The sequence below is a fragment of the Rhipicephalus microplus genome, chromosome 2 (assembly GCF_043290135.1).
Source record: "Rhipicephalus microplus isolate Deutch F79 chromosome 2, USDA_Rmic, whole genome shotgun sequence".
NCBI classification, from domain to species: Eukaryota; Metazoa; Arthropoda; class Arachnida; order Ixodida; family Ixodidae; genus Rhipicephalus; species Rhipicephalus microplus.
Genome location: NC_134701.1, coordinates 249,763,900 through 249,867,996, shown reverse-complemented (window position 1 = coordinate 249,867,996; position 104,097 = coordinate 249,763,900). Strand labels below are relative to the sequence as shown.

Genomic DNA, 104,097 nt, shown 5'->3' with positions numbered 1-104,097 from the left:
TCTGGCGGGAAGTGTTTGACGACGTACGTGACGGTGTTGTGACATTATTCATTTCTTGACCAGTGCGCAATATTCGTCCAACCATCTTACGCTCTCATGCTAATTTTGGTTAATGCCAAGTTAAGGGGGTGACCACGAGAGCACCCAAACGTAAGCGGCTAGATAGATAGATAGATAGATAGATAGATAGATAGATAGATAGATAGATAGATAGATAGATAGATAGATAGATAGATAGATAGATAGATAGATAGATAGATAGATAGGCCCAAAGTCACTGAAGTTTGCTAAGAAATGCTTCGCATTTAATAAATAACCAGCATGTACTAGTAGGCGTAGCAGCCTCTTTGGCCTCTATTGTATAACTTAATACCGCCAGGCATATGCCCCTTCTGTAATGGACCTTTCCACACAGTTACTGTATATGCTGCCTTTAGGTAACTCTACTTTTTTTAGAAATAGCAGCGCCGCGCCTTCCCCTGGTGGATCGGCGTTGGGGCATTATGGGAGAGCGGAGCGCCGGCGGTCGGAGCAGGCGACGCTTTCCCGCTTTCGCCTGCTTTCATGGCGCGCCGTGAGTGGTTTTGGCTGGTGTGAGGAGCTGCTATTGTGAAGAAACGCTTCTTCTAATCACTCTGACTTTCATTCGCGCATACAAGACCGTGTTGTTCGTCGCAAATAACCGTTATCATCACTGAACATGCCAAATAAGGAAAGCGGCGGACACACTTGCTCGGTTCGGGGATGTGATAATACGTGAAAGTCACTGGACGTTTCATTCATTGCTTACCCGCCATGGTGGTCTAGTAGCAGCTAGCCCGCAGGTCGCGGGGTTGTGTCCCGGCCGCGGTGGCGAAAATGCTTTAGACCCGTGTGCTTAAATTTATGGAGCCCCCCAGTACGACGTCTCTCATAATCGCATGGTGGTTTTGGGACGTTAAACCACAACACTTATATTATTCGTTCATTTCTTGGTGCTACTTGATGGCTTCGATGTTCGTGGTGCTGCATGCAGCTAAGTTGGACCTCTGTTAACTGTGTCCTCACTGTGATTGCGGGGCTGGTACTTTACACTTGCGGCATCCATGTAATTAACCACTCGAATTTTTAAGGCGAGAGGCTTAGATACCTCATTTTAAACTCTCAGGTCCCCTATTCATCCGCCCAAGATGATTTGATAGAGAAGGTCATCTTCTTTTTCTTCTCAGTCGATGTACTGATCCTACTCCGCTAGTCTATATGACTGTCAGTAGGGTTTTACTGTGGGTGCGAACCCGTGTTGCATCGTGGGAGAGCACTAGTGTAGCTTGGGCATGGGCAGGTGCTGGTGTGCTGGAAGGGGCCCAGTGCCCCTTTTGCACCCCCCGTCCGACGCCCCAGCCCGCCACTATTCACACCACCCCATGAAAACTTGCAGTACCTAACGATGTTTGCACTGCCTGAAAAAAAACGGAGGCAGTGTGAAACTGATTTTTCATTGCCTCCATGATGAGACCACATTGCACCAAGCTCGGATGTCCTGCGATGACGTGATCACGTGAAATCACTTGATGTTTTGATGGTCACAATTTTTGGCGATGTCTGACGTCATATATGTTGTCATCACGCGGCGGTTTTTTCCGATCACTTGACGTCGCCGAAGCGGGACGCAAACAGTCGAGTTTCACGTTTGATGAGGTATCTAAAGTTTTCGCCTAACAATTATCGATACAAAAGCTACACTCGCCGTCAGTTTCTTTCACATTGGCAGCGTATGTAAGCGCTGCTGTGGCCGTCTATACCTTTCCAACATTGAATTAGGCTTTCACCATTGCTTTTGAAGTCCTTCTGACCATTAACAGCCTTCCACAGCAGCGTTTTCTGGCTTAAACAATCTATGCCCAGATAGTCAGTGCTTATTAGCACCGTTAGAATGTTCATGCTGCGCAATTTTTCCTTCTGAATACGCCTGAGGCGAGTTCTTCAGATGTGTTGTCCATGGGCCCTTTTGGAAAAGGTGACAGAAATGTTTGTATGTTTTGGGCAGCTTAGAGAAGCAGATCTGTACAAGTGACAAATGACTGAATTAGCATAATCACAAACGTTAATGAAACAACAGATCACGGGAGCTAAAACAGTAAAATTGTGTGAATTGTGTGTAAATTGTGTCATATAATTGTGTGAATTATATGAGTCAACTCCACTCCTGTAATAGCGCGCAAAGGGCTGACAGTATCAATAAATGAAATGACAATGAAATTATGCACCCCGACGCTCATTCCATTGTATATTTCTTCTAATTGTTAACTAGTCATGACCTTTTGCGCAGTCAGGTTCAAAATTCTTAAGTTAATTTCCAACTCATAATCATGGAACTACGCAGAGACAGCAGGTTTTACGCTGTTTGAAAGCAAATACTGCATGCGAAGTATTCGCTCTATGGACGTGCAGTTAGCTGGTTTTTACTACTCTCAGCGTCCCAAGTGCAAACTTCCTCACACGCAGAATTTGAAACAGGTAATTAGTATCCAAATATACACAGCGTAGTGGGGCTGGAACTCATTTATAAGGGTGAAATATTGACATTATCATTCGCGAAGTGCATGGTCTTGCACTGCGTATCGTGTGGGAGCATATCACGAGTGACAGTCCGCGACATAAAGTACCAATAATGAAGCTGCACGGTCACACTGACAATAAAATAAACGACAAAAGCTTCCGCTACGCGGAAATGCGATCAACGAAGCACAGGGGACTCGCCACGAAAGCCGAGAAAAATTTCCAATTGAATGGGCCTTTTCGCGGTTGCTTGAGCAATTTCCCAAGTCATTAATAAGTCAAGAATACTAGTGTTTCCTGGCGGCATATGTTGCTCTGGGTGAGGCCTCTTCTGTGAGTGCGGATTGAAGCAGGGTTATGACGCGCGACATTTCCGCAACGATGCGCTCGTATCGCCCGCGCGCTGTGGGAAACGGGGTGAGCCGACGCTTCCGCGAGCAGACGACACTCCACCGACGCTCCGGTTTCCCATAATGCTTTGCAGCGGCCGTAAGAGGGCGCACGTCAATTTCTGGAAAGGTCCATGGCCGAGGCCCCCTTGGGAGTGCAACGCCATTCCAGATAGCTCAAGCTCTTGCTTTCGAAAAGGTGGTGCGAGAAATATTCGCCGTAAGTTTGAACGTCAAAGGCATTCTGTGAAAGAGTGATTTATCGTTTCTGCTTGTTTGCAACAAACACATTAAGGGGAAAGAATAAAATCAGGACTGCGCATATAAGAATTTAGAGGTGGAATCCTGCATCACCATTTGGTTAATGCTCCTTCAAATTGTCTTGTACTACACCATGAGCTTTACCACGGAAACGTGGAGTGCTGAAAATGTCCACCTTTGCATAAGAGAAAAGTTTGTATGATCCTGTCTGCACAAAAATTTAGAAATTGTGGGATAGTATTTTGGGAGAAGGGAATTAAAACCTTCTGTACCGGGCTCTGAATTGATGCAGCTGCTAAAGCATGCACTGCCTTATCCAATGTTATTCCAGCGTCTTCTGGGATCCAAACCAGACAACAGGTGCATGATTGGGTATACATGGTGTATATGTACAAAATTTTGATGACAGGCAGTGGGAAGGGACAAAGAATCGCTCAGAACAACAGCTGAAGATATATGTGTTGGGAGTTCGCGTAATTCCATAATGGCTGTCGTCAATGCTGCCTGGAACAATGGCGTGAAATTGGGCAGTCGATGTGAAAAGAACTAGTTTAATGCCACCACTGCTCTCTTATTGGTCTGGTCTGCCATGTTTCTCTTTATTTTCTTTCTTTCTCTCCATTCCTTGTATTTCTTTTTTTTATATGTCTATTTTTTTCCAATTCTCTCTCTCTCTCTCTCTCTCTCTCTCTCTATATATATATATATATATATATATATATATATATATAGAGAGAGAGACAGAGAGAGAGAGAGAGAGAGAGAGAGAGAGTTCTGTGTTCATTTCTCTTTCTTATTTATCTCTCCTTCTCTCTTTGTCAACTACCCTTCATTTCCCTCTTTCTCTATTTTTCTTTCGCTTTATTACCTATTATTAACCTCTATGCTGGTTATCATGATGGTCGTGACGATGATCGTTTTTTTTTACGATAGACCACAAGGTACAGACGCCTTGAACAGCTTCACTGTTAAAAGTAGAGTATGCACTAAGTGAGCATATTTCACAGGCTCTAAAGCAAAAAAATTCCACTTTTAACAGCGGAGCTCATTTAGGCTTGGAGTACGCCTCCGCAATGCACGCAAACATTCGAATGTACTTGCGCCGCACTACCAGGTACAACAGGTGCGAGGGAAAGCAAATACATTATAGAGACAGAGCGGAGCGAAGAAGAGTCGCTGGAAGAAATTTTGTAGCCAGGGGTGGGACAGAGTAAAGCCTAGTAAAACGAAGAGGCTCGGCGAAGTGGAGCCGGGGAAGAAAAGGAATAGATAACCAGGTTGCTATCCAGGCAATCACACCTGGATATCGAGTCGTTACCCTCATACGCCTTCGTACCGTGTGCTACGCAGCTTCGCTGCTCATCCACCTTCACAGAGTGGAATCACTCATGAGTTTTTTATCGCGCTCTGACTGGGTGAGTACGATTATCAACCAATGGAAGCCCCGGAACAGAGTCTACACAGAGCTGTACCGCGTATACGCTATCGACAACCATGCTTTAGCTGCTGTCACGTGGTCATTTCTTTGCGCTCGTCAAATAAAGATTCAATTTCAGGCTGCTCACACACATGCGTTCACCGATTCTTCCTTTCTTATCTATGTCTTCTGTAGCTCTTTCTTCTCTTCTCTGTTTGCTGACAAACCTCAGACATGGCACTGGCTCAGCCAACTAATTCAGCCATGTCAAAAACCGGAACGGCTGTTTACGAAAAAAACAAAACGACTAGGCAATCACGCATCGTAAAGCTACACGATTTAGTTGTGTATTTTTTGTTTCTTCATTTCTTTCGATTCTTTCTTTACGAAGGATAAGCTTCGACATGATGAAGAGGAGGACGAAGTTTAATGGTGGCGATTCACGAGTGCTAGCTTCAGCAGATGGCAACGGCGGTAAGCGTTGAAGCAGGACACCAATGTCACCGGTAAACTTCGAGCCTTCTTCGGGATTTCGAACGTCACGGTGCTTCTACGAGTAGGCGCGCTGGACGTGAGTGTTTGCTTCATCGTGCACGCAATGTAGCAATACGATACAGGGAGCACCTGCACAGCAAAAATGATGGAATCCGGGGTAATGTACAATGAGGTTCTCGCTGTTGGTTGTGCATAAATAACGGCGAAAGTTCCGCGCCTACGTACTGAAGAAGCTCTGAAAAAGTACATACATGCATACCAATTAGGTCACTTTGGAATTGCTAGTGGCTTGGTGTGCGTAATTTAGTGTGTGTGTCCACCTCTTCTGCTTATGTACGTTGACTTTCCTGCCCCTAAATATCAATCTACCTTAAATAAATGAAACGAATTTACTGCGCCACCAATGTTTCGATGATGTCAACCTCTCGCCACGTTGTCTTCACAACACGAAAGATTGTTTTCGCTCCCATTTTGCAACAGAAGCGTACTAATTACAGCTCCCGTTGTCAAATAGAGCTACAATGTAGTGTCAATATTTGTGCGAACAGCTCTACGCAAAAAAATTAAACCAGTTGCTTTAATGGACGTACAGTACTGCACATCTCTTCAGAAGTTGGCTCCCTCCATATGCAAGTGAGAAAGGAGCAGCAGTCTTTTCATATATTTTTTTTTTCTCCTGAATACGAAGCACGCAAGAAAAAAATCTCACGTGCCTTTCTATCGAGGATGCGGACGAAAAATGGCTTAGTTTGATATCACTGAGTTAAAACAAAAAGCTTGCCGGTGCGACATATTTCCCCTCGTGGTAGTATACAGTAGGCCCATGTCCTGCACAGGGTAGGCACTTCTCTATAACTGCAACTACACCAGGATACCTTCCGTGTGCTCGCCTTTGTTGGCATATACCGAAATGTCCACCCATAAAGAGAGGTGTTGTATATACATGTTTCCAATTGGACACCCACGAGAGAAGTGTTATATTCATCTCTCCAAGTATCCATTCAACCAGAAGGGTCTACCGGCTGCGGCGAATGCATTTCCGATGGAGGCGGAAATGTTGTAGACCCGTGTGTGCTCTGATTTGCGTGCACGTTGAAGAACCCCTGGTGGCCGAAATTTCCGGAGCCCTCCACTACGGCGTCTCTCATAATGATAGGGTAGTTTCGGGACGTTAAACCCCACATATCTATCTAACCAGATGGGTCTACTGTCGTTTCAAAGCGCAAGATCTTCAGTGCAAACGACAGCGCCCGCTTCTTGCAGGTGCTGCTGGTGACTGTTGGCCCAAGCATTCTGGGCACATGTGCGCAGTTTCTCTGCTCACGACGCTGTCGCTTGCGTTGGGCGGCGGTGCCGCCTCTGGCGTGGCCGCGGTCGAGTTGGCAGGATGCGCGTACGTGGGGGAGCGCAACGTGACCCTGCACGAAGACGACAGTTACGTCCACCTGTGGAACTACGTTGCGTCGGGAATCGCAAATTCGCTCGCCGAAGACGTAGACACAGGTAAGCGCGCCCCTGTATACTCAATGCGATAACCATGCATAGTACACTGTCCTCGCTCTTTATTTTCCATCCACCCTATCTGAAAGCCAGGGACCAAAGGCAGGCCATTGTGAGAAGCACGCCCTTGCTTCATTTTCATTTTTTTTTTCAATCATTCTGAAACAAGTTTTCCTCTAGACTCGGCCAATGGGTGCAAGGGGGAGGAGGAGGAAGCAACAAAAGGGAGAAGGCAGGGAGGTTAACCAGAAATACATCCGGTTGGCTACCCTACAGGTGCAAGGGGAGGGCACAATGAAACTCTGCCCCCCCCCCAGGCAGAACCTGCGCGAGCAAACGCAATTTATTTCATGGAGTTAATATAACAAAATATAAGATCTATATTACCTAATTCTTATGCGCAAGGCCGCTGGGGCTTCATGGTCATGCATACCCTGTTGCAAAGCGCAATATCTCGGGCTTGACTGCTGGACTTGTGGTTGGTTCAAGAACAATGCAAAAACAACTGTGTACTTGGATTTTGATATGCGCTGAAGGATTTGAAGGGGTAGAAATTTATTTGGGGCCCTTCACTATACGGCGCGCGTAACCCGTGTGCATTTTCGCAGAATGAAGGCTTATCGCTAATCAATTAATTATCAAACCAGCTGACCGTATACGATCAAAATGAATGCTCAAATTTTCTTGCGCTCTTTTTTTTCTTTTGTTCATTTTCAAGAGAAGATACTGGACGAAAGGATTTTCGACATGCGTACTGGACTGACCAGCTTGGTAAGTAGCAGTGTTGCGGAACGGACACCTTCATTCCATTCCAATTCCACACCGGGGGATTTGCCACTTGCCGTAATTCCATTCTTTTCAATACCCCGGAATGAGAAAAAAAACCTTTGCCCATTCCCACTCCGGGAATGGCCAGGCAAGTCAATTCCGCTCCTACGATTCTTCAACTTAGGAAAGGCATATCTTGATAGCTTTATCAAGCTAAGAATGATTGTAACAACACAAAAATGATGTCATTAGCTGCATAAGAACTGCAAAACCACGCTAAATGCGTTACCATAGCTGAGGGAAAGTAACTTGGTGACTCATCTCGTGAAGTATACTACAACCACGCCACTAGTTCCCATAGGGTAACCTCTCCCGCTATATGGTATTTGCATGAGTGGCACAATCTTAAAAAAAAAATGTTAGTAAACAGTTGGCAAAGCATTAATTTACTTGTTTCGAGCGTATTTCACTACCTTCGCAGCTTGAAACGTTTGCCCTTACAAACCAGAATGCTTTCTTGGTCTTTCTCTTAACTATATAGGTAACTACTATGCCACACACGTTGCCACACTTCTAGTAAACACCATCGTATATCTTGCTGTAACCGTGATACTCTCAAGAGGAATTTAGACCAATTGCAATTTTGTCGATTACTTTGAAATGGCAATTATATCGTGCCAAGTGATGACACACACATATATAAGAGCAGACGATGATGTGTAGAATACGTCCATTATTTTTCTAAATTCTATGGCTGCTGACAAGGGCACTGTGTGCTATTACGAAGTGGGAACATAAATAGCCTAAAAACAACTATGCGACACCGGCCAAGTCTTGATATTCAATGTGCACGTTTGCGTGTATGTCCTCGTCTTGGATTCATATGTCCTCGTCTGTGATGCCTCTTGTGTATGTTGCTGTGATGCATACTTGTCATGGTAATTACGTGAGGTAATTATCGGCGACTAATTAATCTACGTGGACAATCGCACTTCGCGTATTATTCGATATATATACTTCTGTTTTGAATGATCTTGATGTGGCAATGTACATGCACGCATAAACGCCCCTTAATTTAAATTCAGTAAAGTGTTAATTATTCGAGTCAGCACTATTGATGAATTACTTTGCAAACTAGCTAGTTCCGCTAATCAGCATTTTACTGGCTTCACTTACTAGGAGGTTAATGTTTTTTGTGACAAGTAAACGGTAAGTATTAGGTTTTGGGCGAAGAAGCAGGCCTTTTTTCTAAGAGTTCATGTTTAAACGAATCATGCTTTAATATTGTTCAAGTTTAAATGCGTTAATGCTAAAATGATGATTTAGCGAATCGTCACGTTGGGATTCGGGCAGGCGCTGTCTGGGTTTCGTGGGATAACTTACTTTGGCTGGCAATCCGAACCAATGCTTTTAAAAGTGTATTCTCTCTCTGTACGGTCCATCTTGCACAACAGCTCATCGCACACACAGTTCACACAGCACAAAGTTAATTGTGTACGAATATTTGCTGCGTTTACCTACAGAACTTTGCGAGAGTTGCATGCAAAGGCGCCTATGTAGGCAGAGGGAACAGTACTGCAAAAAAAAAAAGGGGGGGGGGTAATATGGGGCGAGACTGCTGCAAGCTGGTGTACGAAAGCTTGCAGTAAACACAAGCATCGCACCGGCGTCAATGCCCATCACAACTTAGAGATGCACTTTTTCGAATATGCGTCCGAAGAAGAAGCAAAAACAAAGTGAAGAATGGGGGGACAATTGGCGGCTGAGGCATCACCGATGGGAAAAAATCACTAGTGTAAGGTGGGTATGCTGCCACCGTATAGTTCCACAAGACGGATACCATGGCATAAAGACGTGGTTATGCGAAGAATAGACGTCAGACTCTTCCCAGGCGGCACTGCGAAAAACGCCGCCATCAGCGCCCCCATCGTCGCACCGGCCATATATGGGTAGTGCAAAGCGAGCCGTCCGCAAGTGAACGTGCATAGGCCCTCCTCTTCCGTTGACCTTGAGGTGCCATGTCCTGAATCGAGGACTTCACAAGCTCCTTACTTCAATCCAACCTCGCTTCAGATAAGTAGGAAGCTCATCAAAACAAACTGTGGGTACAATGCGAAAGATGTTTCAGTTAATTCGGCGTACTGCAACTGGCACTTTAAGTGCAAGCGAGCATCGCATGACATCGAGTTACAGGCAAGTACTCCGACATTCGTTTTGTAACGCCTAAATGCGTTAAACTTGGGCATAAATATAATGCCAAAGCGATGAAGTGAATATACAAGCAATCTATTTTACGATCAGTGGTACGAGGTTCACTTTATTCGTCACAAATAGCTTTGGCCGTTTTCGCCATTGCAGTTGCATTCTCCATCAATCTGTGAAATAACTGGTCACGGCATTTGAAGAAACAATACTATATTTACATTATTTACACATAGCAGTTAGAACAGTCCATGGCGGACGCTTTTTTCTTTTTCATCTTTCTCGAGAGTTCACGCGTTCTCTTCAACGCGTTCTTCTTCATCATCATAATCTTCTCAAGGAAAGACAAATATTCAATATCCTCCACCCACCGCGAAGTCGCGCACTTTGAGTTCATTACATCAAAGGCAGTTCCATCAGGTACAGAAGCTGGATAGGTCGTCATGGCCTCATATTCCACAAAAATTCTGGATTGTTATTGATTTTATTTCCCAGACACTTCAGTCGCTTCATTGCTTGCATTTGGTTACCATCTAGTTGTCCCCAACCTTTTTTCTAAGGAAGCGCGACTTGATAGCGGCCATTGAAGGAGGTAATGTCCTGTTCAAATCTTTCTTTTACTGCATTCTTTTCTTTGGTTGGAGCGTTGTCGGCTGGCATAATCCCGATGCCCTCCAAGTCTCTGAACCTCCACAGAATCTCGTCGGTAGAGGCAGTCGTACTTAGCCGAAAGACGCATACGTTGAGAGCTGATTTCAAAGGGGTGTCAAAAGAAAGTGGTCTTTGTAACATCCACCCAAAAGCAGAGCCCATAGCCACCAAGCTTTTCTGCCCATGGTACCGCTTCGTCTCTCCCGACATTAAAAAGGTGCTTGATTGGGCTGGTTGGTGCTGCATGGTCGATGAAGAAAGTGCTTAACAGTGCAAACGACAGGAGGGGATAAAAGCGACGAGAACATCAGTGCTCTGTTCTCGTCTCTTCTATCCCCTCCTGTCGTTTGCGCTGTTAAGCACTTTCTTTGTCTCCCGACATGAATTGCCCGAGCTAATCAGCACCGATTAAAAGACTGATTCCTTGAACTGCAGCCATGCCCGGTATCACCAATTTATCAGCAAGGAGATGACCACCGATTTCGATGTCTTTGACAAAGTTATGGTCGTCTGGTACTTGCACAACATCCTTGCAGACGAATGCATGATACTTCTGTGGCGGTTAACAGGTACTCCTTGGTGTCATACTGACTGTGAAGTTTTAGTTCGACGACACGATGTTGTCTCGGAACGAAACTTGTCTGTTCAAATACATTTAGCTGCAGCTAAATGTATTTGGACACACAAGTTTCACTCCGATTTAAGTTCTTTCAATCCAAGTGTCTTGGATACATGTTCACGAATAAATGTACGCTGACTTCCGCTGTCCACAATGCTACGAATATAGGCCTTTTGCGTTTTCCCCATGACCCATGCCCTAAATGTTTGCAATAAGACATCAAAGTCCACATACGAGTGAGAGCTGGTATGCAGATCATTTGCAGTGACGGAGCCTTCGTGTTCTTCCTTCTTAGGTCTCCACTTGTGATTGCACACTGAAGAAACGTGTCTACCTCCACATGTTCCGCACTTGAATTTTCTGTAGCAGTTTTTGGCTAGATGCCCTCTTACGGTGCATCAATAACATCGCTTCTCGGCAGCCAATTTATTCAACTTTTCTTCGAGGGTGAATACTGCTGTCACAAACTGAAGCTGCGTGTTTTGCAGACCCAGAAAACAGACAGTCTTTATCCTTCGCTTTCGACGAAGACTGCAAGACCGCTGCTGTTGGTAGAGTAGCATTCAAGTTCCTTTTCTCTTCGGGTGGACGGGTACCTTTCTTTTCTTTAAATTCACGAGCTTCACTTCTTTCGCGGCTTTTAACTACCACGCGAAGATACTGCAGGAGTTCTTGCAATTCCTTCTTGGCTGTGGCTGTCGATGATGAGTCATGCTGTTGTTATCCCGAACATGCATTGTCTGTCGTAGATGGCGGTGACCTTAGGTTGGCTTCTTTCCGGTAATAACCAACGACGATGTCTGGCAATGCCTTCAACAAAATATCCGTTATAGTAGTTGCATACCTGGCAGAACTGGCGTTTAATCCTTTCAGACCTCTGGTGTGACACTGCACATAATTCAACAGCTTTCGAAGATTGTAGACGTCTTCCGAAGAATAAACTGCAGGTAGAGCGCACATTCGGCGTAGATGGTCCTGTAAAATACGACTTTTCAAAATCTCGATGGCATCGTCATAGCACTCGGACGTCGCTTGCAGCCTAGAAATCGCGGCGGCTGCGTCCCTTTTCAGAAGAGTTTTTAGATATTGAAACTTTTCTCCTTTTGTCAGGTTTTCTTTTTCCTCTACAGCGGTCCTAAACTGCTCCCAAAACGAAGGCCAGTGGTAGAGCTGTCCGTCAAATGTCTGCAGCTGGAGTGTGGGAAGCTTGATTTCCTTGCGCAGTGTGTGATCTTCGGGCGTCTGGGATGGCCTTGCAGGTAGAGACTGGGTTGTCGTAGGACAACGGGTTTGACGGAATTGCCACTCCCGAGCCTTCAGCTGTTCCAGAATTTCTAGCGCAGCATCTGCATATGTCAACACAGCTTCAAACTCTGTAGCGAACTCGTCCTCTGGAATAAGCTCTCCCAGCTCGGCGTTAACTTTATTTAAATCTGCGTTGTCGCCTTGTAGCCGTTCAATCAAAGATGAAATCTTTGCACTGTCAGCACTTTCCATCACGGTTTGGCTTCATTGATGAGACGCGTATTCATCTGTCGTCGTGCCGTTCGCTTCTCTTTCAGCGCTCTGACGTGATTCATCTTGCTTCAACAATGCATGACCATGCTAACCTCAATCGATTGATCTGTTTGCTGTCACGGCGAAAAGCAGCGGCATATGTCCCTTCAAGATTTCCTTTCTGCCTTTCTTCTAAGGTTGCCACTATCCTACCGACGTGCAGTCTTCCGTTCGAAAGTTCCCGATGAGCACTGGTAGCATGTATTGTCCCTGTGAGTACTCCATATGGGTTTCAGCACCACTTTGTGAAATAACTGGTCACGGCATTTGAAAAAACAAAACTATATTTACATTATTTATACATAGCAGTTGGGACATTTCATGGCGGACGCTTTCCTCTTTTTCTTTTTTCTTGAAAGTTCACGCATTCTTTTTGACGGTTTCTTCTTCTTCTTCATCATCTTCTCAAGGAAAGACAAATATTCAATAGATCTCTCGCTTCCTGTGCGTTGAACAGGTTTATTACGCATGCTAAAATGTTCTGTTGACGGATCCGTTTGCACATACTGCTAACGGGGATGCATGCGTGCCCGCTCTCTCCGTGTACCGAAATTTCCGGAGCTCTCCACTACGGCGTCTCTGATAATCATATGGCGGTTTTGGTACGTTAAATCCCACATATCAATCATCAATCAACTGTCACGGTGTGCAACGAAATGCAAAACCGAGGCCTCCGAGATAGCTCCAGCAATCGCGGAGACCAATGGCAAGAAAAAAAAAAGCTTATTGTGGTCACGACCAGTTTGAGATTTACCTGTATGATGTGCATGTTCGCATTTCATAGATAAAGCCGAAACTTAGAGTCTTGAAAGCCCTCAGGTGTAATACTGTGGAGCTTCAGGTTATCGGCAGTCGCGGCGTGTGCGATAGTTATTGTGCGCGTCACCTGTCTACTGCTGCACGGTGTGCACCATGGTCAGAGGCTCTGTTAATCTTCATAATCAAAAATACGGTTTCCTTCCCCTTGATAAAGCTACTCAAAACAATAACAGGAGACCTATGTTATCACACTTTCTCACGCGAACGGCTGTAGACAACGCAAGTAATTCGCTTAACCAGCACAACAGCCAATGTCCAGTGCTCTCGCCGTTCTGCTTCGCAAAAGCTACAAAACACAGTAATACGAAGTCCTTAACGTCAGTAGCAATTCACAACGCAACCGTAGCCTCATCTGGGGTATTTTTTTTTTCGTAGAGCACGGAGCTGTTTCATCTGCTCTTGTTCTCGCCGTCGTTCTGGCGAGTGAACCAGCAAGCACTTCACGGCGGTTCGGGGACGCGCCTGATTAGCGGAGAAAAACTCTTAGCTATTTCTCTAAGAGTTCAATGCTCAAATACGCATATTTAATTCAATCGCTGTTTTTTACGCTGTCGTTACACCTGGTTGCGCAGCAAACTGTGCAAGGGAGTCGGGCTTTGCACTACTCAAAACTGCGTTGACAGGTGGCGCTGCGTGTCCGCAAGTTAGTCAGACGTCTATATAAAAAACTTTTGGAGCAGCATAGTCTATATATAAGGACAGAATTATTGCAGATACGTTGCTTATGTGCCATGCTTGTAATCAGCCTAGGCTCTCAACTTACAGCTTTATTGTTGAATTAGAGGGTCTTAATTACCAGGCTTGTAATCAGCGAAAGCTTTTACGTTATTTGAGGGTTTGAGTTACTAATTTTTATTAGTAAAAAAACAAAACAGCATTTCGATGAAAATGTGCTCCATATTCGGAAAAAGACCTAATTCTATTCCGATTCCATTTGGGGGTCGCAAAAAGGTCAAATGATTCCTGATTCATTGCGCCCCGCCACGGTGGTCTAGTGGCTAAGGCACTCGGCTGCCGACCCGCAGGTCGCGGGCTCGAATTCCGGCTGCGGTGGCTGCATTTCTGATGGAGGCGGGAATGTCGTAGGCCCGTGTGCTCAGATTTGGGTTCACGTTGAAGAATCCCAGGTGGTCAAAATTTCCGGAGCCCTCCACTATGGCGTCTCTCATAATCATATGGTGGTTTTGGGACGTTAAACCCCACATATCTATCTATCTATCTATCTATCTATCTATCTATCTATCTATCTATCTATCTATCTATCTATCTATCTATCTATCTATCTATCTATCTATCTATCTATCTATCTATCTATCTATCTATCTATCTATCTATCTATCTATCTATCTATCTATCTATCTATCTATCTATCTATCTATCTATCTATCTATCTATCTATCTATCTATCTATCTATCTATCTATCTATCTATCTATCTATCTATCTATCTATCTATCTATCTATCTATCTATCTATCTATCTATCTATCTATCTATCTATCTATCTATCTATCTATCTATCTATCTATCTATCTATCTATCTATCTATCTATCTATCTATCTATCTATCTATCTATCTATCTATCTATCTATCTATCTATCTATCTATCTATCTATCTATCTATCTATCTATCTATCTATCTATCTATCTATCTATCTATCTATCTATCTATCTATCTATCTATCTATCTATCTATCTATCTATCTATCTATCTATCTATCTATCTATCTATCTATCTATCTATCTATCTATCTATCTATCTATCTATCTATCTATCTATCTATCTATCTATCTATCTATCTATCTATCTATCTATCTATCTATCTATCTATCTATCTATCTATCTATCTATCTATCTATCTATCTATCTATCTATCTATCTATCTATCTATCTATCTATCTATCTATCTATCTATCTATCTATCTATCTATCTATCTATCTATCTATCTATCTATCTATCTATCTATCTATCTATCTATCTATCTATCTATCTATCTATCTATCTATCTATCTATCTATCTATCTATCTATCTATCTATCTATCTATCTATCTATCTATCTATCTATCTATCTATCTATCTATCTATCTATCTATCTATCTATCTATCTATCTATCTATCTATCCAGTTTCATTGCAATTCCGGAGTGGAAACTCCGCAACACTGAAAAAAAAAAGAGTCAACCTTTGTGGTGTCTGTGCAGTGTCGTGCGCTCTCGGAACGAACGCAGACAGTGACGCGAACAGGCAAACCAACACGTACATTTGTTCTCTTGATTTTGCAATAATGACATTGCCAACCGATTTGTAGAAGAACAACAGGCGAGACGGTGGAGATGAACCCGTGCCGAGATCACAGTTTTATTCGGGACGCAGGCGTAGGCAGAGTCGCCGCTGTAGCATCCAGCCAGGTCCAGAAGCTAGGATGGCTGTTCTCCAATTCTTCGTGGCTCGTGCCACGTGAGCCAGGTGGCTCGCTTCTTCTTCGGCGCGGGCAGCTAGCCAAATCCAGCGGGGCGCTACATAGGCTCCCCTTAGCGCTTTGTGCGATCGAAAACATATGTACAAATAAAAAAAGGTGGAAAGAGACTATATGCATGAACGACAGTCCGCAAAGTGTCCGTTTGCGAAGTCCAGGTCGTCAACGGGAATGGGCCATCGGCTCTAAGTAGCGGGTCTCCAGCGGGCGACTCTGGGAGAAGCGCAACGGACGAAGAAGGAGGCGCCTGGTAACATCACTAGTGACACGCTAAAACCTTATACCATATTCCAATACAGCCCGTAAGCAAGAACATGTAAGGTACCGCGAATGCGGCATCGCCGACGGTCGACTCACCACGAGGGACTCGCGGGGAACGACCCGCTGTTGCCGTTTCCCGCGGGTCCTCCCCAGAAGACCTCCGTCTAGACACGCTGCCAAACCCGAAATAGTATTGTATTGTTTTCCCGTGCGCCGGCCCGGCCTCTCCGCCACATACGCGTGGTGGCGCTCTTGATTTGACTAAATTGATTCATTGAATTTTTGTGGGCTCTGCCACATTGGCGGAATGCCGCAATTCTATAATCAAGCTGTGAGCCTGATTTTTCTAAGACGCTTTAAACGAGGTTCTTCGTTTGTTATCGGCGTTCGGCACAGCGATATTTCGTCGAAATTTTCCGAGTTGCTCCCACACCGAAACAACACACGCCTAATGAAGACGTTGTGCCTCGGCTTTGTTGCGTCGTAGTAGTTCGCGCTGTTGTACTTTGACCCCAACACTATTTTCAACGTGTTTAGACGGCCTTTTTAGACATTTAAGACTAAATATTTTCAACTTTTGAGTTGCTAGGTTTATCACTTATCCCTTCGGCCAAAGCTTCCTCTGCTAAAAAAGAATAAATGTATGCACTTCAATTACTTATTACAGATCTTCAACATAGACAGGTTTAGTTTCTTGTAGAATGCTCATGTCAGCGATGTAAGTCTGTAGGCAGAGAAGGTGTATTATATATATATATATATATATATATATATATATATATATATATATATATATATATATATATATTTCGCCCCGCCATACCATGCATTACTGCAACATTATCGGCTCGAACGCAGGTTATACCCCCCGCCACATCTAAAACTCACAAGAGACGAAGCGACTGACTATAGGTGTTTTCAAAGCAACACGTTCACACACGGCGTACTATTGCACCATATGAGGCCAACGTTGCACAGCTACATCTGCCCTCACTGCAATGTGGCAGACACTCTGGCGCACCTCCTACTGCAGTGCAAAGTAAGCGTCCCAAGACTACGAGCAGCAGCACCAGATGCGGACCAAGACCTCCTCAGTGAAGCGTGGGAGGCTGCGATCTCCCAGCCGGACCTGGTCGAGCAGCGTCAACTCGTCGCTCGAGCTCGGCGGGCTGTCCAAGCCAGAGGGTTCCTGGAATAAGGGACCTTCCCACCTCCACTCACAAGCTTCTTTCAATAAATGTTTTCTCTCTCTCTCTCGCCCCGCCATGGTGGTCTAGTGGCTAAGGTACTCGGCTGCTGACACGCAGGTCGCGGGATCAAATCCCGGCTGTGGCGGCGGAATTTCCGATGAAGGCGGAAATGTTGTAGGCCCGTGTGCTTAGATTTGGGTGCACGTTAAAGAACCCCAGGTGGTCAAAATTTCCGGAGCACTCCACTACGGCGTCTCTCATAATCATATGGTGGTTTTGGGACGTTAAACCCAACAAATCAATCAATATATATTTGCCCCCGTTTGGTTTGATTGCTATATAGTTGCAAAATGCCATTTCGAAGAAAGTCTACGCATATGTTCTGGTAAAAGCGAAGTAATAAATTAAAAAGGCTACACAGTATATCTAAGCGCATCTCGGAGCTCTACACCAAAACACCCGTTAAGATTCTACGTATGCTTCTTTCTCTTGCGTAGACATCTCAGCACCAGCCGCGGCTGAACAGCGCGTGGTACGTGCTCACAACGCTCATCGTGGTGGTCCTCGTCCTCCTTCCCGTTCTCGTGATGTCTCGCTTGTCCGTGTCACGCATCCACTGGGGTTTCCTGCGAAAGGTTGTCCGGCTGCCCACGCGAGCAGACAGCATCACGTGGTACACAGCACTCACGGGGGCGTTTGCGTCTTTGATCACGTGAGTGCACGCGAGCGTGCCCATAATTATGTTAAAAGGGACGCTAAAGGTGTAGAATAAATTAGTTTAGAGATGAGAAATTTTACTCAAGCGTCGTTACTGTCCCCACCACGAGTTTATTGATAGATAGGAAAATGAAAGCCAATATTTCACTCTTAACTTTCCCGCCAACGTTTTTGATCGTGACGTCACGGATTTCAAATTTCATCTTTGTACTACGACCAGATAGGCTGAGCGAAGACTAGGCGCTTCATTTTTACCGATTCGCAACTACGTACGCTCTATAGCAGATGCCGTGGAAATCTGACGTCGTGTAAAGTGTGACGGGAACTTCAAGGGGGCGTCGCCGCCCTGCGCCCGCATTTTATTTTCGCGCGTTTTCTGAATTAGCAAACGTCTTCCCATGCTGAGAGTGGAGCTTCTTGGTATCGAGGAAAAGAAATTCACAAATACGATAAAGATCGCTTTTTTACTTAGCGTCCCTTTAAGAGTGATATCGACTACAAGGTAATACCGCTGCTCGCACTTTATTTTCGCACATTTTTTCGTTTTTCCGCGGTTAACAGTGCTGTTTTTTTTGGTGTCGCTAAAGAGAAATAAATAAGATAAAGTTTGTGTTTTTATTTAGTCTACCTATGAGACTGACCATGATATTGGGTTAAGTTCGTACTAAAGGATCTACAGTCATCGTCTGGTTCAAGTCTATCCGTGACATTGTTCTCTTACTTGCTGTTGATAAATTGAAGCAAGATTTGCAGCCCTGGAATATGCCTTTTTTTTATTGACGACTCGGTCCATCTCGTTAAGACAACGTTACTCCCGTTAAATCGCTTATTTACTCAGGGGCTTCAGTCTATACCTCTCGACTCCACTTGAGCAATACGCAACTGAACTGGGGTGAATGATGAGCAGCAACAGTATATATATGCTCCATGGGGTCGACGTATGCGGTTGAACCACGTACATTGCCTCATCGCCCAATGTCTTGTATCATATGGTAAGGAAAGCTGTTACGGCCAAGTGTCACCCTTCCTGCTGTCAGCGGCCCTCGAGTTCGCACAGCTGAATTCTCCGGCAGCGTTTCATTCTCCGGCAGCGCCTCCTTCTCCGGCACCGTGTCCGTGCTTGCTCGGGAAACGCTGCACTGCGTTAACGTGGACTCCGAGCCCTGAGCGCGTCCACTCGACGCGGTTGCCCATTGGTTCAACGATCATTCAAAAAACAAAAAAGTGAGCCTTCGAGCGAGACCGCATAGCAACGCATCGCCAGAGAGGGGAGAACGAACCGAGATTCGAGCCGGGACCGCAGAGCAACGCACCGCAGGGCGAGCCGAGACGCGAGTGGCGTCGGACGTATCCGATCGAGCTCCTGCACCGAGTCCAGTTTCCTTTTACATGTAACCACTGCCGATTCACCTGTAACTTCGCACAATACAGTTTTTCTTAAAATTTGAACCTTGCCTTGACTACATTCATTCGGACATCGCTGACATGGCGCAGTCGACAGGATGTGAATCGACCGAGCTGCATGCGGAGGAGGAAACGACGCCACGAGAAGGAGCGACGCCACGCCGTGCATCGTCTCGGGACTCCGAAACGACCATCGTCGAAAGTGTGTTCACGACCCTCGACCACAGCAGGATGGCCAATGTAACGAAAAAGCAACTCGTCGACGAGCTGAGAGCACGAGGTCTACGGTGCTCCGGACGAAAGGACGAGCTCATCGCAAGAATCATCCGCGACAACATCACTCGCCAAGCCCTAGAGCCGACGGACTCGTCAACGAAGGACCAGGCTGCCTACGACGACGACAGGCAGGCGCACCTGGAGACGCTGTCCGCCGACAACGCGAGGCTTTGCGCTGAACTGAGCAGCCTGCGAGCCCAGCTTAACCGTGCGACCACGAGTGAACGTGAGACATTGCACGAAGCCCATCAGAACGCTTCACTGCCAACGGAACGGGTGACGACTCCAACCCTCGGGCTGCACCATTCCGTTCCTGCTGACATAACGATGTCCTCGCGTTCGACGCGGCCACCGTCACTGAACGACGGCACCAACCAACACGCGGCACGCCCCGCCGCGCCGACCGTTTCAACGCACGAGGGAGAACCTTCCATGGCCCAGATCCTCGCCGCGCTCGTGAACACACAAGCCCTGCTCGCCAACACGCTGTCGAGAGGTCCACCGACGACGAGCCCGATCCAGATTCATTCCACAAGCGACACGTCATCCTCAATCCCCTTGTTCGATGGGACGCCGCAACAAAGTACTCACGAATGGATCACGCAAGTGGAGAGAATCGCAGCGCTCGCCCACTGGACGCCATCGCTGACGTTGGTGACAGCAGCAAGCCGCTTGACGGGATCTGCCAAGGATTGGCACAGCGCCTACGGCTCACAGTATGACACCTGGGAGCAATGGAAGGAAGCGCTCATTCTCCTATTCAAACGAAAGCTGACAATGCAGGAGTTCCTCGAACTGCAGACGAAGCGACGCCTTTAGAGCCACGAGACCGTCGTCGAGTACATGTACTCGAAGAACGCCATTCTGAACAAGGCGCCGTACCGTTTAGCAGAGGAAGAACGTATTTTCCTCATTCTCAGCGGCATCGAGGACGACACATGGGCCAACCCACTCGCAGTGCAGCTGTGTGGCACAGTAACCGAACTCATTGACAGAGCGGCTTTGCTCGACGCGAGGCGTCGCACGACCGTGTGTGCCGAGAACGACAAGAAACCGTCATCGTCTACAGCAAGCCGTGGTCAGGGTTCGAACCAGCGGGTGCCAGCCAGCAGCTCTGCCAACTTGCCGAAGGCCAACCCGCGCAGCGATTTCTCGGGAGCTCCACACCCGCGGCCCATCTCTGCTCGTTCGTGCTTCAACTGCGGCGACATCGGTCACCTGTCCCGTGATTGCAGAAAGCCGAAAACGCCAGCAACGATCAGAGCGGACGAGAAACGAGCGAAGAGGGACAATAGCAGCCACGAAACAGGGACTACGTCACCTAGGCAAGCGAACTGTTTTTTGCATTCGACGGGCGGCACATTACCAATAGTGTCCGGTACTGCTAACAACCGACCCGTCCGCGTGTGCATTGACAGTGGCGCCAACTTATCCATCATGAGTGCCAATGCCTTGACGGACGACATTCCCACGCACGCATGGGTATCGCACGAGAACATTGAAGTTCTCAACCGCAGCATATGCCCAACTCTCGCTGCAAGGCTTGATGTGACATTGGGCACCACGAATGTGCGACTCGAAGACGTCGTGGTAACGGAACTGCCCAGCGGCATCGACCTGATTCTGGGATCAGACTGGCGACGAGTCGCGAACGTCGACGTAACGTTTCACACGTCAAACGATGTGACTATCGTTCCAGTCGAGCCCTCCGGAAAATTTTCATCGTCCGAAGTGCCACCCCCGAAACAAGGCATACCACACCGCACCGGGGAAACGCTTATTGCGACGTTCTGCCGGATATCGGACGAGAGTGTTTCCGAAGACGAAGGGTACGTGCGCCTCAACACGAAATGTCCCGCACCCGACGAAGACTTCACGAGTATAGTCGAAGACGCCACACGGAAGATAACGAAGGATGCCACCGAGGCAGAGAGGGAACAACTTCGCGCAATTCTGTTAAGGCATCACCAAGCGTCCACTTCCAAAGGCGACACTTTGGGAGTGTGTCCTCACACCGAGCACAGCATCGAACTCAGAGACAATATACCAGTGTCATCGAGGCCGTACAGGTGCTCACCAGCTGATCGCAAGTTCATCCGAGAACAGGTGAATGACTACCTCTCCAAGGGCATCATAAGGCCGAGCGAAAGCGAGTACGGTGCTCCAACGATAGTCGTCGACCAACCGCACCACCCGACGACTCCACGAAGAATGGTACACGTCTATCGCAAGCTCAACGAGAAAACCATCAACCCTTCTTATCCAATGCCCGTCATGGAAGACGTTATTGACGATGTCATGCGCGACGGATCGGCTTACTTTACTGTGTTGGACGTGAAGACGGCATTTCTGATTATACGAATGAAGCCGGACGACGTACGCAAGACCGCATTCGTCACTCCAGACGGAAAGTACGAATACCTTCGAATGGCCTTTGAGTTTTGCAAGGTCCCTCAGACCATGCAAAGAGTCATGCGTCGCACGTTCGATGGCTTACCTAGGACAGCTACGTACATGGACGATGTCGGGCAGGGAGCCACAACAGTGAGGGAGGCTTTGGATTTGCTGAACGAAGCACTCAGGAGAGTCGTGATCAACGGCTTGAAGATGGATCTCCGGAAATGCCAGTTGATTCAAGACGTATTTTTCCTGGGTTACGTGATCTTCGCCGAAGGACGAACACTGGACGAATCCAGAGTTGCCGCTGTCGAGAAAATCGAGCCGCATCGCAACGCAAAGAAGCTGTACTCCTTCCTGCAGTTCGCTAACCACTACCGAAAGTTCATACCGGAGTTTGCAAAGGTCACGCACAAGCTACGGCACCTTCTGGCGAAGGACGTTCCTTTCGTATGGACTGACGCTCATGAAGCAACTGTCAACGCCATAAAACACGCCTTGAAGAACCCGCCGATCTTGTCGAGCTTCCGCCCAGACTGCCCGACTAACGTTCACGTCGACGCTTCGCAAACCGGGCTGGGTGCGGTGCTTTCTCAAACTCAAAACGGAAAGGAGCGAATCATAGAGAACGCAAGCAGATCACTAAACGAGCACAATCGTGGTCTACACTCTAATATGCTCGAGTGCATGGCGCTTCGCTGGGCGATCACTGAGAAGTTTTCGGTCTACCTGAGAGGAGGCCCTCGTTTTACAGTGTTCACGGACAACTTCAGCTTGTCATACCTTGTCCAGAAGGGAGCCAGCAACCGCAGATTTTCGAGGTGGACGCTCGACTTAGCAGAGTACACCTTCGACGTCAAGCACAAGCCAGGACGCCAGAACTCCGCTGCTGACGCACTCTCGAGGCAGTCGGAATCTGCAGAGGCTTTCGACCAGGGCGTTTCGACCCGAGACCTTCACTGCTACGCAGTAGTGGTCGGCAACCACAGTCGCCTACGCGAGTTTCAGGAGAGGGATACTGACTGCAAAAGATTTCGGGAGGAGGCCAAGCACAAATCTTCAGACCACGAGATCGAAAACGACATACTGGTAAAGAAATCTCTCGAGGGGGGACGGGTCCGTTGGAGGGTGATCATTCCCGCTGCCCTCCGAAGCAGTGTGATGATCGTTTTCCACGACAACAACGGCCACCTAGGTGTAGAGAAGACAAGAGACCTGATCCAGCGAAAGTACTGGTGGCCACCGATGAGAAAGGACATACGCGAGTATGTTGACTCCTGCCACACGTTCCAGACTATCAACGCCCGCACGACACGGAATGAAGGTTGCCTCATCCCACGCGATATTCCTACTGAGCCAAACGTGGTGATATCCCTGGATCACATGGGTCCGCTAAACGAGAAGGGAGACCACATCCTCGTGTGTATCGACCACGCCACGAGATACATGGACGCCGTGACCGTACCGAGCACTTCGTCGACGCACTACCTTGACTTCATGACAAACCGGTGGATTCCGCGATTCGGAGTTCCCAGCGTCATTATTACGGACCAAGCCAAGGGATTCGTGAACAAGAAAACCAACCAATTCCATCGCAGACTGGGAATTGCTCATCAGAACTCCCCACCGTACTGGCCACAATCGAACGGACTGATCGAGCGAATGGTAGGAACATTGAAACAGGTGCTACGCGAAATGCTAAACAACAAGGACAAATGGCAGAAGGAACTACCCCGAGCAACGCTAGCAATCAACGCCACGAAGCATCGTCACAGTGGCCACAGCCCATTTCGACTCATGCACGGCTACGACCCAAAACTGCCAGGAGAGCTCAACCTCGCCTCAGTCGAGGGAGACATCGACGAGTCTCATAGACTACACGACTTGGCAAGGGGACGTGCGGAGACAAGAGAGAGGCTACTGCAGAGTCAGCGCAAAACAACGGTCCGATACGACAAGAAGCGGCGAACTCCGAGGTTCATAACGGGGGACCTCGTCCGGCTTGAGTTGAGCGCTCGAGGCACATTATACCCGGCGACAACTTTCTGTGGCAGCACGGCCAAGGCTACGTGGGCGGAGCCTATGCACATGTGCTACTGCGCCAAGTAGTCCGACCGCTTCGACGGGTGTTTCGGTTTCGATTTCACCAGCGCATACTTTATCCTTTGTGTGTCCGGCGTTGACCCAGGTTTCGTCAAGGTAGTATATGGGTCTGGAATAATAAACAACAAAAATGAAGCATGTCATCTGCAGCGAAGCGCGGCGAATGCAGCGAAACTCGGCTCGTACGTGTCACAATTATTAAAAATTGCTCGCGTTTCGGCTCGCGTTTGCTCGCGTTTCGCTGCAGGTTTCGCTGCTCGCGTTTCGCTGCGTTTGCTCGCGTTTCGCTGCTTTTCCTTACTTGCGCGTAAACGTTGTACGCCACCTTCTTGGCCTGTACGGACAGCTTTTGATTTGACAACGCCTGGTACGGCTGCGCAGCTGGTGGACTCGCGGCACGCGGCGGTGTTTCCACCGTAAGCGACGTTGACGAGCTGTAACCGGCGGACGCCATCTATGACAGTGAGGAATGCGGTGAGGTAAAAAAGCGACGGAAGCCAAAAAACCCCCAAAAAACCTGAGAGAGCGTGAAACGAAATTTTTTCTACTGCGCAACGTTTTTATTCACTAATTAAAAAATAAATCCACGAAAAATGTAAGTGACGAATGGTAAAATCTTAGTTACCCAGAACAGTTTACAAACGTTTTCGTTGAGGGACTACATGCTGTGGCGCAGTAAGACAAGCGTGCTTCGGCTCCGTAGCTTTGGCTGTGCTGCCACAGAAAGTTGTCGCGGGGTATAGACCCTCGCTATGAAGGTCCGTTCGAGATAACGGCCCTCGTCGGAGGAAACAGGGCTGAGATCCAAAGAGTACCCCACACACCGGGCATGATCAACCAAAAAATCGTCAACGTGGAGCAGCTTCGTAGATATAAGGAGCCGCTCCTAGAAGTTACGGAACCATCGCCATCTAACGACACGCACGCCTGAGGACAGGCGCAATTTTCGGGAGGGCCGTGTCAGCGGCACTCGAGTTCGCACAGCTGAATTCTCCGGCAGCGTTTCATTCTCCGGCAGCGCCTCCTTCTCCGGCAGCGTCTCCGTGCTTGCTCGGGAAATGCTGCACTGCGTTAACGTGGACTCCGAGCCCTGAGCGCGTCCACTCGACGCGGTTGCCCATTGGTTCAACGAACATTCAAAAAAATTGCCCGCAGCTTCCCTCGGGGGAACACTGAGGAGGATGCGGAGCATATAATTGGTTAACGGGGTGTTAAAGTGCGACTTACTTGGGTCGATGGCTAAATTGGTTAACGTGGTTGTGAAATGGGGTGTTAAATTGCGACTTACTTGGGTCGATGGCTAAATTGGTTAACGTGGTTGTAGGAGGGGGTGTCAAATGAGTGAACACGTACACACGTATGCGAAAGGGCGGCGCTGGTCGAAGGGACGTCGATCATTGTGTTTGTAGATTCGTTGGAATTCATTTCACCGCGACCTTGGACGTCGACGCGCCGTACAAACCAACCGACGAGCGGCAACTGAGCGAGCGAGCGCCGACCTTGAGTATATATACAGCGCGACGGCGCATGCACTGTCAGCTGTCGAATGTTCGAGAAGGGGGAGAAGCGCAACGGCGCATGCGCGCGCGTCAGCTGCCGATGTTCTCGAAGCGCGACGGCGCATGCGCGCGCGTCAGCTGCCGATGTTGTCGAAGCGTGACGGCGCATGCGCGCTACATTATACAGCTAGCGAATGTTCGTGAAGAGGAGAAGCGCACGCGGTGTGTAGAGGAGGAAGGGTGCACAGATGGTGGAGGAGTGAAGCGCGCGCGGTGTGTAGAGGAGGAAGGGATGCACAGATGGTGGAAGAAGGAGGAGGAAGCTTGCGGACGGCGCCGCACTACAAGCCTCGAGTATTAGATGCTCCGCATCTAAAAACAAAAAAGTGAGCCTTCGAGCGAGACCGCATAGCAACGCATCGCCAGAGAGGGGAGAACGAGCCGAGATTCGAGCCGGGACCGCAGAGCAACGCACCGCAGAGCGAGCCGAGACGCGAGTGGCGTCGGACGTATTCGATCGAGCTCCTGCACCGAGTCCAGTTTCCTTTTACATGTAACCACTGCCGATTCACTTGTAACTTAGCACAATACAGTTTTTCTTAAAATTTGAACCTTGCCTTGACTACATTCATTTGGACATCGCTGACACTGCAAACACGACCATGATACATTAAGACGTCTCTGTATGGTCCGCTGCACTGCAACGCGATATCTCTGGCATTGCGGCCCTGTAGTCTGAATGGCCGAGGCCAGCCGATGCTTAAGTTTCTTTTTTTCCGCGACCCTCCCAACACGATATCCGTGACGTGCTGAGCAAATCGATGAGAATAAAGCATGAAAAATCAGGCTTGCTGGTTTTTTGTGTGCGAATATTACTAACGAGAGACCGCACAGACTGACTTTCGCTTCACCATTGCAGATTGTTTTACATCTTTCAACTCTGTTCTTCATTTGGAGCCGAAAACGCTGTCGACATAATGCAAAGCAAGACTTGGGAGATAAGGAAGGACATGAGAACCTTTCTCAACAGCATGAACTGTGTGAGTGTTTTGCCTTGATATCAATGCACCTTGCTGACAAAGTGAAAAAGAAAAAAAAAGAGTGTGAGTTATGCATGGCGTTGAGCTCCTCTGGCATGTTGTAGCGCGTCTAACTGTTCATGGGAGCAGCAATGGGTTCATACGCTCGTGGTGTCTGCTGTTTCAGCGATTCGACCAGTTTCTTGACGGCGATATCAAGCCAACGTTGGAAGCCATGAAAGGCACTTTTGGTTCCGGAAGTGAGTTCGTAGACACATTCAATTGTCGAGAATGTGTAAGCCGGTGCGACCCATTAAACAATACTATACGTGCCCATGTTAGCATGACAAATCTCTCGTCTTTTAATGGGAAAGTTTAATTACTGCAACTCGATTTACCAGTCACGCGTTTTCGTCCTCAAGGCCACAAATCAAACCAGGCAGCTTGCCTGCAATTTTTTTTTTGCTTTACTGTTTCTTAGCTGTTGATGCAGGGAGAGATTAAAGCTTGTTATGCCGCACAACAATATAGCATTGCAAAGACGAATGATTTCAAGGGTGGTATCTTGTTACGGTGCTTATGTGAACCTATGGTGCTGTAAGTTGAGCTTATTGTTTTACCAGATAAACGAAGGCGTAAGCAAACATGTAGCAGAAATTTATTACAAGAGCTGCTTTCAAATGAAAAATTCTCGTCTTCATACCAATAAAGCAACAACCTTTTCTGTGACATTACGATTCGTTATATTGATCTTGATTTTTTCTTTTTGCTTTCCCTTAGTAAGCAGTTCGTTTCCAGAACAGCTGGCAAGAGAGGTACGGAAAGTAATAAGCAACACTCCACTTAAGGCTGTCTACAACACCAGCTTCATCGACAGTGAGTTTCTCGTTCTTGGACGCCTGAAAGCGTGGGTCTTCAAAAGTGTTTGTGCCGAAAGTAACCAGAGAGAATGTTTTCTTTTTTCTACCTGTTCAAAATATGGTGTAACATCCTGTGAAAAAATGATTACAAAGTACAGTCTCCACTAATAAAAACAAGGATGAGTTGCTGAACACCGAAGAGAAATTTTTCAGATAGCTGACCTGGAGATACTGTTTAAACACACACACACACACACACGCACACGCACACGCACACACACACACACGCACGCACGCACGCGCACGCGCGCACACGCGCACACGCGCACATACGCGCACACGCACACACAGTGAGAGAGAGAGAGAGATAGTCGACAGGAAAGTCTAGCTTGCACCTGTTTTATATTTTGAGAATGAGTAGGCTACGGCTTTGTAGAGACTCTTGACATGAGAGTAAATTTGCCCATCTACTTGGGTGGCCGAAACTATAAACCATAGGACCTCGCTATGGTGGGTGTCATAACAAATAGTTTTATATAAAATCCCAGAATTAAGAAATTTTGGTAAGCTTAAGCGTATTATCACCAAAAAATTATTTCAATATACAGTTATCTAATTTCTTTCATGCATGTACTTTTTTAATATTTCTTATTACTTCAGCAAAACGGCGATCAAAACACATACTTGATTTGTTTATTAACGACATGCGTGCAATTCCATCTTACTATTGTTTCATGCCCAGATAGAGTTATGCCCTTTCATGCATATTGTAATGAAGTAGATGATATATTGAACGAGTGCAGATTGGACTTTTTTATCAATAGTTCCTTTTTCTGTGTCGTGCATACTAGATATCAGATGACAGGATTGCATTTGCAACATTTCCTGCACTATAATTTTGACTAACGCGTTCAAATTTATTAGTCTCCGTTATTCTGCCTATTGTCTAATAGTGTTTCGCCTGTCTGTAGCACCTAACTATATGTTTTACTCTAACTATACATCACCGTTTGTCGTCACACTGTTCACAGTGCTACGTGGAACTATCACTGCTTATTCGAATAAGGCAAGTATTCTATGGCAAGTATATTGTCGTCAGCGTAGCTGCCTCCATATTTCCGGTTAGTGAAAGGGGAAATGACGAAAACAGTGCTCGAAATTGGCTTTGCTGTTGACACAGTGAAAAAAAAATTTAGAAAAAATTTAGACACCGGCGAAATCTGAGTATACAGCGGAGAAAGCGCCACCACTTGGTGAAAGCAGATTAATCTCTTTCTTTATCTTTCTTCCTCATCACCTTTTCTAATTTTATTTATTGCTTTTTACATCTCTTGTGTTTTCCTTTTTTTCTACATTTGTCCCTATACATCTTTTCTATATTTCGTCTATATTTATTTCTATATATTGGGGACGACGCAGCGAGCAATGGAAAGAAAAATGATAGGAGTAAGCTTGAGAGACAAGAAGAGATCAGAGTGGATCAGGGAACAAACCAGGGTTAAAGATTTCATAGTTGAAATCAAGAAGATGAAATGAACATGGGCCGGGCGTGTAGCGCATAGGTAGGATGACCGCTGGTCATTAAGGATAACTGACTGAATTTCCAGAGAAGGCAAGCAGGTTAGGGAGAGACAAAAAGTTAGATGGGTGGATGAGATTAAGAAGTTTGCGGGTATAAAGTGGCAGCAGCAAGCACAGGACCGAGTTGACTGGCGAAACGTGGAAGAGGCCTTTGTCCTGGAGAGGGCGTAGTCAGGCTGATGATGATGATATTTCGCTCTCTCCTCTTCACTCTCGCTTCTTTTGCCAACCCCTCGCTGTGCCGTGCTGCCCATGGTTATGCCATGGTTTTCCCTCTTTCTTCCTTTTCCTTCTCCTTTCGCGTCTTTTCTCTCTACTATCATTCCTCGTGACCCGCGCTTTCCTTTCCGATCCCCTTGCTTAGCTACACTATACTACAAGGCGACACAATGCTTAACCATTTCTCCTCCTTGCCTACCAATGAGAACAGGACCCTTTCCACCCCTATCCTTGTTGCCGAACTGCTGTTCGTTTTGAAGACGATTGCGCCTCTGCTCACCTAACCCTTTTCTCTCCTATCCACTTTCTCATATTCCCCCTTCCCGCAGGCGCTGCGCCGTGCTCCCAACGAGGCTCTTGAAATTAAATGCCTTCTTCTTCTAACCACAACCACCACCACCCTCTTTTGTTTACCCCGACACCCCAAACCAATCAATCCTCCTGACCAGTGGCGTAACCAGGGAGTAGCACATCTTACCCTTGCCCCCTTCTACTCCCCCCCCCCCTTTCCTCGCGTTTTTCCGCCTTGGCATACAGAGCGAAAAATATCCATTTAAAGTGAGTATCCCCTCCCCCGAAATCTAGAAAGTGCCCCCCTTTCCCTCAAAAACAAATGTCTGCCTACACTCCTGCTCTTCACCATCACCTTAATTTATACTATCCGTGGCTATGCTATGCTGGGAGCTCACTGGCACTGGTACATGCCCGCTTTCTGTGGCGTATGCCCACCGTCTTTTCTGTCTATGATGCCAACCTCACAGCGCGCTTAAGCAGCTCCGCTGTTTAATATATTGTTCGCTGAATTGGTCTACCATAACTACGCGACGATATATGAAAATGTTTGTGCTTCATTCCGCCAGAAGCCACTAATTATAGCTTGTGGTTGATTATTCTCACACACTAACTATCCACATCTGCTTTTATTAGGTGACGGTAATGCCATTGCATTTTTTTTTTCAGGAAGAAGTAGCTGCCAGTCTCAACAACCTGGTTGATTCTGCCAACAAGACTGACAATCAGGTGTGTGCCCCAATCTTTCCATCTAGGCCAGAATCACTTTGTCCCTTAACGTTTCATCAATTTAGAGCCATACTAATTAAACTAAGCCGTTGTTATAGGTTAATACTCTCGGGTACGCACTGCCATAAACATTCGTCATGACATGCTGCTGCACTTTTTTTCAGATCCAGGAGCTGTGGACGCAACTGATTAGCCGCTTTGGTGGCCTGAAGTCTGAAGCCAGGCGAGGTAAGCTTGTTATATTCTAATTTCTCATTGTGTGCCAGTACCGAGCACATACAGGACAAAAAAAAAAAAGACTGTCATACCCTTGAAACTTGGCACAGCGTGTACTGAATGTAAGCGATTGATATATGTAGTTCCGAAACAGGCCGCTTTTTGGTACTGTCAGCCAGGTTTTTGTCAGCCACAGGTGTGCGCAGGGCTACCCTTTAGGGTGGAAGGGCAAAAGTTCGTCCCAGCGTCCCTCTCCCTATTCTGACATTGTGCCCCCCCCCCCCCACCCCTGAGTCGCAGCACCCCCTTTGCTCTTATGTCAGCGCATGGGGTTGATTTTGCGCCACCCCTTTTTAGGCAACTAGGGAGAGAGGCAACTACCTATAGTGTTACTGTATATGCTGCCTTTCAGGTACGTGAAGTTAGCATATATAGTAACAAGTCTTCTTGCATTGCTACCTTTAGGTACCTTAAGGTAGCATATACAGTACCTCTAGGCCACCCAACCATCACCACTCTTTCCTTTCGCCTGCCTATGCATCGGACTCTTATTGAGTTCAGAAACAGTTGAACTTAGCTTTACTCGCCGCCATCAAAACATCGCGGCAGTCGCTCTCGAAGCTAGAACCTCCGACAACCAATGTAAGCACTCATCCTGAGGCAAAGGCGTAATTGTGATTTAATGTATTGCGCACGCTTTTTTTTCAGATGAACTCGTTGCAGCTACTTTCATTCAGCATCCGAGACTGTTTATTTAGATTAAACTGTGTGGTAGCAGATACTTATTGCATTGCCATTATGTTGTTTAAAACGCAGATGCTGTGGAAGAAGTAACCAAGATACAGAAGATAGCCGAGGCGGTTCAAGGCAACGTTCACAAAAAGATCACAACGGTAAACTATTACCTCCTTACATTCGCATGATTCATTTGTCTAGTTGCTGTACGTTGTGCACGCCGCATAATGGAATTACTGCATACCTAATAACAAATAATAGACTCCACAAAAATAGAAATTTTGAATGAGAACAATGTCCCAAGTGTTATCGAGAGCACTCCAATAATTGTTAAAAGTTAACGTATTCCGTAAAATTATTGCTTCCTGTTTAGTATTAATCAAAGTAATGGTTTATCTTTGTTACACAGATAATGGCAAACTGTTCCTAGACAAAAAAAAAAAAAAACGAGCGAAGTGGTCTACTGTGAGTGATTAATTTCAGCTGGCTCGAAAAATGTACAGATAAATCCACACAGAAAAAAAATAAATTTCATTCTTCGGTAGCAATCAACACTCAAAAGTAAGTACGCGATAAGTTGTGAATCTTACGAAGTGTGAAGCGTATAAGTCCTATTTGTCGCATTTTCCCAAAAGGATAATTTCACTATCTTGGAGAGGTGTCCATAATTTTGACGACGGTACGAATAGATGTAATAGTTGCGCACGAGCTTCAGCCTATTGATATTGGCACCTGTTCGCCTGCACTCATCGCTCAGCATTCAAGAATACTTTTTTAGCGACTCCACTTACTACAAACTTCAATATGTTAGCAGACCTATGAATAAAAAGGGAGAATACGCACAGCTTTTACTCTTTTTATGCAAATTTGTAGGTTCATCATCACTATGCATGTGCTGCTCAACTAACAAGCAGAATCTCCGAAAGGTTGGCGACCTCACCTATGCCCTTAACTAAATGACTTATTAACGCAGAGTAGTGTGCGCTACTGGCGCGATGCTTGAGTGAGGCGTGGCCCGCCTGGTCGCTTCTCGCAGGCCAAGGACGTGCTGCTCACGCACGAGATCGCCTACCCGGGCTTCTTGGGAATGCGGACAGATCCCTTCCAGGCGGGCAGAAGGCGGCTGTGAGTGTTGTGTGGCCATGACGCGTAAGGTCATCAGACTATATTGAACGTGGTATAAACCGGTGTTTCTCAGAACGGAGATATTGCCGTGACTCCCAGCGCGCAGCCACTGGATCGTTGAGTTCGACAGTATGTCCACAAATGCGTATCGATCTCTGCACCGCGTTTTAAGTCGTTGAGCCTCTGCATCGAGTACGAAGATCTCTTTCGCAATAGCTCATCGCTGCAGAGTTTGTGAACATTGAAATTGTACAGTATCAATCACACTTGGCTGGAGTGGCCACTCGGTTGCTTAAGTAGGCGTCGTCAGTAAAAAATGTGCAGAGGCTGAGGATTTAATAATGTCGTACATAGTTCTACCACATACTAATCGCCTTAAAAAAGACAACATACCAGATAATGATGGGAGCTTGAAGAGATGAAGAGTTTCTGAACACGGGTGTCTTCAAGGCTGCAACTATACCTCTAGGCAGCTGTGCGATAAGTCAAGCATGAAAGATAGCTTGTAGCCAATAGCGAGCCAGCAGTTGCAGGTAGGTACCAACGTTCAGAGCCATGCATTCGACCACGCTAGACAAGTGTGATTCAGACTGTACAACGTTGCGCTTAAACAACGTCTTATGCGCAGGAGCCACGCGAGATAAAAAAATTTGACCATTAACTCTCTACGATACAGCATTTCTATGGTCCCAGAGCTTTCTTAGGCCGCTGATTGTCGTAAATGAACCGACCGATCACTCTCCATGGGCTATGGATACAGGTTTCGCAGCCTGGTGTTGTTTGGATGCGCATTCTAAGGAAATGTGAATAAAAGAGCGAGTTCCTTTGTACATAAAGGAATGCGAACTTGGTGTGTTGCTTATTGTTCCCTTTCTTCAAGACCGCAAGTGAAATACACGCCGGCTTGCTTTTCCAGGAGGCTGGTCACCTTCGTGACTTCTCTAGTCGTGGTCGTGTTCGTACTGTCCCTGTTGGTCACCATCGCGCTCGGGATCTCGATGCGCAACCCAGAGACGATGCCCGCTGAGAAGACCAAATTCTCCAACTTCGCCGGCCTGGCTATTCTATTGTGCGTGTGCGCGCATATATATGCGCCGCTCGTTTATGGCAGTGGTCATGGGTTACACTTACTCTACATAAATACGGGTCTACATCATGCCTTGTCATCAGGGGCATAGCCAGAAAATTTTTTGAAGAGGTGGACGGGTGATCATGCTGTATGCATGTTCGTGCATGAGTTGGTTTCTGTGGGTGAATATACAGAGGTGAAATTGCGAAAATCAATTTAAGGTGCAGGATAGGTTTGAATTTCTAATGGTCTACCCACCTCCTTCCTGGCTATGCCAACGCTTATTACGGTACATCCAGAAACCCTGATGATGATACGTGGGGTTTAACGTCCCAAAAAGACCACATTGTTATGAGAGACGCCGTAGTGGAGGGTAGCGAGGGCAGTGGAGTGTAGTGGAGGGTAGTGAGGGCAGTAACCCTACATGATACTAAGTGGCTGTGGTATTAGGAACAGTGAAATGGACAATTGATATCTGCTAGTCAGAGACAACTTCCTTTGTGTATATTTATTTATATAATAGATACACAGTCGTGCTCTTTATTTCGATACAACATTCCGTAAAAGAAGTGTGCGTCCTCTGACATCGATTAGATTAAGTCATTTCTGATTTTAGAAAATTCTAGCGAAATTATATACATGGTTGTTACCATGGAGTTTCATAATTAATAGTACACTAGAGGAAAACCAGATGCTAATATCTTTAAGAGCTGCAACACATGACGCATCAGCCAGCACGGGAATGGTGTGTACAACATGAGTTTGCCTAAGCTGCGCTTTTAAGGCTCCGAGGGAAGCCACTTTGTCGCAAGATGAATTTCAGCAGTCCCGCTTTATCACCTTGACTCTTTTAGGCTGACCAATTCAGAGCATCTCTCGAGATTCACTAATATAGTCGCTGTTTTATCCGAAACAAACATCAAAACACGACAATAAACTATTCTACAATCACGTTTGAAACTGAGAGCACGAAGGCAAATCCATGTGCTATACCCATCGTTCCCATGGTGATTGAACGACCGCAGCGCCGCAGTTTGCTCTAGCAGATATTCTACGAAACTCCGTGACTCTTGCAAAACGCAGTGACCACTCTAACGTTTGTCAGCGTCTAAGCTTTCGTACACACCTCTTTAAACGCGTATACTGATCGAGTTACAGTTACTTACTTACCGTCACTCTTGGAACCTTTCCAGTACAGCCTACGGCGCACTGCCTGCATCGGCTGTGTTGCTCGTCATTGGCCGGAACATCATGAACATGAGCGTAGCCGCGCACGCGTTCATCTGCAACCCTTACTCGAGGAGAAGCCCCAGTCTCGTGGATCACGTACGTCCATTTCGTCTATCGCGAGACACCCGACTTATCCCTAACTCTACGACTTTATGCGTGTTCCTTATTTAGAGAGACATGCGCAGGGTTCTCAGTTACGGGGGATCAGCCATGTTTTTTTTTTTTCACCTCATCTCACAGATACGTTTCGCAGCTGAGCTCAACCGCAAGTACACCGCGCACATCCTGGACTACCTCACATATCCATCGAGCTTCTCGTAAGAAACATGCATTTCTCCTTATTATTTCTCCTAATTTTCTTTCTAAAACATTTTCACGAGGGAAGCTGCCAAGTTGTGTACCCGTTTACGTTACAAAAAACAACACGCATACAAAAGGGAAACGTTGAAAGGGACCTGCAACACTTTTTCAAGTAACCATAGAATAATTTCACTAAAGGAGCCTATTGCCATATTCATCGACCGCCTCGAAAGGTTTCAGAATCCGCAAAGTACAAGTGGATTTACGGAGATTTGACGCACTCTCTAAATGTTTTCTGTATCCTCTTGTCTCGACGAGTGCTCTGAGAGTTAAGCAGCGATTGGTGGTACGAGGGAGAGATGTCTCGTCGCGTCATGACCTTGATCATCTTCTCTTTTTTTTAATGCGTCTTCTACTTAGTGTGATCGCGGGAGCACGTGGCGGTCTCTCGTGGAGGCCGCTGTAAATGTGCAGCTCGCGATGTTGAAATCCGTCAATGGCCGTAGACGTTATATACATGGCATGGTCGCTTGGGTATATGTCATCATTTGTCGAAAGAAGAGAGAACAATTTCTAGTTGCCTGAGAATTATATTGTAAATTCCAGATCGCGTGTTGCGCCATATAGTTTGGCTCGCTTGCTTTTGGGAGCCCCAACTACTTATCAGCGGCGTTCTCTGACAATGTTGATGAAGAATGGAGTATTAGATACTTTGAAATATTTTGACGAGTGGTGGTAGAGAGAAAAAAACGGCCAAAGTTTATATTTCGAACCGAAAAGCAGAGTTCGTGGCGTCGCAATTTTCGATCCTTTTGATTGCAGAACTCTGTGAGTATTTTCTTGAGCGCAATGCTCCCCAACACAGGCTTGAATAATTAATGGCCTAATGTGTTTCAAGAAGGGCAAGCTACGTGTAAATTGAAATAAAACCATCGGAGGACACGAAATACCAGATGCATGGGCCACATGTAGCTGGCGAGGCTTCTTTGAATATTTTGATGTCACAATGTGGAAACCTTCGGCGAGGCGTTCCCTCTCGTATACCTAGTTTTCTCCCTTTTGTATTTTATTGAAAAAAAGAAGGGGGGGGGGTGTTGCGCATGCCTGTAATCTGAGTATGACGAATATGAATTGGTTGTAACTTCAGAAGTGAGTACAATATGAATATGTAGACGCTTTGTTCCTTCTGTTTTCTAATTACCGTCATTCAAATGACAGCGCGTTTGCTCTTCCTTGCAAATCGGGACGTGGTAGCAGTGAATGGTTGTTTATTGAAGGAAATACTTAAATGGAAAAAGAGGGTGGGGAGGGAAGAGCAAGTAATGATATCCACGGTAACTTTCTAAGCTCGAGCACCGGTTCCCTGAACCACTGACATCACAGGGTGAGGGACTAGTAACATTTTTGCGAAGGGGCAGAGGACAAAGCGGGACTCTTTACATTTGTACACAGATGGGCGAAATGACTATTTACACATGCACAGAGGTAGACGCACCGCCTCATCGCGATGTGTAAAATAAAATAGACTTCTTTGTTTTTGTTTCAGAAAATGTGCTGGCGCCCTAGAGAAGGCTATCAGGACTGACATAGAGCCCCTTGAAATCATAGTAAGTCAATATTTTATCCCATAGTTACTTCAAGCAGAAAAGAAAGTGTTTACAAGTATCCGTGCCTGGAGTGAAATCCCTGGAGTGAAGGAAGTCCAGAGGAAAGCGTCTATCGCTTGTGGTATGACGGCGAACGGCTTTGGGGTTTCGGAGGCTTACTTAAGCGTGTGCTTGTACGAAAAATTCCAGGACATCGGACGAGTGAGGAGAAAGCTGCTAGGGGGACCTTCATCAACGGCATATCGTCACAGCGACGCAGACTTGAGCACCCTCTTGCAGTACGTGGCCGACTTCAGGACCTTCGTGGACGAAGAGAGGCAACGAATAAACATTGTGAGAATCTTTTCTATCATGTAGATCGGCGCACGTGCATACCAAGCACCTAGTTTCTTTTTTCTTCTTTCTGCCAGATACCCGAAGGAAGTATAACTGTAAGCAAACAACTACTCCTCATTATCCTCCTCTTAAATGACTTTTTTTCATTGGTTACATTACTGGTTATATCTGAAGTAATGATTAGTGCAGGTACAGTGGCAAACTGAGGAACTTCACGCAAGCGTGGGGCAGCTAATTACCATTATTGAAACGGGCTCTTCGTCCAAGGGGGAACTGACCGCCGGCGTAAATACAAAAAAGTATGCGAAATATAATTTGATGACATCATCGCGACGTCACAGATCCCCAACATTTGTCACCTGACTCACGTCTCACGTTGCGGTCATTATATGTAATCGTCGCTTCATCAAAAGTGGGCCGATCCCGGAGGCACTTGGAAACCACGTGATGAGCAGAAGGCTCGCAGCGCGACTCCGATCACGGAGGCCATGCAGAAACACGTTAGCCGAACAAAACTTTCGGAGGCTACCAGTACATCGACTGACAATATATATATATATATATATATATATATATATATATATATATATATATATATATATAAAAGACAGCTTTCGTCTTCGAGTCTTTTGAGGCGAATGAACGATGGGCGTGTAAGTTTACGTTCATCCCCATCGTGATCGACCTAAATGCGTGCGCCACCGTGTGTGCCCGCGTAGTGTGGGATTTAAGCGCCGCTGTCTGCCGCCTATGCAAACATTAAAGCTTGTTCGTCGTTCAGTGCTTCACTGATGTAGTGCCCTTGACCACGTGTCTGCACCGTCGATAAGATTCTCTGGTGCGCGAAAAAAGCATGCGCTGAATGTAAAAACCAAATATATTCAATAATTGGCCATCACGTCTTCCATGCACGCATTTTTGGATGTTCGCGCAGAAGTTCATCAACTACATAACGTTCAGCCTTGCGACCGGTGGGGACGCCCTGGCTGCAAAGATGACCGAGGTCATCGAAAAGGTCAGTACATTCGCTAATCTTTTCACGCGGTATATACTGCGAGCATGATCTCAACTGCAAAATGCCTTACGCTTATGTCGCCATAACTGTCATTTTTAAAGGATCGCCACCAAGAAGTGACACCTTAATCTAAGTCGCCTGCCTACGAAAGCGCTGGGTAAACTGCGTATGGTGCCCAGTGTTGTGCTTTTCATACCACGTCCAAGTAACTTATTGTTGGGCTTTCATAACGAGCCTTTCAGAAATAGTTAACGATCGGTTTTCGTGGCTTGTTTGGAGTAAACATAGATGTCTTATTAAAGTCCATCTATTCTTGTACATTGAGTGAACCATCAGTGCCAGAGAGCAGAGTATACATGTCGTCTACGATAACGACAGCTGTCAACAACAACAAAAAAATCGATTGTGGACATGTATATTACCGTTTATTGAAACGTACACGTACGGTATATGACTTTCTTTGCAGAGCTACCGGAACATTGTGAGAACAAAAGTTCTACGGCTTGAAGCGGCATTTTCGGGAGTGAGGACCAACGTGAGTTTTTTTTTTTTGTTTACAGGTATCGCAGCAAATATTTTTCAGTACTGCTTCGAACTAAACTCGAAGTTACCTGCTTTGAATATAAATTAGCATTGGCCGCGGCTCAAGCCACGATTTTCTACTAACACGTAATTCGAAGGTTATGGCTTGATATTCGATTGGTGGAAAGCGTTTTTTTTTTCGTCGAGTTTAATTAATTTTTGTTTGTCACTATTACTATGCTTCTGTTGAAGACTACAATTAATGGCCTCTGTGCTTTCTCTGCCATAAATTTATGTTGGAATCAAAAGAATGTTTCACGAATACAGATGTCAAAAAAACGTATATGTATTGAAAGTAACGATACACTGGTTGTGTATGCACCTCTTGCGGAGGTCCGACAGCTTGCTTCAATGTACGACCACTGAGATTGCAAACGGTCGCTGAAAAACAACTGATCCACTATGACGCTGAATTATTCTCAGCTTGGCTTTATTTCTACATACCGAGCAGGCGATCGCTGCACTTGGACACTGCGATGAGCTGAAACAGGCGTACGACTCTGGAGTGTCGCTTATGTGCAACGTCATCTTATCAAATACGGTAAGTATACATTGCTTGCGATTTGCAGTAGACATTCTGAAACTCGCGAACAAAAACACTGAAACCAAAGCCCGGTGTCTACCAAGTTGACATTTCAAAATTCCCCGAGTTTCCCAGGTTTTCCCTGAGCAGCATTGCTGGTATTACTTGAAGGAAACCATTCTATTTATGTCAAGAAGGGTTGACACAATGCCGACCCTTTATGTCACTTTTTAATAATTATAACATCTGGGGTTTTACGTCTCAAAACCATGCTATGACTATGAGAGACGCCGTAGTGGGAAGCTTCGAAAATTTCGACACTCTTGTCACGGGGTCGTGACGTGGCCAAAGACAGAAAACTTCGTGTTGGGATTTAACTGTTTATTTGGGCGAACCTGTGCCCGGTAAAGGGAAAGTCTAATTACAGCAGCAGTCTTGCACAGATAGCAGTCTCGGACTGATAGCGGCGAACGCAGCGTCGGCCTTCGATCAACAACTGACAAGCGGCGAAGCGCGTCGGCATTTATACTCTTGCCATCGAATGTTCTAGCGTTATCGCTGGCGGTGGCGTAGGTTCCAGAACAATCTGTACCGTTCGCACAGTGGGCGTGATCTTATCGAAATGATCTACTACAGTCCGGAACCTTCTAGAAAACTGCAGGCGCGGTTTGCGCTGAGAATCGTGCGGTGTTTTCGGACGATAACAAAAACTTGGGAAATGAAACGTGGCATTGCCCCCCTCTGAAAAAAAAGGCATCGTCCCGATGCTTTAACTAAAGATGAAAGTACAATAATAATGCAAGAAAGTACAATGAATAAATTACGATACAACAATAATACAAAAAAAAACACTAGTTCAGTTTGTTAACGCGCATGAAACGGCTTGAGGCGCGCGACATGGACGACTTCAGGTCGCGATCGGCGTCGTTGAGAGTTCGTGATGCCGTCGGGGACAACCTCGTAATCAAGCTGGCCGAGCCGTCGAACCACCCTGTACGGTCCGAAGTACCGTCGCAGAAGCTTTTCACTTAGTCCACGTCGGCGTATCGGCGTCCACACCCAAACACGTTCACCGGGCTGGTATTCCACGAAGCGTCGTCGAAGGTTGTAACGGTGGCTGTCGGTCGTCTGTTGATTCTTGATACGGAGACGCGCAAGTTGTCGGGCTTCTTCGGCGCGTTGAAGGTACTCGCTCACATCGAGGTTTTCTTCGTCTGTGACGTTGGGTAACATGGCATCGAGCGTCGTTGCCGGGCTCCTTCCGTAGACCAATTTGTATGGAGATATCTGCGTCGTCTCCTGCACCGCCGTGTTGTATGCGAAGGTCACATACGGAAGAATGGTGTCCCACGTCTTGTGTTCGACATCGACGTACATTGATAACTACCGACGACTTCGCTGAACGACAGCGGGCCGACCCGGAACTTAAAGCCCTAATAGAATACCTCGAAGGCAGGACCGCCGAAGTCCCGAAGGTATTCAAGCGCGCACTTGCGTCGTTCTTTCTACGAAACGGTCTTCTACAAAAGAAAAACTTTTCACCGCTTCGAGCTAAGTACCTCCTTGTGGTGCCTTCAGCTCTGCGACCAGAACTCCTGCAGGCCCTGCACGACGATCCGACGGCAGGGCACCTCGGTGTTTCCCGCACGCTCGCGAGGATACAAGAAAGGTACTACTGGCCACGTCTTACCACCGACGTCACTCGTTATGTGAGGACATGCCGGGACTGTTAGCGACGCAAGACACCGCCGACAAGGCCAGCGGGACTTCTGCAGCCAATTGATCCACCTTGCCGACCTTTCCAGCAGATTGGTATGGACCTACTGGGGCCGTTCCCGACGTCGGCTTTCGGAAACAAGTGGATCGTGGTAGCTACCGACTACCCAGCACCTCCACCAGATGTCACGGGGTCGTGACGTGGCCAAAGACAGAAAACTTCGTGTTAGGATTTAACTGTTTATTTGGGCGAACCTGTGCCCGGTAAAGGGAAAGTCTAATTACAGCAGCAGTCTTGCACAGATAGCAGTCTCGGACTGATAGCGGCGAACGCAGCGTCGGCCTTCGATCAACAACTGACAAGCGGCGAAGCGCGTCGGCATTTATACTCTTGCCGTCGAATGTTCTAGCGTTATCGCTGGTGGTGGCGTAGGTTCCAGAACAATCTGTACCGTTCGCACAGTGGGCGTGATCTTATCGAAATGATCTACTACAGTCCGGAACCTTCTAGAAAACGGCAGGCGCGGTTTGCGCTGAGAATCGTGCGGTGTTTTCGGACGATAACAAAAACTTGGGAAGTGGAACGTGGCACTCTGGTCGAAATGTTTGACCAGATGGCACCACTGCACATTTTTCGTCACAGCACATATTGCCGCTACTGGCCAATAGCCGACACAAACTAAAGATGGCGCCTGTATCAGGTGCGCTTTTTATACAACGGGGTGGCACCACGTGCAAGGCACTGCACACCATAATGTGCCAAAACTACACAATGGCGACCCTAGCGCGCCCCAGAATCGTTACGGGAAATAGCGATCATATTCCATGTTTAATGACATAGCCTGGGCTCACGACCCACGCGGGATGTAGCTTCTGTTCTCCGTGTCATACCTTATAAGAGGAAAACAAGAAAACACCGCCAAAATTAAGACAGCACACACACGATGCAGAATGCAAGACCAACTAACCAGCCCAAGCCTGAACCCTATAGTGCCATGCCTCCTATCTGAGCCGATTTCGAAGCGATACAGTAAGCGAATATGCAGTGTTTCTAAAGTTGGCGTATCTTAAATCCCACTATTATTTGTCTATCTTAACGCAGGACGGCTTCTGGGTGGCGCTAGTGATCATCTCAATTCTGCTGACCTGTGCCTCGTTCACCTCCATGAGGCTCTCGAGACAGTGCCTCAAGATGACCAGGCGGGAACTGGCCGTCTCCGAGGATGAGCCCGTAGGACACTCCCTCAAGGAAAGCCGTCATAGGTGCGTCCCACACATGTATTTCGAGAAAGCTATAGTTGGCAAGAGCGAGTGACGTTATCGACCTATCTTCCAATTGAACCATAAGCTCGCAATATGTGGATACGTCGCATAAAAACAACAGACAAACCTAAAGTAACCATAATGCCGGAGTTAGGGGTATTGCAGTAGCATTCGCATTGGTTACATTACTGTAATAGACACTATAGTCTCTCGTGCCTTGCATGCCGCGAAGCCTCTTAGAAGAAAATCACATCTTTGAGATCTGATCCGTCAGGTGCCTGATTGAGGTCATCCAATGAGCTTCCGAGATGCAACTGCTGTTTTCACGAATTCATACTAACTATATGAATAAACTGAAGGCATACCTCGATGTTCGCTCTATCGCGTACAACCCTTAGCTTGGCCCATTTTTATCGGTTTTATAATATATATTTTTATTTTGTAGCGTTATGCTACACTGGCCGAGGTTGCCGAATTTCGCGTGGCTTATCGAGAGAAGTGCTGTGCATGCCTCAGAAACAGTGACGTCACAAGGCGTACAGTTGGCGTGCCGAAGAAGGCCTGGAAGCTCCTGAAGGGACGTGCCACTAGTGAGCTGGCACTATAGATTTGCGTGAGTTCGCTCGCTCGCTAGTCCATTCCTCTATGCGTCCGTCCATCTGTCCTCATGTCTGTCTGTCTGTCTGTAGCTCACGCTACGCATATACTGGCATAGCCTAGTTAAGCTACTGCTAATTTTCATCGGGGTTTTTTGGTGACTCGCACAAGAGCTATAGACAGGCAATGAGTGTCAAACGATGATCGTGCAAAAAAAAAATAAAAAAAGAGAGTAGCAGTGAGCGTAAGGTGGAAGCTTGCAAAGGGGGCTTCCTGGTATTGTATCACGAGCGAATGCACGGAGAGGGACAAACGAGGACAAGATTTAGTCCTTGTTTGAATTTGTTTTGGGTTATAACGCTGCTTCCACCTCTCGATAACCATAAACCTGCCAGAATTACAACGCGATAGCACTGATTTCTCGCACGACATGTTCGGAGCGTTTCATGTTATGCTCTGCAGTGCACTCATGCGACGTCCCGCATGCATGAGACACATGAGACACCGTCCCATGTGGCTTCTGTGAATTCTAGAGTCAGTGATCGCAGGTACGCAGCGTCCATCGCAAGCCCTCTGGCGCACTCGATAAACCGAAGTTCGCGATGTAACGAAGTTTTTTTTTTTTTTGTGCAAATACGACTTGGTTGTGTTAAAGGGCAGCTACAGGAACTTGGGTTCCATATTTATTTGCCAATGTTTTGTTAGCTGGCAGCGGTCATTTTTAGAATGAAAACGCTTTTTCAGATCCTTGGATAGCGTTCGTTTTATCATCAAATCCACATTTAAATTTTTTCTTGTCACCATAAAAAGCCAGCAGTTCATACGTCCACTTTGCCTAGCAAATGATGAATTCACGTTGTCAATATAGCGGAAGTCCAAAGAAAATTTCAAACTCGACGTGATGTCCAATTCTCTGACATTCGCGGAACGTCGCCGAAACCAGCGTTTCGGTAAGTGGCCCTGTATACTGTTCCCTCCAGTGTTGCCTCCTTGTAGATACTCGGGGTCTTCGGCTCGCCATCGTCGCGTCGCAGCCACTTGTTGGGCCTTCTGTTGCCTTCTTTCTGATCAGTGGAAGTGGCGAGTGGTAAGATTTACCCAGTTTATGTTGGTTATATGTTTTTGACAATAACGAATGCTTATGATTTCTTGTAAATAAGGTACTGCAAGAAACCAAAGCACATTGTGAAAAAGAAGCCTCAGTGGTAGTGTGTTTTTTTTGACGATCTGTAATATGAAGGTGAAACAAGGGTATCAGCGTGATTCCTTTAATTACTGAAAGCGTGCACATGTCCTTGGTCGCAGCATCTCCTCCCACATGCGTCCGAGAGTCGTGGCGCCCGGTCACGAGGAGTGCGGGGACTTCCGGGGCGCCTCGTCTGCGCCGGACGACGACCTGGACGTGACCGTGATGGGCAGCGTCCCCAGCAACAGGTTCTACGGCGACGGCGTCGAAGGCGACCGCGCCTTCCGAACCTAGAAGCTCTCGCGCTCTATTCTCACTCGCCTCCGAAAGCATCACCCTTCCCCCACCATCTTTATTTTATCTTTTTCACGTCATTAGCGTGCACCAAGGGCGGGAGGGACTCGTGGAAAGTGCTTACCTCACGAAACATTGTGTGTCCTGAAGAATGCTTCAAATAAAGCAAGTGCTCCGCATGTTTTGCACTGTATTTCGGTTGAGCAAATAAAAACGAAACAATCTGCTCGGAGCTAACCATGACGTGATTAACGCTGGTTGTCACACTTCGTTAAAGTTGCAACGAGAGAGTTGTAGTATAGAACATTTATGTGCGCCTTGTCTGTAAAGTTTATGGATTACTCTCAGGTACGCTTGTGTACAGAGAAAATGCATTGTCTCCTAACCAGCGCACCCGCACTTATACATGATATATCTCATCATTTTTCAGAATAAAAACGATTGGATGTCATTTTCATAATTCCATCGGCTTGTACATATCACAGAATCACGTAGTCATATCATCCATGTCATGGTTAATAATGCTTGTTCAAATGTTATTTCTAACAATGTATAATGAACAAATGTAAACCCACCACTTATGTAATGCCCCTGTTGGGCTTTTAAGGTAATAAGATGAGATTAAATGAAACTGAAATCAAAGTCTTGTGCAAGCTTTCAAAGCTGAGTCAGCAATATTTGCAGATTTCGTTAGTGCTTTGTACATTTCAGTGACATTTAATGATAGTTGTTAAGGTTCAGTGTCCCTGGACCACGATATACGATGGACGCTGTGTGAATTCCTCCAGATACCACGACCACCTGGAGTTCTTTAACGAGCACCTATATCTAAATACACAGGCTTCTGGCGTTTCGACTTCATCTAAGTTCGATCACCGCTGACGGGATTTGATCTCGCCACCTTCGAGTCACCAGTAGAACACCATAACCACTAGAACATCCCAGCGGGCGCATGGCAAGGGTGCGACTGTACTTCTGTGTGCTGTAGTTGACTTATGTAGAAAGACTCTGTTGCCTGCGCTTACAATATTAGCTGAAGCCGCGGAATGAAGGGACGTCCGCCTCGCTGGAGCGGTAGCTGCTGACCCGAACGCCGTGGGGAGGGATGCCTAGAAAAGAGAGAGAGAAAGCGAGCCTAGGCTAGCAGATGCTGTCTGCGTCGACGTTGCGAGGTGGGAGAGGGGGAGCGTAGGAGAGGAGAAAGGTAGAAGGGGACGCTCACGCGCAGTAAAGGTCACGCCACACACCGGATTAAATCCCGCTCTAAGATGATTCGCATCTAAAAATTAAAATGTTGGGTTCGAGTGCGGATCGAACTCGGCCCGTCTGCGTGGCAAGAAGCGAACGACGGCAACAGGTGGTGCCGGAGAAGACGCAACGAATGCGATTACCGACGAGGACGATACCGACACCGACGCTGCTGCACTCAAGGAGCCGCCGGAAGCGACGCAGCCCGCCAAACAGTAGTGGTCTTCGATTGTAAATGTGGTGGTTGGCATTCGGCTTTAGCGCGGACACCCTTCTTAGTTCTTCGTGTTCTATTCTCTCTTCTCGAGTTCGCAGATACGGTTTTTGTTAACGGAAGATCTCATGATTAGAAATCCAGAGATGCGAGTCTCTTTCACATGCCCCGGTCCACTACTATCTCCTGCACACGGTGAACTGCAGATTCGTGGGTTGCATGTCACATGGTGCGTGCAAGTGTTGCTGTTAAATCAGGCTACATATTCACATCATCCATACATGTCCCCCATGACACTCGCCGTTGGTGGGGGTAAAAAACTTTTATTTACAAAAGAGAGGTATATGACCTACAGACTAGGGCGAGTCTCTGTTCCGAGACCCCATTGGTTAAAGCAGCCCTCCTGGCTCTCTGGACCAAGGCCTGCTAGGCTTGAAGGTCTGAGCAGCCGAGCAGGGCCACCTCCCAGACATCTCGCCTAGGGCTTGAGTGAGGCGTACTGTAATCCTGATATATCCCGAAATACAGCCAATAATGGTACTTCTGCACTGATACAGTGAAATCGGAACGCATGCTCTGGCGGTGCCCCGCGTTACGCTGTGGCAAAGTTACCGCGACGTAAAGGGGATGGTGTTATTACACCATCGATCTCGAACAGCAGTTAAGGGCAGTCGAAGGGGCCCGCAATGCAGCAGAGAAATTCGGTCTTTCTGTTCTGGCGTGGCCCACAACGGGTTAAAACTCCGAGGGACCCAATAAAGTTTATCCATCCATCCATTCAGCCATCCATTCATCCATCCATTCATTAATCCATCTATGCATAGAGTTTAACGTCCAGAAACCACGATGATGATTATGAGAGATGTCGTAGTGGAGGGTCCCGGGACTTTGGACCATCTGGGGTTCTCCGATGGGCACTTAAATCTATAGCTGCATCGGCCTCAAACATTTTCGCCCCCATCAAAAATGGGATCGCTTCGGCCGGGCCTCGTTCGCGCAACCTGTCAATGTCTCAAAGCACGACATTTCAACACGTCGTGTAATGAAATGCTTTAAGCAATTTATCTGACGTCGTGTCTAAATGTCATGCCATTACATCTGTGTCTCATTTCTAACATGATTGCCCCATACTATTTCATTCTTTTAACTTGCTCAAATGCGAGCGATAGGTGGCTTTACTGCAGTATCAGCAGTTTTAGGGGCGAAGATCCTGAGAGTGTTTGTCTGTACATCCTCCGATGGTGTATGTAGTCACCGGTGGCACATACCCGAAAGAGCGGTCCTTAGAATTTCCGCTGGATGGTGGCACTTTTATAAGATGAATACACGATCAAAAGATCTGAGATGGCTGTACTTGGAGTGTTCACTAGATAGACGGAAGGATGTATGGACGAACGGACATACAGATAGACGGACGGACTGATGGACGCACAGACAGACAGAGAAACGGCCGCACGAACAGACGCATGGACGGACGCACGGATGGACAGACTGAAGAACGGACGTACGACGTACGCATGGACGGACAGAAGCAAGAACGAATAGGCGGACGAAAGCATGGACAGACTGACAAATGCTTCGCCCCGCCAATGATCATTCACTCCGGGGATATGCTGTGTTTTTTTTTTTTATTAGCGTACGTTGGGACAGCGTTCGTTGCGTTCGCCTGCTATTTCCGTCACTCAACGGGGGCCTGCAAGAGGATGGCGTACGACGCATGTGCCGAAGCGGCAAACACTAACGCAAAGCTTTGCCTACGCTGTCATAAAGCTCCCTTATATCGGATCACAGCATGGTGGACTATCGCACAGCCTTGGTTCCGATTGAGAGTGACATATGCTAACTCATTTTGGATTGATTGATTGATTTGTGGGGTTTAACGTCCCAAAACCACCACATGATTATGAGAGACGCCGTAGTGGAGGGCTCCGGAAATTTCGACCACCTGGGGTTCTTTAACGTGCACCCAAATCTGAGCAAACGGGCCTACAACATTTCCGCCTCCATCGGAAATGCAGCCGCCGCAGCCGGGATTTGAACCCGCGACCTGCGGGTCAGCAGCCGAGTACCTTAGCCACTAGACCACCGCGGCGGGGCAACTCATTTTGGACCGATGCGCAGTTACATCATACGAAAATCAGGCAGCGAGGCCTCTGTGCCAGAAGTTCACTAGCGGTGAGGCATGGAAAGGACTTTCCCAACAGGGAAGTGCCTCGCAGCGTAATCTTTCGATTCAAACACCACCAGCTCTGAAGAAACGGCTATTCATTGTCACCATTGTGGTTATGTATGTAGGCGAAGTTACTAAGCTTCAGACTATTCGTGCTTGACTGCGGAACGCTGTGACTTTCTGAGCGCACGCTATGAGGTAAGCGGATAGAAAAAAAAAAGTATATCCCGATTATTCTCATAAAGTGAGACATTTCCTGCGATGATTCAGTGTCAACTGAAACTTCGTTGCCGATGTCTCATCCGCCTGTCGTTCACTGCTGATAAAATCATTCTTTGAAACGTTATAGCTCACCTCCTGAGCCCTGCGTGAATCTTTTCATCGATTTTGAAACGTTTCGTCAATGTACGATCACAGCTATACGTTCCAGTATGGTACGATAGTATGAGGGCGCCAAAGAAGAAAAAAGTATTCAGAGTGTCGTGCTGTGGCCCTGGAGGTATAGAATTTGAATCCTTTGAATATCTTTCTTTACACCCTTACGGCACAGAACTGATGTTACTAATACCCAGACTCACACGCACGCGCATACAAGTGATCATGGGAGTGCGAACCATAAAAATTAGTACTGGTTGGTTTAAGTGGTTAACGATAAAAACAAGCAATTTTCTGCTACAGTATTTTCAACGTAGTTCGTAGCAAGTACTGGGAGCAGAGTAGCAATATTATGATCATGCTGATGAAAGTGATTATGATCCACTTTCATGCACGTCCTCATTATAGGCGTTCATAAATTTCTATCCGATTAGCAGAACTGTATAAACGAGGCTACACATTAGACATTAGAGATAGTAAAGATTTGAAGGACGATATACAAAGAGTCGCTTTTACAGAAAATTGTGTGAAACAAAAAAATATAAAATAAAAAAGCTAACAACATGACCGTTTTATTGCAATCGAAAATTCAAACGCAGAAAAGCAGACATCCCTCAGCAATTACCTCTATTGTTCCGGCTTTAGGTGACAAAATTACGAGATTATATAACGCTAATCTAATCTTCCCAAGTAGTACTTGATATGAGCCAGTTATGAAGTATTAATTACGAACTTTTCACAATTGAAATAGTTTCGTGCTTCAATCGCAGTGAAAGTAATTCGAACTCCTACGAACTTGTTCTTGCGTATGAACAATTGGTCAACTCGACGCACACCGCAGCATTTACGTTCGACTTTATGTTCGACAGAAAAAATCTTTACCCCACTTAAGGCTTAAAGAAGAAGACCTGCTGCGCTTGGTGGAGGCCTGCGTGATCAACCGGCTGACATATCACTTGCCCTTCCAGCGGTTGATCCAATCGCAACAACTGCGCATAGACGCCATGATCCGCAAAGTGACAAAGCTGGCCCACGGCGTTCCCAACTACACTTCCACACGTCTTCTTCTTAAGTTGGAGACACACAACACACTAAGCAAGCTGCTCGAGGTAGATTGGGTCAATCAGCGCCAACGCCTCCTACTCACTCCTACTGGCCGCAATCTCCTCTCACGCCTCGGATATCCCGTCCAACCACTTGAGATTGAAACCCGCCTTACGCCCTTATCGCCATCGATACGGAAAAATATTAACTGTTCCATTCCTTACGACGTAACATGCACCCCCAGCATGACAAGGGCCGGCGCAAATCCCACGTACGATACCTCAGCCGTATGTTCGAAGACATCCCAAAATCGCATACGCTTTACACGGATACAGCCCGAATTCGCGAAGGTTACACCTCGATAGTGTTAGATGGCACCGATTCCCTGCAGGACTCGGCTGCAATGCGTGGGACACATGCCGCTCACAGCGAAATTCTTGGAGTCACTCTAGCGATACGGTACGTTATCCAGTGAGGTCGACATATTGACAAACTCGCAACAGGCATGTCGGGCCTTCCTACCAGGACATGGCATCCCAAGAGCGGCCCACCAAATTCTCAATCAAATTACGCTAACTGAGTCAAACAGTACTTTTCGCGTCCACTTACTCTGGACTCCTGGTCATGCCTCTCTGCCGGGCAATGATCGCGCACACACTGTTGCCAGCGAAATTTCCCTCCGGGCGGCCCGGCAAGGCGAGCGACCATTTCGGAGTTGGGAGATCTTCTCATTTACAACGACATTCTTCGTCACTTCAGGAACGTTCGTCGCACTGAGAGCGCCCCACCGCCATCTTTCTCGCGAGAGGAGCCAGTAGCGTTACGCCAGCTGCAGACTAAAACATTTCCCAATCTAGTACCACTTCATAAATTCTACCCGCAGTGCTATGCAGATCGTTTGCCCGCCTGTGGAAACTCGCCCACGACCTTCCCTGTCTCGATCGAGTGCACTGCGAACATCTTTCATCCCTTACCTGCTTTCCTTCACCCTTTACGTAACGAGGAGCTGTGGGATGATGCTCTCCGCAATGGACATTGCGAGGTCCTCCGAGCTCTGATACAGCGGGCCCGACTCGTCGCTGGAGTCGTCCCAGATACACCGGACTAGGAGTTCCTCCCACGCCCTCCTTCTACATCGTTTTGTGAATAAAGACGTTTCTCTCTCTCTCTCTTAACCCCACTTTCCATTGTCCTTAATGACTGCATGATTTAACCAACATCATATTTCTTCCAAGACGTGCTCTTTACGGCGGAGAAAGCCTTCCGTTAATTAGATCAACAACTACACAAATAAATAAATAAATAAATAAATAAATAAATAAATAAATAAATAAATAAATAAATAAATAAATAAATTTTCTACGTTATATTCTTTTAACCTTCAAGGACGCGTCCGCAGTGAGACACCTCGGAGCCCTCCGTGGTAACCACCACTTACTCAGACTATGACTTACCAGAGTCAGTCAGACACAGATTCACCAAAATTTTTCTTAACCAGACTCACATTCAATAAAATATTCCTCAACCGCCCTCACTCCGTCTCAAACTCATCATAATGTTACTCACAGGACTCGCTCGGACTCGCACTTACGAATATATCCGAGCCTGAGTGAGTCTGGTTGAGTCAACTGAGGAGTTAACGTACAGTTGGCTTATTCGAACACCATGTCAGTGCTCGCTAGCACCAAGATCTCGCACAATCCGTGCTCTGTTTCTTCAAATATGAGATGTCAGTGGTTTCAATTCAGTCAAGACTTTTAACTGAAAGAGATGACTCACACGAGACATTCTTCATCAAAATTTGACGGAAAAGAGTTTAGGCCGCGGTGGAGGGGGAGGTTCATGGTACCCTTTCCTCCTCCGTAACTCACACCACCACTGATCGACGAATATTCCGTTGGCACGTGAACACTGGTATGAACACGTGTGAGTCAGTCGACAGTAATGCTGAAGTCGAGTGAATAGAACCACAGAACGGCAAAAAAAGTTTACAGCTCACTCAGACTCACTCACAATATACATTTCGCGCATAGGGCTCATCCGGACTAATACTAGCCAAAAGTTTCATCTACGGGACTCAGTTGGACTCAGACTGAGTGAAAGTGTTCTCAATTGAATTTACTCAAACTCGCCAAGACATTACTTTCCAGGACTCACTCAACTTCCGGCTCGATCTGACTCAGTAGTCAATCGACTCATGAATGAGTTTATTTATTTATTTATTTATTTATTTATTTATTTATTTAGTTATTTATTTATTTATTTATTTATTTATTTATTTATTTATTTTTTTATTTATTTATTTATTGGTGCTGCGATCCCCTGGAGGGATTTTAGCAGGTGGGTACAAAAGACGTAAACATCAGCATATAACACCAGGCAAACAGATGGAACAGCCTATCACATTTCACATAGTAGGCAGCCATATAACACAAGGCAAACAAATAACTATCACTTGCGTTTTATAATGTAATAACAAAATTTTACCGATGACACATCACTCTCATTTTAAGAAAAGAAAACAAATCTAGCACACAAGTAAAATTATTTTCTCTGTTTTTCCAGACTAGCAGTAAATGATGTTAAAGACTGTGTTGTGACTTGATGGTTAGTCAAACTATTCCATTTCACTATTCCACTATTCCAGTTTGCCGACGTATATACGGTTGTACCACAGAGCCACACTACTACAAAAATTTATTATCCACGAAGCAACGCTACTGCAGCTTAAAACGGCTTTGGACAGAGACACTATACGAATGTTCTGTAGTACAAAGAACCTTAGCGCTTGTAATATTGCGTGCCAGATGCGGTGAATCGCGCCAGCTGTCAAAACGTGTCCATTGAAGCGACTGGAGTGTTTTAAAAACCTACCGATTGCAAAGCACTCGCATATATTCGGACATGATCAGCTGCAAAAGCATCGACAGAGGCAGCAGCTGCATAGGTTCGCGTATTGCCTTATGGACGTGAAGTGGACCCTTCTCTGATTCGCAAAAGCGAGAATTACGGTGTAATGGGCCCTTAACAATGGTGCTTGCAACATGCATTCGGTGATACTTTGAAACGGCGAATGTCACGCGCACAATCATTCGTTTCTCTACGGCAAGTTGAGGGCATGCAACGAGAGCCAACGTCGGGTGAACTTCAGAAGACGATGATACGCACGGAGTCCTAGTACGCTATCGCGTTCTACTCTTGATCGCAATGCTCAAGTTTCCTCCTAGTTTTTCTTTTTTTTTAATGAAATCCCCTTTCACCAACGGTCGCGCACGTCTCGCCGTTTTATGATTACAGGACGCATGAGCAGCTATCCTCAGCACGCATGAGGAACTAGCATTGCTACTGAACGAGCAACGAGCCTTCGTTCCTGTTTCAGAGAATCACGTGATACACTGCAAACACACCATTGCCGGTGCTTCCACACCCTTTTTGATGCGACCTCAACTTCACTGACCTTCGCACCCGTCTCACTGTCACACGATAGGAGCACGCGTGGGTTTTTTCGTACCCCGCTGCCACAGCGCGGGCCATCGAAAAGACGTTGCGCTGGGATTCCCACCTTTTTTAAGCCACAGGATCGTTTGCGAAGCCGTATGAAATTTTTCACGGGAGATAAAACGAACACAATGTTAAGTTCATGTACAATTTCACTCTTTCAACCTTGGTATTATTTTTATATATCTTTATTTTATTTATGATTTATTTGAAAACCTTGATTATGACAGTGAATCTCTTTTCAAGCCACCTATTCCTAAACGTATTCGAAAATAAGGTAGCATATGTTTCATGGCCCATCCCTCACGCTGAGCTGCGTCAAGTCTCTAAGAAACAAACAACCAACCAATCATCCCTCACAATATTAAAATGAGGTGCAACTAGTTGGCCTCTCATATGCTATTATGGGCAGAAACAGCGCACAAACTCACGGAACGAAGAGAAGAGACACAAACAAGCGCTGTTTGTGTCTCTTCTCTTCGTCCCGTGAGTTTGTGTGCTGTCTCTGCTCATAATGTATCACCAACTAGCCCAACTTTCAGTCTTGCCTCTCATATGCTTCCAAAGTGTGCGTTTTTTTTTAGAGTGCACGAAGAAGGGGTGAGGAGTTAGCTGCGAAAAGTCCCAACGTTAAGGAGTGTCATATTTTTTTACAGTGAAAGCTATTATGAGAACACAACAAGAGTCGTTTTTGGCATCGTAGTCGTTCGCAGCCACCACCGCCGGTGTCCGCAACCACTATAACGCGAAATATTAATAAGAAAACTGAGTAAATAATAAACACCAAGGACACAAACGGATTAGAACCCGGGTAGACTGCGTGCCAGCCCAGTATTCTACCACTCAGTCACGCCGTTTTTTTTTTCGCTTTATTTTCTGGTGCAAAAGAAATGCCAAGATAGGCAAGATACATTGCAGACACACTGATGCAACGCTGTCTGGTCTAGCCGTTTTTCATATTGTTGAGTACGTCAAGTATAGCGACGCAGTCTGGCGGATCAGGCTGGGCTCTGAAACTCTGCCTAATTTGCTCAACACTTTCAATGAAATTGTCTCGCGAAGATTTCACGTGCTCATATGCATGTTGTATCCGCACTCGTGTTTTCTATAATCCGTGAAGACCCCGAACCCTTATCACGTCATTTGGACTTTCTATTGGCGTGAACCTTATGTCATAAGGATTCAGTGGCAATTATTTCTTTAGAGTGGGCTGGGGAACATCCCAGTAAAATGTCGCATCGCTGCAATCTGGTGCGTGAAACTCCACAGCAGACTAACTCTATAACGCAGGCTTTATATCGGGAAAGGAATCACGTCAATATGAGCAATAAATCGTTATAGAACAGCAAAAATAAAACAACAACCAGGCGTCACAATGAGACTTGCGTAACGAATGGGTGGTCGAATCTTCCAATCCAACGCAAAAACTTCAGGCATTATTCTTCAATGTCATCTGCCACAGCATCAAAAAAGTGTACAAAATTCTCCCACAACTTAATTTTTTTTTCTCCGGTATGAGCGACATGGCACAAAGCAGGCGATTTAAGATCTGTCATCGAACAGGCTTCTCCGAAAAATAACGAAGGGTGGTATAGCGAACGCCTCCCTACTACAGAACAAATATGCTGATTTACGACATAGTGGGTACCCTGCAAGTGTGCTTGTAGGCCCTGCAAAGCCCTGCAGGGCCACTCTGGCCCTGCAAGGCCGCTCTGGCAGCTCTGGCCCTGCAAAGAAGGCCCTGCAAGGCCGCTCTTGTAGCTTTCGTTGTAACTGTGCTGCGCGTTCCGCGTAGGGCTGGCTATTCTTTTTTTAACTGTTCCGAAAAGCGTCACCGTCGCACGCGCATACATTCCTTGGAAGGGAAACTCGTCACTCACTCTTGGCGCTTCGGTGAAGGTGGGCGCATCGCCGAGCGCCCGGCTGTAGTGTACAGTCAACGTCGGCGAAGAACGGAAATGTGCGTCCTCCTACTAGCATTGGGCCTTCTGGTACTCGGCTCGAACCTCGGATGCGAGGCTTCTTTCTTCGGGAAAAAAGGTGAGTGTGGTGACCAAAATACACCATCACTGTATCAATTCTTTTGGGGTCTATTTTTTGTCGTACTTCTGTTTGATATCCGAGCGTTAACCGATGTGTCCGCGATTAAATGATTAAAAGATACACGTGCGTAACGGTCAAAGCAAAGTAAAATTAACGGAACAGTGTTATCGGCTCTCTGTGTGGACAGGACATTAGAAGACTTCAGTTAAACCGTACTCGGCTGTTGAATATTTTTTTTTCACATTTTTTCCCTTTATGTAGTGGAGGTAGATACGTATTTTTTCTTTCAATGGTGTTTCGAAGTTAAGAAACTGCTCCGTGTACTCTATGCGATGAAAATGTGTACAACGGTAAATAATTAATGTCTCATATGTCGCTCATCTCTGTCGTTAGTGTATATTACAGAACTTTCAATGAGGTTAGTGTCGGTGCTTGCACATCAAGATGCTGTTGGCTTACTGCAGCGATCTGCGAAAACGGCATGAGTCGATTTATCTTTCATTTCACAAAGAAGTGTTGCTCTAGGAAAGCGAATAGACGGTAAAGAGAGGAGCACAATTTTCTGTTACATTTTGTCATGTGTTATCGCAGTTTCCAGAGGTTTTTCACAACTAATGCCGAAGCAGTACGTCTTCGGTACAAAAGCTTCACTATAGTTGGAAATGAAACTAATAGAAAGCGTTCAAGACTGATTGTTTTATAAGTCTATAGGAGATCGCTTTCACGGCGACTTAACGAAGCCTGTTAAGCTAATGCTGTTAGCTCTACCATATGATAATAAGTACCTTTCACACTTTGAACAATAAAAAAAAAATAACGCCATCCTTCCTATCTGTCTCAACGTGGGAGCGGCACGCTACGTGCTAGTTCAGGCCCCGACGGACCTAAATAAAGTTTTTCGATACCATACCATATCCCGCTAAAGGTAACCATGTGCGGATGCGAAGCAGTGGGAAGATGGTGAACGGCACCCACTGAAACTCGTCTACGTCACCTCAGGCAGGTGCACCAACATTCAGAACCTCTGACTAACGCTGCCGGTGACCGCTGCGTTAGTCAGCGGTTCTGAATGTTAAACGAAACGCTTGCAAAAAGCAACCATACACATAATGCATCGAAACAAAGAACATTGAACAATGAATTCCCGTGTTCATGTTTGCAGCTATGAATATACGCATCGAAAATGTACGTGCCGCACCCCTGTGCTCGCGCTAAGAACTTCGTGTTGGTTCGTATGTCTATACAGAATATGGAACACATTAACGTTATATAAATAAGTAATGAAATGCTGTTTGTACTGTCTTCACAAGGATGTGGTGCATTTCGCAATGAAAACGCTCTAAACGTTATTGACCATTTTTACTGAAGACTTCAGTAGGCCGCACATTTGTGCAACTCCAAACAATCATCATCATCATCATCATCATCATCATCATCATCATCAGCCTGACTACGTCCACTGCAGGACAATGGCCTCTCCCATGTTACGCCAGTTAACCCGGTCCTGTGCTTGCGGCTGCCAATTTATACCCGCAAACTTCTTATTCTCATCTGCCCACCTAACCTTCTGTCTCCCTCTAACCCGCTTCCCTTCTCTGGCAATCCAGTTTGTTACACTTAATGACCAGCGGTTATCCTGTCTACGCGCTACATGCCCGGCCCATGTCCATTTCCTCTTCTTGATTTCAGCTATGATATTATTAACCACCGTTTGTTCCCTAATCCACTCTGCTCTCTTTCTGTCTCTTAAGGTTACACCTACCATTTTTGTTTCCATTGCTCGCTGCATCGTCCTCAATTTAAGCTGAACTCTCTTTGTGAGTCTCCACGTTTCTGCTCCGTAGCTAAGTATCGGCAAGATACAGCTGTTATATACCTTCCTCTTGAGGGATAGTGGCAATCTACCTGTCATAATTTGAAAGTGCTTGCCAAATGTGCTCCACCTCATTCCTATTCTTCTAGTTATTTCAATCTCGTGGTTCGGCTCTGCGGTTATTACCTGCCGTCAGTAGACATAGTCCTTTACAACTTGAAGTGCACTATTACCTATCTCGAAGCGCTGCTCTTCTTCGAGGTTGTTGTACATTCCTTTCGTTTTCTGGAGATTAATTTTAAGACCCACCTTTCTGCTCTCCTTGTCTAACTCCATAATCATGAGTTGCAATTCGTCCCCTGAGTTACTCAGCAATGCAATGTCGTCGGCGAAGCGCAGGTTACTAAGGTACTCTCCATTAACTCTTATCCCTAACTGTTCCCATTCTATAGGCTTCTGAAAACCTCCTGTAAGCACGCGGTAAATAGCATTGGGAAGATTGTGTCCCCCTGCCTTACACCCTTCTTGATTGGAATTCTGTTGCTTTCTTTATGAAGCACTATGGTAGCGGTTGATCCCCTGTAGATTTCTTCCAGAATGTTTACATATACTTCATCTACGCCCTGATTTCGCAGTGTCTGCATGACGGCTGATATTTCAACTGAATCAAACGCCTTCTCGTAATCTATGAAGGCTGTGTGTGGTGGTTGGTTATGTTCTGAGCATTTCTCTATTACCTGATTGATAGTATGAATGTGGTCGATTGTCGAGTAGCCTGTTCGAAATCCTGCTTGTTCCTTTGGTTGATTGAATTCTAATGTTTTCTTTACTCTGTTACCAATTACTTTTGTAAACAGCTTGTATACTACAGAGAGCAAGCTGATCGACCTGTAATTCTTCAAGTCCTTGTCATCTCCTTTCTTATGTATTAAGATGATGTTAACGTTCTTCCAAGACTCTGGTACTCTTCCCGTCAGGACAATCGTCATATTACTGCATAATTATGCGGGTAGTCTGAAAAAAACATCGATTCCATAAAAGCTCTACTCGCACCACGCCTGGGCCTGTCTGGGGAAACAAAAGGCGAGTATCTGTGTCACGTCATGCTCATCGGCACTGGGCTGTGGACAATTCTTCATGCGGGCAGTGCAACGAGGTCAGTGCCTTACTAATAGCCCCCAGGGTCCGGGCTTCGTGCAAGGGAGTTGCATGCCGAAGACCCAGTGCATAGAGCCGATACTGCATGGCATCACCCACCTCAAGCTTCTAGAAATCTTTGGGTACGAACTGTCCATGCCCATCGTGTGCTGCCCACAAACGGACAGTGGCAGATCAAGAAAGGGGGGCGGTTAAGAGAGATCTCCCCCCTCCCCAAAGCCTGTCGGCCCCTCCTTCTCTTCTCTTTAGTGCTTGCCGCCCACCTGATGTCCCCAATCAGGACAAACGAGCGGTGCGACCTTGACCACACATTAACAGTATTTATGCTACGATAGAGTTGTTGTACTTGTAGAAACAAGAAATTAACCTATTGGGTGTTACATCAAGTGACCCCCCCCCCCCCCCTCTAAAAAGAGTGGCTGGATCCACCCCTGTATATGGGACATTCCACGCCTGGATCAGAAGGGAAGGAATCAGGTGCACGTGTGCCACTCTGGCGCACAATGTGCGCAGCTTCCACTGAAGTCGCTAGACTGCTGTGACATCACTGCGCGAGCCTATGACGTTAATGTGCATGGAGGAAGGAAAAATTAGGAAAGAGCAAAGCGCAACGAGATAGAAGCAAGAAAAATTATGGCAACTTCGCACACCAAGCCTGAAGGAAGAGCGAAGTTATGTGGCCTTTCTTGCTATAGGTGTGAATGTTTGTCCGTCCGCCGGGACCATACCCAGATGCTTCTTCGGGGAAGAGAAGGTGGGAGGGGGGCCCCTTTCTTGTTTTGGGGAGAGCAGCTTCTTAAAATGGTGATTTTCAGCTCTCTATGCCACGGTGAAAAAAAATCGAAGCAAGGAGGGGGTGGGTGGGGGCACGGGTCTGGTGTGTCACTCCCTGGCTACGCCCCAGCCGTCCCTGTCCGTGTCTGTGACGGGGAGATGCGTGGACGCGAGGCACAAAACAAGGTTTAGCAATAGACTAAAATCAGTCGTAATTGTGGCAGAACATTACAAAACAACAACAAGCACAAACCCTTTATACTATTCGGTGTCTCCAACGTCGACAGTATGGGCCTTAAGACCTATAGCTATGCCAACTCGTCATCATTGACTTCGCGGAGATGCGTGTATTTTTTCCCCTCAGTTAAAAGCACGAGACATAGAGTGGTTTCGCAATAGGGTACGCAAAACTTTGTGTTAGCTTATGACGCATGCGCAGTGGTGACAAAACGCTAACCTAATGAACTCCCACGTTAACGTATGAAAATAGAGTATCGTATACTCAAGCAATGCTCACAACGCTAACGCTTAGAACGCTATTCTAAAGCTGCCTATTGTGCTAAGTGGTACGTAGCAGCATACAAGACAGCGTAGCCAAAATTGTGCAGTCTTATATGATGCCAAATAAAACAAGCAAACGTTACGATTTGCTATATATCATATCACCGCTAGTTGAGTAGAATAAAATGACTGAGTTTACAGCGGAAGCTTTGAACAGAGAGAGAGAGAAGAAGCGGGCGAGTTGATGGAGGTGTAATATGTGGCAAAATATAAGCCGAAACTGTTCAATGAAATGCAGCCCGGCTAAGCACTTATTGTGTCGTATGTTCATTTCAGTTGGGCCGTTTGACCCCCACAGAGGCATTCCTGGCGTGCATTCTTCTGGCGTGCTCTTCCTGACACACCGACATCCAGGATACAACTTTGGAGTGCAACATGGTAAACCTGTCTTCCATGTAAATCTCTGGCCCTTCGTTTCCATAAACTGCAGTGAGTAGACTGATATCGTCTCTGTGTTACGACTTAACGGCATGCCGGCATGCGCTGATTCGAAGCAGTCATACAGATTGTGAAAAGTGAACAATTTACTTTGCCAAGTTACGTTTTAGAAGTCCTCAATAACTTCTTTATTGAGGTGAGCGTTCAGAATTTCCCGTCTCTCTTTCTCTGATAAGGCAAGCCTGATTGGTGGCTAGAAATATTACAAAGGCTTTTGAAGTGCATTGTAGCCACAAACAATTCAATTTCTCGTCATTATATGTCGTTGTGAGCGTGTCACGTGGTTTTTGAAGAAAAAAACATTTTCAATACACCACCGTTTAATTGACTTGCTGCTAAGTCCCGCTGAACAAGTAGCTGGCAAGGTCAATGCTTTTGTTTCACTTGGCAAATAAGCTTTCTGGACGCTATATACTTTGAAAACTACCCGAAACACGCCGAATGCCTCTTGCGCAACGACACTAAGGTGGTAGCCCTTGTCGTGGCGTTATTTGCTATAAGTAAAGTAGAAAGCTCAACGAGCGTACGATACAGGTAAAAAGAAATGAATTATAGATAAAGATACTGCAATTCACCTGAGTGCCAACACTGAGGGCGTTAGCTTTATTATTCATTTGGGCTGCCTTCCAAACATCAGTGCCTTGCTCTTATCAGTTGCGCTGTCAGAGTCGAAGGACAATACTAGGTCGTTCTCTTCAGAATAGCCGCTATTTGCGTCCTTTCACTGAAAATGGACAAGGAGTTACACACGAGGCATTCAGTATCTGTCTAATACCAATATTGGGAGTGACACAATTGGACTTCCAGAAAAATAGTAACTAGCTGTTTCAGTTATTGTGCTGGCTATAGAGTAGTTTTGTCCCAGCTCAAACGAAAAATCTAGTGTACACAATGCCAATGGAGAATGGTCCGACTCGTCACAATGCAATCAAAAGTGAAGCGGTATACATAACTTCCTGTGTGAGACTTGAACTCGGCTTAAGCTGCTAAGCACACGTTAAAAATTGGGTACTATGGTCACTGCGCACTAATCACTCAAGTGTGTACGACGTCTGAGAGCAGAATCACGTGGCGAATTTTCGGAGCGCAACGTGCTATGTCTTTTCACAACATGTCTGTAAGACTCCCAACCACCCTTTTTCTCAAACATTATCAACGCCGTCCGTTTGCTATGCGAACAAATCAACCATGTCCAAAGCATATTTGTAGAGTGACTTTGTGCCCGATTACGTCACAGGCCCTTACGTTCCTGCGATACCTGTAGGGCTCCCTCCAAGGCTTCTTGCAAGGCTGCCTTTACCACATGGTGGCAGCTTCGGATTACGGATCAATCGCCAAGGATATATGCCAGGTATGCACATGCGAGCTTGTCTCATCAGACCGGTTGACGAGTGGGCTTGTGTGTCATTTCCTTCCTGGTCAATGCAACTTTTATTTGCTGCTGTCGCAGTTCCAAGGCCGCACGTTCCTTACCAGCCCTCGACGCATCATGGTTATGGCGGCTGGCGATATCTCAATAGGCTGTGCCCCTACCTTCCAGGTATGTGCTAATGTTTTCTGTGTGCATGTTCTTATTGCTCGTTAAATAAGTTTACTCATCTAACGAACAACGTAAGAGAGTGGGTAAGAAATACAAGATCTCGAGCTAAAACAAGAACAAAAAGGAAGATCTCTGCCCGCGTGCAACCAAAAGAGCATGAACGTTAAGGTGCCAGTGATGCTAAAGATGAGCTCCCTTGGAACAGTGCGCAGCACGTTTTAAAATGCAACAAAGTCCTTCCAAGTACAATGCAACTAACAGCCGCAGAAAAACACTTAAAAAAGTTCTTGTTACAAGAGCAGGGTGCCGGAAGCTGCAGAAGAGAGCATAAAAACTTATACGACACGTTTCTCCCCAAGTACATAACCGTAGCCCAGAAGTATCAATATGTTTGCCGCGTTCATTCCAAACGCGAACACAACATTCACTGCGTTCTCACAAGGTCCTGCCGTATTATGCGATGACTGGAACTCCTTGGGATGCACAGTGCGCTTCGTTGGGGCCCTTTTCCATTCCCAGAGTTCGCTAAAACTGCTGCTTGGGCGAGTTAATTCTTGATTGATACAGATATAGACCAGCATGTGCGTATAGACCAGTGTGGGTATAGATATAGACCAGCATGTGCGTATAGACCAGTGTGGGTATAGATATAGACCAGTATGTGCGTATAGACCAGTGTGTGCGTATAGACCAGTGTGGGTATAGATATAGACCAGCGTGCGTGCGTGCGTGTGTGTGCGTGTGTGTGTGTGTGTGTGTGTGTGTGTGTGTGTGTGTGTGTGTGTGTGTGTGTGTGTGTGTGTGTGTGTGTGTGTGTGTGTGTGTGTGTGTGTGTGTGTGTGTGTGTGTGTGTGTGTGTGTGTGTGTGTGTGTGTGTGTGTGTGTGTGTGTGTGTGTGTGTGTGTGTGTGTGTGTGTGTGTGTGTGTGTGTGTGTGTGTGTGTGTGTGTGTGTGTGTGTGTGTGTGTGTGTGTGTGTGTGTGTGTGTGTGTGTGTGTGTGTGTGTGTGTGTGTGTGTGTGTGTGTGTGTGTGTGTGTGTGTGTGTGTGTGTGTGTGTGTGTGTGTGTGTGTGTGTGTGTGTGTGTGTGTGTGTGTGTGTGTGTGTGTGTGTGTGTGTGTGTGTGTGTGTGTGTGTGTGTGTGTGTGTGTGTGTGTGTGTGTGTGTGTGTGTGTGTGTGTGTGTGTGTGTGTGTGGAGTTCCTCTTCAGTGGTGTTGGGAAATATATCTTCCCACACATATATCTTGCACTCGGAAATATATCTTGCCCGATGTTATAAAGCACATTGTTCTCAGCTACCTGAGAGACATTCTTGCAACACACCAGTTCTGTGGCCCTACCAGGTTGCACAGGCCGGAACACGCATCTTCGTCATGTTGTTCGCTTCGCAACAGCTTCATCAACCCTTTAAAACACACTCTCAGATCTCACGAATTCAAACTACGACATTTTTATGAGGCACCATATATCGTTGGTCTCTGCAATACTATTGCCCAGATGAGCTTTTTTAACGCGCATTCAGTGAATAGCGCGATAGTATTTCTCGCACTCGATCGCCCTTCGTCGTAATGGGACCGTCGTGGATGAGATCCAAACATCGACTACGTGTTATATCAATAGCTCAACGCCATGGGCACTAACCTAGGGAAGTGGTCCTTTAATATCCTAACTGTACCAAAGAGAAACATTTTAACGGCAAAGTTGCTCCAGTCAACTCTTCGCCGTCCATTGGCGTAGTTCGGGCATGTGATGCACAGAAGCCGCACTCGAAACGCTGCACCCATGAATTCGCGTTTTTTGGCCGACTGCGCGTGTGGAATGGGCCACATCTGCACTGCATCGCTTTTGTAGCGTTCTAGCGTGGTAGCGAATTGCGCATATTGTCACTCCATGGCTTATGATAGAGTGTAAAAGAAAGAGCGATGACACAACACTTATTTTTTTTTTGTTGAAAAGACTATACAGCAAAACATAGGAATGGTTTGAAGGACATGTAAAAGAAGAAAGTGAAAAATGAAAGAAAGAGGAAGATGATAAGCAGAGGAAGTGTCCGGTTTGCTAGCCTGCACTCGGGAAGGGGGAAATGGGATCTAAAAGAATTAAAGACAAGAACAGCGTATACGAAGGCAATAGCTTGACGAATAGGGGCATCAGCTTCACTGTTTCGATGGTTTTTATGGAGTAGAGCAGGATACGCTTTTAACATTTTAATTAATTAAATTTCATGTATCTACCCAACAATGGCATTCACTGTGATGTATACACCTGTTACCTGTGGCTTTCACAGGCCACTCGTTCCCTGTAGGGCTCGTGATTGCTTATTTCGTAACCATGCACGCAGGCGCGGGACCCCAGCAGTCACCCTGTGGCTCTAAACATATTCGCTCGATAAACTAAAATGAAACGTGCAAACTATTTCAAGAGAACTAGTCGTCACTAAACACATACGTATAAACTCGAATACCTATTAGAAAGGCTAAATGTTGAAAGGTTTATGACTATTCATATATAAAAGCGTCACATTCGAGTTCTTGGAAAAACCTGATCACTGCTTAAAAACAAACTTGCTGCTTTCTATCGCTCACAACTCAACCACGGTTGTGTACCGGTGCCAAATGGTGGGGAGAGCTTTACTAATGTAGTCGACGGAAAAAGAGTGGCTTTCACCGTACAGCCATCATAGGCAAACGCCGTGTGATTTTACGAGCTCATTTTGGCCGAATGTTGCACAACCTATAGCACCGATTTCAACTTCCACAGGCCTACGCAGACGTGGTGTAATGTGTTGCCGAATACCATCTCTCGTGCTGTTTACAGGTCCACTTGTTCCCCACGAACCGGTGATTCCATCGAGACCAACGAATCTGCCAGGACCAGTGGTTCCGTCAAAACCGTTGGTTTCATCAGGACCAGCGGTTGCGCGTACGCCAGTCAGCAAGCCAGGTGAATGGCCAGCACCGGGGGGTGGCAGCGATACTCCACCTAATAAGCCGGGTACAGTCCACGGGACTTAGTTGAAGAGCGGCTTACAATATCTATGCTATCGTATGAGATCTTTTTGTTTGTTTTACCTGCGCAGTTCACTGTCTTGGAATACACTGAAAGGTGTTTAACCATTCGAGAACCTTTCTTTATATCTTAAAGCATGCCATTACAATGGTTCCATCCTGTCGCGGAGATCAGGTAGTCATAGTCCTATAGACCGCTAACCCGAAGGTCGCAGTATCAAACCCTGGCCACGGCGGCTGCGCATTTTGTTGGCGGCGAAACGCTAGACACATGTGTGCTTAAATTCAGGTGCACATTTAAAAAAACAAATGATCCAAGTCCTTCGTGCTTTTCACTACAGCGTCCCTTAGATTTATATTGTTCTTTTTTTTGGGAAAGGGGGGGGGGTGCGTAAAGACCTCACCAATTACTGCCAACTCTCACTAGTACGAACGTCGGTTTGACAAATATTTCGAACAAGTAAATTTCTGAAAATCCCAGCGGTTTTATTATGCGTTCTATGCAAAGATATCTGACTTTAATGAACTTCTGAAATGAATATTTCAGTTGAACGAACTTGATCCGCTGACACGGGCTCATTTTTTGAATCAATGAAGTTTTGCGCTATGCAGCACTGACGTAGCTGATCCCTGCCGCCTCTATATCGCTCATCCATCGGTGACAACGCAATATATCGCTTGTGCATTCAGTGCCACCGAGACAAAGCGGCCTTACGGAAAACGAAATTAAAGGCACATGTGCGCACACCTGCGCATCGCTATCACATTAAGAAATTTATTTCAGTGTTCCTCTGAAACCGAAACCAGAGATGTGCGCCGAAGTTGCAATGGCTGAGGCAGGTTCAAATCCTGTGATATTATCCGAGGCTGCAGGGTATTGAAAATCTGCGAAACTTCGTGCCACAGGCAGTGCACCGAAACCTAGATTCTCTGGACAACTTGGTCTCTTCTTGGATTTTAAGGAGGCAGTCCAAATGAACAATACATATTTTCAAAATTACGTGTATTACACACCACTGGCTTGATTTATGCGCTGCCCAATGCTGTTTCATATTCTAGCGAATAATTAATTTAGCAAACTTTCATGTATTTTTGGACCCCTGGAACTCACTCAACTCAGAGTTCACTGCGATACGCGTACAGTGGCTTCAAACATACTTTCTCGATAAATAAAAACATTAAACATACAGACTGACCACAACAAAACGTGGTGGCGAAACACTTAAAACTTCAAATTGAAATTGAAAATTGAAATTGAAATTTATTCCGCAACAACAAAATACATGTTACGAGGAGGGCAGGTAAAAGCTGTGAGAACAGCTTGAGAAGCCCTGACCCCCTAGTACACAGGGTAGCACAGAAAGACGTGCGGCTAAGGACAACCAAAATAATAGTGTTTCACAATGTGCACAAAAAAAAAGAAACAATGAAAGATTACAATGAAAGATCACCGAGGTAGTCGCTAGATCACATTATTATATAAACACTAATCGCAATTTTTTTGGTGATATGCTAGATATATCAATGTTATGTTCCCTAATTATGCGGTTTAGAAGTGTAGGCAGTTGAAACTTTAACATTTGATTTCCGTATTTCGTTCTACATTTTGATATGTGCCACACTTCAGGTTGACGTACATTATAAGCAGGAAAATTTTTCTCTAACCTGGCTATTCTAGCAATCGTATCATTATTTTTCAATAAACCGAACTTATATAAACGGCTTAGTTTATAATCATATATTGATGCAACCTGAATGATGTAGTGTTTTTTAAACAATTCTGCTGTGTGGCTGCGATGTGGTAATTTAGAGGCAAGACGCAAAGCTTTCTTTTGCAAGATGGTAAGTTTGCAAACGTTTACAGTTGTCGTTGTGGACCATACAAGAAAGGCATAATTCAATAATGAAGAAAACAACGAGTTATATATGAGCATGTTTACAGAAACAGGAAAATAGTAGCAATGACGGCGCATGACGCCGATTATACGAGATAGTTTAGTAATAATATGGTTCACGTGATCATCCCATGTCATGTTTTGTGAAAAATACACGCCTAATGATTTAAAACTTTTGACGACTTCAATTTCTAAATTATTTAACGAAATGATGGGAAACTGAACTTGTGTGTGGCGGGGGTGAAATAAAACAGCTTTTGTTTTTTTTATGTTTAGTTTTAGAGAGTTTTCTTGGGCCCATGTGTTAATTTTAGACAGTGCGTTATTCGCTCGGCTACCTAGATCGCTGCTACATCTGCTTGAAAAAAACAAACTTGTGTCGTCAGCATATATAATGTAATGGGCAGATTCATCAATACGAACTATCTCATTAACGTAAAGTATAAAGAGAAACGGTCCCAAAATGCTTCCCTGCGGGACGCCTGTTTTAATGGATTTTGTTGCGGAATGTTTGCCTTGAATTACGACGAATTGAGTTCGGTGTTGCAAGTATGAAGTGATTAATTTGTGTGCAACGCCTCTTATACCGTAATGGTCCAACTTTTGTAGGAGAATTTTATGATTAATGAGGTCAAAGGCTTTTGAGAAATCAAGAAAAAGACCGAGTACCATATTTCGGGATTCAAAATTCTCTAGAATGTATTCTTTTTGTGCCAGTAGCGCGAGCTCAGTAGATTTATTTTTCCGGAAGCCATACTGCGCTGAAGTAATCAAGTTGAACTTGTCAGTAAAAGAGTTCAAACGTTTCAAAATTATTTTTTCCAGACCCTTAGAGAATACAGGTAGAATCGATATAGGGCGGTAGTTGGACATGTCATTTCTGGGACCCTTTTTATAGATAACTGTCACTTTTGCTATCTGCATGTTTCGCGGGAAATGTCCTGTGGACAAACATATGTTAAAAATGTAGGCAAGACAGGGTGCTAGTATGTCAATAACATACTTAACAGGTTTCATCTGAATATTGTCCGCGTCAGTGGCTTTGCTATTACTGAGTGTCAAAAATGTCGCTACTAATTCACTCTCTGAAATTGGCTCTAGAAATATTGTTTGGTTATTTCGAATATTCATATATTTTAAAGAAGTACTACTGGTTGTAGGGCCGCCAACTGACAAAAAGAAGTCGTTAAATGCATCAGCTAAATCAGGCCCTTGAATTTCTGTACCATCTTTCACAATTTTGGTTAATTCCTCCGGTGGATTATTAAGCGTACTGTTAATTGCCTTCCAAACGTTTTCTGTACGCCCTTGCGTTGAGTTAAACAGGTTCGAATAATATAGTTTCTTTTCATCACGAAGGCGTTTGGTGACAAAGTTTCGGTGCTTTTTAAATGCTTTGAGGGCTTCAGGGGACTTACTCACAATAAATGCCTTGAACAATTGGTCCCGCTTTCTTATAAGCTTAAGGCATTCTTTATTTACCCAAGGTTTCCGACTTTTTTTAAATGTTTTAAATGACTTTAGGGGAAAACATTGAAGGTATATTTCGGTGAACTTGTTCATAAATAAATCGTATGCCAAATTAGCGGCACTCGCTGCGAACACATTGCTCCAGTCGGTTCTGCCTAAGCGCTCTCTAAAGAGGGTTAGTGTTTCAGGATTTATAAGTCTATAGGAAAATTCTGCACGCACTTGTTTGGGTACGTTATTGAGTTGGTTAACAAACATAAATATAGGCATGTGGTCACTAATATTGTGAATCAAAGTGCCAGCCGTAACAAGGGAAGTATCAAAGTTTGTTATAAAAAGATCTAAGAGTGTTGATGACTGTGAAGTGATTCGCGTAGGAGCCGTTATAACATTTTGACAATAATGCGAGCTTAACATTGATTCAAGTTCTAATTTAACACTGCTCTCAGCTAACATGTTGATGTTGAGGTCACCACCTAAAATCAAGGCATATTTTTTTTCACTCACAAATTCTAACAGTGAGTCTAAAAAAGAAAAAAACAAACGGACATTATTTGATGGAGGGCGGTAACATACACAAAACACTGATGTACCACATCTAACAGTGAGTATTTCATATAGAGGAGAAATGCAGGAGAATTCAGACATCAATTCACAGTCTATTTTACTTGAGATTAGCATAGCTACGCCACCACCCCTTTTGCCTGTGCGGTTCATGTAGTATGATTTATAAGTTGGAAACGTAAATACATCATCTTCCGAAGCAAACCACGTTTCCGAAAACATCACAACGTCAAAATTTACTTGTGCTTCACTAAAAAAATATTCGAGCTCATCCTGTTTATTCCTTCCCGATCTAAGGTTGAAATGAACGCAACTGAGGCTTTTTTCACAACAAGTGTCATACAAGTTTTTAAGATTAATAAGGTCTATAGGTGCGGTTAAGGGAAACATGTTAAGACGAGTATCAAAAGAATATCAGGAAGTAAACAATGCAATGCGGGGTAACAGTATCACAGCTTATCAAGGTCACCCAAACGACGAATGACAACCGCGCTATCACCCTCTCTTTTCCTAACGAGAATCTTGCCGTTGCAGTGCCATGAAAAACGATAGCCATTGTTCTGTGCCCAGTCTTTTGCGTTGCGCAGCAGCTCTCTGTTTTGCTGGGTCATGTTTTCAGTGATCGAAACATTCGAAGCATCTCTTAGGGCTTTCCGCCTTCCTAGCCACTTATCACGAATTGATTGCTGGGCAAATCGAACTATAATTCCGGGTGTTTTGTTTGGCTTTGCCGGAAGTCTGTGGATAGCGGCGATGTCATTCCCAGTCAGCTCTGGCAGGTTAGCAATCTTGGCCACATCATTCAACTTACACAGCAAATTCTCGTCTGGCGTAACCCGGATGCCGTGAACTTCTATGTTTAGTCTCCGACTACGAAACTCGAGATCATTTACCGTAGCTTTCAGTTGTTGAATATCACTTGAGGTGCAGTCCGCCTCTAATTTCCCAACGCGTCTGTTTAAGCTACTAATGTCCTTTTCCTGCTTAGCTTGACAGTTCAAGATGTCATCGTACTTTTGTGACAACAGCTGGATTGAGACCTTAATCTCACCAACCTGAGCCGGCAGCCCTGCTAAAGCATCAAGCCTCCTAGTTATATCTGCCAGGCAAATGGTTAACTCAGAGTCCATGCTAGTTTTCTCCCCACTTTTCGCTTTAGATGAACGGCAAGCAGCACATCGCCATGCCCTGCGACCGCTCTCTCCTTTAGTCTTAAATGTCGTCTCCGACCAGCCAGAACAACTGCCAACATGGTAAGAGGACTCACATTCGTTGCACTTCAGGACACGCCCATCACAGGGGAGGGGCTCATCACAAGACTGGCACGTGCTTGTCATGGTACGTTGTCCAGGCATTCACAGTAGCACTCAGTTCGCACTCAATTCGGGAGCATTCAATTAGGAAAAAGGCACATTATGCACAGAGAACTCAGCAAAGCACTGAAACACGGTGGCAACGGCGGTGGCGGTAAGGCGGTATTGAGAAATAAGCGAATTTACCAACCTGGGTAAGCAAAAAGAGCTGATTAGGCGAACGTCCTTTCACCGCCGCCGCCGCCACCCGTGTGTCCAGGTACGATGTCGACGCCGGAAACACGTAAACACTTCCGCAGGCTCAGTGACGTCAAGATGTGATTCCGTAGCCACGGCAACCGTTTTCAGGTAGTCTGGGTAAGCAAAAAGAGCTGATTAGGCGAACGTCCTTTCACCGCCGCCGCCGCCACCCGTGTGTCCAGGTACGATGTCGACGCCGGAAACACGTAAACACTTCCGCAGGCTCAGTGACGTCAAGATGTGATTCCGTAGCCACGGCAACCGTTTTCAGGTAGTCTGGGTAAGCAAAAAGAGCTGATTAGGCGAACGTCCTTTCACCGCCGCCGCCGCCACCCGTGTGTGCCACTTCGATCAAACTGTTGTGAACCACTTTTAGTGCACCACTACGTGCACTCTGGCCTTTTTGGAAAATGACTACTAAGTAAAAATTAAGGCTAGCTCTTGAAAGGTTTAACATTTTCATATATTGAAACGTCACATTCGACCTCATAGAAAACACGTCATCATTGCCTAAGAACGAACTCCACACTTTCTATCACTCACACCTTCAACACAGTGATATAACGTTACACGGAGGAAGGGAGTGGGTGACTAATACAGTTGACATAGAAGAGCACTGCTTTCGCCTTGCAGTCGTCTTAGAGAAACGCGTAATAGTTCATTTCGGGCGAAGATGGCACAATGTTGGGCCAACTTGATCCGCGATAGGTCTATATGTAGGAGGGGCGTATTGTGTTGCCAAATACCGTCTCTTGTACTGTGTCTAGGTCCCTTTGTTTCGCCCGAACCGGTAATTCCATCGACACCATCGAATCCACCAGGATCAGTGGTAACCTTGAAACCGTTGGTTCCATCGGGATCAACCGTTCCGCCAGTGCCAGTCAATAAGCCAGGTAAGCGATCGGAAGGAGGCAGAAATTCTTGAGGCAATATGCAGGGTATAGTGCACTGGGCCTGGTTAAAGGGCGACTTACAATATCTATCCTACTCTACGGGGCGTTTTGTTCTAACTACTTGTCAGGCCCAAATACTGCAGTGTTCTGAGAAGGTGCCTTGCAAGTCGAAAACTTTAATAAACTATATAGACTAAGTAACTGTATAGTTATTCCTTTTTTTTCTCATTTGCTCACCGATGGCAACGCAGTTATATGGTTGTCTTTTTATGTGAAGCGACGCACAGCAGTGCCAAGTGGTTGCTAAGCAACGCGCACTGACGTACAGGCGTTGTTTCTAGTCTACGCGATACGGGAAAACGAAAAGCCAGACAGCTTGGCTGTTAAAAGCGGACACCCTTCTATTATAGTTGAGAGGTCTGTCTTGTAAGAGTTGATGTGAAATCGTTTTGCTCTCTATTTCTGTTCCTTTGCGTAGGGGAGGGGCCCGATGGCAGCGCGCCATGTGGCGACGAGTGTGACCCCGGGATCAACACCATCATCCACTAACTCAAGCCGAGCAGAAGAAAAATGAAAACAAAAACTGCACTGGCCTACCTTCTGAGGGACCGTCGCATGCTGTGACATCACCCCACGTTGATTGCTGGGCAGAGCTTTTTTTTTCTTTTTTTATTCCCTCACGCCCCATCTAGAAGGTGCGCCTCGACGAAGCTTAAGAGCACAATATTACCGCATCCCCACTAGTGTGAATCATAAATAGTGGAGAAGCACCGGGTATCGTACCTGTATGTCACCGTGCGTCACCCGAGCGTCGTCACTACGAATGTAAACTGAGTGACATAAAGTACATAAAGTGTGTACATGTATACTAATGTATTCATTTATTTACTCTTTAATGCTTTCCTATTTCAATCCTCTTGATATACTTCGTATATCGTCTTGAGTTCCGGATTCCGTTTACCATTTAATACTACTGTTTTGTGGTCTGTAAAATGAAGAGCCAATAGTTCTCCGAGTGAATCTCATCTAAAGGTGGCAAAGACTATGCATGTTCCTCGGGTGGTTCTTTTTTGTTTATAAAATAAACAACGTCTCCTGCCACCAAGCGCCAGGTGACGTGGAGGGTTCAACATAAAGGACACTTTCAGCACGCTGCTCAAACACAAGATGCAATTACTTGTCAGGTTGTCAGTTCGCGCCTGTGCTGTGTCAACCAGTGCGTTCTTTTCGAGCGCCCTTCATTGTGCTTAAACTGTGCGCTGCAAGTTCGGAGCTGCGTCTCGTTTTGTGTGTAACCTTTCCGATTTCTCAATATCGCATTTATTTCTTCGCCTTCGCGGCGCAACTATGACACTTTTTTTTAGAGGCGAAGCTTCTTATAGCGGCACCCGTTCATCCCTCGTAGCCATTGTAGTATGTGACAAGTAAAACATTTTGACCTCCAAGGTGGTGCCGGTGAGAGATTTCTTCTGTGCGTTGTTGAACAATAGAAAATAGTGCTCAACGTACATGCCAATAGCTGCTAATAGGGAATGAGAGACAGGAGCATTCGGCTTTTAGTTAACGCGCACGCTGCGATCCGCATTAGCAGCCATTGGCATGTACATTGAGCACTATCTGACAGAAAAAGGTTGCTACGTTATACTCGCTGGGCGTAACCTCCTTGGTTTTAGAAAGGTTTAGCGAGCGTTGGGCCGCAGGGCCATGAATACAGTGAACTAGGATGTACCATGGACTCCAGGTGGTTAAAGGTGGGAAGTTGACCCGAAGCGCAAGCCGTAAGAAAGTGCGCGTGCGCCACCTCTCGTTTAGTCCTTGGAATGTCCGCTGGATGGCGGTGCTTCTATGTGGGGAATTATGATGCAAAGATGCCAGATGGTGGTACTTGGAGTGTTGAATAGATGGACGAACGGACACACAGACGGATGCAGGAACGGACGCAGGGGCAGATGCATGGACGAACGCAGGGACGGACGCACGAACAGTCGCACGCACGGACGGTCGGATGGACGCATGGACGGTCACACAGACGGACGCATGGACGGACGGAAGCAAGAACGAATGGACGGACGAATACTTCGCCCCACTCACCATCATTCACTCCATGGATATGCTGTCATTTTTTTTGTCTATGACACTGGCTCTGTACAGGATGTAAAAGTAGTTGGCAAGAACCGATGCAGTGAGCACAGAATTGTAAGAGCTCAAACTCACATAGATTAAAAAAAAAAGCAAAGGTATAAACTGATACGCAAAAAGCTAAATAATGTGCTGGCGATAAAAGGGAAAGTACAGGTGTTCAGAGTTTCGTTTCGGAATAGATTCGCGGCTCTAAACGAGGTAACCGATGTTAGTGTTGACAGAATGAGCGATAATCTTACTAGTATAATCAAAGAGTGTGTAAAGGAAGTTAGAGGTACAGTCACTATACAGGACACTGTCAAATTATCGAAGGACATGAAAAAGTCTCATTAAGAGACGACAAACCAAGAAAACCTCAAGTGCGACCGATTGAATAGAGCTATAGCTTTCGAAGTTAATCGATATGCGTAAGGTAGCCGACATCAGAAGGTATACACTGGAGAGAATCAAGCAGTCTGTAAGAAGCGGCAGAAGCCTAGAAGCTGCGAAGGCAAACTTGTGCATAGGCAAAACTCGGATGTATGCATTAAGGGACAAGAAAGAGAAGGTCATAAGCAATATGGATAGGATAGGATGGATAGGAAGTGGCGGAAATTTTCTACAGAGAGCTGTACAGAAGCAGAAACAACCAGAATTATACCGCGAGAAGCAATAATATCCCAGAGGAATTCAACATATTACCAATAACGACAGGGCAAGTAGTGAAAGCCCTAGAAGGAATGCAAAGAGGCAAAGCCACTGGTAAGGATAAGGTAACAATTGACCTCCTGAAAGGTAGCGGAGATGTTGTGTTAGAAAAACTGGCCACCTTATATACGAAGTGCCTCTTGATGGGAAGGGCACCATAATCTTAGAAGAACACCATGGTGGAAACCAAAACTTGTTTGAAAATGTTCTGTATGTTAAGCTGAAATGTCGTTTATTATATGTACAACTCTGCCTCCTGCCCGTACATTTATGCACGTTATAGTTGCATAAATGCACACTAGCTAAGAATGCAGGTGTTTATAACAAACTTTATTTTACTGTATTTTATTTAATAAAGTACAAAGTTTCAAGTCCAAAAGTTCAATGTCCACACGACAGCCGAGCCCCCTAAAGTGCTTAGCACTTGAAATGACATTCTAGTACTTGTTTATACCAGTGGTTGAAGTCATCCCTGAGCACACAACATTGACGGGGCAAGTGCAAAGCTGGTCTCTGTTACGACCACCACTTGTCATTTACGAACACACACGAAGAGCATCATGGTAAGTGATAGGACAACCTGTGTAATGAGTGCGGCAATATGTAACGCAAACACAGAAGTCGGGGCGCGATTATTGACGAGTCAACCTACAGGAGAGTCTACTTCGACCTCCGCTGATTGGCTGGAGCTGGGCGAGATGCACGCCCGCTGTTTCCGGTCTATGTAGTCAATAGCGCCATGACGTCACAACTCTCTGTTTCTTTCGAGTAATTCAAGGTGTACCGTGAAAGTAACAGTCCACTATATAGACCTATCGGGAATCGTGACTACGTTGTAACAGAAGGAACATCCGTCGTCTGAGGAACATAAATTCGGTAGCTTTAGTGCATACTCATCGAGAAAGGTGCCGCCAAACAAATCTGTGAAAACATCAACTACTTTGCAGGAGCGCATAAAAGAAAAAAATTCCGCATCTCTAGATGCGGAATTGTGATATCGATATGTCATCCGATTCATTTTTATATTAACTGAGGCATTTTGGCACTCGTGTCAAACATAAGCCTTTTTTTTATTTTTACTGAGAAAACAGTATATGGCTAGGAGAAATAAAAAACCTCGTTCGGCATCGGTGTCATGCTCTGTCTCCATTGGCTGTACTATCAGTTGCGTCGTTCTCGGCATCGTACACAAGCAAGCGCAATTGGATGCGTTGTGAGTGACGTCATCCATTCCGTCGCAGCCGTGGCGCCGAGCACACGCGCAGCAGTATCTACTGGAAACTGCCGCATGGGTAGGCCACGGACAACTCTAGAAGTGCGCCTACTGTGCATGGAAACGTGAAAGAACTCTCATTCGCCGGGTTGATGGTGCAGTCCGGGCACAAAAACATACCCGTCGGGCCGAGTGTCGGCAGCAACTGTGTATTGATGATCCGGCAGCCTTCCAAGCCGTGCTATATCGCGAACGGGAATGCAAGCGCCGGTGGCGGGTGGATCCTGCAAACCATGCCGCCGAGTTATCTCGCGATGTCAAACGCTTGCAACGACGCCGCGCCGAACAAGTGGCTGTGCGGGCAGAACAGCGTCAACGTGATGATTCCGAGAGATCTTTCGGCGGAAGTTACCTCGGCGGCACTATGGCTTCGGTTGCGCCATCTGTGACCGCCTGTGCTTTTAGAGTAACCACTGTGATTGACGCATTGGGAACGCATTTACCCGCGTATTACACTATTCCATGACCGTGATCATATGAGTCACAATGAGCAGCATGTGAAATAAACACTGTGGTAAACCCAAGACAAACGTCTGTATATAACCTCATTAAGAATTAGCTGCGAACATGTAACCAATTATTGTGAAAGGCTTCCATGCAGCGTCGGGTTGAGACGACATCTGTTGGACCCAGTGGTAAACACCAGGGTCGGACTTTTCAGCTTTCGCTGGTTGACCATTTATACGGTGTACTTCGGTAATGATATCTTTTTTGTTCTATCCTGAACAAGATACAACAAAAATGACAAACGCCCTTTCGTCACTGCGTCAAAGAAACAATATTTAAGCGAAAAAAAAAAAAACTGGCCTTCAGTACAAATGCTGCTGACCAAACTCTGATGCTCATGGTACAGTTCTGCTGCCGAGCTGGTGCTCAGGTGCCCCAATGCAGGCGCATGCGTGTACTCGTCGTCAAAGCACTGCTGCTCGCAGCTTCAATGTGCTCTAGAGGCCCCACGAAGCGTCCTTCACACAAACTCCAGCCACAGTTGATTTGATTCATGATCGATGTGGGGGGTTTAACGTCCCAAAACCACCATATGACTATGAGAGACACCGTATAGTGGAGGTCTCCGGAAATTTCGACCACCTGGGGTTCTCTAACGTGCACCCAAACCTGAGCATGCAGGCCTACAGCATTTACACCTCCATCAGTAATGCAGCCGCCACAGGCGGGATTCGATCCCGTGACCTGCGGGTCAGCAGCCGAATACCTTAGCCACTAGACCACCGCGGCGGGGCAAACACAGTTGCTCGTCAACCACGCTGGATGGCCCTTATATAGCCATGTCACACGAGCGAGCGCGCATGCTAGCTGATTCAATTGGTGCGCATGTGTCACGCTTATTTTGCTGCTTCATTAGTAAAAAAAAAATGATGCGAAATTTCGGCAATCCGAACAGGGGATAGATATTGTAATAAAGCGTTGTCATTATTTTGGTAACAGGCGAACGAAATTCAGTAACTCTTGCACGTGTGGCTTCAGCTTCCCAAACTACGCATCAATCAAGATAGATATGTGGGGTTTAACGTCCCAAAACGACCATATGATTATTAGCGACGCCTTATAGGGCTCCGGAAATGCACCCGGTGTTCTCTAACGTGCACCCTAACCTTAGCACACGGGCCTAAAGCATTTTGGCCTCCGTCGAAAACGCAGCCGCCACAGACGGGATTCGATCCCGCGACCTGCGGGTCAGCAGCCGAGTACCTTAGCCACTAGACCACCGCGGCGGGACTACGCATCAATCAAGTAAAGTTACGCAATTATGTGTTGACATAAAATGTGTTCGTGCCTTTTTTCAATTTTTTACACCCTTTATATTTAATTGAACGCTTCATTCGTTGCGTCGACCCGGGGAGCTTTCACTTTCATATTTTACGCAGACATTCCATTCGTGCGTGCCCGCCGCTTTTAGTGTGTGCATGTAGAAGTTTTTTAGCACGCCTTCAACGTGAAATTTAGGGCGTATGTAAGTGCAAACGCGCTCAAAATGTCAGAACAACTACGAAAAGGGCGCAAGGCGTGTTGCGCTGCTTTCTGGTGCGGCAACTCGGAACACAAATCCGCTTCCCAGCGGACGACAGGTAAGCACACTTCTTATTCGGTCGTTATGAAGAAGCAAGCGCTATCAAAAAAAAAAAAAAAATCAAAGGGCGAACCAAAAAAAAAAAAAACCTTTAGCTGTTGCTTTACCCTGAATTTTTAGGGTTCCTACTTTCGACTCTTACCCCTTTGTAAAACCCAAAAGTGCGACTGTCGTACACTTTTTTTTTCTTTTTTTTAAGTAAGCGCATATCTATGCTGTCTACACTTCCTGCTATAAATCTATAAGGAGGCGTTGGTTTAACCACCGATAAAATACTCTTCACAACTGTATTCATATATGTAGTGAAACAAAAGGAAATGCCGGAAGATAAGCGTGCATACTTACCAGTGGCGGTCATTTCGTAAACGCAGTGCCTACTATGTGGTTTATAATAGAGACTAGGCCATCCAGACCAGAGGATAATTCCCAGCTTTTTTTTTGTATGTAAACAGGACTCTAATATAATGTTCAACTTTGTTTGGTGGTCCACACTAAACCGACTCGTGCTGTGATCTGTGGTCGGCGCAGAAAATACCGGGCCCAAACAAACCACCCCTTTTGACGACGGTATTCTCTCACAAATCACGAGATTGTAGTAAGGTTTTTTACGTGGTTTGGTCCACAGAGTAGGCATTGCGCTCCCCTTCGTTTACGACAGCTTCTCCGGCTAGTACGCAGATTCGCTTGCCTTTTGTGAATGGGTCCGAACAAAGAAGGTCATGTGCGGACCTAGGGTTATAGGGCAAGGAACGTTGAAGACACGCATGCGTGAATAATTTGAAAAGCGAAGGCGAAGCCCACCTTTGACATTACTGTTCCCAGATATGCGATTATTAATATCAGACGCAAATAAACTTGTTGTTGCGAATTGCAGCTGCAAAAAGTAGGCGCATAACGGTAACAAGTGACAGGTGTTACAAGATTTCGTGGACTCGATCAATCGTGTACGCAATACTAAAGTCACTTTCACCGCACTACTTTTATGACACGTGATAACTTGCAGTGGAATATGTACTGGAGCCTCAAATTTAGAACAAAATTTCTGAATGAACATTTTTGCAAATCACTCGAAAAATATTGGTAACGGCACCGCTGAAAAAAAAAACAATAACAATATAAAACAATAACAATATAAAATTTTATAGCCTTGAACCATCGAATGCGAAACGCCTAAGTTGTTTTTGCCGCAACACATTTGTGTCACGCAAAAAAGTCCACTAAAATTGGCGAGAACCTAGTTGTCACTGAGAACAACACACTTTGTCTCTGTTAAGTAGGCGTGTGCCTACTTAACAGAGACACTAACTCTAAAATTCGCACACGCCTACTTAACAGAGACAAAGTGTGCGAATTTTAGAGTTTCAAATTATAATCAAATGCTACCTAATCGAATGGTTCTGTTTGACTTTCGAATACACCCTATTCTAGGTTTCGAATAATTCCACAAGGCGAATATCTAAAATAAGAAAAAAATTAATGGCACAATTCAGTTAGGGTGGAATAAATAAAACAAACGCTAGTCTCGTGAAAACAAATCTCTCATTAAAACATTCACCAGATATCCTGGTTAGAAAGCGAGCGAATATTTACTTTAATGAATATTATGTCATTTCCGCCTGCAGAAAAAAAAACACGGGTGGAAAATGTCAAGCCCTTCGTGTCCGAAATGATGGCACGGACTTCCCGCGTAGTTCACTTGCCCATGTCGTAGGCAACGCGAAACCTCTCAACCCTGGTCCTCGAAAGCCCCAACAGTTGGCTTCACGTTTCAAAATTTGTTCACGCTGCGCAATTGCCACAGCTGCACCACCATGCATGGAGCTGCGCTTAATCCATGTATCGCCAAAGTTGCTTGTGATGCCTCGTCATCCCTGGTACAAAGATGCCAAGTTAGCTCATGTCTTCAACTGCAGAGGGCACCGTAACATCACGGTGAGATAGTCTGAACCCAGGTCATGTGCGAAACCTCGTGTTTCTATATGATAACTTGTAGCCTTTCGGTACCACTCACCGCGTTATGTACTCGAGGACATGAGCAGATTTCATTACTTTGTTCTTTCTTTCAGTTTTCAACAAAATCTTTTCTATTCGATATCCGATAAGCTATATTCAGTAGTTTCGGCCACTAAACTTCACAATAACTTCTGCCCAGTTTCCGGGAATGTTTTAAATGCGAAACTTTCGTTATCAAACTTCCGCGACATAAAGCACTATCTATCTATCTATCTATCTATCTATCTATCTATCTATCTATCTATCTATCTATCTATCTATCTATCTATCTATCTATCTATCTATCTATCTATCTATCTATCTATCTATCTATCTATCTATCCGCCTACAACATTGTGCTCTCCAGGCCGTTTCAGTAATTGATGTACACCAATATTCGCATGACATAACACGCGTGTATGATAAACCTAAATGACAGGTCACAACGTCAAAATCGGGATATCCATGTCATGAACAGCGTTGTGTACATGCTACGGTTTTGGTGCTCTTGCGAGCGTTTCGTTCCCGTGATACATGCCGAATTCACACAGCATGACCTGACTGTATCACGAACGTAAGTGACAGGCCCTAACGTGCATAGCATGAGGGGCATGTCATGTACAGCCTGATGTACAGGACAAGGTTTCGTGACAGGTCCTAACGTGCATATCATGACACGCACGTAATGTAGAGAAAATATACCCTAAAATGGGTATGACAAGGCATTTCTGTATGAAGAACATAAATTATAGGTGCTAATAGGAAAATAGCATAGCTAAGTAAGCTGGCGCACGACACGACACTCCAGAAGTGACAGTCATCACAGTTTGCACATCATCGACTATATTCTCTCGACCCATCTCTACGACTGCGGCTACCCTTTGGTTTTCTAGGGAGGAAGGTACAGTGTTTTGCCGTATGCGTCTGGGCGTAGCCTTCACTAATGCCTACTCATTTAAGATAGGAATGGCCGACAGCGCGGAGTGCAACGACTGCGACGTCGATGAGGCTATTGGACACATCATATGTTACCACCCGGCATACACAAACGAGAGGCTTCACCTGCGCAGTGTTTTAAATCAACTGGACAGAAGTGATTTCACTGTCGGGAAAGTATTGGGACCATGGCACTGCCCATCCAATTTCCGAAAGGCACCTAAAGCACTGTTGCATTTTCTCAGACACCAGCCTGTTTCATCGTTTGTGATGGTGAAACTGTTACGCATCGGCCCAGTCAGTGACCCTTTTCCCTCCTCCTCTATACATTTCCTTCCCCCTCTCCACTTCCCCAGTGCAAGGTAGCCTATTGGGGCTCAGCCCTGGTTAAACTTTCTGCCTTTCTCATTGTGTTCTCTCTCTCATGACATGCGTGTCATATAGTGCGCGATTTATATGCCAGTATGTGATGCTCATAGTGCGCTCGTGCCCCACCGCGGTGGTCTAGCGGCTAAGGTACTCGGCTGCTGACCTGCGGGTCGTGGGATCGAATCCCGGCTGCGGCGGCTGCATTTCCAATGGAGACAGAAATGTCGTAGACCCGTGTGCTCAGATTTGGGTGCACGTTAAAGAACCCCAAGTGGTAGAAATTTCCGGAGCCTTCTACTTCGGCGTCTCTCATAATCATATGCTGGTTTTGGGACGTTAAACCCCACATATCAATCAATCAATCAATGGTGCGCTCACGTACGCTACGGTAGTCACACGTTTGTTATTTCGTGACGTGCGTGTATGAGTAAGTGGAAGTTGGAAACATAAAAAAAGCGTGATATGCATGTCATTTATGACATGACTTACGTGCCACGTTCACGGTGCGCGGGCGGCCGTTTGGCTAGCTTCACGTGTTGAAAATTTTTTAATGTGTTACGCAATTATATGATGAACATAAATAACCAGTCAGAACATGGAAATTATGACATGTATGTCACGTAAGGCTTGACTTGCATGTCATGCGCATGGTGTGGTCGCGTCCTTTTGGCTGAATTGAAAAGTACCTAATTCGATGTTGTATGACGTGACATTACGACGAACACGAATGGCGGAAAGTAACATTAAAATCATGGCATGCATGTCATGTGCACGATCACTGATATGACACGCTCATGATGCGCTAACGGCGATTTGACATCTAAAGAATCTGGTATTGCGTGACGTCACTGTACAAAGAACATAAATGACAGATGGCAACATCAAAATCACCAGGTGCCAGTCATGTGCTACATGACTTGCATGCCACGCTCATGGTGCGGTCGTAGTCGTTTTGCTAGCGCGACATGTAACTAATTTGGTGTTGCATGAAGTGAATAGATGACGATCATAATTGAGAGGTAATAAAATCAAAATCTTGTTATGCATATTACAACATGACATGCCACACTCATGACACGGTCACGGCCGGCTCGGTGGCTTGATATACACCAAAATCGGCATTGCAAGACATGGCTGTATTGCGAACATATATGACAAGTGGTAGCTTGAAAATAGCGGCATGAGCGTCACGTACTGCATGAGTCGCATGCCACGCTCATGGTGCATTCGTGGCCGTCTCAGCTTGATACACAGCAAAAGTTGTATGCGCTCAACGCGACTGCATAACATAAATGGCAGGTGGTAGCACTAACATTTTGACACGATTGTGATGTACGTCATCACTCACAAGCGACGCTTATGTTGAACTCGCGGCGGTTTCGCTTGCTTCATGCGCAACAAAGTTAGTATTGCGTGACACGACTGTATGATGAACGCAAACGGCAAGTGTTAACGTGGAAATAACGAAATTCACGTGCTTTACGACAACATTTTCATGCCATGTTCATGGTGTGCTCACGGCTGTCTCCCTAGTTTGAGATACTTCAAAGTTGTAATTGTGTAGCGCGACGGTACGACGAGCAAAAATGACAGGCGCTAACATCAAAATAATGATATGAATACTATGTAAGTCATGATTTTCATGTCACGCTCGTGATGCGCTACCGGCTGTTTGTTGACCTGGTATATAACAGCATCTCTATTACAAGCCAAGAGTGCGTTACGAACAGAAGTGACAGGTTATGCGTTGTATATATCAGAATGTACGCTTCATGTGCATTGCATATGGCAGATTATACATGCATGCCCCGCCGCGGTGGTCCGGTGACTATAAGGTATACTCGGCTGCTGACCCGCAGGTCAAAGGATTGAATCCCAGCTGCGGCTGCTGCAATTTATTTAGGCCCGTGTGCTCAGATTTGGGTGCACACTAATAAACCCCAGGTGGTCGAAATTTATATATATATATATATGGAATATGGCACAACGGGAGCGTTGTCAACAAGGATAAATATATTTATTTTCGGGAGGAGTCCTCCCTTCATCAGGGGATGAGTTATATATATATATATATATATATATATATATATATATATATATATATATATATATATCGTTAGCCCCTGCCTTATGTAAAGCCTCCGGGCCCTTAAGGTTTGAATAAATGAAATGAAATGAAACGCATGCCCCGCCGCGCTGGTCTAGTGGCTAAGGTATACTCGGCTGTTGACCCGCAGGTAGCGGGATCGAATCCCGGCTGCGGCTGCTGCATTTTATATGCGGGCGAAAATGCTGTCGAGGCCCGTGTGCTCAGATTTGGGTGCAGGCTAAAGGAGCCCAGGTGGTCGAAATTTCCGGAGCCCTCCACTACGGCGACTCTTATTCATATGGTGGTTCTGAGACGTCAAACCCCGGCAATTATTATATAATATTATTGTAGGATTATAACTTCTAACGACTTCAATGTAGCGAACGAACGAGCTATCAGTCTTGCTTCAAAGAAACGTGTACAAAACTGAAGACACAGTATACACCCAACGCCTCCATTCATTTTGGTGCAACCTTCACTCCACTGACTTACCCGTGTTTCGCTATCACGCGAATGTAAGACGCATGGGCTGTAATCCACAGTGCGAATGAGGAACTACAGATATCACTGCTACTGAACATCGAATGAGTCTTCGTCCGGAACGTACCACACGATTGCGAGACGCGTGGCCTGTAATCTACAGTGCGAATGAGGAACTACGGCTATCACTGCTTCCGAACGACGAATGAACTTTCGTTCCCGGAACGTGTACGCCACTGCGAGCACACCATTGCCGATGCCCCCCCCCCCCCATTTTTTTTTTGAACATCTTGTTCTGCAGACTATCGCGCACGTCTCGCTATCGCATTACAGCCGCGTGCAAGGGCTTTCCCATACCCTTCTGCCGCAGTGCCCGCCCTCGAAAACATGTCGGTGTGATAGGCGTCCCCCTTTTTCTCACATCTAAGCAGATGTATATATATACGAGGTACACCGACGTTTGTTGGGATATAAACCGGTGGCACATTCTTGGTGCTTTCGCAAAGGTACGCACGCAGTTGGTGCGATCTGAAAGTGTGCAGTCACCATCGTTGTCGACGACACAGAACGGAGATGCGCGTCCTCCCGTTGGCGTTGGGCCTCCTGGTCCTCGTTTCAAACCTCGGATGCAAGGCTGCTTTGTTCAGTAGAAAAAAAGGTGAGTGTGGTGATTAAAATGCACCGTCCAGTTGTTATTTATGAAATCCTTTCTTTTTATTATTTCTGCTTGATATCTTTTTATTGAACGACATTTATTTACTCTGGTGTTCGTGATTAAATGACTCAAAGATACACGTGCGTAACTGTCAAAGTAAAGTAAAAATAACAGAACACTGTTATTGACTTTCTGCGTTGACAGAATATCAAAAAAGTTAGCTCGACCGCACTAAGCTTTTGAATATTTTTTTACATATTTAGTTTTCATACTACTAGTAGTATATACATAATTTATTTCAGGGGTGTTTCCAAGTTATAAAGCTATTCCGTGAGCCCTGTGCGACGACAGCGTGTACAACTGCAAATACTTCAAGTCTCGTACGCCACTAATCTCTGTCATTATCGCAAATAGCAGGACTCTCAATGAAATTGGTGTCAGTGTTGAAGTGTTGATGAGAAAAAATGGTTTGGCCCCAGTTTGCCATTCGTTAGACTCGTAATTGTCCTTCTTTAAAAAGAGGAGCACAATTTGTGGTTTTCTTGTATCATTTGTTCTCGCAATTCTCACTGGCTCTTCTTTAAGCCTAACGCATGAGCATCAGAACTAATCTCGACGCAATATGTCTTTGCTACAAAAGCTATATTAGTTAAAAATGTTGAGCGACAAGAAGAGTTCAGGAGACATGAGCCATTAGGAAGTCGCTTTACCAACGGTTTGACCGAATCTATTTAAATTAACAGTGTGAGCTGCATCATATGAGATTAAAAGTACTTTGTACGTTTCGCGCAATAAAAAAAAGAAAATGTGCACGTAAGGCAAACACGACAAACATGACGTTTATCAAGCGAGCCACAAGGATTAGCAGCATTCATTAAGTGTGCGTGCACATGCGTCACTCGAAGGCCAAAACTACGCGCCATCATCAAGCTTCGTGGGTTGTTCACCATTCACCCAGTTACTTGACAACAAAATTGTGTATCTGCAAGAGTAGCACCTTCCAAAGCTTGTAACTCCCTAGTCATACTTTTATAGCGCCTCTTCTCTTGTTCTTTTCTGCTTACATATTCGCGTTCACGTGATAAATCCCCGTTGTAAGTCAGCGCCTGTGTTGTGTGGTCACGTTTGGGTCTGGTTTTTTCGCTGTTTGGAATAACTAGGCATCCACATTTGTGTCCGGCCACACTTGTCAGCACCGCATCGTAGACAGCGAGCCACCATGGCCTCTGACAGGCTCCAGAGGTCGGCAAAGAAAGGTTACGCTCAGCCACACTCACTCAAAAAAATTACGGCATATTCACGGGGTGAATGATGATGAATGGGCGAAGCTCCGGAGGGATTCATCGGTAAACTGTGAATCTTCCGTGTAATTCGCCCAGTCGATCATCATGTAAAGACGTGAGAAACGCCGTGTATGTATATACACAAATCAACTTTTATTTGTTCTTAGACGATGGATGGCTTGCGATGTCCCTTGCCTCGCGCGCTCGCACATCGGGATTCTGTCTGCGAGCGCGCGCTGCTGCCGCCTTGCGCTCTCTCCGCTGTGCAGCCTTATCCATCCGGCGACTCCGAGCGCGCGCCAACAGCGAACGATGGATGGATGAATGGATGGATGGATATGGCTGTACCCTTCAAATCGGGTGGTGGCTAGCGCCACCAAGCCGTAATATCTAATGAACCAAAAACTATATATATTTTTTTCCTTAAAAAAGAGTTTAAGGATTCGTACTTTGCAGTGAAGAGTTTAATTTTCACTCGCGCCTTGACTTTAGCCACCAATCAGATAACCTCCTTCTAGTAAAGTCTACCCGCTTAAAGTTTATTTTGCCCTCCCGGTCCCTAAACCCCAGTGCTTTGAAAAACTCTGCGCCATCATCCTGAACTATAAGGTGATGCCCTTTACAGAACATTATCAAGTGTTCGGCAGTTTCTTCTTCCTCTCCACACGCACTGCATACTGTGTCTACCCCTTCGTATTTGGCCCGATATGTCTTGGTTCGCAGTACTCCCGTTCTGGCCTCAAACAGTAGAGAACTACCCCGAGTATTATCATAGATCCTTTCCTTGGCAATTTCCTGCTTAAACGTTCGATAGACCTCTAGTGCGGACTTCTTAATCATGCCCATTCTCCACATGTCAGTCTCCGTTTCCTTCACTTTCTTCTTAACCGATAGTTCTTTTTGGTTTGGCCCCCTGCTGTTTTCTAAGTATTTACCAGTCAACTTCCTGGTTCGCTTCCTCCATTTTGTATCGATCTTCTTCATGTACAAGTAGCTGAAAACCTTCCTAGCCCAACGCTCTCCCCCATTTCTCTCAATCGCTTCTCAAATTTTATCTTGCTGCTAGCTTTCCAGCCCTCAAATGATGTCCATCCCATATCACCTTGTACTCCCTGATTTGGTGTATTCCCGTGAGCTCCTAAAGCAAGCCTACCTATTCCACGTTGCTTAATTTCTAATCTTGCTTGAACTTCTGATCTCATGCACAAGACCGCATTGCCGAACGTCAGCCCAGGAACCATGACCCCTTTCCATATTCCTCTCACAACATCATACCTATTGTAATTCCACAGTGCCCTATTTTTCATGACTGCTGCATTCCTGTTACCTTTAGTCGTCACGTATATTTCGTGTTCCCTCAGATACTCGGTCCCATTGCTTATCCATACGCCCAGATATTTGTATTTATCTGTTATCTCTAGCGTGACCTCCTGTATCCTAAGCTCACTACCTTCGTTGTCATTGAAAATAATGACTGCTGATTTTTTCTTACTGAATCTGAAATCTAACCTATCTTCCTCATTACCGCAGATGTCCATCAATCTCTGCAAATCTTCCTTGTTGTTGGCCATTAGCACTATATCATCTGCGTACATTAATGCTGGTAGTGCCTGATCAATAAGTTTTCCTTGTTTGACTAAAGAGAGGTTGAAGCCCAGTCCACTTCCCTCTAATTTTGCCTCTAATCCTTGTAGGTACCTCATGAATAATAAGGGTGACAGGGGGCACCCCTGCCTAAGCCCCCGTTTTACCTCTGCAGGCTTGGATACCTGTTTTTCCCACTTTATAACTACCTTGTTACCTTTATAGATACCCTTTAAAAGATTAGTGACTACATGTTCCACGCCTAGTGTGTCCAGTATTCCCCACAATTCCTCTTGAACCACGCTATCGTACGCTCCCTTGATATCCAAAAATGCTAGTCACAGGGGCCTGTGTTCCTTTTCTGCTATTTCGATGCACTGCGTCATTGAGAACAGATTGTCTTCCAACCTCCTGTGTTTCCAAAACCCATTCTGCAGTTCCCCCAGAACCCCCTCATCCTCTATCCACGTCTGCAGTCTTTCCTTTATAATCTGCATCGCCAGCCTGTAGACCACTGATGTCACTGTTATAGGACGGTAGTTCTTTATGTCAGCTTTGTCCCCCTTTCCTTTATAGATCATGCTCATCCTGCTAAGTTTCCATCCATCGGGAACTTCACCATCGATTATAATTGTGCTCACTGCCTCTCTCAAAGCCTCCTTAGACTTCGGACCTAATGTCTTTATCAGCCTAGTTGGAATGCCATCAGCCTAATTGGAACGGATTTTATTACAACGCTCCCTCTAGCGTACGTCGCCGAACTAAATCGAACGATTGCCTTCAACCAATGACACGCGCCATATGTGACATCATTCCTATTTTATAAGATCTCGCGTCTTTCATCAACTACAAGTACCGCTTTCTAGTTTATAACATCTTGCATCTTTTCATCATCAGCTACAAGTACCACCATCTAGTAAACACTACAAGAACTAAACGAGAGGTGGCTACATACAGGAGACGGTACCGCCATCTAGTGAACACTGCAAGAACTAAACTAGAGGTGGCTACATACAGGGGACGGTACCGCCATGTAGTGAACACTGCAAGAACTAAACTAGAGGTGGCTACATACAGGCTACAGGGGACGCACAGCCCACGCCCTAAGGAGCTTCGCCCCTAAAAATATAACTTGTGCTTTGGACTCACTTGGACATAGACTTGCTAAAGTAATCCTGAGACGGACCCACTCGAACTCAAGCTCGCCAAATGTTTACTCACCCAGACTCACTCAGACTTTGACTCACGGTAGTCTGAGAGTTCCAGTGAGTGGAATCACGAGTCTGTTAGCCTATAATTAGTTTTTTTTGATCGTGGTATCAATGCTCTTTAACACGATTATCTCACGTAATCAGTGTCCTTCGTGGCGCCTTTTGGTATATACTTCCTGCTACAATACGAGCTATGTGTGGTTGCATACCAGTGAGCACATTTTTTTAAAGAGAAGACAATATTTCATAGCACGTCTAAATAGCCTGTGACAGGAGTAATGACATCAGTATGTACCTGTATGTCCTGTAAGTAGTCATGTAAGCAGCCGTTATTGTTAAACTTGCCACTTTGCCTGCACTTGTATTTTGTTTATATATTATGTAGTGTAAATGTTGCTGATGTATACAGAGCGCCAAGCTGATGTTTCCCATGTTTTCTGTATCTCTGATTTGTTACTATGATAAGCAATCATAGCATCTGTACAGCGTGCCCACCTGCTATAGGCCTCAGTAGAGACGGTCAGTATTGTGAATCAATTATTAAGTATTAATAATTAATGTAAGGTACATTTATTGAGAACATTCCTAGAAGAGTTGCCTGTGGTACGTCACGGCACACCCTAGGTAATTTGCGCCTCCGATCAATAAATATTGAAATTGTGTATCAACGATACTGCTTCGGAAAGCGTATGGGTACACGTGAGTATATATGTGAATCCTGGTACGGCTGATAGTAATGCGTAAGATTGGTAGATAGGGGACTGTCGGGCTTTGCACTGCACTCAGTGATGCCAGTTTCGTCACGAGGTGACGCTTGCTCAGTGGCCAGCGTGATGCGTACGACATTGTCCGCATATACGATTTCTCATCCAGCAGCGCAACGAGGTCCGTGCCGGGCCAAGAACCCTTGGGGCTCGGGCTACGTCCCTGGCACGTGCATGCCGACGAGCCAGTGCATTCGACCGGTAAAGAGTGGCCTCGCCCGCTTGAAGGCCCCGAGGTTCTGTGGCTTCAAACGGCTCATGCCCATGGTGTGCTGCCCAGATTCTGCATACGGATCAGGAGGTAAATGACGATGTGAACGCACGTACGCGAATATGTCGCGTGCGCAGCTTCGGCTGATGTCTCTGGGCCACTCCGATGTCACCACGCCAGTCCATGATGGTAATGTGTATGGGGGAAGGGGAAATGGAGATAGATCAAAATGCAACGCGATTTTGGAACAATAACAAAATACGGCTGCTTCGCACAAGATGTGCCAAGCCTGAAAGAAAAGCCAAGCTGCTTGGCTTTCTTTCTTTCTTTCTTTCTTTCTTTCTTTCTTTCTTTCTTTCTTTCTTTCTTTCTTTCTTTCTTTCTTTCTTTCGTTCGTTCTTTCTTTCTTTTTTTCTTTCTTTCTTTCTTTCTTTCTTTCTCGCTTATGGTTTCTCTACATGTTCCTTCAACTTCTTCCGATCTCTTTCTCACTCGTTCTATATTCATTTCTCTCTCTCTCTCTCTCTCTATCTCTTTCTCTTTCTCAATATTTTCTCTCTCGTTATCTTTCTCTCGTTTTCTTTCTCTTCATTTTTATCTGTGTTTTCTGTTCTGTTCTGTTCTGTTTTAACTGTTTTGCTGTGGAGAGGTTGAGGAGCCTATTGCCTCGGCTACTCCATATCACAAAGTTCTGCAGCGAAAAATAAAATAATAATACAGAACGGTACCCAAAAATTAACAATACGGAAAAGGAAAAGGAAAACACATAATAGCACACTGAAACCAGTTCAAATATCATGCCAATACAGTTTTCTTCGCGCAGTTCACACAGTCAAAAACACGCACACCTTACTATTCTACTGTCAGTATATACATGACCACATTTTATATATACCCACCTTTGGCTGTCTGTCATAGGCGCTTGTCCAGTCTGGTCTCCACTAAAAAGTCTGTCAGGAATATTACTGTCTTTTTCTGGAGATGCATCTCAGGCCATGGTCCAAGTAGTTTCCTTATTGTGAGGGGCCGTCTGTCCAAACTTGCTAATTTGTTCGTTAATTTTTCTATTTCATTCACGTATTACACGCACTCCAAAAGAATATGGCGAACATTTTCTTCTGCATGACCACAAAGGCATTCCGGTGAGTTGGATTGATGTATCTTATGCAGGAAGCTCATTGTGTATGCTACTTCCAATCGAAGATGGTGGATTAATGTCTCTTGGTGTCGTGGGAGGTCTGTAGCTATGGAAAATTTTCTGTGTGGATCAACTTCACAAAGTACCGTTTCCTTTGATTTAGGGCTCTCAAACCACTTCTCCATCGAACAATGGTTAGCTCCTTGCGATATAAAATGTCGAATATCCGCCCCTGATATAGGGATTGCGCAATCCCGTCCTTCCTTCAATGCTTTCTGTGCGAGGCTATCAGCCTCTTAATTTCTCTTAATTCCAATGTGGCTGGGTATCAATGGAATACGATGTTGTGACCCTGCGATGAGGCATATTCCAAAGTTTCTGCAATACATTGTGCTATTTTACCATTTTTGTAAGGTGATCTCACATTTCTAATTAGCTGAGGAGCAGGTTTGCTGTCAGTGCATATCACTCATTTTCGTGGCTCAGGATTCTCCGCAGATAAGCTTAACTGCTTCGAAGATAGCCACCAATTCTGCTGTCGTCGATGAAGATTTGTGCGATAATTTGTACATCTTCTTTTTCTGAATTTCGGGTATAAAGACCGCACAGGCTGACGTTTCTTCAGTGCATGATCCGTCTGTATATATCTTCGTTTTTTTCATTATGCATTACATGAAGCTGATGAAGTACCAACTGTGCCGCTACTAGAGGTGCCATGTTTGCTTTCTTCTCTATGCCGTCTATTTCACGGATAACGTGAAGTCGCAGCGTCCAAGGTGGTTTTGAAAGTTTCCATTGTTTAAATTCTGGTACTACTGCTTGAAATGATTATATAGTCTCCTGTAGTCTCGTTGCCGTCCTTTGTGTTAGTGCACCAGATAAAAAATGACTTTCATGTTGCGTGAAAATTCTAAATAAATTTCGAGATGTTTCTATAGTTTGGAGTACTGCCAAAGGTGGCTCTCGAGCCTCCGCATACACTAAAGCACTGGAAGTTGACCGTGGTATACCCAGACATACCCTCAAGCACCTTGCCAATAACAAGTGGTCTCCTTTCGGTGGAGGCTGGAAGTCCGTGCAGCAAAGGCAGTGAGTAAGTTACGATGGGGCGTATCCAGGCAACACGTAGGGCTAATAACGACTCTGTAGTACCAACCCATTTGGCCCCGCAGAGATGCCGGAGGATTTGAATGGCCTGATTCACTTTTTGTTCAAGGGGCTGGATATGAGGCGACCATGTTAGTCTCCGGTCTAAAATTACTCCCAAAAATTTATGAGTAGGCTGATTTTGCAGAATAATCTCGAAATTTCCAGGTCTTTTCAAGGTAAACGGAAGTATGGCGGTTTTAGCCAGACTCAGTGCCATACCTCTTTTTTTTTTTTTTTAGAAAACGGTCTGCATAATCCTATCCTTCTTGTAGAGTTTGTTGTACATCCAAAAACGATGAACCAGACGTCCATATACTTATATCATCAGCATATACTGAACATCTGACGTTAGGTGGAAGATTATACGGGAGCTGCGCCATGACTGCATTAAAGAGAGTAGGGCTTAGCATGCTGCCCTGTGGCACTCCTTGGTTGACGACATGTTCTGACGTTGGGCCCTCCTGCGTAACTACAAAAATTTTCCGGTGATTCAGGAAGTCAGCGATCCAACGCAGTATCTTGCCCTTGAATCCCTGTAACGCCAGGCCTTCCAGAACGTGAACGTGACTTACTGTGTCGTATGCTCGGTGGACATCAAGGAATACAGCGACAGTGATGTTTTCTTGCGTTCCTTGATTTTTCACATCTGTGACCAAATCCAGAATGCAGTCCATTGTGCATCTACCTCTTCTGAAGCCGGCTATGCTTTCTGGTAGTAGTTTTTTCATGTCTTGCCACTCTAAAATTCGTTCATTGATCATATTTTTCATCACTTTTGAAAAACAACTTGTCAAACTAACCGGCCTAAACAAGTCCGACTGCATAGGACTCTTCCCTGGCTTTAGCACCGGTACTACTTTTGATATCTTCCAACTTTTCGGAACTTTTTCTTTTTGCCAACTATTATTATAGATGTCCAACAGGTGTAATTTTCCTTTCTTGCACAAGTTAGCAAGAGCAGCGTATGTAACTCCATCTGGTCCTGGTGAACTTGTTCGTTTTACTGAAGACAGCACATGTTGGAGTTCCTCTGGTGTGAAGCTGTCATCCAGATCTGATGAACTGATCGCAGAGAACTTTGTTACAACCGCCGTAGCTTATTCTGCTGAGGATTTATATTCGCTAGTTTGGGCGGTCTCTCCATTTCTCAGTATAAGATCGCAAAATTCTTCGGCAATCACACGTCGCTAACTTTTCGAGACAGCGCTAGAGCCTTTAGTGGTCTCGAGTGGACTACTGGCTGTCGGAGGGCACGTACCATGTTCTACAGTTGAGGCGCCGAGGTAAATGGAGAAAGTGAGGCACATAAATCTTGCCACCTTTTGGTTGAGAGCTTCTGCAGTTGGTTATGCATTGCAGAATGTACTTTCTGTGCAACCTTGAAATCTTCTAAATCACCCGACCTGCGATATCTTCTTTCAGATCGGCGTCGTATTGCCCGAAGCCTCTCATACTCAGCGTCAACACCCGAATACCCATCTGGAATGGATACTACACGAGTTGCTTTTGTTAGAAAATTCTTTATCTTCAATGCATACGTTTCTGCGTCAGAACAAGGTTCAACATTTTGTCTCTGTAGTTCTCGAAAGATTGCCCAATTTGTAATTCTTGTTGTGCGGTTATTTCTCGTTTTCTTCAACTTTGGGTGATATATGAATACTGGCAAGTGGTCACTTCCTCTTGTATCGGCGTCTCTAGTTCAGTCTGCTCCAGCCGCTAATTGAGAGGAGCACACAGTGATGTCTAGTACGCTGCAGTAGTTATGCCCCCGTAGAAACGTCGGAGAACCATCAAAGTAGCACCGTAACTTTTAACACCACATGCTTATGCGTTCTTCACGATGCTGAGCGCAAGTTCCCCTCGCACTCAATCTTTTTTTCGCATAAAAAAGAAGCGAGAAATAGCTGTAAGAACCTCAGTATTTAGTTGACGCAGGTAAGTTTCTTCGTAACTTACTATCCTAACAAATACCAGCCCAAATTTACCGCTGAAGCTTTAGAGCAAAGGCAAAAAACAATTACCCGGAACGTCTGTGAGTTCGCTTACACTTCTTTCAAGATTGGTTCTCATGATACAGATAAATTGGCACATTTATTATCTGTTGACACGTTTTCCGGGTAAATATGGCGTTGCACATCGAGAAATGAGCAACAAAACGCACACAAAATGAAGGCGAACGTAATAAACGGTCGCCAGCAGGCATGCATGCTGTGTAAGGCACCTTTGATGTATGCTTGAAAAATAATTTCATTGCAGAAAAGTTGATAAGGCCATGACAACAATGACAACAACTATATCGACCTGTCTATTAATTATATGTGTCTCATTGAAGTCTTTCGTATATTCTAAAGAATTTTCTTGTGGACTTTGTTTGTGCCCCACTAGCATAGTAAATATACGCCTTCAAAAGCGTTACCAACTGCATTCACATCCAACATATCGCTCCTTTCCAGCCATTCCACTCGAATTTTTCACGGAGATGACGCTCAACAGTGCTGACGCTCTTAGCCACGCGTATTGCGAACTGGTGCGCACGCAATATTTGCACCTTTCCAGGAGTTGCTCGTCATCTTGTCGAACAGAGCGTTGGGAGAGTTGGTATTGCAATGCGGATGGCATTTTGTACAACAACAAAACACGAGCAAGAAGGAATAGAGCACGTACAGGCGCACAATGCCGTTCTCATCTTGTCGCTGCTTAGGAGGCCGGGATGTGGGCGCTGTTCCTCACTCGCGTGTGTGCCGCCAGCGCAAACCAGTGAACGAGTAAGCACAGTAGGAAAGAAGGGCCTTTTTGTCCCTTGTTCAAAGCGGGCGTATTAGGCAGTTTTAAAAACTGGTACGCAAAGCTTTGCTTAGGCGTTTGTCGCCAGTATACGCATGTGTCACACGCTATCCTCAAGGGTACCCACGTCAAGGCAAAGGCGTGTTGTACCCAAGTAACGCTCTAGTGACGCTAATGCTAAGAAGCCTATTCTGAATCTGTCTACCATGTTAAGTGGCACGCGGCAGCGTATAAAACACCTGGCCCGCAATTATACAGCCTTCTATGATCATAAATAAAACTCGAAAAGTTCCGGTTCACTTAATTGCGTGTCACCTTGGTAGAATGGAAGAAAAAGACTGGCTGTAGAGCGGAATTCACTAACAGGGTGGAAAAAAAATTGGAAAGTTGATGGAGGAGTATTATCTAGTAAAATGTCAAGAATGCAATCTCCCACATGAAGGGCGCGACATGGAGCGCCACCTGGTAAACTAGTCTTGAAGTGATTCCCATGCCCCTCATTTGAATGACCTGTTGTGAGCAGGGTATCGTTATAGCAGTGTTACTACTTGGCGGCATCCCGGCACGAACGCTTTTGAAGCCGTCATACAGCCTGTGGAAAACGAGAACTTTGCCAAATTACATGCATTTCATAAACACTGAATGACTCCTTTCATGAGGCAAGAGTTCAGTACACGTGGTTCGGTATTTCCCGTCTTGCCTTCTCTGATAAGCCATGCTTGCATGATGACTGGAAATTATGCAACGGATACCCTCTGAGTAAACCACCATTTTAATTAATTGAAACTGAGCCTCATTGCACAAGTAGATGCAAGGTCGATTATTTTATTCCACTTGACCAATATGTTTCCTGCTTTCGACTTTGACAACCGTGAGAAACGTGCAGGAGGCCACTTGGGTAATTGCACAAAGGCGACAGCCCTTATAACACGGCGCCAGTTGCTGCAAGGAGAGGAGAAAGATTAACGGTTGTATAGAGAAACGTAAAAATAGATGAATGATAGATAAAAGACACAGCGTAGACGTGTAATCTTCAAGGTATGCATAATTAGGCACCGGACCGTTTTATCAGACCTGTAGACGAGTGGACCAGTGTGTCATTTCTTCCCTGATGTATATAACTTTCATTACCTGCTGACGCAGGACCATCATCATATGGTCCTTACCAGCCCTTGCCGCCTTATGGTAGTGGCGGCCGGGCATATCCTCATTGGCCGAACTACTACCCTCCAGGTATGTCTTACAGTCTTTGTTCATATTCTTAAACATTTTTTAGTTTAAACGTTTAAATCACCAATGGAACATTAGTGGAGAGGGGATAGGAAGTGCATGATTTCGAGCTAAAACAATAACAAAAGGGAATCAACCCTGTTTGTCTGTTATCACCACCGACAGCACAAACACAAACCCCGCCCAACCTGTGTTTCAGAGTGCTTGTGCCTTGTTGCGTCACAAGTCCTTATGTTGCTACCGACGGCTTCTTTATTTCTACCAATGCCAGTGTAAACGCCCCTCCTCAACGGGAGCCATCAGTCCACCTAAGTTCGATGAGTTCGTAATGTAGGACCACATGTAGGCTAAAGCTCCTTGCGTCACACCTGTGTGCGAGCGTTTTCCCACTGAGTTGCGATAGACGTGTTTACCTTTTCAATATAATACGTCTGTCAGATTTCTTTCTTTCTTCTCCTTATTTGTAGTTCGAAACACTGCTGCCACCGCCTCACGGTGCTTTTAACATCAGCACATGCATCAGCGTCGAAGTGACGTTTTCCTTTTGGGTGCCCGCATAGTGCCACTATAACGGCAATACGCTATTTCAGAACACCGTATTTCTTACAGAGTCAGCGTGAGTGCCAACATTGTGAAAATCATATGAACACAACTTACCAAAAGATTACTTTATATGATTTCCGTCGTGAGGCACCACATACTGGTTTCTCTCCCTGTTGACCGCAAAGAGAGCAGGGAAGGGCTAGAGCAGAAGGTGATTTAAGGCTGGATCGGGAGCATTTGCCTGGCATTGAAATAATCGAGGAGGCACTGGTTTCAATATACGATGGCAAATTTACCACACGACGGTCGCTTCCAATTTCCAATGAATGCCTAAGGCTGTCCGATTAAAAAAAATCGCATGCAAGAGCCGGCTCCGTTCTATCAGACCGGTTGACGAGTGGACTTGTCTGTCATTTCCTTCCTAACGAATGTTACTTTCATTCGCTAACGACGCAGGACCATCACCCTATGTTCCTCGCCAGTCCTTGCCACCTCATAATGGTGGCGGCCAAGGATATGCCAATGGGCCGGTCTACTACCCTCCAGGTATGCAATAAAGTTTTCTTTGGGTATATTTTTGATTGCTCGTTAGATTAGTTAGTACATCAAATGAACAATGGTGGAGAGGAGATAGGAAGTGCCTGATTTCGAGCTAGAACAAGAACAAACGAGAATTAACCCTCTTTCTCAGTTATCAACGGGGTGGTCATATGACTAATGCACTCGGCTGCTGATCCGCAGGTCGCGAGATCGAATCCCAGTCGCGGTGGCCGCATTTTTGACGGGAGCGAAAAGACTTGAGGCCCGTGAGCTCAAGTTTAGGTGCACGTTAAAGAACCCCGGGTGGTCGAAGTTTCTGGAGGCCTCCACTACGGCGTCTCTCACAATCACATGATGGTTGTGAGAGACGCCGTCATAAAATGATTGGATAAATTTCCAATCAATGTCTAAGGCTATCTGATTAGAAAAAAAAAATGCCAGTGCATGAGCCGGGTCGTTGCATCAGACCGATTGATTGATTGGTATGTGGGGTTTAACGTCCCAAAACCACCATATGATTATGAGAGACGCCGTAGTGAAGAGCTCCGGAAATTTTGACCACCTGGGGTTCCTTACCGTGCGCCCGAACCTGAGCACACGGGCCTACAACATTTCCGCCTCCATCGGAAATGCAGCCGCCGCAGCCGGGATTCGATACCGCGATCTTCCGATTAGCAGTCGAGCACCATAAACCAGCGCGGCGGTGCATGAATGTAACTTTCCTTCACTGTCGATGCAGGACCATCTCCGTATATTCCTCACCAGTCCATGCCGCCTCACGGTGCTGGCGGATGGGGATATCCCAATGGGCCTAACTATTATGCTCCAGGTATGTGTATATTATTGAATGAACGTTAAATTAGTTTTTTTTTTACAAAAAACAAATGGTCGAGAGGGGTAAGAAGGGTATGATTGATTTCGAGCTAAAACAAGAAAAAAAGTGGGGGGGGGGGGTGAAGAGCTCTGCCTAGATGTATTCAAGAGAACACGAAAGTTGAGGTGCCTTCGAAGGATGCGCTCCCTTGGAATATAGCGCAGCGCGTTTGAAAATGTAACAAGCGTGTCTGATGTAACTAACAACTGCAGAAAGGTACCTCAAAGGACGTTCATGTTAAAAGTGTACAGGAGTCAGGTGCCTGAACTGACGCCCCAGGAGAGCCCGTAAACGCTTCTTCAAATACCTATAGCTGTAGCATAGGAGTTTCAATACACTTTCCATGTTAATCTCAAACGCGAACATAACATTCATTTCGTTCTCACGAGGTTCCATCGTATCATGTGATTACCGGAATCCGTGGGATGCATGGTGAGCTTTTTTGAAGTAGTTTCCAATTATATCCCCAAATTTTGTGGAGAGTTGATCCTTCCCCGCTTCCAGAGAAACTCGCTTGCAGCACATCAGTCACTTGACCTTAGCAAGTTAAAGAAGAAGAATGGCCATTTGGGCTAGTTGGTTTGAATTCTTGGTAATAAGGGCTGCAGCGCGAGCACGAAGGTGCTAGAAGAAACAGACGAAAGGCGAGGCACGGTAGGCAAAGAGGACAACTCGTGTTGTCCTCTTTGCCTTCTGTGCCTCGCCTTTCGTCTGTTTCTTCTAGCACCTTCGCGCTCGCGCTGCAGCCCTTATTACTTAGCAAGTTACACAGGCCATGACACAAACTTTCACCATCTTGTTCACTTCTCGACAGCGTCAGTGCCCCTTTAAAACTTATACACTCGGATCACTGCCATTTGGGCATGTCGGTATAAGGCTAAGCGGCCTTTCTTAGTGTTCGTACTTATTGGCGCTTGTTTCATCGCGAACTTGTACACTCGAATCTCACGAAGTCAAAATATGACCGCGAGTGGAGTCACCACCTACGGGCTTCCGAATAAAGTGCGCCTAGGTTGCTCGTTCCGCCGTCTTCTAGGACAGCGTGTTTCCCAGTGCACGTGCACATGTATGTCCTCAAAGGTCAGTTTGTGTGGTTGTGTTGGCGCAGAATTAACTGCTTGAACCTAATATCCCTAATATAATGTACAAAAGCACACGGCCTTGCTATATGTATACATTAAGGATCAGTTGAGTTCGCATTGTCTGGTCTTCGTACCCGCCGTTCTAAACAATTACTCCAGTGCGGGTGCCAGTTTATGGATCAAGCACATCGTAGAACAAAAATTAATTACGACATCGAAGTGATAAAAATGAGCTAACGCGCGTAATTGAAAGTTGGGCCAAATTTGTACAAAACAAACACACCCAGGTGCTTAGATTTAGATACATGTCAAGTAACCCAGATGTTGAAAGCATTCCAGAGAATGCCTTACAACCTTGTACGTTTGTGTGGCATTATTATAAAATGACGGATGACAGCAGACATTATTCGCTTAAGAAAAAGGCATTTTTGTCCCCTAAAATAAATGAACCTTTGCTGAGACACTCTAATGCAGGGGAAAATTCTGAGTTGAACTGTTACATTGCTGAGTCACTGTAATGCAGGTTAAACTTCTGAGTTGAACTGTAACTGGAACAAGCCCGTATTCGTAAAATGTCTCCATAGAGCTAAAGCGCTGTAAGCCATGAAGCTTTCCTGACTCAACTTGGCGACTTTCTTAAATTTTGTGGAGTTCTGTATTAAAAGAAAAACGCAAATCCGTGCACACAGTGCTATTTTACCTCACTGTGCAGGTACACAGCTTTATTCACTCGAGGAAGAAGTAAATATATAATTAGTTTAATCACGCTACAGCACTGCGTTGTAGGTGGACCACAAGCCAAACACGTACAAAGTATAGCAACGAAAAACGTCATTAATTCTGCTAATGCATGCAGACCATCACCGAGGACCAGCATCCCGTTTATTGGCGCATTGCGCTACTGTCAAACGTAATAATAACATTGGACGAACTTCGTGCATTGACTCGGCGATAGAGGGCTTAAATTTTACCAGCACGCTGCAGTGTAACGCGTTTGATTCGCCGATGATTGGCGCACACCGCCCACGACGAAGCATCGATGCGTGCATTTGATACGCATCAGTGACCGCGTATTCACAGAAACATGGCTCCCAATCTCACGGCGAGTTGTGGTGCTGTCCGCAATACTTTTGCCCATTTGGCATTCTTCAACGCGCATTCAGTGCATATATCGAGAATATTTCTTGCACTTGATCCTCCTTCGTTGAAATGCGACCATCGTGGGCAGGATCTGAACTCCGACGACCTGTTAGACCAGTAGCTCAACGTCATGGACACTGAGCTATTGAGGTTGGTCTATAATACTATTATTACTGTATACCAAACAAAAACATTTCAAAAGCGATGATGTTTCAGTCATTCCTACACTATTCGTTTCCGTAATGCGGGCATGTCATGAGCAGCAGCAGCAGCACTGTCAACGCTGCACCTTTTCTATAGTAACACAATGAGTATGCCATCATTTATCGACTGGGCAGGTGATACGGGCTGTTGCAAATTGTGTAGAGGACGAGGAGTGACATTATCATCATCGGGCATTAGAGCAGTGCATTCACAATAAAGAAGAGGAAGATGGGTGGGCTTCGTTCGCCATGTTGACGGCGGCTTGTACTTTTCTCCCCAACATGGGCCACGGTGGGTGGCACTGCATCGCCAGCCGCCTTCCAGCGCTGTCGTGAACGAGCCTATCGTTGACCCGTATAACTTGGAGGGTCAGACAAACTGCAATGATACACCACAAACACCCGTATTCACAAACGCTCCTCGACTCGACATCTACCCTTCACTTGACAGGGTTGAGCACTGCGCCACCGCTCGGCTGAACATGATGCTGCGCTACACAAAAATTCGCAGCTTATGCAGTGACTTGCCGTGCCTAGAGATGGCGCTCGCATTGGCTTTCTCAAGTGAAGCTTTGATTGAAGGGACGTTCTACAATACGGTAGAAAAATTCTTAAAAACTCTAGCAGTACTTGGAAATACTGAGAAATATACCGAGACAATGGACCAGGACAGTTCGTACAAGCTTCTCGCTGCCCTTTAACCATTTCTACTTAGTAATCATTGCAAACAGATACAAATAAACTGCAGGATGATTAACCAGAAGTCTCCAGTTTGCTAACATTTCGGAAAAGGGGGAATGGAATGTAAATGAATGCTAGAGAAGAACAGTGTAGAAAGGCGATAGCCTGACGAAGAAGGACATTAGCTTCGCTGCTTCAACGCTTTTCGCGGAGTGCAGGTTGGATTATTCATTAAGTAAAATTGCGCTCGATGTCTCACCTTAACACAGGGCATTCGCTGTAATGTATACGCCCGTGACGTGCGAGTTGCACAAATCGCTCGTTCCCCTGTCCGGCTCACGACTGGTCGTTTCGTTGTCGCGCAGGCGTGGGACCCCAGCAGGGGCACGGGAACTCCTACGGAACCGGGCCGGTCTCGCCTCATCGGGAAAGCAGTGGTGGCGGTGAGTACGGAGTGCACTAGAGGACGCCACACACGCACGGCGACGCCGTGCAACAAACACACGATCGCGACAGTAAGCCGCTTTGTATGGCGAGCTCGAGACATACGACGGAGGACCAGAGTGCAGGAAGAAAACTGGCTGGGATATGTATCTATCTCTGCACTCCATTCCGGAAAACATAGCGGCCTTTTTTTGACCGATATTCGAACCAGTTTCACGATGAACAGATGAATCGAGAAAGGACGTCGTGACCACAGCCGTTCACCAGTCACGAGCAATCATTCTTACACATTAGACTTCATCTCACCACGTAAGCCCGTGAGTGTTTTTTTGGCTCTATCTTAGGACACGCCAGTGATATTTTCACTGAACCGTGTACCAAAGAAAAAGGAGGGGGGGGGGGGGGGCAGAGGAGGTGGTTCATACCCTATCATTCTTTTAGGTTTTGCACGAGTACATATAGACGCACACATACGAACATATGTAAGGTAAGTCATCACCCCCCCCCCCCCTCTTCGCCCCTCAAGATATATTTTCCGGCTACACCATTGGTTTCAACACGTAATATTCTTCATATAGAGCTGTTAACATTCACAATTTTCTACAATATATTGCATTGTACATGCACTTGTGCACTGGGTGGATCACCTCAAAACTTTCAAGCAAAGAACATTGGCACTCCTCCTGACCCCTTTCCTCGTTTTCTCGTCGCGCAAAAACAGCCATTTTTTGTGGCCTGTGCAGCAACACTGACTGCCGGTCATTCTATTATTGTCACGCCATCTTTAACCTGTAGCGCTCTTTCGCGATCTACTTGTGGTTTGAAGGAAACTTTAAGAAAAAACACAGTGCACTTTAACAAAGCAATGCAGTATATGGATTGCCGCAAGGGCGATGGTGGTGAAAGAGATTTATCAAAAGGGTGAGGTGTGGGCAAACTTGGGAACGCTATACATACCAGTTGAAGTCCCTAGATCGGGACACCATAGGTGAAAAGCTCCTGTATAGCTTTTTTCACCAAAGTTCTTTGAACTAGGATGCCTGAGCAAACCCAGCAGGATTTCGGGCCCAAAACCAATGATGGCTGGATGACTTTAGTTATCCACCCATTTTAGCCGAACGTGCAAGTTACCATGTATGCGAGTTCTATTTGAGGAGAGACGCACAATGTAGGGCCAATTTCAATCATGATAGGACTATATAGGCATGGTGTAACGTGTTGCCAAATACCATTTCTCGCAGTACCTCAAGGTCCAGCTGTTACCCACGGATCGGTAACACCGTGGAAACCTACAAATCCGTCAGGACCACAAGTTCCCCCAATTCCAGACAAAACAGACAAGCGGCCAGCACTGGACGACGAAAGCGATTATTACGGTAATAAATCGGGCTTAGAGCACGGGACATAGTTGAAGGGCCTCTTAAAATATCTATCCCATTGTATTGGAATGTTTATCCGTTCTAACTATTTTTAATCTGGTCTTCCAGAGCACCCTAAAAAGGTGTGTGGCAAATCTTTAACTCAGTCGTGTACTAATGTTTGTCCTTATAGTGGGTGCAAACTATATATACTTCAATAATTAAAAAACAATATTTGCAAACTAACCTCAAATAAACATAGTGGCTGAGCACGCATCACCGAAAAAACAACCATTAAGAAAGAGTGAACCATAAATGTTTCTCTCGTTTCACATATCTAGACGTCCCTATCATATTCATCAGAAACGTGTTATGACTGCTGAAAAACAAACGCCGTGCTTTCTATAATTCAAAACGGTGTACGTTTCGTGCTTTGAACATTAAAAGTCTGACCCAAATCTACCTCTGGCTCCCGTCATGTACCCTTCAGTACTAGTTTTAAAGGGACTCTAAACGCAACTATTAGGTCGACGCTGATTGTTGAAACAGCAATACGGGAAACAAGTCGTGTTGCTTTTGTGCCAAGGAAGTGCTTATTTTGAAATAAAATCACGTTTTAGTGCTCCGCGTCTGGTTAGCTTACTTCAAATTACCCGCCTCAAGCGGAACGTCTCGCGTCACTGTTGCCGTGCGCAACGTTGCCTAGCTGTACTGCGCGGCAGCCAACACTAGTAGAAGCAGAACTAAAGTAGCGGGAGCCACAGCAGCAGCTAAGGCCGTTGAACAATTTCCTGCCATGGTCTCCGAGATAGCAGACGTGATTGGTTCCAATTTAACCTATCCAGTTTAACAAGGCGAAAATTTGACTTTTCAACCAGTCGTGCCATTCCTCATAGTAACGTCCGGCATATCTTTTTTTTATAAATCAAACAGAAACGAACAAGCAGCATTCTGTTTCGTCTCTTGATGCACGGAAGGTTGTTTATTTATTGCAGTTTGTTCGATTGCTAGTGAATAATTGTAGGTGGTACCTCACACGGCATCGAGATCCTTTTGTGAATGTCCTACGCGTAGCGCTTGCGGTCTCTTGCGGTTACCTTAATTTCTCGGTAAGTATAGGGCATTGCTGCTGACAGTGCTGTCAATTTAAACGTTGTCACACATTGAGCTTTCACTCTGACGTCAATTGTTGTTTGACTTTAGTGTCTGTTTAAATCATGCGTTTCGAGCTGCAACTCCAACTAACACATTCATTGCGCGCACTGATACTCGGAAAAACAGCACCAACGGCAAAAAGCCGGGCGATGTTTTTGCGTGACACTTTTTCTCGCGCGTCGCTGCTGTATGGACTGACAAACATCAATTAGCAGCAAGTAACAACAGGGTGCTTCACCAACATTCACCGATATCTCGCGCAATAACCGCACATCAGTGACTACTAAACAAGCCATTGCATGCCATTCCGCGAGATATATGGCCTTCACTACGTGAAAAACATTGGGGCACGTACGCACTAATTGTGCGCAGGGTCAGGAAACAACGGAGCTAGTGGGCTTACACTCTTTCTCACCCTCACTTTCTTTTCCCGCCTTCTTCCTACATCATGCTTTCAATGGCTATGCAGTGACTCACCCTCTCCCATTATCATTTCCAGCATCTTCTTTATTTAGATACCTGCCGCATGAGAACAAAAACAGCTGCCACAATCTCTCCCTCCTTCACTTTCAATGAGTGTCACTCGCTAGCACCGTTTGTGGTGGACGGTGCAACAACTCCATATTTTGCATAGCCTCCGAAATGGTCGTGTATAATTGCTGAACTCGAATAACTCTCGACTGACGCACTCATATGGATCGCAAGCAAAAAACGTCCTGATGATAGTGTCGGTCGCGAGCGCCACCGCGAAGGCTGGGCGACCCCTGTGGCAACACAAGCAATTCGTCAGGCATCTTAAATAAAGGAGCCGTTGATCGTTTCCTTCTTACTAAACATCAGTTTTATTTCTCACCCTTTTGCTATGCCATGTTATACAAGGCATAGCAACGTCATCCTACGGTTATTTTTTAAGCGAAGTGAGCAACAGTATTGCCATGTAGTTGCTAGACAACGTGCAGTGTGGTAAGAGCCAGGCGCCGCTTCCGGTCCACGCGATACGCAAACGAAAAGCTTAATAGAATCCAACATTAAAAAGCGGAGCCTCTCCTATCAAAGTTGAAAGGTCTCTGTCGAAAGAGTCGATGCTATTAATCAATTTACTCTGCATTTTTGTCCTTGTGCGTAGTTGAGGAGTCTGGTGACGACGCACCATGCGACGACTGCGAGTACGAGGACTACTACAGACCAAGATCGACCTGAGAACAAGAAAGAACTGAGCAAGACGGTATTGGACAATCCGCTACGGGATCATCGCACGTTGCAGCATCACCTCAGGTTGTTTCCTTGGCAGAACTCTTTCTTCTTTAATTACTTGCAACCTGCCGAGAAGACACGCATCGACAAGGCTTCAGAGCAGAAACTACCTGTAATCTGAATTTTTCAACAGTCGCCAGAAGTAAATTAATAAAAGAGTGGCATTAAAGCAGAGAACACCCTTATGTTACTACTGCTGTTTGACGAAACAGAAATAAAAGCTTACACATTCACGTATTTTGTTGTTCTTTTTCACTGTGATCTCGGACATTCTTATGTGTTAACAGTCAAGATAAATATTTAAACTGATTCGAAGTTTCCACAGATGGTAAAAAACACGTAGCTTTCACATGCTAATTTCAGTGCATGGCGCTTTAGCATGCCATTGACGTTAACCCGACGTGATGCTTGATTCACATGAGTACGTGTTTAATGTTTATAAAATTAGGCAACCAGCACTGCAACC

At 45.6% G+C, this 104,097-nt stretch overlaps 4 protein-coding genes across 9 annotated transcripts; all 4 read left to right on the top strand.

Annotated features, from left to right (window-relative positions):
• The first annotated feature begins 5,009 nt into the window (after window positions 1-5,009).
• Window positions 5,010-36,587, top strand: LOC142794441 (uncharacterized). Its single transcript, XM_075885899.1, has 16 exons — window positions 5,010-5,079; window positions 6,364-6,603; window positions 7,319-7,371; window positions 17,642-17,856; window positions 26,460-26,580; window positions 26,747-26,819; window positions 27,340-27,435; window positions 28,451-28,485; window positions 30,180-30,239; window positions 30,404-30,467; window positions 31,272-31,348; window positions 32,227-32,315; window positions 33,232-33,384; window positions 34,578-34,710; window positions 34,855-34,931; window positions 36,461-36,587. Exons 1-16 carry the CDS (start codon window positions 5,010-5,012, stop codon window positions 36,543-36,545), a joined length of 1,641 nt encoding a protein of 546 aa, XP_075742014.1. The 3' UTR covers window positions 36,546-36,587.
• Window positions 36,581-44,256, top strand: LOC142787816 (uncharacterized). Its single transcript, XM_075884751.1, has 7 exons — window positions 36,581-36,854; window positions 36,932-36,952; window positions 37,792-37,872; window positions 38,339-38,407; window positions 38,906-38,995; window positions 41,796-41,956; window positions 43,859-44,256. The coding sequence occupies exons 1-7, from the start codon at window positions 36,645-36,647 to the stop codon at window positions 44,031-44,033; spliced, it is 807 nt and encodes a 268-aa protein (XP_075740866.1). The 5' UTR covers window positions 36,581-36,644; the 3' UTR covers window positions 44,034-44,256.
• Window positions 44,257-54,467: 10,211 nt separating this feature from the next.
• LOC119169295 (uncharacterized) lies at window positions 54,468-71,159 on the top strand. 4 transcript variants are annotated; one of them, XM_075879157.1, is made up of 7 exons: window positions 54,468-54,622; window positions 59,208-59,309; window positions 60,634-60,720; window positions 60,820-60,909; window positions 63,726-63,902; window positions 70,166-70,291; window positions 70,770-71,159. In XM_075879157.1, the coding sequence occupies exons 1-7, from the start codon at window positions 54,541-54,543 to the stop codon at window positions 70,838-70,840; spliced, it is 735 nt and encodes a 244-aa protein (XP_075735272.1). In that variant the 5' UTR covers window positions 54,468-54,540; the 3' UTR covers window positions 70,841-71,159. The 4 variants fall into 4 exon arrangements, with proteins under 4 accessions (XP_075735272.1, XP_075735282.1, XP_075735264.1 ...); XM_075879167.1 differs by having other exon boundaries at window positions 60,607-60,720; window positions 63,726-63,851; XM_075879149.1 differs by having other exon boundaries at window positions 60,607-60,720.
• An 11,645-nt stretch (window positions 71,160-82,804) lies between these two features.
• Window positions 82,805-103,868, top strand: LOC119170156 (uncharacterized). Of its 3 annotated transcripts, none has more exons than XM_075879023.1 (8): window positions 82,806-83,006; window positions 87,958-88,146; window positions 94,271-94,360; window positions 95,357-95,446; window positions 96,180-96,269; window positions 99,786-99,863; window positions 101,106-101,240; window positions 103,504-103,868. In XM_075879023.1, the coding sequence occupies exons 1-8, from the start codon at window positions 82,922-82,924 to the stop codon at window positions 103,575-103,577; spliced, it is 831 nt and encodes a 276-aa protein (XP_075735138.1). In that variant the 5' UTR covers window positions 82,806-82,921; the 3' UTR covers window positions 103,578-103,868. The 3 variants fall into 3 exon arrangements, with proteins under 3 accessions (XP_075735145.1, XP_075735138.1, XP_075735130.1); XM_075879015.1 differs by having other exon boundaries at window positions 87,955-88,146; XM_075879030.1 differs by lacking the exon at window positions 99,786-99,863 and having other exon boundaries at window positions 82,805-83,006; window positions 87,955-88,146.
• Window positions 103,869-104,097: the final 229 nt, after the last annotated feature.

Excerpts from the sequence above, each read along its gene's own strand:
- LOC142794441 (XM_075885899.1), top strand. The coding sequence starts at position 5,010 with ATGATGAAGAGGAGGACGAAGTTTAATGGTGGCGATTCACGAGTGCTA. Across the intron at positions 27,436-28,450 it reads CAACACCAGCTTCATCGACA|TGCTACGTGGAACTATCACT; the intron begins GTGAGTTTCTCG and ends CACTGTTCACAG. Across the intron at positions 31,349-32,226 it reads TTCACAAAAAGATCACAACG|GCCAAGGACGTGCTGCTCAC; the intron begins GTAAACTATTAC and ends CGCTTCTCGCAG.
- LOC142787816 (XM_075884751.1), top strand. The coding sequence starts at position 36,645 with ATGACGGCGAACGGCTTTGGGGTTTCGGAGGCTTACTTAAGCGTGTGC. Across the intron at positions 36,855-36,931 it reads AGAGGCAACGAATAAACATT|ATACCCGAAGGAAGTATAAC; the intron begins GTGAGAATCTTT and ends TCTTTCTGCCAG. Across the intron at positions 38,996-41,795 it reads ACGTCATCTTATCAAATACG|GACGGCTTCTGGGTGGCGCT; the intron begins GTAAGTATACAT and ends ATCTTAACGCAG.
- LOC119169295 (XM_075879149.1), top strand. The coding sequence starts at position 54,541 with ATGTGCGTCCTCCTACTAGCATTGGGCCTTCTGGTACTCGGCTCGAAC. Across the intron at positions 59,310-60,606 it reads CAACTTTGGAGTGCAACATG|GCCCTTACGTTCCTGCGATA; the intron begins GTAAACCTGTCT and ends ATTACGTCACAG. Across the intron at positions 70,292-70,769 it reads AGTGCCAGTCAATAAGCCAG|GGGAGGGGCCCGATGGCAGC; the intron begins GTAAGCGATCGG and ends TCCTTTGCGTAG.
- LOC119170156 (XM_075879015.1), top strand. The coding sequence starts at position 82,922 with ATGCGCGTCCTCCCGTTGGCGTTGGGCCTCCTGGTCCTCGTTTCAAAC. Across the intron at positions 94,361-95,356 it reads GCCGAACTACTACCCTCCAG|GACCATCACCCTATGTTCCT; the intron begins GTATGTCTTACA and ends CTAACGACGCAG. Across the intron at positions 99,864-101,105 it reads TCGGGAAAGCAGTGGTGGCG|TACCTCAAGGTCCAGCTGTT; the intron begins GTGAGTACGGAG and ends CATTTCTCGCAG.